The 117,643-nt window shown below is 50.1% G+C and overlaps 1 protein-coding gene across 2 annotated transcripts; it reads left to right on the top strand.

Moving 5' to 3' along the window:
- The first annotated feature begins 43,081 nt into the window (after positions 1-43,081).
- Positions 43,082-111,279, top strand: MMP17 (matrix metallopeptidase 17). 2 transcript variants are annotated; one of them, XM_076352709.1, is made up of 10 exons: positions 43,082-43,149; positions 86,639-86,771; positions 88,712-88,838; positions 95,785-96,068; positions 99,077-99,253; positions 99,388-99,487; positions 101,693-101,775; positions 105,767-105,919; positions 108,750-109,007; positions 110,285-111,279. In XM_076352709.1, the coding sequence occupies exons 2-10, from the start codon at positions 86,732-86,734 to the stop codon at positions 110,611-110,613; spliced, it is 1,551 nt and encodes a 516-aa protein (XP_076208824.1). In that variant the 5' UTR covers positions 43,082-43,149; positions 86,639-86,731; the 3' UTR covers positions 110,614-111,279. The 2 variants fall into 2 exon arrangements, with proteins under 2 accessions (XP_076208824.1, XP_076208825.1); XM_076352710.1 differs by lacking the exon at positions 43,082-43,149 and having other exon boundaries at positions 86,658-86,771; positions 99,415-99,487.
- The last annotated feature ends 6,364 nt before the right edge of the window (positions 111,280-117,643 follow it).

The following is a 117,643-nucleotide window of genomic DNA, read 5'->3' as shown; positions in this document are numbered from 1 at the left end:
TTTTAAATAGTTTATACAACAAAACTTCGTTCTCTCTGTATTCATGCAGAGTAGCCTCAAAAAAAAAAAAAAAAAAAAATTCCATGACAGACAGTAGGAGCTGTTCCACGGTTTTTTCTCTGTGGAGATTCAGGTTCAACTGAGATCTCAAAAAAGTACTTAGAACTTTGTTAAGTTTTGAACCACTGAATCCATTTGCCGACTTCGATATTTGTGGGTGTTACAGACATGCTTTCTCAGTGGTGGATAGCTTTATGAAACAAAGCTAATAGGACAAAGGCATTGCTACAGCAAAGGTAGCAGGTAGCCTTAAGTTCTCCACCTTTCTTTGTCAAATGGAAGTGAAATAGGTAAGTGTTAAGTGCTTGTATACATCTATTCTCCAATCCCCGTTACCAGTTTCCTTCAGAGCAGATTTCTCAGTGCAGACTTCTACTTCATCAGCTTTGCTCCGTCTGCCCATCGAGGTATAATCTTCCTAGTTCAAGAGGTGGAATTGTAATAACTTGTATTAAAAATGCTCTAATTTTGAATTAATTAGATGTGTTCAACAACTTCCTACTTGTCTCTTCAGTCAGTTGGTGGGTAACCTATTAATAAAAAAGTTAAAATCATTTGGCCATCTCAGTATGTACTTTCTGTTTTTCTACACGTGAAGAGACAGTGCTTCCACTTGTAGGGCAGCTTCTGTTGAGCTGAGTTAATGGTTTGGCGTTGAGCAATTTGGCTCTGTCAGGGAGCTGACAGCTACTGAGATGTATCTGCGGTCTCTTGGCATCGATCATGATTTCACATCTGTTGTCACTTGTAACTCTTTGTATCATAACATTTTGTTTGACACCAGTTATTTTGGAATGTACACTTTCTCACTTGTAAACTTCATGCAATAGAGACAAAATCATAGTCTCCATTTTTCAATGGGGCAATAAATGATAACATTTAGAATTCATGTTTTCTTGGATTTAAAGCAATGTCTGTTATCTTTTTTGAAGAAATTTTATTGGGAAATCCTGTTTAATTAAATTTCTACTTAATTAAATTGCATTTATCATCTATTCCTCTTCTCCCATCCCTACCCAGCAACTAATTATATGAAGCAAAGAAGTAAAAGACTTGTGTATTGAGGTTAGTAAAATGCTAAAGCGTCTTCTTTACTAATTTTTCTTTTGCCTCATGATCCGAAAGCATGAAATACAGCATTGCACTGGTCTAACATCCGTATTTTCATCTCGTAAATTAACTTGGCTATAACTTTATGAAGATTTGTTTGAAATTCTCCTAAATGCAGCACTTAAAAGTTGAAAGCTCAGTGTATGAATTTTTTTCTGTTGTGATTTAAATATGAACATGTTCTGACTATTTTGTTTTGCTTTTAGACAGATCCTTTCAGCACCAAAAGTGTAGTTCGGTTAAGTATTACATATAAAAGGAAAGGCTGTATTGGAGCAGTTGGTTGGAAACTAATACCTGCCTGCACGCTAATTAGGTTTCAGTCTTTCTGGTGGCCAGCTGGTGTGGTATTGCGTTTGTTATTCTGTTTGAACTATCGAAAGATTCTTGATAATTCTTGATGCAAAGCATGTCTTTGATTTTTGCCTTAATTTTCCCCGCTCTGGATTACACAGGAGGTGAATACAGATACGGAAATACCCTACTGGATTTTGTATAATCTTAAAGCAAGTCCTGACTGTTTATAACAAATCCACTTTTACCTTCCAGTGAACTTGAAACTTCCATGGTATTAATTTAGTATCTTTAATTTGAATGGAGATGATAATCTCTTGGCAACAATTAAACCTGAACATGTAGCATGACAAACATTATAAAAAGCTCTGCCAGACCATTTTAAAAGCGATGGTGATGATCTGCCATTTCTGGATCACTGCCATACTCACCTCGGGAGATGTGCTGTGACTTTTTTTTTTCTGATAAGGACAAAATGGCTGCCCATCTGAACGCTGACAAACTCATTTTTCTCTTTAGACTGAGTATTAAACTGTTGATCTCTAAATGAAAGTGTGATAACTTCTTGGTGTTATTTGACAGTGTTATAAATACAGCTGCCTGGTAGGGTAAGAGAAATCCCAGTATGCAAGACTGGAGAAGGGCAGATGCCAACTTCACCAGACAACATAGGGTGGCAGATACGATACGTTACTCCAGTGAAACTGGCAAAATTTGGGGATCCAAGCTTTTCCTTGTCCTGTTTCTTGTAAAATAAATTCTAAGGATGTATTCTTCCAGGGAGAAGTCCTGTATATGCTCATATTTCCTCTATTAAAAAGTAGGAGGATTTGGGGTTTCTTGTTAAAATGCAATCAAAGAGGTTTATCTGCAACTTTATTTATTAGGATATGGTAGCCTTGGTGATTGTAGGACTGTCTGTTAAATTATTGCTCTCGCTTGTTAAAACAGCTTTTTTCCTTCAGAAATGCCAAAGCTTGAAAAAAACTAACCTTAACTCTGATGAAGAAATAGGTCAGAGGGTTGGGCATCACAAGGAAGGAAACAAACGTAACCTGTAATCTCTGTTCCTCCTTTCTGAAGCTCTAATAATCTAATTCATTTTCTAAGGAAAAATGGAAAGGAAAAATTCATTTTGTAAGGACTGATGAAAAGATGAATATTTTTCCACCTTGAGTCGAGTAAGTGTGAGAAGATATTTCAGCCTTAAGCTATTGAGCCAATCAAAAGTACACTGTCCACAGGTCTTTGAGTGCCCTAGCTTATGCACAGTGAAGATTATAAATCACCAAGTACAACGATTAAAAAAATGGTGGGATAGGTGAAGCCTGTGTTACAATGGCATTATTACAGTCCATTTTCAGTAAGCTGTCTATGCTGCAAGAGAAGTTGGAAAGCTATATGACCTTGACCTCACGTAGAAACCTTTTCCCAGTGAATACTCAACACAGAGTGAAAAGGCTGTTACTCCAGAGGTCTATTTCTAGCAGGAAACCTCTATTCCCTTGGATTCTTACGGTAAAATACGTGGGATTTGAGTGCGATGGTATAGTAATGACAGACAGAGGAATAAAGGTTCTTTAGATGCCCCTATCTATTGTTTTGTATTCCCAGAACAAAACATTTCATGTATTTGCATAATAAGAAGCCACCAGTTTACTCAGTTGAATCACAAATTGTGAAAGCCTTTGAGTTTGTAAGTTAATAGTTTTCTCAGAATTGCCATTGCAAAGAGAGAATAGACGATCATTATTCTTTTGTGCGGGTCCCTTATCTGTTTGGGTTCACACTGTCCCTGTGAGTTGTGCTGCAGTTTATCAGTGGGAAGATATTTCCAGCTCATTTGTGTTCTCTCTGTCAGGGCCCTGGATGCAGTAATAGACCTTAATGGTCCTGACCAGCCTCGCGTGGGGCCTTTACCCACAGCCTCTGACCGGAGACTACCTTCCAGCTCAGCACCTTCGCTCTCTGCTAAGCTGGTTGTAGGTATGTCCGTCGCAGCTATCCCTGCGCCTGACTGTGGACCCTGTTGACCTGGACCTTGACCCACAGGCTGACTTCCCAGCTTGGCCTCAGAGCTGCCTTGTCACCACACGCCTGTCTGGCAGTCTGGACTCTCGGCTGATCCCAGCTGCCGTGCCTGGGCCTGCCCTGCTCACTTGGGTACCGTGGGGCTGTGCCCGGGCTGGTGAAGTCCCTGCCCTGCCACCTGCGTTACCGCGCTGAGCTCCTAGCTCCCATCCTTCGGGGAGCAGTCGGCCCTCGCTGCTCCCTGGCTCTCATTGCTCAAGTCTAACTCACTGGCTGTTGTCATTGTCCAGAGAGGTTGTGGAGTCGCCATCCCCGGAGACTGTCAAAACCTGGCTGCGTGTGGTCCTAGGCACCCTGCTTATCTTGCTTTGAGCCGAGGGCTCAGCTGAGACGATCTCCAGAGGTCTCTGCCAACCTCAGCTATTCTGTGGTTCATGTTTGCTAACACTCCAAGACTGGCTGTCTTAATCAGGGTGGAAACGACCAGTTTTGCCTCCGCTCTGCGTATTCTAGGTGAAGCTGTCCCCTGTGTCTGGAATAGCTTTGCAGAGGTATATTAAGTCCAAAGGTGAATGCCCTCTCTCTTACCACAATAGGCAATAGAAATTGTCTCAAAGACTGAAAAAAGCCAGTATACCAAAGTAGCCTTTATTGAACTCCTTCACCTTCGTAAACGACACATTTAAAAACATGATATGCTATGTGATCTGGGAAACCTCATAGCTGAGCATTGGCAGCTTCATGATCCAATTAAAACACTCCCTGAACCCACACATCCCATTGCCAAAAACTTTCTATGCTTTAAACCTTTGTACATCACGTAACGATTTGTCTGCAGTTGCATCTTCTGTTCGTGCTTCTTGGATGGGTGTAAGCTTGTCTGATGTTTTTTAATCAGGAAATGGTAGAAATTGACAGCCTCAAGCTGTCATTGCACACAAAAACATTGAGATATATATCTATTAATCCTGCAGAAGGAGCACGTTAAATTCCTACTGTTCGTAGTCTCACGTTGGAACTAATATTAGCTAATGACTTTAATGGTATCGCACTTGGCAAAAATTAAACACATCTTTCATCCTTTCCTAAAGCTATTATATGTTGAATTTAAGAGAATAGTGTAAAAATGAGTGAGCTATGCTGGCAAATCTGATGGCATTTGTCCAGTGTTTCTTAGCTGGCAGAGACATACACTCAGTTCTGACAACCTAATGATTCTGATGACACTGTGATAGTTTTTTGAGCATGGGTACAATAAGCGGTGTTGAAAAGCTGTTGTTCTCATACTGTGACAGTGAAAATTTGCTGGATTTTAAGGTCAGTGCAACTTTGCCAACGAATGAAGTCTGGAATCTTTACAGGCAGAAGCAATTCTGTGTTTCCTTCCCAGGATAATGACTACTTTACATGGAGCTGAGGATAACAAGCAGTGTGCAATCAGACTGCTTGCTTTACAGAAATGATTCAGCTGCTGGACTTCAAAATCATTGAACTTGCTTCCTCTTTTTGGGAGTCTTTCAAGCCCAATGCAGAAGTTATTCCTAGATTTCCCAAATCATATGCTTTCTGTAACATCTAAGTTAGGTAGGTCCTTTTTTGTAGAGGGCAAATGGGTTGAATGCCATTTTATAAGTAGGGGTTTGGTTTAATTGTCTGTGTCTCTATCTGAAGCAATAAGCAGTTTACTCTTTCCTATGGATAAGTGGGTGATATCTCACAGAGAGATAGAAATAGAAAGAGCTATTGAGGATGTGCATGGGTGAGAGACCTCTGCTCTATGGACTGGCTGCTCATGATGAAGCAGGGGAGTACTTAGATTTGCCAGCTACTCAGTTTAGAGTCACTAGAGAGTTCCTGCTGCATACCGTGTGCTGAAGATTGCACTGTCAGCAGCACTCTGAAATGTCACTGAGAGTTAGGTTTTGTCTCTTGCTAACTTCTCAGTATTTTCTTGTGACAATGCAGAAGAGCACAAATGTGATGGTCTTATTCAAGCCACAAGCAAACACAAGATACCAACTATTCTATAAAGAAATTCTTTGCCCTTACGCTTTAGGAATATGCAGGTACAGTAAACGCTACTATTTATCCTTAAATAACGGTTATGTTGTGGGAAATCTCCTTCCGTCAGTGGCCTGTCTGCATGGGAAGAGAGAATAGAATGTATTCTAAATATCAGTTAAAATAGTGTACAGAGTTAAAAATGTCAAGAATAGATTCAAATGGGTGTTACAGATTGCACGTGGAGACTTGTTCAGGTTCAGGCAAATATAGCTTAGATCCCACAGCTGACATCATTCAGGAAGTCAGACCACAGGTAAAATGGAACCAAGTAGGATGATGTCTGGTTTCGACTACAGTTCAAGATTATTCCACTGCTGGGTTGGTTTTTTTTTCCTTGTTTGTTTTTTTTTTTTTAAAATCTTGTAAAAGCAAGGTCAGAATCTAACAATAGAAGACGTAGTTCTGTATTTCATTGGGTTTGGCTCGGACTCACTGATGTTCTTTCTCATTTGGGAGCGAAGAAGGGGAACAGTATTATGACTTAATGTACTCAGATTTGAGAACTGAGTTGTGAAAAACTGAGTCAGAAGAAATTAACCACTTGGCTGAGACATCATCTAAACAATGACAGGTGATTCACAATAGATTGAAATGTCAAACCAAGTCTTTATTTATGTACACTGTACATCTAAAACCAGCAGTAGGTGCATGGGTGAGAGCCCACCTGGGGAGCTATACCTCCATTGCCAGTGGTCTGTAGCTGTGGCTGAAGGTAATGCACTTAACTGCTATTTTTCGTGCTTCAAAGTTGTCTCTTCCCATTGAACCTTGCTGGAGATCTGGAGAACATCTTGTGAAGTCTGAAATAATGACGTTTGGGCAGAGATCCTCTCAGGGAAATACTTTCTTGGCCACTTAAAAGGCTGGTGGCCAAGTGTCTCCATACAGTCTCTCTAATTTATTGTTCCGTTTGTGAGTGGATCTCTGCTGGATGAAAGCGGCTAGTCCTCAGATGCTTATAAGCACTTTTTTCCTTGTGGTACATGCTTTCTGCTTGGCTAGGGACTCACTTATGACTGGTCCAGCTTCATCCTGGGCCTCTTGAAAGTCCCTATCTCATGCCAAAAGTCACAGCATTCTCTTAGGAAAGAAGTAAGCAGCTGTGACCCTAAAGTAGTACCCCGTGCTGGATTTTTGTGTTTCTAATGCCGAGTACCTCAAAGCTCGGTTCTAACTCTCAACTTGACGGCCCATTCAAAACCCTTTGTTTCAAAGTGTCTCATCATCTTAATACTGGCACTTTCAAGACCAAAGTTTTACAGCTTTTAGTCCTTCGCTAGTAATGAGTTTTACACCTTAATAAAAGCTCCAGCAAAGTAGGATCTATCTGCAATTTCTTTCAAGTCACTGAAGAGTCGCTGATTTCATTCAGGCATTGTCAGCAGTACAAAAGCAGCTTCTCAACAGTCTTCTATAAATGAACTGTTGCCTTAAGAAACAGCTTCCTATTACTTGTTCTTATATAGTTACTTTTTCCATTCGTATCACATAGTTGGAGTTCAACTGAAATCTTGTTCACTCTGTTATAAAAAACATTCAGTACCATTTCTATTGCCTAGACAGAAACTAGCAGTGGGGCGGTTTCGCAGAACCTCCCCGAAAATGCATGATCTTTGCAGAACGGACTGCTTGTAAAAAGCCTTCCAAATCCTCCTGTTGTTCATACCACAGAGGCCAGGACTGTGAATGATCTGCCAATAAATAAAAATGACATGTCAGTCACACTTGCTTTTCTCCACCTTCTTAGAGGGGTATTTCAGCGTTCAGCACATAGCTGAACTCTCTGAAAAGCATTCCAGATGATCACTCATTGTGTCAAATTATGCTGCATTATGTAGATAGGTGGCTATTTGCTGGTATGCAGCTGTAATTCGAGTTACATATGTGGGCTTATTAGGCATGGCTTCAGACAACGGCAGGAAAAGAGGGAAGTATTCCATATTTAACAGCCAAAGCAGTATGAAAATAATGGTTAAGAAGTGCCAGCTGGGGACGGGGCCACTCGCCGCACTGCCGTAGGGCTGGGGAGGGGAGGACGTGGTGCGGTGCTGTCCCGCCGGCAAGATGCTTTATGCGAGATCTTGCCTTCTGCTAGCTCCGCTACTCGAGCACGTCTGCTGGTTCACACTGGCACTGAGCTCTTACATGACTGATGGGACAAATAACTTCACGACCGTTTTGAGAAAGCAGTGCTGACAACCAAAAGATTCAGGAGACTTTAATTCTTCTAAGAGGGGAGGGAGAGGTAAGCGTACCTCTGGTTCGAATAGGTGACTGTAACCACAGCTATCTGGAAACCTGTTTTTATGAAGAAAATGAAACGCTGTCATTGCGATGTAAAAATGTTCCTTTCAAAAAAAGTCAGCGGCCTGTAAATGGAGAGGAAGTCAGCCCCATGAGCAACAAATCAAATCGCATGGTTTTTATTCTGCCAACTGTTAATGTCATGAAATAACAAGGAAAAATGCTGTAAACAGTGCTGTATTGAAACACTGAATCACCGAATCTAACTTTTCTTTTAATTGGACTGTCTGGAGGATGAGCCTTTGCAGTGTCTAGAAGTACCCATGAAAACTCAAAAGGGAGAAAAGGAATATATTAAAGCGGCTAATTTGTAGCATGATGCCAGTCTGCCCTTTCCATTCTCCCTATCAACAGAAATCATAACAGGCTAATTCCTCACTGTAAAATGTTCTTTGTTATTTGTACATCTGAAACTAATGGCATGCTGCACTGAGTGGGAAACGGGGAGAGGGGCTGGTGCTATCAGAGAAAATAATCATCTCATTCCCTTTGAGCAGCACTGAAAGTTGTTCTGCGAAAATGCTCACCCTCACCAAAGGGATGGGAAAAGCTCTCTGCTGCCACATAAAAAGCAGAGGAATTCGCCTTTTCGATTTAATATTTTAAATTATATTCTTTAGAGTTTTAGTAACAAAATTTGGTGAGAAAGAGGAGCTCTAAATTTCAGAATCTTCTATTATCTTTATTTACCCATGTTCGTAGCAAAAATGCAGGAGCTTTATTAGGGGGCGACCCCTGGGCAATGGAGTTGGTGCTCACGCCTGCGGGCTCCAGGCAGTCGCTGCTGGCCGAGGGCTGGAGAGTCCTGCGAGCGCTTCCCCTAACTCCCGCTCGGTCTGTAGGCTGCGTTGTTGACTGCACTGAGAGGTGTTCAGCTATCTGTGTCCTTCAACCCACGTCCTGCAGCCCGGCTGATGAAGGAGGACCGTTAAAGGTGCGTGAAGTCAGTGTGTCCTTGCAGCAGCTCTGCTCCTGGCTGGAAGGTGTTTGCGTTGTGAGGCCATAGGCAACAACAGCGGTGCACTAATTACAAGTAAAGGCACGACGAAGGGATGTTTGGAGGTGTTCTGTTGCTCCTGTGTTGGCTGCTACAAAATTTAGAAGTATTTCAAGTTTTGAGTTAAAGCGAAAAAAAATTAAAAAAAAAAAAAAGTAACAATGCAATCCTTCCACAACAAAAATATAACCTGAACCCCGGCAGCACACAGCTCTGCTGTCCCCAAATACTGAGGTCAAAGAAATCTGCAGGAAGTGCCTTTAAGAATCTGTGTTATAGCTTCAGTTTAAATTTATATTCATTACAATTTTTCTCTCTTGTGCTAGGCACAATTTAGCCTAGCATTGTGAATGTCATTAGCTGCTGGCTTTAACTGTCAGGATTTGTACAAAAATGTTGCTATTTGACTAATTAAAGTCTGGCCAAGTGCACAACATCAGGCCTTGGGCTCTTCTGCTAATTGCAATGAGCTTTCTACCTGTTAATTTATTGGGATAAATATTATCAAAAGGCTTTTGATAATTAACAACTATTCATGAATTGCACCTATCCCCTGTCACCATCCGCTCAGACTGCATGCTTCCAGACCGGGAGGCTGAAGCGTTATCCCCTATAACAGCATATTAACATGCCAAGCAGGGGATCTGAAAGAGGAAAAAATGAAGCTGAGAATTTAGACTCTCTAGAAGTAAGGCAGAACCGTGGTGTGGTCAGAGCACCAGGCTGGCACTTGGTGGGAGCGTGTTCGGATCTCGGCTCTCCAACCGTCTCCTTACGCGATCTCGTACAGATCACTTCAGTTCTACGTGAGAAAAATCGAGGTAATTTTACTTCTTTCTTTGTTCAGTGGTACGTAACCCTGGGCTTAGGGGCAGTGTGTTGTTTCTGAGACCTTTGAGCATAGCTCAGAGGTGACAGGAAAGAAAAGCTTAAACTGAGCCCAAGAGGGAGGACAAAGTACGACGCTGCGGTTGTAATGTATGGTTGAAGACTGCTGCTCTCGACTGTGAGTCCTGTATATTTGTTGTACTGTGCAATGAGGCTAAAATCTTCTGGAGACCGCACTGTAATGCAGGTAGTAATCCTATACCGAGATGTCTGCACCCCTGTTCTGCGAGCACGATGTTCTGCGTACGCAGGCGTTTGGTAAGAAATGCACTTCCAGTAGTGTAGAGATGGACTGAGATTTCCTAGTGCCAGAGATGCTGCGTAAGACTTCTCTAACTTTTTAAACTGCATTTTTCCCCTTTTCTAGAGCTTACTCGATTTTTCAGCTGCATCATGGCATTAAAATTGGCTTTGGAGTTAATTTTAAATAGATTAAATTCTTTACTATTAGTAAATGCACATAATCTAGCGTAGCAATTTTCTTTGGTTTTGCATCTTAAATACCTTCACATAGATAAGGCAATAGTTCATACTTTTGTTTAAGAAAACAAGCTCCGTGATGATGTATGACGAACCTTTTCTCGCCTGGTTCCTTCTGATGTGTGTGCTTTTTCTTCTTTCTAGCAGCAGGAGCACTGAAGACTTCCTTGACTGATGGGTTCATTCAGGACATCTCGGAGGTGGGTAGGGAAGATAACTATTGACTTAACAGATGATGGTGGTTGATGTGAATCAAAAAGATGAATGCATAGCTAAAAATGACATCTCAGATCTTGAAACATGGGGTTTTCTGGGCTGTAAATAGTCTTTATTTAATACAAAAAAAGTGAAGCTGAACCTTAGTAATAATTCTTTCTTCAGCAGCAATCAGTCTGTGCTGGGATATTTTTATAATCCTAGCTATTGATCTTCTGAAGAGCTGTTGTGTTTGAAATAATTATTTCAAAGAAAGACTGAAGAAAAAGCAAGATCATCTTTGCACAAGAGTTTTTTTTCATCACTTAAGTATATTCATTGTAGAAATATCTCCCTCAAAAGAGGTGAAGATCATTCCCAGCATCCAGGGCTGCTTTTTTTTCTGCTCCATCTGCCAGAAGTTTTGCAGCTGGCACAATTCATTAATTCTGTTCAATCTGTGTTCTTTTAAACCAGCAATGAATTTGATAATCAGCGTGCTGGGTTTTGAACATACGGTTTTCTTTTTACTCTGAGCTACTCATTGAGTATTAGCATGCAACACAACAGCTTTTTCCAGTGCTTTCTCCGGAGAGGCAGAGTGGAAACAGCGGCATATGGATGGTGTGGTGGGATCTGCATCTCCTTGGTAGGAAACTGGTTAGCGCTGGTGGAGCTCATTGGAATCTGGCACCGTGTTTAGCTGCTATTACTGACATCAGCACAGAATCTCTGCTTGTCCTCCAAGCTGCAAGTCCACCAGGTCAGTCAGCATGAGCAGCGATGGTCTGTTTTTGCAGACTCTTGAGACATGAGAAGCCCTTTGGCATCCAGAAAGCCGATGTTGGGAGGTGCTGGCCCTAAGTGGTGATACAAGGAGATGGTGCTCTGCTTGAGAGACTTGTTGAGCAATGAATTTGAGTGACCCAGCTCTGTTCTCGGCTGATGGGTTTGGCTTTTGTTGATCAAATAGCACTAGCAAGGGACCAGTCCTATCACCTTCCTGAAAGGAAAATCCTGCACTTGCCAAGACGGCCCGGGGCATCACAGCAGGCTGGGAAAGAGATTGAGATGAGGGAAGAATTTGTAACAGGACAGCTAGGAAGCCCAAAGAACACAGACGGGGGTGCAGGGATGAGGAAGGGATACAGGAGCAGTGGGAATGGGCAGGAATAGGGAAAACTGAGAAGTCCAAGGAGAGAAAAGTGCATGCTGGGGAGAAGTCTGTATAAACTTGCATAGATGCAAGTGTGGATAGATATAAACGGGGAAATACAGGCATTTGTGACCATCTCCGTAACACGTTATATCATTGTTACAACCTTCAAAAACATACTGCCTACCTGTCCTTATTCTTCTGAAAATCGTTGTTTCATGACAAAGCCCCAGTCCTACAAAAGCTCCTGATACATAATTCATGTAAGTACAGGATTCTGTGCCTTTTTTTCCACTTGCAGGTCTTCCTGGAGTCCTTCCTGGAGTACGGGGAGATCCCTTTATCAGGTGCAAAGCAAAGCTTTGTTTTTCCCTCTCCTCCTCGACAAAAAGCCGTCACTAGGTGCCACTGTTCAGAGCAGCGTTACAGTCCGAACGTGTACAGGACCCCATTGTACTGCCATATTCCTGTCAGCTTTCCCCTGAGTGACAAACTGCTCCCGCCTTCATCTCCACACGCGTGTAGTATCAACAGCTGATTTGTTGACCCTTGCATTTTCTTTAAATGTGTCTCGGTAGAACTGAAGCAAGGCGCACAATTTTTCTGGGAGAAATAATAGACGGGTGACTTAAGGGAGAAATCCACCCACTCCTTTACCCTGTACAAATATTTCTGTAGCTGCTGGCGAGTTCACGTGCGCTAATGAACTGAGAGCAGCTTGCCAGGACGGGAGCCCGATCCTGAAATCCTCGGCAAACCAGGGCTTCCCACGGGGCACGTGTCTGGGTGCGCGATGGGGATGGCAAAGACGGAGCTGCCGGTTCACGGCCGTGCTTGCTGGCTCCGTGTCGTCCTTCCACCCTCCTCTGTGCCCCATCCTCGCGTACCCGCAGCACTGTGCACTCCCCGGGGAAGCAGTTTTGAGTGTGGTCAAAGTGAAGTGAAATCCTGGCCTCAAATCACTGCAGACATCTCGGTGATCCTTGTCTTTCATGAAAAGCCAGCAGGATGCCTTATCTGCACTGCCCCACGCAAGTCTGATCCATCCTGCATGCTGTGTTCTCCACTGCTGCAGAAGGGGCCTTATATGCACAGGAATTTTTATTGCATTTATTTTCCCTGTGTCCTTTTCATATACCCACATTATTTTGTACACAGCATGGAAAAACAAATAGGTTCCTTTAAATAATTATATTCTTCCCTCTGCTAAAGGTAGATTAGCTTTTTCTGATGGTTATTATTAAAAATCATACTAATTTACGCTGCTAATGACAGGTTTACTGGCATTCATGCAACTCTTACTGTCAATATAGTTAAAAAATGACTGTATGTGTGTTATTTCAGAAGCCAGCCCTACAGAGTTCAGTCTGCAGCCAGTGGGTGCCATTCTGTTGCCTTCATCGGCATTTCAGCTACTCTTTAGCAGCGGTTAAACCCATGTGCTGTTGGTGATGGTCTTGTTGCTACAGAACCAGGGAAGGGGGGCGGATTCAGGAAATCTGAATTCAGTTCTGAGGTTCAACCCCAGTAAATTTCCTAAGTACCTTGGGGCAAAGCAATCTCTGCCCGGTCCCTGCTTGCAAATAGGAACACGGGCAATAGGGCCTCATGTCCCACGGCCTCAGCTCAGAGGACTGTGGTGGGTTGACCCTGGCCAGCATCAAGCCCCCACCAGCCCCTTTTTTTTTTTCTTTTTTCTGTTTGTTTGTTTTTGTATGCACAAAGGTACACTGATCAATTCTTCATTATTTAAATCCGTTTGATCAAGAGGCATTACCAACGGGGCAGGATGCGGCGTGCATCCTTTTTGTTGCTGGCTATTGAACAATGTGTCATGTTTGCACTTTAAAATCCCAGATAATTAGCTAAATGTACCCAGGGAAACCTTAATTTACAGAAGGTTGCTGAATAATTGTTACATTCATTTAAAATTAGCTAGATTGGAACATTTTCTGTTCTGCCTTTGCTGATACCCTCTGGAAATGGTGGGGATTTGGCTGTTTGCTGAAGACAAGCACCTCTGAGACCGGTAAAACATGACCTTTATGCTGCTGGGGCATGTCCTCTCGCCTCAACACACTGGCAGTATCTGCCCAGGAGGAGGGGAGCTGGGGATGGAATATGGGAAGTTTTTGATCGTATAATTGACTTCTTTCTCCTCCCTTCCCCCTGTGTGCTGAAACACCTGCAAAAGACTCTTACCTTCTGCTAAAAATAAATAAGAGGAACAGTCTCTAACACCCAGTTATCTCAGACTGGGAGAAACAGTTGTGATTAAGGTTTTAAGGCAGCCTTCAAACAGGTGTCTGAAAATATGTCCAAACTGCAAGAGTCGGCAGATGTAGGGTAGAAGGGAATGCGGATAGCAGTCATTGACTTGAGAGGTGCATGGGATAATAAAAGAGGTGTTAGCAGATGGGAGATGAAAACGAGGGATGTGGGAAGAGCAAAGCCTGTGAAGTAGCTGTTGATGGAAGAGGAAAAGTGGGAAACTGCTTGAATGGAGATGTTTGGAGGAGTGGTCCAAGGCCACCAGCTTTTGAGCGGGAGAACTGGCATGGCTGGCTGCGAGAGTGGGTTTGCCTTCTCTTGGGGAGGGAGAGCAGGAAACAGGGTGGCTGAAAAGCTGTTTTATGGAGAAAACTCAGAGTTTTCCAAATGCGTTTTTGTTTTACTCTAGAGCAAAACCAAAACCTTTCTTGCAGCCTCTGTGCCGTGCTGTCGTAGAGGCAGCCCCGCACCGTGCTGCCCTGGCTGCACCGGGGCCAGGCCGGGCTCCGTCCTGGGACAGAGTGCTGTGCTCTGCCTGCTGGAGCCAGGTCTTGTGGCGAAGCCCTGGGGCTTGAGCTGCTCAGTGTAATTAATATGCATTCGATCAGGGAAAGGCTGACGATGTCTCAGTGGTAAAGGTGTTCATCTGACGGGCAATAAACCTACCCTGAGGAGAGCTGGGGGCTCTAAACCTCGACCTCGTCCCTTACTGCCATTCCTGCCTGCAGCAACCCCCCATGGACAGCCTGCCAAGGCAGAATGGTTTATTTTTGTCAAAAATGTCTCAGGCAGCCCTTGCTGTGCTGCAGCAGAAGTGTCTTTGGTGCCTCCACGCTGTGTGCCGAGATCTGAACCCAAACCGGGTATTTCCTTAGCTGCTCTGCATGTTGTTCAACTCCAGAGCACCCCAGGAGCTGGAGCGGAGGGGCTGAGATGGCTGTCCCCAGCCTGGGTCTGCCAGGCTCACCCCCGAGCATCCCCGAGCAGTCCATCACAGGGATGGTGGCTGCTGGTGCTGCCGTTTCCCTGCAGGGATGTGCACTGATCATGGCCAAAGCCATGGGCTCAGGCTCGGTGAGAAATACACGCTGCAGACATAGTCTCAAGAGATAACAACATACCCTTCTGCATGCCCGCTTTTTAACAGTCCTTTCCACAAAGTGCCCTGAAACCCTGAGTTCTGTCTGAATCCATGAGCCAAGAACTAATTTATTATCCCCCCCCCCCCCCCCCCCCCCCCCCCCCCGAAATCCCACTGCCGTCTCAGTGCCAGTTTGCACTGTTTTAAGCCTTCTCCAAATGACTCTCAGCTTCTCAGAGGCTGAGCAGGCGGACAGACAAAATCAGCGCCCCTCTCGATGCTTGTTGTGGCCTGACATACCTAATAGATTCCTGGCTGCTAGAGGCAACCAGAGCAGCTCAAGTGCCTTTTTATGACACTTGCTTTTCTTGTGAAGGAAGTGACATCTGACCCTTTCTCAGTAACAAAAACCCCTCCAGAACTCAAGGGATTCGCTGAAATTGCCAACCCGCTTTTGTCGAGCGCCGAAATGCTCGGGGGGTGGAAGCCAGGTAGCGGTGCGGCCGCTGTCCCCGCCGGGCTCAGAGTTGTTGCTCCTCGCTAACATCCGTCACGACACATGTGTCAAGCCCCAGAGACAGACGCTGAGTGAGGGCAGGGAGGGAGCAAAGATCCCAGCTCATTTTCTGCAGATATTTTGCAGCCAGAAGAGCCAGGTTTCTTTTTGTGTTACCAGATTTTGGATGTGTAGGAGAGACCTCGGCAAGGTGATGCTGGCAGAGGACTCTGCTGTTTGCGCCAGCAATCAGAGCTGAGTTAAGGGACTTGACGCAGAGAGGGGACGAGGACACTGAGTCACTGTGCAGTCTAACTCAATAAGTCGAAGGCAGAGAGGGGGGCTTTGGTGGTGCTTAATGGACTGTCCTTTAGAAATGCAATGTTTGCCTCTGGGAATGATGCACTCACCCAGCCAAACAGGGAGTGCTTGAAGTTGAATTAGGCCGTATAATTTCAGGTTGCCTTTGAGTCAAAGAAAGTTTTTGAAGATTCATTCTTTATTTATTGACATGTTTTCTTTTGCTTCAGAGAAAGAAAAGGAAATTTCCCGCAAGTTGGGGAAAAAAAAAAAAAAAACCACTTTCCATCTTGCCTGTAAAAAGTGCCTCAGGATTTTTATGCATTCATTGTTACAAATTGCCAGCAAAGTTAATTGGAAGACTGGAGAAAAACCCAGATTATTTTTTTTGCTTTACATGAATTCTTGTCTTTGCTTTGCCTAAAGTGCACTCAGTGCCTGTGATATTGAATGTGTCCATGTGCAGAATAAAAACGGATTGCTTCTGGAAAGTTTAAAAAAAAAAAAAAAAAAAAAGGCAACAAAACCCAACCCTTGCATTATACATCGTTGGCTTAAGGCTGACAGTACCTCAGAGGTACAAAAAAGATGAAGCAGTCCTCCTTTCCTCTAGTAAAGCAAATCGGAGCAATAAGCAAAGGCAAGCTTTTGTTGCGCCCTCGGCCCCGGCTGCCAGCTGGGACTGAAGGCACCCGATGTGTCGTGCTTCCCTTTTGCTAATGAGGGTGGCCATTTCCAGGTGCCGGGGATCTGTCCCGCGCTAGCGCCGGGAAGCCCTGGTGCCTTTCAGAGCCTCCCGTGTCTGTTTGCATCTGCATCTCCTTACAGATGTGTGGTAAATTTATTAAACACCTCTGCTGGGAGACCACTGGTTTTGCTTTTGGTGTGGCTCCTGCAGCGGTGGAAGAAGCAATGGTCCATGCTGAGAACAACCAGGAGGTAACAGGTTTCAACATGCTTTACTGGACGGGAATTACAATGGCATGGCAGCTATTATCATTCATTTAAGGGCACGGAGGCTGACTCGATGGAAGTAAGCCACTAAGGTGAAAGCTGCTGCATTATTTTCAATAAGAGATGTGCAGAGCGTAAACAGGTCGGTATCTTCAACATGATCAGCAAAACAGCGCTGGATTAACTACTGTGTAATGCCCTGCTTTATTTACAGCAGCTCTGGATGTGCACTCGTATAACAAATGTCCTCACGTTTAACAAGTGTCCTCACCTGCAGCAAGGCTGGTGGCCCCGAGCTGCTCACGCCGTGGCTCGAGGACTGCAGATAGGGCAGTAAATCGGTGTTATTCCTCGGGCTCCTTTCTTGGCTCAGCCCAAGGTTTGTGCAATTTATGTCATCCTTTGGCAAACAGCTTTCACGCTGATAAACCAGAGTAAAAGTAACTCCTGTCTCCTTCCTGCTGCCTGATTAAGGTTTTTAGGGTCAGGATTCTCTCTTAGTAGCTGTGTCCTGTACCCGCTACTGTATGGTCAGGTCTCAGTCAAGCCCTTTCAGGGCTGTTTTCGTACCGATAAATACGATCATATGCAGGTTGGCTTGGGGCTAGATGGTGCCATTATATCCCAGTTGCATTCCTGAATGGCAGCCAAGGTTTCCTGCCTGGTAAAGAAAATATATAGTGGCAAGTTTTATGACTTACTGAGAGTACGGCAAAGGATGCAAGGTGGAAAGTCTTTCTTAGGGCACGTTCATTTTCATGTGAGTGCACTGCATTTTAAAATAAAAAGGTTATCCATTTTCCTTATGTGCTGGAAAGCTGGAAAGGGTGTATTTTCTAGCACGAGGGACTCTCTTTCTCATCTGCTGCTGTGAACTTCACTGGCTGGGTTGACAGCTCACTGACTTGAATCTGCAGTTCAGCAACCAGACCCTGCTAATGCGCCCGGCTCGCCCTGAGGCGCTCCTTGCTCGCCTCCGCAGCAGCCATGCTGGTGGCAGGTCTCAGGTGGGAGCGTGGCACCCCCACAGAAAAATGCATTTGGAGTGAGAGGGGAAAGAGCAGGAAGACGCACGGGGGCGGCGGGGGGAGGCGGAGGGCTAGGTACCACAGTCCAGCGGCCGCAGGATTAATGCTCAGCTGCTTTTTGTCTTGCATGAAATACCCAAGAGATGAGGAGTTAAAGGAACCGAGCGGTGACTGTACAAGTAAGTGTGTAGTACTGGCGTAGCGAAGTCAATTGTGTCAGTGGTTTTTGACTGAGCACGACCGGAGCTGTCAGCCAGGCACCAGTGAAGGGGATGAAATGAGGGTCGGTTCTGCCCCTCGAGATGCTGCGCTGTGCCGATGTGCATGGGGAGAGGGAGCCGGGCGTTGGCATCGCTGCGGGACCCGATGGGACTGGCACAGCCTGCCGGCACGGGCGGCTTCAAAGAGCGTGGGGACACGACTGCCCGATGGCTGAAGGCCTCATGGCAGGGTGTGAACCGACCTGGCTCCTGCACGGTCTTGGGGAGAGCAGATACCACCCGCCTTCGCCCACCTCGGGGCTGCAGATCTGAGTGGAGCAGAGCTGCCTGGGGGGCTGCCGGGCACTGTCACCCGCTCCCCCCACTAATTATTATTTGTTTAAATAAAACCTTGTAGTACAGTCTTCCATTTTTTAAAATTTGCTGGCTTCCTCTGCTCTCTTTGGCCTGGTGGGGAAGGAGAAATAGCAACACCCAACTTACCTCCCCTCTGCCATCCACTGGATTGGGCAGCTCTGTTGCAGCTCATGCTGCATGTGCCCTCTGGAAGGGAAACGGTCCAACTGCTCTGATCACACACAGCATTGATGTGTCCTCTGTTATGGATCTGCTCCTTCACCTCTGGGCTCATGTTTCTGAGACAGCTTGGCCTGAACTGGACGCACCACATTAGCTGAAGTGCCTTGTTTGACATTAGCATGGTCGGGTTTTGGTATAACTTCTGCCAGGCCTTTATCATCTGCGTGCTGATTACTGATATTCACCTCCCTTATACCCCAAGCGAGGTGCAAGAGCCCTGTAATCCTTTTCTCTCAGCACATTAGTGTAAAGCCTCATGAATCTCTATTAAATTTGAGAGAGAACACGAAGATAGTTTGCAGCTGCCTTGTTGATTTTATATTTCCTCTCATTGTAGTGCCTTGCCGTGAAGCTGAGAATTAAATGGCTAATAAGGCATCTGCTCCAAGCAGGAGTCTCAAGATTGTGACAAAAACAGCTTACATCAGGGTTTGGGTTATTGGTTTTTCTTGCCATCATATAATCAAGTTATTAAAATCTTCAGGGATACCTGATTAGAGGTAGTGGCTGTCAAAGCCAGCTTAGCTGGCAGAGCACACGAGTAGGCAGCAGTTGGGACATTGGAGGTATCTCCACGGCTTGGCTGGGTGCTGCAGCTCTGCCCTCAAGGTGGCTGGAGCCATGGGGCTGGGCAGCATCTGCAGGCAGAGGACCGCAGAGGTGCGGGTGCCCAGCTGGCTGCTGCTTTCAGCATCGCTTGTGATTGATAAGCTGAAATCCTTGAAGAAATGGACACTGAAAGAAACATGAGAGTGCTCCATTTGGGGGTGACAGCTGGAAAAAGCATTAAAACACCTAGCAGCCATCCGGAAGAGCAGCGCCCACGGGGAAAGGAACTGTCTCTGGAAGTAGGTGCTAGGCAATGGCTGGCCCAAGGTTGGTCTTATTCACCGTGGAACGATGAGTTAGCTATGGGCCTGGGAGGTGACAGCAGTCCTCTGGTACACCGCACGCGTGGGTAGGAGCATCCAGCAAGGACCCCAGAGCTCTGCACACGCATGAGCCCATCTGCTCGTGAGGAGGAGGATGGGGCTCGGTGAGCTGAGCTGAGGGCAGAGAGACATGTTGGCAAAAAGGAGATGATGGCGTTGTTCCGAGCCCCCAGTGCCTCGGGTGCGTGTGGGGGGCATCAGCGGGAGCAGGACGGGTCCGTCTCAGTAGGAAAGCTCAACGGGCATCTTGGAGAACAGAAGATGGACTGTCTTATTTTGACTTGGGTGCAGATAATTGATACTACTTTTTTGATCTTTTTTTAAAAAATGTTAAAAAATACAGTGTCAGACCTGTCATTTTCATGTTAATTTTAACTCCAAGTTCATACTAATTCAATTAATTAAAGCTATAGCTTGACGGAATGGGTCTTATCCATTGTGACTCTGGCCTTCGTTGCTGTGATTAGCAATGCCTTGAAGATAAATTATTTTTTCAGATGCACTGGGCATTGCCTCTGTTGTTTCCAGTTAGAAAGTGTTGCTTATTGCAGGGGTCACAAAGTCACCGGGGTCGCTACAGTGATGTGCCTAGGAAAAAGCAAGTATTTTTCTTATTAATGAAATTGCATCCATTTTCATTAAAATAGCTCTGTCCCACTTTGTTAGGACATTTTCATAATTTTTTTTTTTCTTGATGGGAATTTGCTGTAGGCCGGTAACACGCATTTTTAAAGAGGAGTTGTAGGTACTAATGCACTGAACTGCCATTATAGGCAAAATGAAGCTCGGCTCATCGCTTCCAGAAATGAGGCCACTTTGGCTTTCCAAGTTAAAAAAACGTTGGCAGCGGAGTAACGATCATCCCATGTGTGAAACAGGGTCTGATTCCGTTCTGCATTGTTGATGGCTTTGTACAAAAACCTGACAAGGTTTTAGCCGGGGACTTCTGAACTTGGATGTTCCTTGTGGTGTTCAGCTATTCCTTCCTGGCGTCCTGGGTGTGGTACCCAGAGCAGAGATGCCACTGCAGCTCCGTACTGCTGCAGAGGGCTTGCAAACCAAAGTACTTCATGGTCGTTCTAGTGATTAAACCTTCATTAAAGTTCACCTTTACCATCTCCAGCCCCTAAGCTTTTCGGTACAGTTCTAATTAACTTTTAAATGAAGACTAATCTCTAATAAGCAACTGTGTGTGCTAGGTCTTTGGCTGCATTGAAATCAAATTGAAGCATATGTGTTTTTTTATTCTTTTCCTTCCCACCTCCTCAGGCTTAACGGGCAGACTCACCCCAAGTGTAAGGTCACCAATTTCAGGGATTAATTAGACCCACATTTTGTAGTATAGTTAAATACCATCCAAAGAACTCTGTAAGAGATTTTCTGCGCTGCCCTAAACCTCTAGCGCTGTGTGAATGAGCAAGATGTGTTTGTACCAGCAAAGACAATTTTGACAGTTCCTGATGGATTGGTGTGATTTGGCACTTCTTTCCTTTTTTTTTTTCCTGCAGATGAAATTCACTGTTAAAATTGGAATTTGCTGTGTTAAAAATCATTCCAATGCATAAGCTTAGCTCCTGCTTTTGAATTTCTCACATAAACACTGAGAGGAGGAGGCTGGTGGGGACTGATTTTGGGGAGGAGACTTGCCTGCTTTCTGGGTCCTGCAGAAGGGGTCAATCCTTTCTGCTCTGGAGCTTCCTACTCCTCCCTCTCCCCTCCAGTAGCTACCACAGATGCCTTCAGACTGATTTAAGTGCTGTCAGGCCTTGGGTGGATTATACAGGTACATTTTACTCCTGTAAAACTCTCGGGATGGAAAGAATGGTACGCTTGTCCTCTCTCAGCTAGTCAAACATTCCCGTCTCTGCTTGCTGCACGCTAAAACTCTTCCCCTAGGCTTTCCTTTCCCCTCTCCTTGGAAAGGAAGAGCTACTAAAGCTTGTAGGAGCGTTTCCAGCCCACTTCAGAGTGGGCTCCAGGTGAGTTTGTTTTGCTAAGCACCATCGACATTGGCACCAGGCTGAGATCTTCTGAATACAGGACTGGTCCTCCCTTCATCTTCACATGAGACAGTCCTGCTACGTACTGACCCTCAAATGCTGTTTATTATTTGCATAGCTAATTGCTGTTTATTGCTTATTAAAAATGCGTTTTGTTCCCCGACCTTGAACTTATGCAAAGGCTGACTTAAAAGAAAAGGATGTTAAAAAAAAAAAAAAAAAAATCTGAGTATCTGTTGTCTTGGCTCACAGTTTTCAAAGTGGCTACAAAATGTTTTCCCAGTGACCTGACAGCAGTGTGCTCTGCAAACACTGTGCAACCTGCTTTTGCTGGCTTCTTACTCTGGATCTCCCACAGATTTATACATGTGAGCACGTATCCGTGTTTCTCGCGCTGCCATTAACTCCGCAAGACCATTGGTTCTTTGTCTCTTCTCAGTGAAGTCTTTGTGCCACAGCCATGTCCCCTGAGACAGAGGTAGGTACCACAAGTCCAAGACGGATAGTCCATTCACTTCCATTTTAAACATCTAGTTCTGCCTCCAACAAGATTAGTCTTCACCCCTTCCCCTTCGCTCTCATCACATTAGTGTTAACCACCTTCCATGTCTTGTCCCTTTTGGTTTTAACATGCTCAGATTAACAATGACTATGTTCAGCGAGTAGGAAAGAATATATATATTCCACTTGACTTTGCTAGTGCTGTTCAGGTCAATGGGAAGAAATTTTTCTGGTCATAAAGGGAAAGGCCATTTAAAAATAACGCTGTGACAACCCGTGCTGGGAGCATGTGAACTGAAAGGATGAGTTCACTTTGGGAGTGTTACGTCCCCTCCTAAAATACTTTGCTATCTGTTTCCAGTCACAGCAGGTCCATGTCTGGCCCCAGCAGCTCTCAAAGAGCCGGGTGATGTTGGTGGCCAAGATGAAGAGCGATGGAGCGGCTGAGGGCTAGCTGGGCTTTAAAGCTCAGGAGAACCCAGTTTCCAGCTCTGCCACTGAACCCTGGGCAGATACCTCAGTTTGGGGGAGTCTTTCCCCATGATATAGCCAAACTGAGTTCTGATCTTAGTGATGCTCTATTTCAGCACCAAAAAGAAAATATCACAAAATTCAGTATTTTAAATGGATTGTAAATATAAAATAATAAATGGATGAGCAAACAGTCTCACTTGCACTAAGTGCAACGTGGGCAGTCCCACCCACCTCGGTGGGAGAGTCACAGGCTTGTTAGCAGGATGCAGACTGTGAGACTAGAGCCCTGACTTGGATGGGAACTTGGAGGAAGATTAGACTTTGCGGTGAGTCACAGAATTAAAAATTCAGCCTCGTTACAATATAAATGAGACGTACAGAGAAGAAACAGCTGTAGGGTCCTCAGGAGATGCACAAAATCTGGCCAAGGGTTGGTGAGGTCCTAGCAGGCAAGAGTGCTGGAGAAGAGTAATGCGGCTGTGTGAGAGGTCTCAGTGGAGAAAGGCAGTTCTGGAAAGAAATATGAATTTCTGGATGAGAATACAAGCAGGAACAGAGGCAGAAATCTTGCTTCAAGGAAGGTGGCCATCCTGTGTTGGGGGGTGCAGAGTTAGAGGTCTTCCCCGTCTTTCCTTGAAGCCAGAAAATAGGTGATGCTGGTGTGGGTCATGGCCAGGCAGGGAGGCTATAGTGTTTGGTGTCTGAAAGAGATGTCTCCAACTTGGGCTGGTTGCTGTTGCTCCCTTTGACCATGGATTAGACCACCTGGGTCACATCACTCCCTTGGTCTTCCACCTTCCACTCACTTAAAGTCCATTAACCCTGTCAGATAAAGACTCCAGCAATGATTTTGACGTCATTTATGGAGCAGAGGCAGCTACCTTGTCTCCTAGGAGAAGCCACGGGAGCTGCCCAGAAAGCACAAGCCAGAGGTACAGCAATGTTATTCAAGGAACCCAGCTGTGGAGTTAATCTGGGAGGCTGCTGACTTTCATTCAGCTCATGCTGAGGAGATCCATCAAACCTCACCTCCCTCAGTGAGGATCTATCAGCCCTGCCTCGCAGATGGGAAGCCAAGAGGGCAGACCCCCTCGCCTCTTTGCTTTGGTAATGGCCTCTGTCTTTGGGGGGGGCTCCCTAAAGCTGAGCTTGTTTTAAAAGTCTGCCTACTTATCGCTCTCATTCAATTTTTCAACACCAAACAGGTTTTTTTACAGCCTGTGAAACACCTGATGGGGCAGGAACGTGCCCAGGATAAGGTTTATGTCTCCTGCAAGACAGGTAACCTTCCTTCTTAACCCTTTGGTCCGCAGGCAACAGCCCAGGCTTCCTTGCTGCTCGCCTTCCTGTACACTTGCAGCCATGTCTCCTTCCTCATCCCCTCCCCACACTTATATTATAATTTTATGGCATAGGATGTTAAATTACGCAGTAGGAAATCATGAGCTGGCTGGACCAGGGGCAGTGACTCCAGGACAAAGCTCCCACGAAGGGCTGAAACTCATGCAATGCTGCCCGCCGGCCCGATGAGGACATCCCGATAGTGTCAGGTGAGGGGGGGGGGGAATGGAGTGGGGCATGAAATCCATGTCAGGCACGGCCAAGAGCCAGCGATGGGGCTGGCTCGAGATGGCACAAAATGCTCCGTGACCATCTGCGGGGTAATCAGGAGCCCTCTGCTCAGCACCGGGGAAAACCACCCACCCAGCCCGGCTGCGCCTCTGCGATCTGCCTTCAGGTGAGCTGGGAAAGGGAGGGGAGAAAAAGGCACGATTCAACCCTCCTTCGTATTGCAGGAACAATTACAAAATGCAAACGTTAGGAGCTCGTCTCTGCGGTGCCAGGCTCAGGAGAGCAGTTGAGTGCTGCAGTCTGCTGTCGTGCTCGGGTACTGACCGAGTCACTTCTCCCTACTGAATTGGCAATTTATTTGCTCAGGCTCTGCAAGGTGGCGATTGCTGGAGCTCTGGGGTGTTGCAGCAGCCAGTAAAGGTCAAGACAAAACCTCTTAACTCAGTATGTGGTTTGCTTGTCACGACCTGGGCTGACGGGGCTGTCCTGCAGCACGGGGACCACTTTGTCCCAGGGTGACGTCCTGGCTGTGCGTGGGAGCGGCATTGCCTTTGCGGCACTGCCTTTGCGGCAGTGCAGGGGCTGAGACACTTCTTTAAGAGCTACAAAACACAGCTCTTAAAACAGACACACACACCCCAAATCCCTACAAAGCCCATAGAGCAAGGGATTAGAAGAACCTCCAACACAACTGACCTGTACAATTAAACTCCATTTTGGCCTCACTACCAGTGCTCGTGTTTATCACAGTCATTTCCCCCAGCTCCGCACCCCTTGCTCACACTGGGAGCAGAGATGCCACGATACCCAGAGGATGCTTAGGATAACTGAGGATCCAAGAAGACACTTCAGTCTGTAGCTGGCTAAGAGTCTGCGAGTGGTCACACAATTAAATGAGACTTGTACCTGAAGTACCTGAAAGTCTCATCAAACAGAACCTGTTCACGCAGGATTTGCAATTTATGTTAAAGTCTCTGAATTGAGCCCTTAAACTTTTGGGTATCAGACTGATGTGCCCACTCTGAGGATGGCTCAACGACACATTACATACCAGCCTGTCTCTTGCTGCTTTACAATAGCATTCAATGGGATTTAAATTAGCTTCAGCACTCTAATCGTGTTGCTTTTATAACAGCAATGAGATAACTCCCAGGCATTGGTTTTGTAGCCTCTGAGGGAAAGAGATTTCAGATGTGTTCAGCAGAAATGCACTGTGTGAGCCATGGTTATAATTTCATTAACAGGATGCTACTCAGCTCCTACTGGGAGTCGGAGCAACACATCACTCTCTATAGGAGATGGGGATCAAACACCTTTCCCTGTGTTCACACCAGTTATCCAGCCTGCAGGAGGATGAGCTGTCGGAAGATGTGATTTTCAGACTTCTAGCCCAGGATTTGACCCATGCATGAGGCTTCTCAGAACAGGCCGAGTTCTGCACAGCCCCACACGTTCCCTGGTGTCCTCTGCAGTGAGACCCGCCGGGCTCTGCCACCCTGCGCTCAGTGTAGGGTTGCTCCTGTGCTGACGAGCCTCCGGCAGCGAGGCCAGACCCACAGCGATGGTCAGACTGGGCTCGGTGGGGGGCAGGTTTCAGTGGGGCATCAGTGGGACGCTGCATGGGAGGTGAGGAGCCGAGTACTGACGTGATGTGCTGCCACCCCTTGCTGCGTGGGGCCCACGAGCTTTTCCTGAAACCGGCTGTCCCATGGCAGGAGTTCGCTCTGCAATGCCCGAGGCACGGCCCTTGCAGGACGGACACTCACTGGGCACTCGGATGTGCTCTGCCTGGGTTTGGGCTGCTTACAGAGTCAAGAAGCCTAGATTTACTGTCCAGACTCCTCCAGCATCCTGGGAGCCTTCAGGTCCCCTCCAGTCACCTCCTCCCCATCCACGGGGACTGGCTGCGGTGTCTGGCTCTTGGGGTAAGCAGGTGGGGCGAAAGGGAAGCGGGGTGGGAATCCGTGCAGAGAAAGCCCTGGATGCTTGCCAAAGAAGACTCACAAGTATTGACATTTAACTCCCTGCCTGCTCTGCGGACAGGGAAATGCTGCCCCAGCACGCCGGAGCTGTACAAGGCTGACATTTCCAAGAACCTTGGACACCTCTTGCGCAAATTATTGTGTTATCCCTGGCCACGAACCCCGGGCCGAGCACTTGCAGCGTGCATCCTGTGGGAAGCCTCAGACTTTGCATTAGCATCACTGGCTATGCGTATGGGAAAGACGCGCAGAGCCCGTGCTCAGCAGGCAGGAGAGCTGGGACAGCCCAGCTGGGGCGGCCCCTTCCCACGGTCACCGGACCAGCAGCTTCCCCTAGTCCTGCCACCAGCCTAGGGATGCTGAGGACAACGGTGGGAAGAACAGGCGCTGATGTCTTTTCTAGCAGAACTGCACAAAAACTGGCACGCACCCATCAAGGGCAATTTCCACGGGTGCGTTTAACTTACACGTCACACAAGTGATGGGCACCGACCACGCTACTGCAGTGCAGGCAGGAGGCAGGAGCTTTCCTGTGACTTTGAGCAGTAACTGAGCAGTTTTAGAGGCGATCACAGCAGCCTGGTCCTGGCGCAGGCTGTGCACACATTTGCACACACGTAACCCCCGTGGGAGCGGCAGGACCCTGGGAGGGGACAGGGAAACACGCGGGTGGCAGCAGGCCCAGGGCACAAAGCTTTCTGTACCAATTTTCCCATTGCTTTTTCAAGTACTCCAATTTTAAACAAAGTTTCTCTGGGATTTCTCCTGGAACTCCACCGTTTCTCCATTGCCACAGCACCATTTCAAGTCCTTTCATGTGCAGGAGGCCCCAAGGCAGTTGGTTTTACTGAGCAGATTTCTCATCTTATCACTTACTCCCATGATTCATTTTCTTCAACTCGTTTTATGCATTTCAGCTCGAAACACAAGATTTAACTAAAACTGTCAGCGCCAGGATCCAACCCAGCAGGTTCAGCCCAGCCTGGGACTCTCACTGGGGGCCGTTTACCTGGGAAGGAGCCGGCCTCAGCCCTCCATGGGTGGCAAAGCCAGGGCTGAGCTGTCCCTGGGGGCACGTCCTATCTTCCAGCGGTGCCGGGCATGGTGTGGTGGATGAAACGGTCTTTGCCTTTGGGATATCTGACTTCTTTTCACAACTGCCTCTGCCACTGGCTGCTCTGCACCTGATGGACGGGACCACATCAAGGCTGGATGCCCCAGCTGCTGACCTCTCCAGCCTTCCCCTGCTTCAGAGCTGTTTCTTTCCTCTCCCGGTAAGAAAATGTTTGGAAAGCCAAACTGTTAAAGGAGAGCTATAAAGCTTGACTCAACCCTCTTATTTCTTCAGAAAAAATAATATATTGGAATATGAATGTGCCCAACATCTCAGTTTGCTTGCTCTTGCCCTACCTGTGCCGGAGGAGCTGCTGCTGCCCTGAGTGTGCTGTAGCTCCCAGGCAGCCCCAGCCCCAGCTCCGGCAGGACCTTCCCCCGTGGGAGCCCGCGAGCGTGCTGGGATTTTGCTCTCCAGCCCCAGTCCCAGCAGGTCGCCCGACGCAGAACTGTGGCTGAATTTCCCTATCCATAAAACACAGCGACCATCCCTGATCCTCCCATCCACTGCAGAGTCCTGATCTCTATGCAGGGAGGACACGTCCCAGAAAGGATCAGGTTTTAGCCCCATGTGTGCAGGTTAGCTACTAAAAACGAGGCCAGCAGGAGCCTTGCTCATATTTTTAAACAATAAAGCCATACATTTTTGGTAGAAAACTCCGAATTGTTTAAAAGTTTTCTTTTCAAGTTAACAGCTCAAAGCACGTTAAAAAGTAGAAGGAAAGAAATCGGTGCCCTTTACATCTACATAAAGTCTTCAGCAATTTTGTTTAAGTACAGCATCAGTCTCCTGACACTCTGCAGGTGGGGGCCTGTGCCCCGCAGTAAGATTTTTCTTAAGCCACATCTGCCGGTTTGCATAGCTGGGGGACGCAGATTTGTAAGGTCTGGCATGTCTGATTGCTTAATATGGGGGAGCTGGGGCTGGGAGGCAGCTCAGGGAGAGTGATGGGGCCCAGCTGCTCAGGGGCAGAGGGAAAAGCCCCCGAGAGTTTGCGGTAGGTGGCTGACGGCAGGCTGGGTGGTTGATGCCCTTACGCCATCTCTACCTTGACTGGCTGGGTCCTGCGCAGCAGAAGAGGGGAGGCATGGAGCAAGCATGGCTTGGAGATGTGGGAGAGCATGTCTGAGGGGAAATGGCACAGGTAAAACTAGACGTGTGTGTTGTATAATCTCTGTAGGTGTATTAAGTGGTTGGGGTGAGAGTGAGCTAGGAAAGGGGAAAAGTGATCTGGAGTGCGGTTAGTAAGGGACCAGAAAGTGGAGTGGTTCTGCTTTTTTAGGGTGGAATTATTTTTCTTTTTCCCCTAGAAGTGTGGAGTCTTCCTTTAAAGAAAACAGTAATTGTTTTAAAATAAATATATATCTCTTTTGCAAAAGAAGTTCCTCAAGCATCTAACTCTTTCAGATAAGAGAAAACCTTTAACAACTGGTTTCTTAGCACTGCAGGTATTTTTCTGTAAACTCCGCACTGGGTTTGTGATGTGTTTCTTGTATTTGTTGCCACTCGGTTCTTTCTGGGGTTTGGTCACTGGCTGCTGTAGTGGTGAGAGATCTGACCACTGGTCCCTCCTCTGAGCAGGGTAGTGGAAACTCTTCCCACTCCGGGTGCTTCAAACAAGATGGATTTTGATTGTGACCAGGGCATAAACGTGCCCTGGACTGGGGTGACGAGGCCATGGCTCTGCCCAAGCAAAGAAGTTATAGAAACCCACAGGTTTCATCACCACCTCCTTGTTCAATTCTGATAAACTAGAAAAAAATCCTATCAGGGCAGCTTTTCTTCTGGTTCGCTCTGCTGCTGGGTGCCCGGGGTACTGCTGCCGTGGGGTGACCCTGCGCTGTGTAACACATTTCCTCCCTTAAACCGCTCCGGAGCAGCGAGTGCCGTGTCCCATTTACCAGCCTGGAGTAATTGCCGTTTCTTTGACTGCCTTAGGGTGGCAAAGCTCTGGCAGGCTGCCGGGAAATGCTGCGGAGGGAAGTCTGGGGCTGGGCTGAGTGTGCTGTAGCTCTCAGTGTAGCTGAGTGCTGCGGGCTCCGGGACAGCCAGGCTGGAAGCTGTGGAGCAGAGCGGGAAGGGTCTTCGGGCTGTTCCCTGTATGGAGCCAAACAAGGGCTGAGCGAGGCTTCTGCTGTGTTTGTGTGCAACTTATGTACATAAATCTTCTACAAAGCAGTGGGTCTGTTTCCTCTCTGTTATCGGTGTCAATAAAAGGTTTCTCTCTGCTGTTCTTGAAAGAATTTCCAGCTCTTATAAGATGGCAAAATTTTTCTGCCCCCTTGATTGCAGCTGTAAAGGTGACGGGGGCTGTGAGGAAAAGGAAAAGTCGGGGGGGGAGGTGTGAAAACAGAGGGGGGAAAAAACCAACAACAGTAGCAGTGAAGCAGCACTGCAGCTACTGGTGCAAAGCAGGACCTCGGCAGGGCTGAGCATCCCAGGGATGGGGGATGCTCCCGTGCCCCTGGCTGTGCGGCTCTGGCCGTGGTGGAGGTGAGGAGGCTGATGGGGAGCGGTGCCCTGATACACCCCAAAGTGGCTTTCTGGGTGAGACGGTGGAAGGCGCTGTAAATCGGTGGTGGTGTAAATTCGCGAGCAAGGAGCTGCTGTTTGGTTCCTGTCTCTCACGAAGTGCACGCGGCTGACTTGGAGCACCACTTACTGAGTTTAAGCCCGGCCAGGCTCGCAACGGGCACTGCGGCAAGCTAGGTCAGGGAGTCTCCCCTTTTTATGGCTTGCACGAGAGCTGGAGGTGCATTTCCCGCTCTCTCTGGTCGCTGCCTGGGAAGAGGCTCTGGTTTCCCTCTGGCTCCATCTCCCTTGAAAGAACAGCCCCTGCCTCGGGCATCCCCACAGCCACGAGTAAAACCCTTTGTGTGCCTCCCCTCCTGCTTCTCCAGCAGCACCTGCCCATGCTGTCACCTGCCCCTCTGGGACACTGCTGCCTCCGAATCCTGTCTCCTTCCTTCCCACCCACGTGGATTTCTTGAGCCCAAGTATCCAGTGATGGGGATGACCTGGATTTGAGAGAGTTTGGGGGAAGAAACCTGAGTTCCAGAAACTGCTGAGCATCCGACAAACCCTGGCACAAACACCACTTTGTGGTGTGCGATAACTGCGTTGCTCCCTGTGTAAAACAGCGCTTCTCTAAAGCGTGCTCAGGGCTCCAGCAAGCTTCCTGCTTGTTATTTTGATACGCAGTGGAAATGTTTGTGCTTTTTAGTTGGCTGCAGTCAGTCATTTGAGTTTATGGCCCATTCAGGAAGGTGGATGCCTTCTCCCAGCTCTCCTCTTTACCCTCTCTTCAATCTCTCCACTGATGGTACATCCAGCAGCTCTCTTTCTACTGCCCACAGGCAATTGCTGCTAAAATTATATATCTTTTACTACAACCTTTTGAAATAAGTGGTTCTATTTGAACTGTTAAATCTTTGTGGCTGTCCTTTAAGCATCAGAATGAAGGAAAAGTGTTTTGTTTTGGTAAGATTATTTTAAAGTTGGGGGGGGGGGGAACACAAGAAATTATCTTAATTTCTCTGGTTATTGTGGACAGTGGGTTGTTTTGGGTTTTTTTGCTAGTTTCTACAAATAAAACACTTTATCTGTCAAATTCCCCGTTGAAACAGTGCTGTGCCTCTCTCCCTCTAAGGGACCGCTTGCCTCTCTTGGCACCAAAGGGGTCTCTTCTGCCTTTAAAGCCTTTGCAGCAGCCCCTGTGATGCTCTTTTCTTGAAGCAAATATCAGAGCAAAACTGACAGGCAGGACGTGGCTAAGTTTGAAAATAGTTTTGTATGTTCTGAAGTAGCTGTCCTTAGGCATGTCTCTGGAGCAGGAGGCGTGATGGTGTGATGAATTTCAAATCGGACCTCTGCAGGTCTCTTACCGTCCAAATAGGGGTTGGTTTTTTTGAAGGCTAAGGAAATACTGTCTTTTTTTTTAATAGGAAAAAGTTGTCAGAGGCATACAATACTTTCCCACATCTAGTATCTGCGTGCAGAGCAAAGGATGTGAAAGATAGATGTCAGGCAATCTGCTTATTTAGTCAAGAACTCTTATCCTCCTATCCATGGTACCTAAGATGGTCCTGATCCCACAAGAAATATATAAAGATCAGTGAAATGTCACGGGCGCCAGCAAATACTGATTTGCACTAATCGTATTCTGATTTCTACTTCTTGTGTGTTTTCCCTTCTCCTTTCCCGGAGCTAAGTACAGCATCGTCTAGACTCGGCTGGTGGTCTCGGTGAAGCACGTGCCCTTTTGGTGTCACCTGAGTCCCGTGGGCCAGCAAACCTCATGGGAAGGGGGCCCTTGGCTGATTGCCACGTGTGGTATACATCAGGCTTCCTTCAGCAGCTCTTTTTTTTTTTTTTCCTTTCTTTTACTTTTCTCCTGTTTCTGTTGCCGCCCATCTCCACCCGTCCCTTAACTCTAGCTGCCCTTGGTGCAAGAGAGACAAGAGGGCTCCTGGCTGGTGACCTCTGCTGCCGCGCGGGGTCATGGCAGGGTTGGCTCATCCCAAATGTCCTGCCCTGCCCCATTACCCTGAGCGGGTCCCCCCCAGGGGGCGAGGCTGGGCATGTCCCTGCCCCAGTCCCACGAGCCCTGCGCCTGCTGCCCTCTGAGCACCGTTCCAGGAGGGACGAGACAAAGCCCTGTCGCAGCCATTGTCCGAGTGACTACAAAGTGCCGCTAATTGAAGGAGCCACAAATGCATGCGAACTCCTGCGCTGAACTAGCATTCTCGCACAAATTAAATTACAAGTAGGAATAAGCCTAATTGTACCAGACAGCAATTAGTATGGCTTTACCGTCAGGAGACAGCCGGCTCGTGCTGGGCAGGGGGAAGTTGCTTCTGCCCCCTGGAAGGGGACCTGTGTGCACTGCGAGCTCCTGGGGGAACGCTCTGGCGAGATGGGGGGGTGCGTTTGGGACTGTGTGCATTGCTCTGAGGCAGGAGGTGGGTATTTAAGGTGCCGTGATGCAGCACGCCCATGACGGAGCCCCCGCACCCGTGTCCATGCACACTTCTGACTGTTCCCACACACGGGGTGCAGCTGAGCGGAGCATGATCAGCCACTGGTGTTGATCAGGACCAGGGTATTTCTTGGAGGCCGGTGGATCTGGGACCCCAGACCTTTGTTGTAGCAGACTAATTTCTTTCCACAGGCACGTTACCACATTAACTGGACTTCTCGTGCTCTGTCCCATATCTTCCTCGGGAAGCCTCTGAGAAACATGACGCTGCTGTCAGATCTGGGTGACCGGGGGCTGCTGGTTGTGCCCAGTCCCACACGGCATCTCCAGGCCAAAGCATCGCCTGCTTGCCCACCTTCTCCGTCCTGCTCCCAAGCAATGTAGCTGCCTGTTCTCAGGGCAAAATGGGGACAATAATGAGCGGAGCTGGACAGCGTTGAGCCTCCCGTCCACTGACAGCTGTCTTCTGCAGGTTCAGATGCCGTGAGTTCAGATCTGAATCACTCAGCACCGAGGCTTTAGAAACCCCAAACTCAATTGACTGAGGATTTGCAAGAGCTAGACCCTAGTCTCCTCGTTCAAGCTTTAATAACGTAGGGGATTAGTGGTAAAGTATTGGACAATTTAAAAATAATAAAACATTTCTCTAGTGAAGCTTAAAAAGAAAAAAAAAGGCATTTGATTGTACTTTGATTAAGCACAGAGAGAGGCCGTATATAAAACATACCTTTGGACACCTTGCTGTTATAACCACCATAATAAAAGTTTGGGTTACGTAACAGCTTGCAATCTATGTAATGCACTTTAGTCTGCAGTGTGGACACAGAGCCGAGCTGTGCTGTGATTGCCGGGAGCTGTGGTAATCTGTTATTCTGAGGACACAAGGGGTAAATAAGAGCTTTTCTGTAAAGCAGGGAGACTTTTTGGTAAGACCTTTAATACAGCAGTGAGATTTTTTTGCCATATATACCTGGGCATCACTGCAAACAGGAAGATTTACTGGTACCTTCAAGCCAGAAGGTTCATGAGCAATTTATTTCCAAAGCACTGTGCTACTGCATATGTTTGTTCTTGGTAAAGGAAAACCATGCGGGGTTTTTTCCTTTTTTTTTCTTTTTTTTTTTTTTCCAGGTCTGATGCTGTTCTGTCTGCTGCAGCTTCAGCTTCTAATGCAACATGACATAACTGGCTGCTTAGAATCCAGGGAGTAGAAAGGAGTCATTAAAGCTGAATCCTGAGAAATAATTAAGTTCCCAAAGTTGCTCCACAAATTACGCTAGTGTTTATTTAACATGCCTCTGACATACAGAAGCATAATCCTTCCAGTCTGAACGGGGCTTTTGTTCTTCACCCTTCATCAATCCAGGGGAGAGTAGAGTAAGAGGAGGATGTTCCTCCTGGGTCGGTGCTTTGTGTTTCCAGTAGTGAAGCCTTCCTCTTCCAACAGAAGCCACTTAATTTGACCTTGATGAAAACTTTTCCACAGGCAAGAATAGCCCAAAAATGCAAAAAAATTACTTTTGCTACCAAGAACTGGTTTCATAGTAAGCATTTGCCTTATTTAACCGACACTCTCCCTGCAGGCTTCAGGCAGCGAGGGCTGATCGAGCAGGTTAAACTTTCCTTTGGTCGTAGTTTTGCTGAGAAGGTCTAGAGGAGGCTGTGGAGAAAGAAGCCTGGCAAGTATTGATTTGTCCGGATTTGATGCACTGGAATAGCTCAGCTTGAGAGATGCAGGGTTTTCCTGTTTGGGAATTAACCGGGAAGCTGAGCAGCACTGGCAGCTGGCCTTAGGTTGTGCTTAGATCTGCAAAGGGCCACGTTAGCTTTGTGGGCAACGTATTTCGGAGATGAATTGTTTATAGCAAGAAAAAGCCCTGCGTTTGCAACGCTGGCTCCAACATATCCTTGGGTTTTGCTGACATTTCAAAACAGGTTCCACGGTTGCCAGCTGGGCTTTGTAACCAACCGGGCCAGGGAAAACTTCTGGACATGCAATTTGGTAAGTGTTCAGCTCTGAATCCAAACGTGGCTCAGACACATCTGAAAGGTTCTTTCCTTAATGAAGAAAAAGTTGAATTTGAATATTCAGGCTTCTGAATCCCATTATAAAGGGTAAGCAGCTGGGACTGTATCTATAGGAATGCAACAATGGCCTTAGGCTAATGGTTGATTTTCCTCAGCTCTTGAACCTCATGATGTTATTAAAGGCAAGAAGACCCAGGTCAGATGAGGAGCAGAACAAGTAAAATATAAAATAAAATTAGGAAGACCGTCAGGAGACTGTTCTCCATCCTTCTGCACCAAGGTGGCCAGCCATGCCTGAGCTGATCCTGAGAGCCTCTTGGTCTGATGGTGGGGATCCCGCAGCCTTCCCAGGCAATGGGGTTAAATACTTCACTATTCTTACAGCTTTCCAGAGTGTCTATCTTGCATCTTCTGTTTTAAGCTTCTTTCTACGTGTCCCATCCTCATGAACGGTTTCTTTCCTGCCTATTCTTTTCTGGTAATATTTTCCTTTGAAAAGATGGGTATGGCCAGTCTTAAGTCCTTTCCCATAAAACATCTGAATGCTTTTTGGTGCTCTCTGTTGAACACCAAGTAATCCCCATCTCTCTAGAAGTGAGGTTCCCGGAACTGGAAGGTGAAGGACACCAGGATTTATCCAGAGTTCAAACCCAGGACTCTCAGCACCTTAAATAACTGCTGCCCTCCAAGGGAAGCAGCCAGGCAGAGAGGAGAAGAGCGAGCTCAATGGGGAGCAGGGAATAGCACTGCAGTCAAACCCCATTTATTAGGGACTTCAGAGGAGGGGCGGGGAAGGAACTGGCAGGAATTATAAGAAGGGTTGGGCAGAGGAAGAATTTTGGGGGAAACCAGGAAGAGGAACGGTGTCGAGAGCAGAGCAAGGACCCGAGATCAGGGCAAGCATCCTCGATGCAGCACGTGCTGTTTGCAGGGGGGGGGTGCTGCAGCACAGCATGCAGCTGAGGTCTGTTAACTTGTCACCCGTGACTCCGTGATGGAAAGCATTGCTTTAGAAGCTTTACTGACCTTGCCAGCAAAATCCCCCAGGTGTCTGAGCCAGGTCTCTAGAAAGGTTGCCAATCAACGTGTCATATGTTGAAAGAAGATATATGGCTAGATTTAATTGATGAGATGTTCTGCCATCACCAAAGTACCTGTCTGCCTCTGTAGGGTACAGCGTACGTGTGTGCATATAACAGATTGCTGGCTTTTGATGTATGCCACATAATTTGCTGTCTTCCTGACTGACAGAAAGCGCAAACACTTATTAAAGCATTGTAAAAGCAGGTCAAAAGTTTCATGACTTTCCTAAGCCAAAGGACAGTCAGTTGTGTTTAAATAGTGTTAATACTAGTACTAGTGTTAGTACTTTTTTCCACTGGAAAACTCCATAAAACGGTACTTTGTAGCTTTTAACGGTTGTTTGGGGTTTTTGTTGGTGTTTTTTTGAGTAAAGTGACTATGTTCTACTTCTCATTAATTAACCTTTAGACTTCTCTTCATTGCTTAAACAAGGCAGTGCATGAAAGGATGTTGATGTTGCTAAAAAGCAATGGGAACGAGGATGGGAATGCTGCTAGTGAAGAGGCAGTTACACTTTAGTTTGCTCTAACGTGGCAATCTGGCCCATCCTTCTGCCTGTCCCAGTATTACGAGATCTTGATTGAGGCTTTGCTGTATCAGGGGAGTTTGCAGCTAAGCTAAGCCTGGAAAACATGTGCCTCTTTTGTACTGTTTTATAATTAATGGGTGTTAATTCCTTAAACGCCGTCCTGTGAGAAGTGTACAATGCAGCGTGGAGGCAGAAGCGGCCGGTGTTGTGTGATAGGGTGTGCGCTTGCGTCTGCTTGGTGGCAATGTGGCTGTGAACTGAGTAATTGGATGTTGTGGCTATCGCTGATATTACTATAGTGCCAAGGGATTCCAGCAGTAGATTAAGATGACCTCGTGTTTGGTGCCTCACAAACCTGGAAAAAAGGGCTCTCTTACCCGGGAGAGGACGCAAAACAAGGCATGACTGCAAGCAAGGGAGATGAAGGAAACGACAAAATTAGTATTTCTCAACTTCTTGGAGCAGAGTTGTATTGGAAAAAAGACACTGAGGAGGGTCCTGATCTTATAAGGGTATATTCATAGGCAAAGGGAGGATAGCACGGCTGACTTGGGTTTGCTCAGAAGGAAAAATCCCCATGCAGAAGGGGCAGCATGGAAGAAAGTGCGAGCGGGAGTCATTGAGAGCCTAGCAAAGGAAGAGAGAAGCTGGTTTCACGGCCAGCTGGAGGAGGGAGCTGATTTCTTGGTGCTAAATGAGTAATAAAAGACAAAGCAGGGTTGTCTGTGAAAGCCTTTGAAATAAAGACAAGCAGTTTATGTTTGATCTGATATACAGAATTCAGCAGAGAGCCGCTCAGGGAGGAGCGCAGAGAGATGGTCGAAGCGATAGGCTTGGAAAAAGACCTCTGAAACAGCATTTGATACAGGTACCTGTAGGGACGTGATTAGCAGGGGGAGATAAAAAGGGCTTTAGAGCAGAGGAGAAGCAAGCTGCGGAGAACTGCAGCTGTGTGGGAAGCCAGGGAAGGCTGCCTTTTTCAGGTGTTACGTGGGAGAAATCTGCAAGATTTAGACCTTAGAGTGAGTTAGAGAGGTCTAAGCAGTGTTGTTAATGGACTCGAGTGGAATGAGCTCTGAGGGGAGATGGTTAGTGCTGTCTTGGCCTGTTGCGCTGGAGCTGGTAGATGGACATCCATGAGATGCTGGAGATACTTTGTGCCAGCGTGTGATTACGCAGAGAATAAGAGTCCTGGGGCCAAGAGCACTGCAAGCGTCTCTGCAGCATCCCTCCGCTGGGGATGGATGGATGCTGAGATGCCCTGCAGAGCCCTGGCCTGCAGGAAAATACTGGTTTCCCCACTCCTCCTAACTTTAACTTCCCTCCTTTGACATAAGGTATTTAAGAAACGTCAGTAGGTTGGTTTTTCAATCAGAGGATGAGGAAGAAAAAAAAGCTATATACTCTCAAGCCATGTGTAAATGCCCTATTCTGCTTAATTTTAACTCACGGAAAAGAAAGATTTCAAAACTTCCCATGAGTAGTACTTAACATATATGCAACTACATGTCTACTACTGGTCTCAGAAAAATAATTGGGCTTTTAGTTATCACTGGTCACCCATCAGTCCTAAAAGTAGGCAAGCAAATAAGTAGCTTCTGGGTGATATTAATTACACGCAAGCAAATTAGATTCCAGTAACTGATTTTCCCATGGCTACCAAAGCTTCTAGGAGAACAGCAGGATAATATCAAAAATGTCCTCATTCTCACACTTCGCAGCGTAAACTGATTCACCACTTGGGCTCGGCAAGAAGCCTGTGCTACGTGGCTGCCCCTTGGGAACGCCGCGTGTGCCATCGGAGAGGGGGCACTGCGTCAGCCTGGGCCCCCGCTCCGCTGCGGCGCCGCAATTTCTGTCTCTCTGGTTGATAGGGCAGAAAATTATCATTTCTCTACTTGCCAAAACATGAGCATCTGCAGTGATATAACAGGGCAGAAGAAGTTGTAGAGTATCTACTGATAAGAATTGCTGCATATTTAATGCAAAGGATATTTTCAGTATAGCTGTGTAATTGGGAAATTAAATCGTCTGACTGTTGTCATACATACTAATTATACTAAAGACACCGAGAGGAAAAATCTTAATCTTGCACGTAGCATATATAGTTAGAAGATAATGACATTTTTAAATTCATACTCACCATCTTGGTGCACAAAGGTGAAAGTATTTTAAGTATGTGCATTTTGGTTGGAATGCATGTGGAAAGAAAACAAATATAGTGTACTTGTTTACAGTTTTCTTCCAAACGCTGACAATACCAGGCAGATCAGGGAAATGTGAACTCGCAGATCAGTTTTACTAGCATTTCTTGTTTCGCATAAAAGTTTTGTGCTAAAAAGGCTATAGGTATCAGTATAAACAGCTTATCGGCTGTGTCTGTCAATTTGCTTGCTCTTACTTACAGATGATTGCAGTTATCTGTATTTTGTTGTTGTGCAAAGCAAATATTTTGGCTAAAATGTGTTGAAATGCTGTTTTAACCGAGTCATTCATTTGCAACAAATGAAGCATAAAGAATGCATTTTGGAAGCTACGCTTAACAGAATTAAAATCATCATGCTGCTCCTTCCTTAAATTCTATTCAGGAACTCACCTGTGCAATGAATGGCATGGAAACTCTATCTACCCCATATTGTTCTTACGACAGGAGCGTGGAGTTAAACCTGTGCCATCAAGGTGAGTTTTTATTGACTGAAAAGGCAAGAGAGGAAAAAATATTCACAGTTCAGTTTGCTCTAACTAGGTTCTTTGTATTGCTTGACTCTGCTCTCTGTAGCTGTAAGGAGCTGATGGCATCCATACAATCTGCCTCATTATATTGTGCACAGCTTCCACCTTCCCGGGAAGAGATGTACTTTTATTACATTCATTTAGTTAGAGTGATGCCAGCATGATTACTAATACGCTTAAAGTTAAGTGTATGTCCTACAACAGTCTGAGGGTTTAGAGCTTCTCTGAGAATTCTTTGGGCCTTATGATCAAGCAGTGCTTTGTTGGAGGAGGAAGTCTCATGCAATAAAATTAAACTATTAAAGAATCTCTCCCTGCTGTTTGTACATGACACGGTTGTAGACTTTTTTGGTATCGTAATTTGTGACATAGCTTTTGATTAACACGTAGAAATCTGCCATCTTGTCTTTTATAAGTGCTTGCGGAAAATATTTATAAATATGTTGGGAATTACTTTGAATAGCTTTAGGGTAGGATAAAGCATCTGCTCGTCCAGCATATATAATTATTCACATTGCAGGTTCTTGTGGTGCAGGACTGGCTCTGAGGTGCTGTCACAACACAATGCTAATAACTAATACCTCTGCAGATGAGGAAACAAAGCAGGTATCGGCAACCGCAGAAGTCGGGGGCTGGAAAAATTCAGTGGGATTTGGCCACCTAAAAACTCTGAGGTTTTTGTGGGGCTGTTTGTTTTCTTTGAAAATCTCAGCCAGATCTGCAAAACTGTTCAATTCCTACCCTGCGGGTGGCTCTCCCCCAGTCCCAGTCGGAGGAAAGTGCACGGATCACAGCCCTGGACCCAAGCCCACACCAAAGCAGTGATGAAAGGATGCGAGTGGGGAACCTGAGCCATGAGCTGAAGTGCTTCATTGAGCAGGACCAAGGATGCTGCCCATCCCACCTAGCTGCCACCAGCTGAAACTTTGCCCCCTGAAGCTGATTGCTCAGGGCCCTGTTTTACCAGGGGAGAGCAATGGGCGCTCTCCTTTTGCTGCATGTAGAGGGGGCCAAGGCAGCACTTGGGCATTCCAAGTTGCAGACAAAACTGTCCTGACCACTCAGGAATCCAAAATTCCTCTGCGCAGGCGAGCAACCCTGCAGCCCAGAAAGCAGGGAGTCCATCAAGCCCTCACTAACTGAGCTCAGTGTTAAAAGCCCGTCTCCTGGAGTCCTGTTCCCATCTGCCACAGAGCAACTGGTGCTAAAGGAGATTCAAAATGTCAGTTTGGGCGGTGCTGCTTGTGAGTCCCGGCTCACGTATCTGCAGCTACCCTAATGTTACAGTCCTCCCCAACAAGGGTTGTTACCAGGAATACAAGAGACTTTTTTTTTTTTTTGACATTGCTTGGGGCCATCCGACCATCTGCTCCCCCAAAAACCGATCCACCCCAGTCAGGGTGAAACTCATTCCTGGTGTGCTGGAGGCAGGAGGTTGTGCAAAGGAGAGCCGGTGGGGAGCTGGGCTTCTGTACAGTGCTCCTCAGTGGGAGGATGGAGCTGGCAGCTTGGGTTAAGTTTGCTGCAGCGAAACGTTCTGCAAACACCCACAACTCTGCAATTACAGCCCATGCCTGTATGTAATACAAGTATGTGAGAAACAACTGTGGAAAAAGTATTCTCTTGCAATAGGCAAGTTTTAATATATTCTATATTTGGTAGGAACAGGTACGCTCTTACATTTAGTGCCACAGGAAAGAGTCTAAAAGGATTAAACTATATTTGACACAAAGCAGCATCTTCCATTCACCCTGCTGGCAATCCGCTTAAAACACCCAGTCTGATGGAAACTGTGAAGATTTTTGTCCCTGATGTGCTGCTGCGAGAAAGGATGACCTGGGAGGTGAAGATAAAATGGTAGCATGTGCCCTAAAATCTCGACCCCTTGAAGTTAAGAGCAAAACTCTTCCAGCTGGAGTGAGCTCAGCCTTTATCTTTGGTCCAACAGCTCACAGGCTGCCCACGATGAACCTTTATCCTTCGTTGCCCTCATCTGCAAAATGGGATTAAAGGTTGGGGTGGAGTGTGCAGCATCTTCCAGAAGCGTGAGGAAGGTAGCTGAGGTAGCCTTGCTGCTACAGGATGATGCAGCCAGGGCAGGAGAAGGTGGCACCATGGATATGGCATAGGATCAAGCCCTAGAGCTGCAGGCTGCCCAGCGCGGGGACCAGGCTAGCGTGCAAACCGTGCCATGTAAGAGGGACAGAGTTTGTTTGTGCTGAGCAGTTGTAAGAGAGCCCAAAACCCCTAGAAAGTACTGCCAAGCGCTGGGGTATTTGTCAGTCGTAACCCCCAACCCAGTTAGTGGCCTTTACTGAGGTCAGGGAACCTGTGCTGGCAGTTTCTGCCCTGGGAAGTCCATCACCACAGAAGCTGCTCTCCCTGAGGGCTGCGGGCTTCTCTTAAACTCTGGGATTGTGAGTCACTGCTGCGCGCTCCTCCCAGCCCTGCGCGGCTGTGCTGCCTCTGCCTTCCTCCCGAGGACCGCTTTGATCTGCCTACAGTCATGTCAACTGCCAAGAGAAATGACCCCTAATAAGAAGAGATTCTGGAGCTGCTTAGCAGGAAATTACTACGTGTGATGTTGCTAAGCAATGTCGGGCTGGCCTGACTGCCTGGGATAACACTTCTCGGCTGGAAAACCCGGGAAAGGTCGAGGGGTGTTGGGTGGCTGCTGCTTTCTGCTCAGAGCAGAGGATTCTGGAATCGAGCAAATAATAATCCTCATCTCATCAGGGCTGGTGTGACAGTTATTGGAGGTGAGAAAGAGATCTCCCCTGAGAGCAGCAGCAGCTGCGGGATGGACAAGACGAGATGGGGGGGGCAGTGGGAGATGCACAGAGGAGGAGTGAGTCCTGCAGAGGGGAGAGGGATGCGCAGGGAGGGGGAACCGCCCCCCGGGAGACAGGGGCTTTGTGGCAAGGTGGCCATGGACATCTTTCCAAAGTGAAATTAAATGGTGAGCGAGAGCTGCCAGACCCATCGCTCAGCCCTTTGGAAACCCCCCTCCCTGCACCTGTGGAACCAGAAGATGAGCTTTGCTGGTCTTTTTAAGCAGCTGAACTTTGCTTCAGTGAGGAGCAAAGCTCTCAGGATAACAGCTCTTGAGCTACAACAGGTAGCTCTAGTTGGTGAAGCTCTGAGTCCTGTAATCCAGGGTTTTCCCCTCCGATTTCTCTGGTGTTGGAGCAGAAATTTCAGCCCAGCTCATGGGGAGACAGGGGAACACGAACTTGCCTGCAGGAAGCGAGGTCTCCCTGTCAGTTCTCTTTAACCAGTTTCTTCTGGACAAAGATTTCTTCTTTCCTCCTCCACTGCTTTGCTCTAGTCCCGTCTCTCATTAAATATCTCCAGAAGCAGCTATGGTTCATTGCTGAATTAATCTATTTGTGTGGAAGGTGTCATATCAATGTCAATTACAATTTTGCCCCAGCAGCATCTAGAAGCAATTTTTCATCTGTGCCAATCCTTTTTTTTTTTTTTAAATATAAATAAGAAATGGAAATAAAAAAGTACCTTTACAGTTTCCATTTTAAAACAACTTTAAAGATAACTTCCAAAGCCGTTGAGTGTATTAATGTGCTAATAGGAAGTGGGGAGCGCAGATGCTGAGCGTGAAGTACATTTTCATCCCGAAGTGGCGGGAGCTGGAGGTGCCAGGGTGCCCCCCGCCATCTGGCCTGTCGGAGCATGTGGCAGATTCACAGCTCTCGTGGGAGGGCGTGCTGCAGAGGCCATAGGATCCCATTATGCTGTTTATGGGGACAAGCCAGACGTTCGTCTCGCTGAGACTGGCTATCAGTCGGAGGCGCACCAACCCCCCGCTCTTTTCCGCATCACCTTAAAAAACTCGGAGGATGGGGCTGGTACTTAAAGAAATTTTGATGCTAAGAAAGCAGCGCGTCGGAAACCCGAGGCGTTTCAGCCAGGCGCGGATACAAAGCCGAGCGGGGACACAACCTGCCGTCAGGCACCGAGCCCCCCTCCGCCAGCCGCTACGCGCGGGGAGCGCCGCCGGTGCTCGGCGCTGCGCAGCGCCGCGGCCAGACCGCGCTGTGCCGCCCCCTCCCCACCGGAGCCCTGACACCGCCTCCCTCATTAGCATCCCTTCCTCCTCCTCCTCCTCCTCCTCCTCCTCTTCCCCCTCCCCTCCCCTCCCCCGCCGCTGGCCGGGGCGCTCCGCCGGCCGGGCGCGGAGGGGTGCGCGGCAGGAGCAGCAGCCGAGCCGCGCTCGGCTCCGCGGCAGCGCCCGAAGCAACTTTCTCGCTCCGCGGGGTGCGGGAGCGGGGCGATGTGACCGCGCACCCGCCGCCCCGCAGCCGCCCCGGCGGCCAAGCCTCCCCGGCGGAGCGGCGCGGAGCGAAGCGGAGCCTCCCCGGCGGCGCGGACGCGGAGCGGAGCGGAACCTCCCCGGCGGAGCGGCGCGGAGCGGAGCGGCGCGGAGCCGAGCCCGCCTCCCTCCCCGGCGGCGGCGGCAGCCCGGGGCGGGAGCGCGGATGCGGCGCGGAGCCCGGCGGCCCGGCGGAGCCCAGCGCGGGGCCGGGCCCTGCCGGGGCGGGCGGCGGGAGGCGCGGGGCGCGGGGGGATGCTGAGCCCCGCCGCCCGGCACCGCGCCCGCCGCCGGGAGATGCTCCTCGTGGTCGCCCTGTGGCTGGCGTGGCAAGAAGCGCCGGCGGCGCCGACCCCCGCGGCGGACGACATCACCCGGGGCGTTGTGAGTTATCCGCGACCCCCCCGCTCCTCTCCGCTCCCACCCCACCCGGCGCCCGCCTCTCTGGGTCCCCCCCCCCCCCATCTCCGGGCATCGCCGGCCCCCGCGGCGCTGGGCGAGCTCCGGCAGCTGGAAATGCTCCCCGGAGCGCCCCGCTGCTCGGTGCCCTCCTTGGCAGCCGGTGCCCTCCAGCTTGCGCTCGGTGCCCCTTTCCACCCGGTGCCCCCTCCCCAGCACTCTCTATGTGGTGTCTCCCATTGCGCCTGGTGCCCCCCCCCACCCCCCCCGCACCCACTGGAGTGTCCATCTCCCCCCCTGCACCCAGTGCCCCCCGCCCACTGCACAGAGCCCTTTTGAAGCCAGCGTCTCCCCTCCCTTGCACCCGGTGTCTGGTGCACCCCTTGCAACCATTGCACAACCCCCTGCACCCAGTGCGTGGTGCCTCCCCCGCGCTCTGTGCCCCCCGTCCCCGCACCCACTACGCTGTGTCCCCCTGCACCCCGGCACAGTGGCCCAACTTTCCCCCAGCCCAGCATTCGCGGGGTGATGGCCCCAGCAGCGTTCACACACGGATGGTGATTTCTCGGGCACTGAGAAGGGGCTGGCCTCTCTCAAGGGCTCTCCGCCTGCAGAGGAGCCACGCAAACCCCTGCCAGCAAGCGGGGTAAAATGGCACGTTTAGAGTTGGAGCGATCCCTGGGGATTGGGACACGCTCGGAGATACATTAGGAGCTGCTCTGTGCCGGCAGCAGGCAGAGGGTTGACTTCATTGCGGTGGTCTGCACAGCATGGGCATCCTTGTGGTCCCGCTTCTCCACTCACAGGTGCCTGCTCGGTTTGCAGGGAGATGACAGGTTCTAGCAGGCAGTGAGGGCTTAGGTCATGTCCCTGCCAGGTCATGGTGCCAGCAGGTCCGTACAGCTCCACGCTGTCTCCTCTGAGAGGGGAGGGATGGAGGCTTTTCTCCTGGAGGAGGAGGAAAAGTTTCTCGTAGCTGATACCAGCCGTAGCTCAGAGAGGAGAAGCCCCATGACTATGTCAAACCTGGGTGTTGGAAAGCCAGCTGTGGCTGGGCATGGACGAGCAGTCCTGGGGCTGGACCCGCCAGTTTGGAGAAATTCCCCGAAATTCAGAGAATTTCAAAACGCCGCCTGTACGCTGCTGTGAAGGAGAGAGGGAGGGAGGATTTGCAGCACGGCAGGATTATCTAATGAGCGGGGCTCGCACGGAGCAGTGCGCCAGGACACTGCCGCCGCGGCTTGGCTGCCAAGCGTGTGCTCCGGCTCGCAGGCTCCTGCTCAAACACCTGCCGGGAAGGACAAAGCATATCATTCCCCATCGGTTCCTAGCAGAATAGAAAATGTGGGGAAGATAAGGCACATCTGCATTATTACGGTGCATTTGCTTTTGTCTATAACCAAATGTTAAGGCTGGAATTAATATTTCATGCAAACAGCACATGAATTGATGTATTCTGCCCCAGTCAATTTGACTCAAACTTTGTCTTTGACCTGCTTTTGCCCTTGCTACCGTACATGCCGCACTCAGCTTTTACAGGTTAAATGCTAATACTCGAGGGGGTTTATTAGTTATCACTGACAGCTTTCAGGCATTAAGGTACCTTTTTTTTTGTCCTGGACTGGATTTGAGCGGTAGCTCAAAACCATGCTGAAGAGCTGTGGCAGTCTCGCAAAGCAAAAGGTGCCAGGGATGATGATAACTGAAGTGAACTGCAGGAGAAGGGGATTACAGAGCCCTACGTTAAGAGGCTATTTAGGCTGGGGAGGACAAAGTAGATGATGTCAAATGGGTGTCTCGGTGATTTCTTGCTGGGGCAAATGCAACACTGTCTGGAGACGGTACTGGTGGGATTAGGAAGGGGTTGATTGTAAAGCAGGTTTATGCTTATGCCCTCTAATGAGCAGCAGGGAGCAGAAAACGCCAGGTATTTTCAGAGGTGTTTGTCAGGAAGATACCACTGCGTGGGAAGTGAGAGCTTTAAGAAGAATTATTTGACATCCACTTTATGAAGCAACTAAGAAATTAAAGATCTGTGATGCATTTCAACCAAATATTTGAAAACTAGGAAGCATGAAACCATGGCGATAGAAAGCTCCGCTAACCTTTGAAAATTATATTCAACAATTCTCTGCAGTAAATAGAGCACAATGTCAACAGAGCTTTTACATCCCAAATATCACCCCCTTGCAGCCGAGAGGCTCTCAGTGCCGAGCAGGACTGCGCCTCTGAGCTGCATCCTCCGCTCCAGTCCTGCCGCAGGTTTGTTTTAAATGAAACAGTGGTGCTGGGCCAAATTAAAGTTCAGCAAAACGAAAGAGGGCTATAATTCAAAGGCAGTTCTTGTCAGAGTGCTGCCCAAAGCAATATCATATTGAATGATTCTCCAGATTTCATTACTGGTGGAATATCCTGCCCAGGTTATAAATCTAGCTTGATTATTAATGTTTTTATTGTTCTCCATTAGCTGCTCTAACAAAGAGAGCATGAAATAGCAGATGGAACGGAGCTTGACTTGAGTGTTTCCCTTGAATTTTAGTACATTGCTTTTGAGATTTACTACTTTGCATTTTGCACTGCCGCCTTTACAGTAAACCCCCCAACCCCTCCTCATTGCAGTGCCCAGCGTTCGCAAATCGCATCTTTTTATGGCTGTCTGGGCTTGAGAGTCTCAGGGGTGCGAGCAGCAAAAACTTTATATACGTTAGTAGTAACCGAGTAATAAGAGCTCTCACTGTGCTGGGCTCTGAACCAGGTCTGAAGGGAGGTCTACCTTCAAGTTTTAGTTTTCAGAAGAGCCGGCGCACTGGAGTCTGTACAGTGAAGGTGTTGACCTGGAGACCTGCGGGTTTGCAAAGGAGCTGGCTGCTAAACTGCCCGCTGTGGGTACGGCAGCTGTGCGGTGGGACGCTGGGTGCCGGGCAAAAGCTGTGGCTTGGGGAGGGACCGATGCCCAAAGCTGAGCAAGCCTGGCCCTGAGGGAGATGCTTTGCCCTAGGGAGATGCTTGGCCCTGGCACTGGGGTTGCAGGACGGGAATTGGCGGTGAGGTGGTGGTGGTGGCACTGCCAAGATCATCCCTCGTGGACATGGGCTCTGGTGTCAGTGGCCAAGGGACGTGGGAGTGCCAGGAAAGTTTTAGTTCGGTTGCAAGAGCGTGGGTGCAAAAAAAACGAGTGTGAGCTGCTTTTTCTTGACTGCGTGGTCAGGGGTGACAGGGAAGGTCTGTGTGTGCCCCCAAGGCGTTTCTCCAGCTGGGGCTTGCTGGGCATTCCTGGGGGCTTGCGTATGAGCGATGCCTCTCTCGGCCTCCTGCTCACAAAGCCCGCCTGTGTTGTTCCCAGAGAAGTTGCTCCCAGGGGATGGAGGCATTTGCATTCATCGGTGGAGACCACGGACCCGCATCCCCCTCCGCCGCGGTCCCAAGCGGCTCTTTGTTCAGGGCAGGACCCTCGCCTTTGTGGCAGCTTCTCATTTGAATGACAAGGATGCGCTTGTGGGGAGAGCCGGGGTGGCACAGAGCCCTGTGACGAGCCCTGCGACGCTGTGGGGTGGGCCTGGTGGACAGACAGAGGTTCCTCTGTGTCCCCACATCAGGGAGTGGAGGGGCAGGAGGAGCGGCAGTTTCCTACAAATCTGTGCCCCGCGTCTCCCCAGGTGCCGAATTTCAAAGCAGAAGCCGGCCCACGCCTGGGGAATGGGGCTCCTTCTTGCTGTTTCTGGGGTACTTTTCCTGCCTGCAGGAGGGTAGGAGCATCCCGCTGCTGTCGCTGCCAGATGCCCACGTGCAGCCGCACATGCCGGTCCAGTCGCACTCCTGCCTGCCCTGGGATCAGCCAGGAACTCTACTAAATTGCTGCATTTAAGCACCTGGGGCCAGGCACGGTGTCCCTGAGACATGGCTTACCTCCTTGTTGAAGGCTTGGGATAATTAGCCCTCTTAAAGTAAAATCCTTGTATGGAAATAGGCTGTTCCCTCTATCAGGAGAAACTACAAGACTCGTAACCTTCTGTTTCTGCTAATGGGGAAATTAAAAATTGATAATCCCAGTTGGAGCTTCATTCAGCCTTCTAAAATGGCAAGTCTTTCAGGACAAAATGCTCAATAGATTCCCTAAACAATAATGCATTCAGGCCAACGGCCTTGGAGAGAGGCGCTTTGCTTGGCCCCTCTGCCATTAAAGCACTTCCTTCCCTTCCCGTACGGAGCAGTGGCCGTCCCAGGTCCATGAATTCCCTCCAAGGAAGTTAAGCTACCATTTAAAAAAAAAAAAAAACCCAAAACCCAAACAAAATAAAATGCTGCTGGTTACATTTTAAGGTGCCTCTTGAAGCCAAAGTACAATGCAGACTAAATTGGCTTGACAAAAGGCTGGCTGGAAGCTTTCAAACAGACAGGCTCCTGTGAAGGCATTTAATCTGGTATTAAAGCCCTGGCTGGTTTGAACCGCTACTTCCCTTTCAGATTTGAGCACCCCAGACCTCCAGATACAGTAATGCAATTTTCTCCTGCGCTTGGCTGCTATTATGGGCCCAGCCGTGTGAATTATCCACAGTTAAGCTAAACTACCCGCTTTAATGAGACTCTGCATTCAGGAAGGGTTCAGAGCAGGTGTGTGAAACCCAGCTTGTCACTGGGGACTTCCCCATGGTTGGTGCTGGGGATGGAGCGGGTGAGCTCCCACCTTGGCCTCGCTCTTCAACCTTGGGTGCTGCAGCGAAGCGTTGCGGGGTAGAAGCAGCTCCTGGCTCGCAGGACCCCCCAGCCAGACCCTGCTATCCCTGGTGGCAGCGTGCGGTGGAGCTGTACCTCTGTACCCTCCTTTTGCCCCTAAAAACTCCTGGGGCTCTCACAAGGGAGGTCGCTGCCTGCATGCGCCTACCTGACTTAACCTGCAATACTTCGTTATTCTCCCTCATTAAATTAAACTTGCAAAGAGGCGATGCGAAACGCAGCGCGTTCCCATCCCCTGCCTGGCATCGGACGGGGCTCTCCGGGTTTGGTGTCTGGGTGCAACTCACCAGCGGGGAGTCGGCCCTGCCAAGGACATGGGGGTGACATGGGCCCCCCAGTCGTCATGAAACTGAGGGGCTTGGATATCTCCGACACCCTGTTTTGTCCCTGCAGGTTCATTAGTGCCAGCAGCGGCTCGCTCTGACTCATCGCCGGGGCTGCGCACTAATTTCTCATTATTTACTCATTGGCAAAAGTGCTGCAGGAATGGGCTGTGCGGCTCCGGGAAAGGTCACGCTGCAGCTGAGGGAACCTTTATTTCTGGATGCTGTGGGAGCAGGCGTGTACCCAGCGTGGGTCTCGGGTCCTAGCTGGCCTTGTGGAGGTGACAACGTGGAGGTGACAATTCGCATCTTGGATGTGAATTGCCAGCTGATGGTAAACCTGGGCCACCGCGTCGTCGTTCTTTAAAATGTCTCGTTCAGCGTAGAGCTGCACTTGAAAGCCAAGGATTTGATTTCAGAATAACCTGAGATCTGACGGCAACAGTTGTCAAAATGCTTTCTTTAATGAAAAACACTTTAAATGGGTAGATTTGGGAGTTTCGGAAGCTCTTGCTGCTGCACACGTGCAGCTGCGTGTGTCTTCATTGTCCCAGATTTTTATGAGGATTGTCTCTGATTTCTGGGTCAGAGAATTAAGAGATTTGATGTTTATATTAAAAAAACCCACACCAAACCACATATGCAAAGTTAAATCCAGTGCAAAACAAAGCAGACGTGTGGGGGTGAGGGGAAGAGGCTACTGAAGGACCGGAGAGTTTTAGATGAGCGTAATGAGAAACTGCCTTTGACAACAGGTTTGTTCAGAGGAAAGTCCTGCCATGATTGACGTGGAGTAAATGCCCATGTTCACCAAGGAATGTGGTCTTCAGATGGGGCTCTGGCAGTTTGATCAGCCATGATGATTTAATAGAAAAGAACCAGATTAAATCTGAGGAATTTCCTGCATCAGAATAAACCACGTGCACAGAAAATCGTTCTTCCAAGAAGTCTGGAGATGATCTACAGCTCCTGGTGAGAACGGTCCGAATACGGTGACTTGGGAACTGGCAGTATGTTCAGGATTTTTTTAATACTATCTTTTCAAGAGGGAGTTTCTGCCTGTTGACTGTCAGTGGTCAGGTGGAGTTCTTCACACTGGCTAACATATTATTTCATCCTGACAATATTGATCTTTTGGGTGAATAAAAGCAATTTTACCTGTGCCACAGGGTCCTTGCTTGAAGGTGCTGGACATGTTTGGATCATATCATCTTGTCATTTAACAAACCCCGGCTGGCATCTCCTGTGGTTCAGCTCCTGCCTGCTGAAGATCACCCCACAGCCCAGGTGCTGCCGTTACGTCCTGGATTTGCTCTGCAATTGGAGTGTGTCCTACGTGGCCTGCTACACATGTCCTTTAAGGATGCAGGACAAAAGGTTCCCTCATCCAAAATACAAGTGGGAGATAAGAGGTCTGGACTGCTTCATCCACAGGTTTGTCTTCATTTGCGGAGGTTGCCTGTCCCATGCCATGGTGGAAGCATTTCATCCCATTCAGCTTCCCCAGGGCTCCCATCCCAAAGCACCCAGCTCTGGATTTTTCCACTTCCCACCAAATGCCCCTTGCTGGAGATGGCAGACTATCAAGAGACCAAAAGGAAACTTCACGGGTTGTTGCCAGACTTTGGGGATCTCACTGTCCAAGGCTTTTTTGAGGTTGAGGAAGCAGATCTGAGAGCGGTGTCGGGACCAAGTGAGCAGCTGAACCCTGGAGGGGACCTGAATGAGACAAAAAGATAGAAAAGACTGGTGTGCGAGGAAGGGGTTCCCGTGAGATCCCTTTTGAGAAGAAAGCCTGGAAACACTCATCTGAGGAAGCGTGCACTTGATTGGCAGCTGCAGACTCTCCAAAACGCTGCGAGTTATAGGCTATACTGCTTGTTCTTGTTTGACTGTCTATGTATTAGTCAACCCTTCATGAAGATTTGCTTTTCTCGGTGAGATGTTGTCACATGCAGAAATACTACTGCTGACGCTGTGGCTGAAGTACATCTCAGGAGATGGATTTTCATGTTTCCCTCAAAGTCGAAGCTGTGACTCCTGGTGCCCTGAGCTGCTGGGTGGCTCTGCCAGGCTCCTCCACAGCCACCACGGAGGCAGTGCCTTCTCAAAGGCCTGTAATTACCAAAAACTTGGAGGTCTGCTTGGCTGAAGGGTGTAACACAAGAAAATGCTCCTTTTGTCTTACTGTAGCTCCTGGGCAGTTTGGTTACAGGATCCCAAGGAAAGCACAAGGAACAAAACGATATCATGACTGCTAAAGACAATCCCACCGTGACTCCAGATCTAATGACCTGTAAGCTCTGGAGTTGACGAATTCAGCCTTTGTGAAAGGGTTGTCGGGTCTCATTTATCTCTGAGCAAGACAGAAACAAAGCGCACTCTCCTGTTTTTCTTGAGCCCACCATGTGGGATCTCCTCCAGAGATATTACATCCACTCAACATCAGTTATGTCCTAGCTGGTGCTTGGTTGAGGCTGCGCCTTTGACAAGGCACGTGGTGGGGAGCATGGGGAGCTCCCACCCGCCCGTAGGCTTGTTCCCACCTTGTTACTTGTGTTTACTTTGTCGTTGCTCTTCCTTCTTCGTGCTCATAGTGTCCCTCCGGCACGACTGCCAACAGAAGGGCAGCCAGTGATGCTGCTCGAGAAGCATCTTTGCTCCTTTGATAAATTCTCCGCGTTAAATTGGCTTTTATTTTTCTTGTTTGTTCTCCATTTTGTTGCTGCTTGGCAAATTCCCCGTTGCTGTGTACCAAGCCGTGCTGTCTCTACCTTGCATCCTTCATGTCAGAGATGCATTTTTGTTGAAAAGCGAGAGGAAATTGGGTTCACAAAAGGGAAATCCCTCATAGACGCGCCTGTGAAATGGCAACATGTTTTATATAAAAGCACAGCTAAAGAGAGGTAGGTGGTTTGGGACTTTTGCCACATGTTGTTTACGCTGCAGAAATGCATCCTCCAGGTCTGATCAATGAGACTCCGAAATGAGGAATAATCTTGCATGGCCTCAGCCGGCATTAAAGTGTACAGCAATCCAGTTCTTCCTCCCGGGCTGGATGCATGTCATATTTCATGACAGAATGACAGCCCCGTCAGACAATCTGTTGCCGTTTTGGCATTTCTAATACACCTCGTGCTTTGGTACGCACTCACTCAGTGTCCAGCAAGATCAAGATAATCTAGAGGAAATCAGCTGTCATGCTCCAGGGTCCCACATGGGCGGTGAACGGGGCAACAGTGATTCGCGTAGTCTTCTACAAGCTCACCTGGGTTAAAAAACTTCCCTGAGAAGATACTAAAATTCTCTTTCTCTGCCTAAAACCCGGAGCACCAAGTGCCTGATCTGCCAGGCTCTGAGGCACGAGATGTAGTTGTTGACCGAGGAATCGCATTACTCGCTGAAAGGTAACCTGAGCTCCGAGCACCGGGTCTCTAATAGTCAAAGACTTCCCTTCGTGAAGGGTACCCAGCCTGGTCTGGTGTTGGGGGGCTTTCATAGACTCTCCTCCTTTGACCATCACTGGCAGCTCCCTGGGGTGCAGCTCAAGGGGCTCCACGTGAGAGGCAGTTGCTGGGTCAGCGCTTGGCAGTATTATGTATTTTGGCTCTTAAGAGCTGCTTTGTTCCCCATCAAACCGCGGCAGTGCAGAGGGTCGCGTAGTGGAGGAAGAAGCGCTTGATGTATTTGCTCAGAGTTGCGGTATGAATACGAATGCTGTTGCGTAGGTGCCGGTGACAGTTTGCGTGTGGTTGGGCTGTACCTCGGCAGGGTCCTGGCAGCGCTGAGTCCTGTCGCTGCTCGTGACGCTGCTGGGAGCCAGAGGCATTGAAGAAGAGGAGCGCTTCTGGGAGCTGGACCTGCCCGGGCTGCAGCTGCGGGATGCAGCTCTCCCAGGTGATGCCCTGGAGTGACTTCTGCCTTCCCGACACTTACAGGTCTGCTGGCTGACCCCCGCGTTGGGGTAGGTGTGTGCCCTGTGGTTCTGCTCTGCAAAGCCCGTCTGCTGAGCTGGGCCAGCTCTTTTCATCCACACTTCTGTTACTGGGGGGGTTTACTTTCACTGGTATATCTCTTTCCAGCTAGGTCTTTCCCTGCATCAGGGTTTGCCAGGAGCCCAACAGCGCCCTGCGGACCAAGCCGTTTCCCCAGAGGAGCAGCTCCTGAGGGGTCAGTGCTCCCTGCCTGGGCTGTGCACGGGGATGCAGAGGTTGGAGGAGATAGGTGATGGTGGGTTCCCCTCTGCACCCAGCAGGGAAAGCCCGTTCCCCTCCCCACAGCCCCTCGGTGTTAGCAGAGCTATTCCAGAGAATTGCGTTTTTGAGCAAAAGGGGTTTCTTTCTGCAACAGCAAATGTCTTGGTGAGCCAGGGCTGCGGAACTGAGATCTCCCCGCTCCCAGCCTTTGCAGGGAGCTCTCCTGGGAGATGTACAGCAACCGCTTTTCTTCTGCAGACAAAACCTCGCGGCGAGATCCCGTCCCTGAGCCTCTGGCGTGCCCCATCTCCTGCCGCTGTAGGGCCCTGGGTGCTGGGAAGGGGCCCCGGCTCAGCCCCGGGGCCGGGTGGGTGCTGCTCTGGGACACCGCTGCGTCCCCGTCGGCGTCGTGCCGCTGCCCTCTTGTGGAAACCGGGAAAATACCCGAGAAAATACGTTGGTGCTGGGCTGGGTGCGGAGGTTGGAAACCCACCCGTGGGAGCGGGGTGGGGAGCTGGGCTCTCCCCCCGGGTCTGCGCCGTGCCCAGCCCTCCAGGCTGCTGCCCGAGTGCCTTTTTTATTGCTGTTATTAGTAGAGGGTGAGGGAAATGGTGTTAACCTAGCCTGGGAGGAAGGGGCTCCCAGCATTCAAATCCTGCCCCTTGGTGCAGACCTTTGGTCACTAAATCCCCGCGTGGCAACAGTAGTCCGTGCTTTCAGCGGATAAAGTTTGCAAAGTGCCTTCTGCGCCTCCTTGCTCTTACTCTGCAGTGATTGCCCTCTACCTCATAGCAAATACCTTTTTACCAACTGCTGCGCAAACTTTGACTTTCTTCTTGAAGTAGCGTACCGTGGCGCTGAGCCCGCCGGGTATTTCCCGTAGCCGCAAAGCAGGCACAGACCCACCGTCACCCATCTGCGGCGTCTCTGCCGCTCCCCTTGGGAAGGCGTTACGCTGCTTCGGCCACCTCCTGAAAATGTCAGCGGGTGAACGCGTCCACGGGACCGCAGTGCCAACGCGCTGGCTCTCGCCTTCGCAGCCCAGCACCACCCCTCCATCGCACTCGGGCAGCTCCGGCTGTAAAGGGCGATGATTAATAGCTGCCCGGGAGCAAACCTGCTGGTGCCAAGCATCTTCTGACCCCGCCAACCGTCTCGCTTCCAGGCCCCTTTGTAATAGCTGGCAGAAATCGTGCTATGCTGTGTAGGAAATGGCAGCCCAGCACCGTCGGTTTGTTTTCCATCCTCCGTTCTGGTTTCCCAGCCTTGCGGGACCCTGGTGAGCCGTGTGCCCGTCTCCCACCTCCGCCGCAGGAACAGCTCGGGCAGTGGATCTAGCCCTGCTGCTTGGGAAGCCCCAGTCCCACAGCTTCCCTGAATTAAAGTTCTCCTTATCTTCTCCACGTTTCCCTCCTATCTCGCTTATTAATAACCTCTTCCTGAAAAAACGGCTTCTGTTTTAAATTTCTAAAGAATTTTACCTATTAAACCCAACCTGTCTCCTCCTGCGTTTCCCAGGCGCTTGGCAGCCGCTCTTCCTTCCATGCTTTCCTGGAAAGCAGTGTCTACGAAAGCCCAGCCACGTTGGCGGAGGTCATCGGTGCCAGCCCGAGGCAGGGGCTGTGCATTGTTGGAGGTGAAAGGGAGCCAGAGTTGCGGGAGCTTTGTGTTGAATTCATCCGGAGTCCTTGGGGTGACTCACTGTCCCTCATGCGTTGTGCCTGTCTGTGCAATCATAGATACTAATTCTTGCTTGTCTATTTAGAGGAATCGGTTCTCCGGGCAAGGACATCTGCTTTTTTGTAGCTCTGGGATCATCTCTCAGCCTCTAGGTTATCTAGACCCATACCGTGTCTGAATTCATTTCCTTTTGGTGAGGGACAATACTGTATTTTTGATGGCTGCGAACAGGGAATTCAGTCTTGGGAGCCAAACTTGTTCAGAGCCAGGTTTGAACGGGGACGAGATGCTGAGCTCTTCTTCACGTGCTCAGAGAGGCTTGGATCTTATTCAGAGCCAAAAGATACAACTGCAAAAATTTAATTAACATTGCAAAACCCTTTAAAGCAGAGTTTCTGGCAAAATTGCCAGCTCCGCTGTGCAAGCGGCCTCCATAGGGAACTGTCACAAATTAACAAATGTTTCTTTGCCCGGACAGTTGCGAGGACAACAGAGGAAATCGATATGGCACGCTCTCCTCCACTGGGGTAGTCTTGAACCCTAAAGAGAAAACTAACTGGCAGCCAGCTCCCCAGCACATCACCTCGGGATACTCCAAAGAGCTGGAAGTTGCTGGGTAGCAGCTGGGAGCAGGGCGATGTGCAGGCTTGGACCACCTGGGAAAGGGTGCAGGGTCTGGCCATCATCCGTGGGTGATGAACCGGGGCTGGTGTGGAGCCCTGAGCAGGGGCTGGTGCAGAGGAGGTCACCTCCGTTTGCAAATTAGACTTTTATGGTTTATAGCAAAAAAAAAAAGTGACCACCTGCAGCCATGACTGAGCCTGGAGAAATAATAATAAAGGCAGTGGCAGGCAGAGTAAAATATACACCCAGTTGCTTCCTCCACGAGGATGGGGGGGTAGAGGGAATTGCTCTGTTGAGATAATCCCAGTACTTCAATTTTACAAGGTCTTACAGGTCTCCCATCCACATTGTCCTGGAGGAGGAGCTTGTTCCTGGGGGGGCCTACACGCCATGGGAAGAACATTGCTTTCTGCTGTGTTCGTGTTGTCAAAGTCCAGACGGGACGTGCTCAAGCCATCCGAAAAGGAGGTGACCAGAACTGGCCCTTCTTTGGGGACTGCGCAGAAACAGGGGCGTTAGACTGAGGGATCGCTGCCGGTTCCCAGCTGGCCTTGCCTTCAAGGGGTATAAGGGCCTACTAGCCAGAAAAAGGGGAGATTCTGCTCCTCATTAAGAAGCACAAAGGAAATTAGTTGTTTCCACGGCATCAAAACAGCTGAAGGAAGCTGGTGGACTCCAGTCTCCCCAGGCCTGACTTGCTGGCACGCGGTGGGGCGGGAGGTAACCTCGGCAAGAGCAGCGACCGAAGCAGCTGCAAACAAATCCTTTAAGGACTCTCCTGACATAAATAAACATGGAAAATAAATGATGTCCCCGGCACTCTGCCCTCAACTGATGGGAAACAAGCTGCATTAACATAGTAGTTCAATAACCTGAAAGAGCTTCAAAAGAGACCTGCTCGCCAGCCCCAGGAGAAGGGGGACCGCTGCCTGTGAGCATGAAACGATGGGGTAAGAAAGTACTCGAAAATTGAATTATGAGTGATGATGGTTTTCCTACGAGGAAGAGCAGAAAGGAGAGGAGGTGTCTGTAGCTGGTGGTGGATGTGCAAGGTGAGGGCAAGGGTGCCAGGTTTGTACCCTGAACTTTGGAGCTGTGACCGGGGAAGGTCGCCTGGGTTTTCTGTCCGTCACACGAGTCATAATCTTACTTTCTGCAGGGGAACATGCTGAGAGTTAAGATGAGGGTGCGTGAAGTCTCCTAGGGGACTTAGTGATGTAAATCCCATCCCCAAAGCTGCAGAAGTAGGTGCCTAGGCAGAGGGGGCTGCCGGGGGTGGCTGCCCCCGCCGTCGTGGGCGGCTGCCCCGGCTCTTTGTGGCACAGAAAACCTTGAACTTCACCCCCGGCCCACCCTGCTCCTTCCTGCTTCCCACCGCCTCAGCCCATCTCCTGCTTCGTCCTGTAATGAGACAGGACGGGGCATTACCCCGGTATTCAGCGCTCCCTGAAAGCTTCTCTCTTACGGCAGCCTCTGGATGGATCAGAGGGGTTACTGCTTCTTTTATTCACTGTTGCATTTCTCCGGCTTCTCTAGAAAATTCCCTTTGTTCATTAAACGACCTGTCTGTTAGGGCCCAGATGGCTGCTTTTCTCTCAGCTTTAGAAATCGCCTGCTTAATTTCCCTGGTGCCCTGCCAGCCCTGCGCCGGGGAGGCTGCCGGGGAGGGGGAAGGAGAGCGCGGTGGCCAGCACGGCGTGCACTGACGTGCCGCAGCCGAGAGGCTCTTGCAGGGCTTCCCTGTCATTGTCCCTGCCCGCGGGGACAGCTCTGGGCAGGACCGGGAGGACCGAAAACGGCCACGGTCTGGTGGAGTGATGGTTGGAAGACTCTTGCCATCCGCTCAGGGTCTCCTGGTGATCCTGTTTCTCCCCCCTGCCCTACCAAAACAGCACCCAGGGGGGCTCAGTCCCGGTGCTCTCATCTCTGACAGCCTTTTCCTATTTCCATCCCTGTGCTAGTGCTGTTTCCTTGTGTTTTGAATTTAACTCTTAACGTTAACTCTTGATTTCGCTGTGCTGTGCTTGTGATGCCAGTGACCCATGCCTGTGGCAGGCATCGGGTGCCCAAGGCATCCCTGGGCATCACCACCCATGTGTGCCAGCGAAGGGCTGGGCACCCCAAAAAACCCACACCATCAGAGTTCAGGACACGAAAATGGGCCATTTTCTTGAAAGCGGTGCAAGCGTTTTAGGCAGGGGGGGAGTGCTGCAACCCTGGCTGGGTTTTGGGGGACGGGGGGAGGCTTTGCAGGAACCTGCCCTGCTGTGGATTCAGCAAGAAAGCCAGGCTGAGATTTTCCTTGGTGCTTGAGGGAAGGTGTGTTACAATCAGGCAAGGCCTGATTGTATATTTTTTATATACAATTTTATAAATATTTTTTATATACTGACTTTTAACGTGCAGCGCCATTCTAGAGAAAATGTTGTTTGGGAGGAGGGCCGCCGTGCGAAAGCAGCACTCCATCAAGGCAGCGCCCTGCCGCGGAGGCTGCGGAGGCAACGCCGTGTGGCTTTGCTCACTCCTGCGTTTTGCAGCCCTTTCCACTCTCCTCCTAAAGCCGCTTTCGCAGGAGAGGTTCCTCCAGGAAGGCAAGCCTGCAAAAGTTGGTTTGGTGACTCAGCTGTCGCACGCCTATGTTGATGTCTAAACTGCAGAAGGAGGCTCAGGACCCACTAAAAGAAATCGCATCTTCATTTCATCGCAATTCTGTATTCCTTTGCTGCAGGTAGCATCGCAGATAAGCGGCCTCTTTGCTGAGGGGGTGGTGGCGGCTTTTACGGAATCGGCCTCTTGCTCATTTTCACTGCCTCGTTTCACTGACCCCCAGCACTGTGTTTTTTGAGCTTCCAGGTGCATGTTGCTGTTTTACGTAGGAAGACGAGTTTGGGCCTAAGATGGGTGAGGGATGCGCGTACTGCAAATGCATCCGGGGGTGCGATGTGCCAACAAGGTGCCGGACACCGTTTCCCACCGGAGGAGGAGGTTCAGGAGGGGCCTGATGCTGCTGAACCCCTCCGGGTCCCCCCCTCCGTGGCTGCCCTTCTTGGGGGTACCACCTCCCCTTTGCGTTTCAGGTGTAATGCAGAAAATGCATCTTACCTTGAAGGCATCAATGCAGTCATGCTACATTTAAAGCTCACCTTGGCAGGGCGGCCCAGCGCACGAGTTCGCTTGTTCATTTTGTGTCTCGGCATCCCTTGGTCACACCTGGGTTTGGATTAATCTCCCTCATCGCTCGCTGTACCCTTTGTGGCTGGTCCAGATATCTGTGCCATTTTTCCTAAGAGAGGAGAGGAGGCCTCACTGACTTCCCCAAAAGGACCCTTGACAGTAACATTTCATTGCCAGGTGATGGGTGCACTTAATTGAATTCCTTTCCCCCTTATTCTAAGGCAATTGCAGAGCAAAAGCCTCTCGTGAGAGCGCTTGGCCGCAGTGTGGGCTAGGCTCCGGCACGCTGCCGGGCCGTCTCCCTGCTGCCGGAGCTGCTAATTCGGGAGCTCGGGGGGCTGCCGGTCTCATGGCAGCACTGGAAAATAATTGCTGCCATGGTTGAGTTATGGTGGGATGTTATTTGCAATGTATTAAATTATGTTACGTGCCTTAGTATATGCTCTTATTTAAGTATTTGTATAAATCCGTCTGCGTGCCCTGGTGTTAGCTCTCATCTATCCCCATCCCACCTCCATGCTCGTGAAGGGAGAAGCGTGGTTTTCACCTGACGGTTTCCCAGTTTTCGTTTTTGCTGAGCACACCTTCACCCTCATAAAACCAAACGCCGTGGGCTGGCCCAGCAGCGCCTGCGTGGCAAGGCAGCCGCAGCTCCGCGCTGCCGGATCTCGGTAGCTGGGCAGGTTTTCTGGTAGGCAAAATTCAACCACTGCACAAACTAAACCTGCTTTCCCTCCTTCAAACATAAGGCTGGTGACTGGTGGCTTGCTCCTGCTCTGCTGTGTGTAGGAGGCAAGCGGCTTTCCCCAGAGATGCTTATGCTCGATACAGTTCAGCACAACACTCCCTAAAGCCGTCCAAAAGGATTGGTAATGGGGTTTGTATCGACCTTTCATGGATTTTAAGAAAGTCCTTTACCTGCTCAGGTCTTTGGCTTCCCACCCATTGTGATAGGCTTGCAGTAGTCTTCCACCTTGAGCAAAAGGCTTTAAAATCTTCTGGTTTTATAGAAAAATGAGCACTGGGATGTTGGAAGGCAGGCAGGTTTTCCTGGCACGGCTTAATTTGCTGTGCCCATCAGCAAGGCAGGGGCAGAGCCGGGGGTGCCCGGACCAGTGGCCAAGCCTGTGCTGGGCAAACCTGGCTGTTGCCACCCGAAGGCAGGGAGCCGACCTCGTCTCCGGCAGCAAAACCCCTGTCAGGTCTCCATTAACCAGCCATCACCAGCAATGTGACATTCCCGATAGGTGAGCAGCGAAACAGCTAATGACTTCTGCCATTTGACGAATGTTTCCTGACACTGCCGGGGAGGTCATCGTATTTCCCCCAGAGCCATTTGTCTTCTCCTCCCGGCATGTTTGCATTCAAACCGCATCCTGCCTTCCCTGGCTTTGCACAGCAGCCGGCGCCTGGGAGATGCTGCCTGTCCCGGGGGCGAGGGAGGACTGAGTTCAGCTCTGTGCACGCTATGTTTGACGGTGTTGAAAATCCCCTCCGAATGCAGGCAGCTGAGAGAAGGTGTCCGTGGGAGTGATGCTGCCGCCTGCGTCCTGAAAAACAACCCGCTGTGTCGGAGGAGAGCCCAGGGGTGGTGGGCCATGAGAGGAAACCCCCTTTGGTGCACGCCCGGCTGCCCTCCTGCCATCGCTGGAAACTTCCACCCTATTTTCTGAGTTGTTCCATGGGTCCAGCATCCTGGGTGATGCATCTGGCAGCTCCCATAGGTGATGCAGCCGTTGTTCAAGCCCTCTCTGTGCAGTCGGGGGGCCGTGCTCCTGCCTGTGCTTCCTCAACACACGGCAGCCGCTGCCACACTGAATAATTTACAAAATAGCTGCCTGGCTTTGAGGAGCTGCTGCTGCCCACTGCACCCGTGCCGGGCTGGCTGGTATGGGTCCTACAGGACAGGGCACGTGCTGGGAGGTTTTCACCCACTACTGATGGTAGGGCAGGAGGACAGGCAGCAAGCCAGCAGCCCAGGCAGGTCGGCACCAGGAAATCAAAGTCACCCTGCGCCTGGGGGACGAGCCAGGGCTGGGACCTGCTGCTGCTCCCGAGAGCACCTGAACTGCCCGCGTGGGAGCCGGCACCGCTGGGGTTTTGCCAGTGTGAGCTCGGGGCTCAGCTGCTTGGCATGGGTCCCCCGTCCTGAGCAAAACCTCAGCTTTGAGTAAAGCATCCAGAGCTGCTGCACGGTGGCACGCAGAAGGAGAATTATCTTTCCAAGCACTCCTGGTGACCATCACCGGCGTGCTGCTGCCCATCTGCCCATACACAGAGCCTGATGGGGGGTGGCAGCTGGAGAAATTTGCACAGATGCAAAAATCCAGATCCAGCAAGCTAACACCAGCACAACGCGACTTTGCTCTGCTGTTGTCCCCCAGCCCGAGCCAGTGACCTGCACTGGAAGGAGCATTCGGCATGCGATGCCGTGTCCGCCGGTCACTGCACAGGGCGCTGCGCTTCACGTCGGACGTGTCTTTAGCAAAAGATGGAAACTGTGGCAAGCTCCAGGCAGTTTTGCCTGGGAATCAATATTTTTGGCCTCGTTCTTGGTTAAAACACTAACTTCAGCCGTTTAAAACAAAGAAAAACAAGGCAATAAACAAAAGTCTCCAAGCAACTGAATAGCAAGACCTCGCAAACAAGATCAAGTAAGACAGAGGAGTCTGGAATTTTAATGTTGGAGGAAATGCCTTTTCCTGGATTTATTTTCCCTTGAAAGGGAGAAGCTGCTTCCAGCCAGCTTGGGGGCTCCTTTCCTGGGGAGGGGACCCTGTGGTGCCAGTACCTGTGCAGAGGGCAGCAGGGAAAGGCAGGAGGTAGCCAAAGCATCCAGGAAGAGGGAAGGAAGGGCTGGATCTGGCCCCGCTTCAGAAGGGGCAGCGCTGGGTGAGTGCAGAGCCCGAAGACATCGCTCCCAGTTTCCCTGGGCGTCTCCACCGAAGGAGCGGAGTGTGGCAATGCCAAAAAGGCGAGTCAAGGTGGAAGTCTTGCAAGACAGAGATGCTCTGCTAGGGAGAGCATCACCGCTCAGGAAGCCGGGGTGTGTTGGAAACCATTCCCTTTATTTATTTTTTTTTTTCTCTTCTCACTGTGCCGTGAGATGGTTGGGCTTTTTCCAAATTGCTCCCATGCAGGTGGAGAGCTGGGGGGGGCTGTGTTTCACATTTCATAATCCGTGTGACTTGATTAATTCGGCCGTATGTTAAAACCTCATGAAACTGGTGATTTTTGCTGAGGTTTAAAATAGATTATATCCATCTCCTAACGTCAGTTTTGCAAATAACCACTTGGCGGCTTCTTAAAATGTTAAAGATAGGGGATAGGCTGCACACTGCCAAGGAGAAGGCATATTTAAAAGAGATAATGTCTTCTGTGTGAGCTCAAATGGGGAAATAGATGTTTGTGAAGCTCTTTAAAGCATGGTTATGTCAAGAGCAAGAAGATCACATTTGTTTTTCATTTGTATGCAAGGTGAAGAAAGGACAAGCAATTTTTTTTTCTTCTCTGAACTCTTACAGTCTTCCACCGTAGAAATTGGTGATAATTGCTGCAAAATGACCCAACTGGGTCAAGGTATAATTTTGAACCTTGAATATCTTTCACTTGGCAAGAAATTCAAATTATTTGACTTTGACACCTTGGCAACCCATCACTGGAACAAATAGAAATATGGAGAGCGGATGCCAGCCGCAAAGCAGCATCGATCCGGGCTGTGTGTGGCTCTGGGAAAGGCCAGCTGCTGCCTTTCCCGACACCCAAGAGCCTTTTCCATCGATTCACCTCTGTTTTGGGTAATTGGCTTTAGCACATCAGACTGGGAAGTGCTTTAGAAGCTGCTTTTTTTTTTTTTTTTTTCCTTCTTTCTGGAAGATTTTCTTAGTTTTGAACAAAGAAAGGATAAGTTTTGAGTTGCGGGGTGAGGATGAACTTGGAAGAGCAGGGTGAGGGTCCTCAGGATGCACTTGTATGCGGGAGCGGGATGTGGCTCAGCAGCCTGCTGACCCTGCCACCGGGTCCGGCCGCAGCCATGGGGTTGGTGCAGCATGCCGTGGAGCAGGATGAGTTTTCACCTTCTGCGTGTGCACTCCCTCATGTAGGACACAACCTCACGTCCCTGCTCACAAACACTGCTCTGCCGACCGCCTCCCTGGGACAGAGGAAACTCCTGTTCAATTACCGCGGCTTTGATTTTGACAGCACAAATTTCCCTTGCGGCCTTCTGAACCTTCAAGGTTTCCTGCAAGCAAAGATAAAGCCCCTTTGCAAAGGCTGTTTGTTCCCGGGAGGGTCCCGGCGCTCCCATGCCGGATGAAAGCATGGGGAGGAGCAGAGGGTGACGCATGCCACGGCCGTGGGACCTTCATCTGACGCTCTCGGAGGGCTACAAAAACGGGAGTTAATCCAGCCTGCAGTAATGCCTTGTAGTCATGCATAAACGGGGCTGGAGGGATGGGGGCCGTGGTTTGGGACGTGCTTGGCGAGCGGCCGACCCTTTGGTTTTGGGGAATGGGGGCGGGAAGGAGCCAGCAGGTGGGGGCAGAGCCTGCCCAGCCCTGCCCGCAGCAGCTTGAAACACAAGCCGCTGGCAGGAGCCTGCCTGCACGATGCTGGATCGGGCCCTTCGCAGAGTGGGGTGGCACAGGCAGTGCCGGGGGCGACCCAGAGCATCCCCCTTAATGACATTAGCAAATGCACTGGGTTTGTCTGTGGGAGGCATTTGGAGGAAGCTCATCATCCAGGTGGGCATTCAGATGAAGCGCTGCCTGCACTTCATTTGACACCATCAGCTGCAAATGTTTTGCCACTGTGTAGTTGCACCAATTTAGACTGTTGTCAGCACCCAAAATCACTATCAGTTTAATGCCAGGTGTGGTTTCGTTAGCATCACTGGCAAAATCTGATGTTACCTTGGAATATGTCTTAATTTCCCATCTCACCGTAGAGCAGAATGCGCAGTGCCCATGCTGCCTTCCACATAGCACACGCAGAATTTGAAAACCCAGAGTGTAATCCCACACCACGCGGATGCACTCGCCTCCCCTTTGTGGTGCAAGAGTTGTCTCCTTAGCAGCTACTCTTACATCTCCCACTTACTTGAGCTGAAGATGTAACACAGGTCCCCCATGGGAAGGGTTGGTGGGCGCAGGGGAGCTCATTGCATCTCTCCCCTTCCACCGAGTAATGCAAAAACAATCCGGTTAAAGAGGTCTTGCCTCAGTCGTGGGGAAGCAAAAGGGTACTCTGGGATGGCAATCAGACTGATCCAATTTGATAGCTTAAAAGCACTGATTCAGCAATCAGTAAAATAAGCACATGTGTACTCTCTTCAAGAACAATTAGTTTATTCACATGCCTAAACTTAAGCACCTGCTTATTTCCCATTGACCTTATTGGGTCTTAAACACAAATGCTCACTGTAGCTGGACCAAAAGAAAGAGAGAGGGAGAGAGGATGAGCTCCCATCTCCAGGTATCTATTGTTTTAACCTATACGTTTTTAATACAGCTTCACTGGGGGAATAAATGCAATGAAGAAATGTAAGGTAAAAGCCTGGCTGTGCGGATGCCTGTGGTGAAAGTCATCTTAGTTCCATTTGGGTGAAGATTGCATGTGTGGATTCATCTTTCATTTTATTGGAAGGAAAAAGGGAGGCAGGTACATGAAAAACTAAGGTGTTGTGCTGCATATCTTGTCTAATTAGAAAAGCTGACAAACATGATTAGAAAAATATTTATTAAGCAAATGCTGATTGTGGACTAGGATAACTAGCGGTGTTTCCTCCTGGTACAGCTGGGAGGTGAGGGTCTCGCTTTGGCTCTCCTGGGTTTATTTTGCAGGCACGCTGGTGCTCAGCAGCTGCTCTCGGTGCTCAAGACCTTCTTCATTGCTCCATGTGGTTTGACATGCTGTAGTGACTCTTCTCCGTTCTAAATGTGGCGTCGTGGTGCCAAAAGACATTGGTAGGGGAATGTTCTTGCCCAGCCTAATCTGTGTAGCTGGCTATGGGTCTCCAGGGCAGAGAGGACCATGCAGCTGAAGGTTTCTTTTCTTTCTCTGTGTGCAGCTCTCATGCTGGTGTTGCAAACTCACTGGCAGGCTCTCCTGCCTTGGTGCATGCCAAGGACCTCTCTTGTATATTGATGATCACCAAGAGATGCTCTTCTCACACAAGCTCCTCAGCTACAGCTTCTAAATGAGCATGTGGAGCTTGGAGGGGCCATATATTGCTACCTTCTGGGTGCTCCGGTATGACATTAAAGTGTCAGATGCTGAGAGAGTTTCCAGTACTCTCATTGCAGGATTGCTGCTTTTGGAGGAATTGGTGCCTCATTGTATATTAAATTATTTATAAGTAGTTTTGTTGGTGGCTGGATTTGAGAATTTAAATGTATATGTGAAATAAAGGTTTTCAATAATGAAATAAGGTAACAAAAAGATAAAGCCATTATATGCATAATTAAAATGATGCATAACTACATGTTCTTTATGTAGCTGCTTCAGCATCTCAACTAGCTTATTAGGCTGAGTAATCAGCCCCTGAAGCCTCTCCCAGGCCGGGTTTGCCTCCTGCTCTTGCTAAAGATGCTGCAGAGCCGCCTGGAGTGGGGCCCTGGCCAGTCCCTCGGGACGGTGGTCCTGCCTCCCCCCTTCTCCCCTCATTTCTGGGCTTGGAGAGTGGGACAACGTATGTCAAGGCAGAAAGGCAAAGTCTTAAAACAGCTTAATGATTTTTTTTTTTAATTGTATCCCTTCATTCATCGTATTCCTGGTTTCACGGTGCTCGCAGCCCTCTGAGGGTGCGCTGGGGGAGTTTCATCAATCCCCTTATGAGAAGCAGTAAATATTTCCTCCTTGTCTATTAACTAATCTATTTCTTGGCACGGTGTAGAGATCGGACACGGTACTGCAGTGTGTCAGACTGGGAATGCTTCCCTTAGAATAAGCAGCTCTCCCTGCAGGCACGTAGCGTACGGCATGCTGATGGGCAGGGATGGAGGTGGCTGTTGGGCAAAGCTGAACCAAAACCTCCTTAAATGCTATCCTGCAGCTTCCTATGTCAGTAATGGAAAACACAACGTCCTGCTACCGTGGGGCAGATTGCCTGCGACGGGTGCTGGCTGTGGGCTCGCGGCCCTACAGGCGTCTTGCTTGGGCAGAGAGCCCTGGGGAGTGTCTGGCTGTGTTGGACCTGCTCGGTGCCTCTAACCAAGGGGACACGGGGCAGGGCAGCGTCTGAGGATGCCGCTTTGGTTTTCCTAGGGCTGTCCTGGAGAATCCCGGTTAAAAAAAGCCACAAAATGAGCTTGAATAATGGCATACTCAGCCAGCTCTTTAATTTAAAAGAAGTGTTTTTCACCACTTCTCTAGCTGGTCCCAGCTGGAGCCCGCACTGTGGTAAGTGCGCAAATGAAAAGAAATATAGTCTTCTGCAAACTTTTTGTTTTCCCTTGAAGCCCGAAGCCCCTACAGCAGCCAGACCCCGTGCAGGGCTGTGCTTCTACTTCCCAGTACCTTAAGCAACATGAAAGACGTCACTTCTGAGCCCTCGAGTTCAGAGAGAATAATTTAAGCTTCTTTAACCTTTCCTTACACGATCCGTTTCAAATGGAGCCTTGCTGTAAAGTCTACCCTTATGTAACATTAAAATGCACTTTGAGCTCCGGGGGAAGCTCCCGTCCCCGGCTGCTCCCCGTTTACCCGCCGCCTCTTATTTCCCCCCAGCTTCGCCTGCCCAAGCGGCAGGGGATTTTGGCTTTGCCTCTGCTGTCCTGATGTCCCCGGTGTTGGGATGGCTAGGAGCTGCTGGGGCTGTGCGTGGGGAGCCAGCGGAGCCCCCAGCAGCAAAGAGAGGAGGGAGCAGCCTGCTGAGATGATTTTTCTTGCTGTCCAGGTCAAGTACATCTTGAATTTACTCTGCTTATAGTTGTTCAGCTAAAGTTTTCTTACCCAAAGAGCTTGCTTCCTTTCTCCTAATAGTTTCGGTTTGCTGTGTGTTGGTGGATTTACTGTTGGAAATGCTTTGGTGTCAGGTTCCTCAAGATGGCAGGGTTCATCTCCGATGCTTTGGGTGCAGGCAGGAGGATAGGTGCGGTGGGTGCAAAGGCAGTGGGGCAGGGAGCCGCATGCCTGTTCCTTAGTACCTAACCCCCAAGGGGGGAATCGTGATGGGTTTGTGGGCAGCATCACTCTGGACTGCTCGGCAAGACGGGTGGGGATGCTGCACGTGGGGCATCGACGGTGGTGGGGAATGACTGCACAGACGTGCCATGGGGAAGCCACCTGCCTCTTGCAATGCACCCGCTGCCTGCCTGCCAAAGGCTTTGGGGGGTCTGGGGGCAGCAGAAGGTGGTGGGCCGTGAGTACTCAGCCTTGGCAGCATCCGTGGAGGGTCAGACTTCTCCCAGCACCGGTTCCTTCTTGAACCTGCCTTTGCTTTAGAAATCCCTGTAACGCAGCTCACTGCTACAGTTTTCTATTTAGCCGGATCTTCATCAGGGTCTGTCTTATTTCTGCTCGTGGCTGACGCTTGCCTGCTCTTACCAAGCAGTCTGTGATGTTCTTTATCAGGGTGTGCAATGCTTTCTTCTTGCCCTCTCCTCGCATTTCCTAACACGCCTTGCATGCTGCTTTTTCATGTACCAGGCTTTGCGGGGGGTGACCCAGTGGAGCCTGCCCATTCCAGCACCCCACTGAGCGGGTCCCCAAGCCGTCTTATCTGTCGCTCACGCCCCGAGAGCTGGGAAGCTGCTTTAATGCTTTTTGTAGCACAACACAACAGCGTACAATGTACTCGCTTAAACATGGAGCGAACAAAAAGTCCATTAAAATGGGCCTTGCTGAGCTGGTAGGCTGGGGTTACTATGGGCGTCCGCCTGCCACTGCCTTTGTGGTTGTGGCTTTTAGTCAGATTAAATTGCGTGGGAGCAATCTGAATATATTTTCTTCTGTTCTTCCCTCTCCATCCATCCATCAGAGGATGCCTTTTGCCACTTGTTGATACTCCCACCCGGTGCAAACTGTGGCTGTGGTTGAGGCTGGGTCTCACTGGAGCGATGGGTAATGGAGGAGGAAAGAGACTTCTCGGACCTCCCTGCCTGGGTGATCAGATGTGGGGGAGAAATCCTGGCTCCTTTTGAGCTGTGGGAGTCTCGCCCTGGTTTCAGAGGAGCTGAGATTTCACCCTTCCTTTGCCTGCCGTGTTCCTCCCAAAACCTGCCAGCCCATGAAGTGGCAAACGGAGCAAAATGAGATAAGATTTTGCAGTGGAAGTGCTGGATTGCACTCGGTGCTGGTCCTCCAGAGAAAGGCACTATAAAGTGCCTTTGGAATGAGAGAGCCATGGAAGAGCCACTATAAAGAGCCATGGAATTGAGAGAAAAATACCATCTTTTAACTTTTGCTGTCCTTGCCCTGACGAGGACTTGGTTTTCAGGTGCCCCTCTGCAGGGACGAGTGCCCAGTGCGGGGCCCGGCTGCTGCCCGCCGGGTGCAGTGCTCCTTCCCACCCATCCAGCAAGCTCAATTAATCTGATATATTTGGGGTCCTGTTTGATTCTTTAGCCTCTCCACCCTATTAATTAGCAATTTTATTTATTTTTTTTTTTCCCCCCAAGTCGGTCACAGAGAAACCGTCTCCTGCGTGTTTTCACGTCATGTTTTCTCCCTGCTTTCCTCTGGAGCTCTGGCATAAGCTCCGTGCCGGTGGCTTTCCCTCTTTATTTGGGTGGTTTGGGGAAAGAAACGTGTCTTTCCATCCAGCATACGGCTGGGCTCGTGCATCCAACGTATCAGCCCAGCGGTCAAGGGAGGAGTGGCTTGATGGCGAAGGACGCTGGGTCAGGCTGGGCAGGGTCCTGGTGTGCTGGTGGGAGCACAGGTCTCGCTGCTCCATCTCCGAGCCCATCCCATGAAGGGCAAACGTGCCGTCGGCTCCCACCAGCCCTGTCTCTAACAGTGTATGAAATGCTGCTTCTGAAAGGAAAAATTCCTTCCTGGCTGTTGTCAGTCAGTAATTAAGGTCTGATATATATGAACTGATTTGATTTCTTTCTTTTTTTCCCCCCATGCCATTATCTGGCTTTGTATAGCTTGAAATATTCCTGATGGTCATAAAATTGTCTTGGCCTTTTTAAAAGTCAATACTTGCTACTTAGTAAAACCATGAGCCTACAAGCTGGAAAAGATTCAAGTCTTGCTAGCTTAGCTAAAAGGCATTAATTCACAGAATATATACATAACAATGCTGTCCTGACTTGTGGCGAGTCCTGCCTGCGAGATTTCTTCCCTTGTCTACGAGATGGACTTTGCTTTGAAAGCTCAGCCTGATGGATAGGTTGTCCAAAGCCAAGCGAGGTCATCGTATCAAAGCAAGAAAAGAGACAGATCAAAATTAAGTGTCGGGATGACTGAGATCAGTACGGGCTGGGTGAAGCCGCCCCTCTCCAGGTTGTCTGTCTAAAAGCAGCGGCAGAGGAAGGGGCTCTGATACCTGGTTTTGGCTGCCGTGGAGTAACTTTACTTTTGCAGCAGGTCAGTCGTTTCTTCTCCTGTCTTTTGTTTTGTTCCCGCTGTATTTCATTAGTGGTGGAGCCTCGTGCTGCCTGTGGCAGGGCTAATCGGGGGAGGAAGGAGAAGCTGAAGATAGGGCAGATGCCCTTGTTATTTTTAATTGTATGTGCAGGGGAAGGGGAGACACGCACCGCCTGAATTTCTTTGCGACAGCAAGTAATACTCGTCCTGCCAAGCACCTACCACTTCTAAGCACCTTGCTACCCTCTGTGTTAATTGCAGCGTGGCTGATGATGATGAAGTCGTTTGTGCTCCACGGCACAGTTGCGTGGGCCTTCCCTGGTGTTCCCTTGGTGGGTCGAGCGCTCCCCCGTTGGACCAGGAACGGTTCTGAGGGATTCCCGGCTCCACCTCGGGGCTCACCCGGGGCACGCTGGCTGCTCACCCAGACTGATCCCAGCCTAGCAGCCGGGCTTCCCTCCTCGCTGGAGGGTGATGGAGCCTGGAGTATTGAGGAAATAAGACACAGCGGCTGGGAGTAAGCGGGCAGCCGTGCTGCGGGCCAAGCGTTGCGCCGTGCTCGGGCACCTCCAAGAGATGTGCGGTGAAGGTTTCCGCTGGCTTTGTTCCCCTCCTTGTCAGGCTGGGCTGGCATTTGTCCCCCCTGCCCTGGCTGTGATGTCCCCACGTCTGTGGGGAATCGAGCAACGCAGCCCTCTGGCAAAATCCGATCGACTTTCCCCACCCCGGAGTCTCACTTCATTGGGAGCACAAACGCTTTTATTTGGGGATCCTCAGGGAGCCGCATGTGCCTCAGTTTCTCTGCTCACAGCCACTTACTGGGCCAGGCCACGGCCACCGAGCCACGCTAATGGCTTGTTTGCAAAGCAGAAAGGAGAGGGGAAAGATGACAAACGGTATTCATTTAAGGCAAAAAAGGAGAGAATGAAAAAGGAAAGGCTCTTGCAAATTCCTCACTCTTCCCACACAGCCAGCTCTGACATAACCTCATCAAATGCAGGCGCTCAGCTGCATCCCTGTTCACAGAAACCTGGCTTCTTGCTGAAAATTTGCAGGACACTCACATGTAAACCCATCGCTTTTCCCAAGGGCCTTATAAATGGTGGCATTAAATACAGAAAAGGGAGCAAAACAAAGGCTACGAGGGGTTCATTGACCATTATGGCCTGATACACGCTGGTGGGGAGCCAGCTGACAGCGTTGCTGCCACGCGCCTCCCCAGCAATGCTCCATCAGTTGCAAGTACATCCCAAAAGATAAAAAACAAAACAAAACAAAAAATTTTTAAAAAGCCATGTTTTTCAACAAAAACATTGTTTTGTTTTTAACCTGAGGCTTTAACCAGGAAAAAAGGCTAGACAATAACGCATAACGTAAAGTGCTGCTATGAGTAATTGCTGAGAGGCATTGAGGTTTGGTGGCTGGGGCATCCGCCGGGGAGGCGGGGGACATGGTTGTGCTCCCCGCGGTGTGACCTCCAGCCCACACCTCCTCCTCCCGGTTTCCCTTTTGCCGTTTCTCTTGCCGACATGGAGTGGTCTCTCTGGGGGAAGGACGGGCTCTGCCTGTCTGCGTGTAGCCGCTGTGCACCCCTGCAGGACAGCAGCCTCAGAGCCAGAGATGCTATCACTCACTGAAAGGCACTGAGGATTATTATTTGTACCGTTGCTAGACGAATGTTAATTTTGGTGCTGCTAGATTAAGCAATGAAATAAATATGTGATGGGCAATCAGTGTGAAAGCTTAAATTTGCATTAACTTAGGGGGTTACATTTTGATTTCTTTGGTTATTTTACCAAGAACAAGATTAACTTGGTTTAATACCTTGATCGCTGAAATTGGCCTAATTATGCTTTGAAAGTCTCATCCCTTTGAGGAAGGGGCTGTGTCCTACCTCTGCTGCTGTGGTTTTGCTCGGGGACAGCTGTCTGCTAAAGTGGGTTAATTGCACAGCAGCAGCAGATCTGCTTGCACTGAGGTGTCTGTGACCTTGCTGTGGAAGAAAATAAAGAATAATGTTTACACTCATGGCTGTGGCATGTAGAAAAAAAAAACTGAACAAAACAAAGCTAGTTTATTATCACAGCTAGGCGGGTCTCAGCATTGAACCTGCTCAAAGCTGTTTGAAAGCTCTCTGTGTTCTGCAGGCTAGATGTACCCCAAAACATCTTCTAAAAGGCAGGGCTGGAGCTGTAGAAAGTTGTAGGTGTCTGGAAAGGTCAAATTGTCTCGTTCCCTGTGTTAAAGAGGGAATAACACCTATTTATGAATATTTTTATAGCTCTCCTGTGCTCGCTGCAGTTTGAGCACAGCAGCGTTCTTCCTTTCCCAAGCAAAGCAGGAAGAATTGACGTGTTGATAAGGAGGAACAAGGATTCACCCTGCTCTTTATGAAAAAGAAACTCATCACCTGCGTTTCTGAGCAAGCTCGTTGCGTGGTCAAGGCAAAAGCCTAAGCAACGCAGTCAGCAGAACCTGGTGCTTTGCCTTAGTCCCTCCAAGGACATACGTGTCCTATCTTCTTCAACCCCTCTGGTAGGTTTTGTTGGCCTTTGTCGGCCATCACTGCTCCGCGTCCTTGAGCACCAGGGTGCTGCAGATGTGGCTGTGCACAGCTGCCTTCTCCCCGTGGGAAGGCGTTTGGCTCCTTCTGGGGTATTGCCTAGCTTTGTGAGCTTTGGAAACAGATGCGTCGGCAAATTGCGGGCAGTTTGTCTAGTCCAACTGGCAGTACCTATATATACTCTGCAGTTGCAGGATGATACCTTTTTGCACAAGGTTCAGCAGGAGATGAGATCGTTCTCGTGGTATTTAGGGCAGGAGACAGCAGGCCTGGACGGTTGGCTTCCATGTAGTTAACAAATGGTACTTGATATATAAGGCCGAAGAGAACGGCAGCCCGCTCAGCGTGCCGGGGCACGTCTCTGCTCCTGATGAAGAGCTGTCCTGGTGTTGCAAGGAGAGTGACTCTGCTTGTGACGTGATACAGATGGTCACTCTGACATTTTCAATCAAATGCATTGACAGGGCTTGTGTCGTGAAGCTGAAGGAGTCAAAATATATGGGCCTTTAAAAAAAAAAAAAAAAAAGGCAAAACAAACCTGGTGTGATTAAATGTATCCAATTTACCAGATGGATTTTCTGCTCTGCTGTGCTGGATGGTCTGTTCCAGGAGTTTCTCTGCATTTCATATTCTGCTTATGTAGGAATGTGAGACCTCTCCATTTAATGAGTTTGATTGGTATCAAAAGTTAGTCTGCGTAGTTCCTGCCATAATAGGTCTCAGGAAGGGGCCAGGGGATGAATTTCTGCATAAATCTTGTGAGCACAGAGCAGCAGCTGCCCGTAACGGGAGCCATCTGCCTCGTCCTGCCATCACCACCAACACCCACAGCCCTCACAGAGGGGAAACATACTTTTAGCAAAGATTCAACGTGATTAAAAATGTCGATTTTCCTTTATTGCTTATGCTGTAGGGGTTATGGTGCGAGAGGCAAACCAAGCCTCGAGGGCAGGGAAGTGTGGCTGAGGGTTAAGGAGACGAGCAGTAGCTGGGGCGGTTAGATGGGATCCTTTTACCTGGGTCTCGGCATGGGGTACATGGCTGGGAAGCTGAAACCCTTTAATCTCAATATCTGTCTGCACTGCAAATAGATCTAATAGGTATATAAAGTCTGCCTGTTTACGCATAGAAAGGTGAAGGATGCCTCCAGCTGTGTCAGGATGTATCAACACCATAGAGAGGCCGCAGAAGATTGGGGATATTTTCCCATTAGAGCTTTTTCAAATATGTAAGTTTTATAATCTTTTTATTTCATCATTTGCCACCCAGTGGGGGAGAATTGATCTCTGTGCATAAATGTGCCTGTTGCCAGCCGTGCTGGGAAGGGGGTGTGCAGAGATGCAGGCTGGAGGGCGGTGGGGAGAGCGGGCTCCTTTATTGCAAGCCCGGAGCAGCTTTTGATGTGTAAAATCACAGGCACTGGCTTTAATTTGCACATCCCACGTTGGTGCAATCAGGACCGCAGCGAGTGATGAGACACTGTTGTAATTAAGATCAGCCTTGGATCCGAGGTGCCGCGTGCGGCTGCGGTCACGCAGATGGCCATCGCGTTGGGAAAAGGCTCGTCCCTGCCCAATGACTTCAGGGCGCTGCTGCCCCCCGCCCATCCAAGCCCACGTGAAAAATAATACAGGTTTTTGAGGTCTGCAGGCTGGTGAGGAGAAGACAGCAGCAGCGGGGTGACCCTGTGGCCATGGGCACGTGGCACCGAGCCACCCGGCAGAAACCTGGGGTTGGGATGCCTGGCAGGTGCCCCAGGGATACTGGTGCCCCCGGGGGACCGGCCGCCTGAAGGGGTTATTTGAAGCTGCGTGGGGTTATGTCAGGACAGTCCGTCCTTCGTTGCGTGGCTACCCAGTCCCCTGTCCCTTCAAATTGACATGAGTCACAACAACAATGCTTTGCACCCGTGTTCTTCAAGGGAATGTTAAGAGTCACCCAAATATTATTTATTATCTGCAGCCTTGCGCATAAAGCATCACCTCTGACCAAGTGACTGCTGCGCTGCTGGTGCCATCAGTCACTGCAGGCACCTCCAAGGCTTCTTGCTGCTCCCGGTCAGAGCCGGCAACGAGGACTCCTAGTTAGGGACATGCTTGTTCACAGGCGATGCTCAGCCAAGACTGGTGTTCCCCCCCCCCCCCCGCCAAGCCTCGGTTTTGGGGGACACTGTGCAGAATGAGGAGCTGCTTTCCCTGGTGCTTCCTGTTGTGGTTTAACCCCAGCCGGCAACTGAGCACCACCCAGCCGCTTGCTTCCTCCCCCCCGCCCTACCCCGGTGGGATGGGGGAGAGAATCGGAAGGGTAGAAGTGAGAGAACTCGTGGGCTGAGATAAAGACAGTGTAATAATTGAAATAATAATAAAAGAACAGACAAAGCAAGTGATGCCCAATGCAATTGCTCACCACCCGCCGACCGATGCCCAGCCAGTCCCCGAGCAGCGGCCCCCCCGGCCAGCTTTCCCCAGTTTCTGTACTGAGCATGACGTCCCATGGTGTGGAATGTCCCTTTGGCCAGTTGGGGTCAGCTGTCCTGGCTGTGCCCCCTCCCAGCTTCTTGTGCACCTCCTCGCTGGCAGAGCACGGGAAGCTGGAAAGTCCTTGACTTAATATAAGCACTGCTTAGCAACAACTAAAACATGGGTGTCTTATCAACATTATTCTCATGCTAAATCCAAAACACAGCACTGTAAATGTGTTTTGGTAAATGCTAAAGCCAAAACTTTAGGAAGGAAATTAACTCTATCCCAGCCGAAACCAGGACACTTCCCTGAAGCCCCCTGACTTCAACCCCACTTGCAGGAGCCTGGAGCTGATCCTGAGCACACAAAATGCCTGTGCTTAATGAAGCGCCCTCGCCGCAGCCTGCCAGGTCACTGTGCAGCCCACAGCTGGCACATGGCTTCCCTCTCCCTCTGGTACAAGGTCCTGAGCTGCCGTAAGCACAGCAGGGTCTAGAAAACCGGAAGATTTGGGCAAGATGGAAGATTTTCCAAATGGGCAAATTGTTGGTAACATTTCAGCCAGGGACACTTCCAGACTTGGTTTGGTTTGGATCCAACTGGCCAACCCCTTGTTGTGAAATACTCCAAAGCTGGTGGGACCTTCTGGGGATGTTTCCAAAGCCGCCCCGTGGTGAGTGCTAGGGAGACAGAAGTTCCCATTACTGCAGGTGAGATGTGGGGTTTGGATCTTGTTTTTCTCTGAACTACCTGGGTAGGACCTAGACGACAGTCCTCTCATCCTTCCATCCGCGGGGTGCCCGTGTCACAGGGACGGGTAGTGTGGGAACAGCAGCCAAAAGCCCCTCGCGCCACTGACTGCAAAGCACGGTTATGTGCTGCTGCCGGTGACCCGGCGCTCACCTCCCTTTGCTGCCCCTGCCTCAGTTTCCCCATTGGTAAAACAGGACCTGTGTGAGGTTCCTGCGCTATGAAAATGCGCCTGATAGCAGCCATGGAGTAAAAGAGACGTGTCTCCTGGATGTGCGGGTTTTCCCCTGTGTCGTGCCACGTGAGTGAGAGCAGTTGCGTGCCGACTGCCAGCTCCTGATGTCTTACACAGCCCTGGCAGCGTGCGGGCTCTGGAGAGGGTGCTGAGTATCTGCCCTGTGGAGCTGCAGTCCTGGCGGGGCAGGAAAGGCAATTCACCTGCCAGCAGCAGGGAAGAGCTGTGTTACAAACAGCAACCTGCCTCCTAGCAAGGAGGCAAAAATACCCCATCAGCTTGCACTTGCCTGGGATGAAGCTGTGCACGACCGGCCCAGGGCAAAGCCTGGAAGCAGCTGGGAGGGGGTGAGCAAGGGCAAAGAAAACTGGTAGTACATACACAAACCGTAGCCTGTACCCGCGTTTCTGTTGGGTAAAACATTGCAGAAGCTCTGCTCTCAGCCTGTCCTTCGATGTGGCAGAGCCGCAGGCGCGAGCAGTGGTTGGGGGACCCGGAGCGGCAGGGGTGGTTTGCAGGAGGGGATGTCAGCTCACTGCCGGAGGGATGCAGGGGTCCTTGGTGAGTGGAGGGGTTGGCGTGGTCATGATTAATACCAGTTCTCACTGAAAGCAGAGTCATCCTGGTAGCCACAGGAAAATGCCCTGGACTAGGCAGAGCAGGTTAAATTATTCATTTTAGTTAGTTTGTTTTAATAATTAAAGAATTTTTGTCATGTTTTGCAAATTGTCCAATACTTTGTGGTGATGCAGAGCTCTTTTTTTTTTTTTTTTTTTTTTTTTTTTTTTTTTTTTAATCTGCCGCTGTTCAGTGGGTAATTTCTTCCATTTCGTGCAGCCTGTGGGGTGCTCCTGAAGTACTTCTGCAAAGTTCCTGGTGTTTGCACCTGAGGGCTGGTCACCTGAGACCTGCAATATTATTGCTTCCTTTGATTTAACAGCCTTGCTCGTGAACAGAAAGCTCCTTTTTTTTTTTTTCTCTTTTCACCAGTTGCCCACAGCATCAATAATTGTTCAAGACACTCATACAGCTAATAGAAAGAGCCTGTCAACAAGAAAAGCTCATTGTAATACCGCTGTTTTGAAGATATTGGGGGGAAGCAGCAAAGCCAACCAGGTAGTAACTGTGCTGTTCCTGTAGTCACACAGATCCAGGGACAGGAGACATCAGTGGGGCTTAATTCTCTCCCGAATGGATGCTCTATTTCACACCCCAGCACAGCTTCTGATTTATGGATTTCTTAACATCACAATATTTCCATTGCTAAAAGCTAAATGGGAAGATGCAGCTAAGACCTGATCTAAAAGCTGCTGAGGTAAATACAGGGACTGCGGCTGTTGTTAGCAGCCCACGGACCAGTCCTAGCCCAGAGCACAGTGATAGCAGCGTTTGAATTCCCGGTTTGCGGAGGACTAGAGAATTTCTGCAGTCTCTTGAAAGGGATATTGGGCCATGCTGTGAGCATATTTAAACAGGCAGTCTGTGTTATCTGAGGTCATCTTGAGAACCAAGCCTACCTAGCTGGGGGGAAGCGTGATGCTACAAGGGGGAGGAAGGAAACCACTGGTCTCCGAGCTAATGAGCGGAGGAGATACGTGCAGCTGAGCTGACTTATCAAGGTAAAATGTTGTTGGCTGCTGTAAATGGGGAAACAGTTAAGCCGTGCTGGAGGTTGAACTCTGAAGCCTGGGATGGAGGCTGAGAGCTGTGAGTGAGGGCGTGGACGGGCCAAGGCAAACTCCGGTGTTACCGGTCATGCTGCAGAGAGAAAGTCAGGTCTGGAGTCCATCCTGGAGAAGACGCTGTCCTAAGAAAAGATCCAATAGATGGAGTTAGCGAGAGATTTGTTTTGATGTATAGCAGTCTGTTCAGCTGCCAGACGTGGTTTGTTTAATGACTGAAACCAAAAGAGTAGGAGCTCATCTCGGTGGGTGCTAAGACAGTTGGGAGAGACTATAGATTAACGCCATTGTGTTCTCAATGCGTCGCTGATTTTCCCTGCGTACCATAAGCACATGTGCCGTTTGGGTCCAATGAGATGGACAGGCTCGTTAAGCAAAACCAGGACCTCTAAAGTCACCCCCTAGGAGAGCCTTGCTGTGTATTCTCTTTGGTAAAGAGCAATTTGTACGTCTTTTAAAAGAATTCATCATTTTCTTGCTCATCTTGGTACCAATCCAGCTGGAGGACGGGAGTGTTTGGAAGTTCTCTGCAGTCTGCTCGGGTGATGTCAACAGCCTCACATCGGATACTTGGGAGACTTGGCGATTTTAATTAAATGTCCAAACATCTGCATGCTGAGGTGAACCAAACCCCCGGAGAGCCTGTCTTGCAGAGCCCTGAGTGTCCCAGCTCCCATGGCGGAGAGGGCTCAGGGAGGCTCCTGATGTGGGATTCCCCTTGGGCAAGGGACAGCAGCTGCCCTCCCTGCCCACCCTCCTGCTGTGTGGATGAGACAAGGTGGAGGAATGTGGGGAGGGGAGGGTTGAGGCACTCTCTGTTCCCTCCGTCCATCTCCAGCAGATGTTTCCTGAGGAGCACTGTCCAGCTGGCTCTGCTCACAGCAGCCCCCCGGCTGCTTTGGACACCACCGAGTCTTGTGCAAAATCATCCAGGAAACCACGGACATTCCCGTGTCCTGTGCCCAGAAAACCCTGAATTCGCAGTCTTGGCTTTGATTTTCCTTCATACAGAGAGGATGTGATTTCAGGGGTGAGGCAACCTCTCACCGTGATTTATTGCGCTGTGTTGAGCAGGGAAACCTCTTCCCTAGATACGTGTGGACGGCGGCCGGGTACACGGGGAGGAGAGTTCTCCTGGGCTTACAAATGCTGTAAGAACTGTACCTGGTGACATTTAGTTTAACCCTGTCACACCAGATCTGAGGTTAGATTTGATCCAGTCGTACCTGCGGGCGTGCTCAGAGCACACCAGCGGGTGATGCTGGTGGGGAGGAGGTGTGCCGGGGGACGTGCTCCCTGGCTCTGGGTGCCCGCCGGGCTCCAGCACAGAGGGGAGCCGGCATCCAGGAGAAACGCCTGCCTGGGGTTTTGTGTGAACTTTGAACACTGCAGATCATCAAGTGCAGCTGCTTCAAGGGCAGTGGGTGGCAGGTCTCGTGGTCTCCAGTTGCTCCATCTCTCACACTGGAGTTGGGCTTTTTCCTCCACCCTACTTGGCCACTGTCCGTCCTACCTGGACTCATGGGTCAAGGCCATACTCTGGTTCGTGCTGCGTAAATGGAGCAGGAGCGAGCCCGTGAATTAACCCAACAGCCACCACGCTCCATCACGCAGACAAAGCTGGGCACAGCCCGGGTACCAGCAGCACAGATGCTCTAAAGTGGATTTTAAAGCACATCCAAACTCTGCTGCTGGTATTTATGTGCCATACGTTGCAATGGTAATTACTTATTTTGCTTCTCAATGGAACAGAGTATTGGGGTTGTTTAAATCCCCCCGGTGATGTTATTGGCCTCTGGGCCCACCAGAGGACTAGAACTCGTCGCACTTTTACTTTTAATGCAAGCGCTGGCACTTTCCTTTGTAGTGAGCAGGGCTGGGGGTATTCAGGGAGAGCCGGAGTCCCAAGTTTGCTGTTCAGCACAGGATCTGGCCGGTGGCATCTGGCACCGAGACACGGTGCTGCCAGGGAAGAGCCTCCTGCGCCCACCGCAAACAGCCTCCAACCACACCCACGCAAAAGGAGCAGGGTTTCTTTCATAAACCATGCTAAGCAACGAGTTACATGGTTTAGAGCTATTTTTGCAGCAAGATAAAAGAATGCTAATTCGGTCATTTACCTAACTTCCCATCACAGTTCAACAGACTATTACACGCCAGGACTTTCTTCTTCTCCTTCTTAAATAACTCATTGATGAAAAAGGATGCTTCACCGCAACAGGCAGCATTATAGAATCATAGAATCATAGAATTATTAAGGTTGGAAAAGACCTCTAAGATCATCGAGTCCAACCGTCGACCCAACACCACCATGCCCACTAAACCATGTCCCTAAGCGCCTCATCTACACATCTTTTAAATACCTCCAGGGATGGGGACTCAACCACTTCCCTGGGCAGCCTGTTCCAATGTTTCACCACTCTTTCAGTAAAGAAAGTTTTCCTCATGCTAGGGAAAAAAAAAACCTAGGGCTGATTTAAAAACAAAAAACTATTCCCGTTGAAACTCCTTTTTGGTAGTCATGTCGAGTTTCAATTACACACAAATTTTTTGCGTCGTTCGTTGCTTTCGAGTGGAAATTTTCAGGATGTGCTGAAAAAATGCCAGTGATTGAAGGCCTCCCTAAATCCCTGGTATATTAAATCTCCACCAAGAAAAATACACATTTTTGCTGGAAATACAGAATAAACTGTACCTTGTTTATATGTTTTGTCACCTTTTTTTACTCTGAAAAGAAACCTAAACCAGCTGTAGTAAACATTGTTCTGCACTGCGCTGTTCTGCCTGCCTTCTATGGGTAGGAATTGGTTCTTTGATCTTCAGTTCAAAGAGGTTGAAAAGGCTGTTTCTGTGGTCTGCAGAGAATTTCCTTCTGCTTCTACATCTCTTGATTAACTCTGTGTTTATGGGAAGGCTCTCGGTATCCATCCAACCAAAGAGATGCTTACACCTTGCGTAACATCTACCGCAGACTGGATGAAATTTGCTTCCAAATCACGACAGCCTTCTTCCGTGCCCACCTTGCCCAGTGGAGGATGTCACCCCCCAACACCCAGGAGAGCAGTAACGCGGGCAGAGCCCTGCAAACGAGCGTTTGAGGCTACAGGCAAGACCCGATCACGTCTGACAAGACCTGCAGGCAGCCAAGCTGGCATCCAGTTGCTGGCTGGGAAGCAAGCCGCGCCGGAGCGGAGGTGCTCTCTCCGCTGGATCTTTAATGACCTGGATGTCCCAGGTCCAATGTCATCCAGTGGTGTGATCTGTCCCTTGCCAAGGGACCTGCTGTCTTCACGACTTGTAGGTTGTAGCCTTTCGCAACGCCGCTGTTGTTAACCTAATCGAACATTTAAAGCAAGGGGGAGGGAGAGGAAATCATTAGCAGCTGCATTAACTTCTACCCTGGATTCTGCGCACAGCGCTCGCTCGAATTAAATAGCTGTTTGGATTCAAGCGACTCCTCCGGCGTGAGCTAATGAAACCGGTCCCACGGTTCAGCAGCGGCGGCGGCAACCAAAATCCTGGTTCTAATCCAAACTGCAGTTTTTTCTCCTAATGAATTAATCAGCTGATTACCTGCGTGCGATAGCTCATTAGAGAGGTGCGTGGCAACCTTTGGAAGGAAGTTATTGGCTTTGTGTGGCCCGGAGGCCGTTACATTGCAGGAGCGTGCTCCTCGGAGTATTGCGGCACCATATGTGTTGCTCTAATTAATGGGCGTTGTTCCTGGGGTCGTTTGATCTCAGGAAAATTACTGTAAAAATTTGAATACTCTAAACCTTCGAAAACTTGGAAGAAAAACTCAAACAGCCAAAAGCAATTTCCCTTTAATCTAGCTTGTAGTGGCAGTGATTTTTTTTTTTTTTTTTTTTTTTGTGTGATTTTAAGAGCTTCCACCCTATTTAGTGGGAGCTGTAGAGATAAAGCGAAGTGTAATTTGGAAATTAGTTCCGGATGTTTGAGTTGTAGCTTTATTTTAGTAATCTGGGTCATTAATTTTGTTGAATAGTGTGTTTGGATTTTCTTCCCCTGCATGTGTGAAGCACGACTGCACCCAGGGTATAAAAGGACCTGCAGGAAAGGGAGCTTTCAAATTCCTCTCCCCCCTGGGTGACCCTACAAAAACAAAGCCCGTTTCTCTGTGGTTATCTGGTGTGGACGGCAGGAGATGAGCGGTGGAGATGAGCTGGGGTGTTCTGTGCTCCTGCTGCAGCCGGGGCCGCTGGGGACGGCAGGGAGGGACCTCACCGGGGCTGCCCCCGCCGGAAAGCCAAGGGCCGGGTTCAGGTCAGGGTGAGGGTTTAGGCTCTCAGCCGTGACAGTAGCCTGTTTAAACGAATAAAAGCAACTGGTAGCTTGATTAATGAGCGAAGGTGCAGTTTGCTAAAGCTTTTCAAGGAATATTAATGAAAGGGATCTTTTGAGTGAAAAAACATGCTTCTGCTCCAGCCTTGGATGGCCCTGAAAATTTGGAAATTGGGTTATACCGGCATCCTCTCCGTGCATGTTGCACATCCAAAGAGTCTCCGGAGGTGTGTTGCAAGTCACTGAGAGCGTGGCTCCTCGCTGCAAAGAGGTGTCTGGAGCGACGCCGGTGGCCGTGGCACGGAGCAGGGAGAGGTGCCCGCGGGTGTCACAGCCGACAGCCCTTAGGCAGAGTGTTGTGGGTGCTGTTTGCACCCCTGTCAACAAGGGCATGAATTTAAACCCAGTTTCCTCCTCCAGCATTGATGAGATGGCGATGGAGCCGGTCTGGGAGCCTGCAGAGGAGCCAGGGACTGGGGGTAGTTCTCTGCTCTTCTCTCCTCTTGGCGATGTGTCGGATAAAACAACATCCTTGAGCAAAGGGGGTGTTACAAACTCTGCAGGATTAAGGCTGGTTTTTCCCTGTATGTTTACGCAACATCAAGAAAAAAGAAAAAGACCCTGTTTTTTGGGGGCTAAGCTTTAGAAATACGGTCATTATAATAATACAAGAGCAGGTAGAAGCACGGAACTGGCTTGGGTAGAGTTTTTCTGCTTATCCTGATTTCTGTTTTGCCGTTTATCCTGTTTATCCTCTCCTTGTTATCCTGAACTAGTTTGTCTTCTTGTAAATGCCAACCTACAACCCTTAAAAAGAAACCATCAGGAAGAATACTTGCTGACTGTGTCTTTTTTTTCGTCTGTGGCAGCTGAATAAGCCCATCAGCTTATATAATATTAATATTTGTAAAAGCAAACGTACAGAGCTCATAAATCTTCCATAAAAGAGGGACAATATCTACATCTATTTTAAAATGAAGCAGGTAAGTAGGTTCTAGGACAAAAGGGTATTGATACAAAGGAAGTGGATAGATGAAAGAAATGAAATTGCCATTTTAATCTGAAAATTGGCTCTGCATAAGTGATATCAGAGGCTTCACTGCTGCTGGAGCCAGCGTTTTGCTCTGGGCCATCACTTGGCCCTGGAGAGCCCCAGACCCTGGCTGCTGCCACAGCAGCATCGCTCCCTGGTATTCCCTTCAAATGGCTTAAGGAGTAAAAAAAGCCCAAAATTGAAGCAGGGCTTGTTTGCAGGGGAGAAGAGGACTTAATTAGCATTTTTCCTAACTTTGTGCTTTCTCCAAAAGAAAAAAAATTACGTGCAAAAAAAATCCTCCAGTTTTAGATTCTGCTTATCATTTTTTAAGGCAAGAAGCAGGCTTTTCCCCATTATGCTATGCCACAGCAGTATGGGAACCCAGACAAGAAAAAATAATACAGCTTATTTTTAGCCAACGAAGTGAGCAATCGGTCTCCAAACACGCACACGGAGCAGCTCCGTGGAGGAATGATGCTGCTGCGTCACCGTTAACACAGTCCCTTTTCAAAGGAAAACTCTGCTTTGAAGCATTTCCTTTAAGACATCTTTTATTGGGTACCACCTGCAGTGGGGTGGGAGGGGTAAGATCGAACTGTTTAAAGGTTGTAGGGATACAAGGGAGGGAAAAGCTTCCCACCCCCAATTTTTCTTTATTTCTTGAGTTGTGTTGTCTGTGGATGGCTGGTCCCATGAGACCAGAGGGGACGGGGCATGGGCAGCACCCAGGGAGCCTCCCTTCCTGGTGCCTTGGTCCCAAGAGGTGAACACGTTGCGATGGCATTTCCCTGCTGCCTGGGACACGGCATGAGTCCCGCCGTCCCACGTGGGGCAGGGTGGGATCTCCAGCCCCACGCAGGGATGGTGTTTTGTCAATAAACATCCCGGCTGTGGTTTTTAAGGGGTATGTATGTGCTTCTGCTCAGCGCTGAGCAGCCTGAGGGCTCTTGCTGGAAGCTGTGTTTATCCGGCGCGGTGGAGGGGCGGTGCAGATGGATGGACGTCTTTGGACGTTTTTGCCAGGCATGCAGTTCTTCCTTTTTTTCTTTTCTCTTTCTTTTTTTTCCTGGCCCTGAGCACAACGGGAAGCCTTTCATTCTGCATTGCTCGGTGGCGGAGCTGGATCAGAAGATTCATCATGGACTTGGCTCGGTCCCTCCAGCTTTCCCCAGCCCCATCTTTGCTAACTCCCAGCACCGGGGCAGAAGTCCACTTTTGGGGAAGAAGGGTCCACTTTTGGTGATGGCAGTGAAACACGTCGGCTGGGTCCGGCCCGGCAGCCCCCGTGGTTGGGGTAAAGCACAGCAGGGGATGGACCGCCCCAAAGAGTTCCCGGTGTGAGCAGACAGGACCAGTAGATGGAAGACCAGGAAATACCATTAAAGTATTTTATAGATTAGGAATTGGGGGCTAGAGACACAACGAGGTGATTCCCACAAAAACTGAGCTGGGATCCCGCGAGCCCCAGACCGAGGTACATACCCCAGGCCATGGCATGAGCTATGTAGTGAAGCCGTGCTCGTTCCCAGCTCGTCTCGGAGCTGGAAGATGGTCAGACGTGGGCTCAATCTGAATTTTTTAGTGAAGCAATTTTTTTTCCTCTTAAAATAGGGAGTTGCTGAAGCTGAATCTTCTCATGGGATTAGGTCAATTTATTTAATGCAGCACATTTTTAAGGAAAAGTTCTTATCATGCCAACTCAGGCAAGAAATATGTTCAAAGAATTTTAGCATTCGGCTCGAACCACTATTTCATTTAAACATTTTAAGCTAATGAAAGTTGGAGAAAAAAAGGGTTTTTTAATTTTAAAAAAAAAAAGTGGCATTAAGAAGGGAACATGTTGAAGTTATCTCAGTGGAAAATGTTTTCATGTTTTTCTTTTATGGAAGTTCATAAGTTTAGTTTTTGTCATAATTAAGGACAAGAAAATATCTGAAAAGCTTTCACGGGGCACACAGATAATTAGCCAGACAATTCCTGCTGGTCTTTCTCATCTCCAAGTCCAGCTGCATTTTCCCTAATGAAATTTTCTGCTACAGCAAAGGTGGAATGTGAAAGTTCAATATTATGGATCGGCTTTGCTCACAAGAAGAGAGGAAACCAGCCAGAACCCACACACTGGAAAAGAGATGAATGAGAGCGGTATCACAGAGGTCTATAAAATCATGGGGAACCTGAGTAAGGCATGACAAACATGATGGTCTAGATGAAAAATCACATGCAGGAACATCAATGCTTGCAAGGTAGATCAGGTGAAGGACTTGTGATATCTGCCCGTCCCTTCTGTCTTTTCTTTCGGGAGCTCCCCGTTTGCTCTGGGGTATCCACTTGTGTTTGTGCTTTTTCTGTCCCTTTGGGTTAAGGAAGAGAGGAGGTCAGCAGGATCTTTGCTGGATCTCCCCGTGCCTTTGCTTTCCCCAGCCTTTTGCTGCCACCTCCTTCTCCAGGAGGGCCCGAGCAAAGCTGAGCTGCGTACATCGGTGTAGCAGTGGCTCCGCTGTCATTAGAGGATAAATGACACTGTCTCCATGGCCGGGGAAAAAACTAAATTAAACCCCACCATCCTCGGCAATTGATGGGCCGGCTGCCGAGCCCTGTGTCACAGCTGATTTCTCATGAACAATCAGGGGCAAATTGTATCTCTAATTTCTGTCACAAATGTTTTTGCTATGCAAAGGGACAAATAGGAGCAGGGAGAAGAAGAGAGAGCGCTTGGCCTGGCCTTCAGCCTGATGGTGAGGGAAGGCTGTGACGATGCTAACGCGCTCCTAGCAAGGTGGTGGCTAATGGAGTTGCATTAAGCAACAAGAAATGGCCAGATAAGCTGCTTTATCTGGCTATAATAACACACCCTCCCACTAAAATAAGGCAACTGTGAAGGAGGGTGAGGAGGGAAGTGAACTGCCGGTGAGAAACCCGGCACAGGAGACCATGCTCCCCAATGGAGAGCCACACCAAGCGTGGGGAGATCCGTCGTAAAGCTCTGTAAGTGTGAAATTGTTTAATTGGGCTTGCCAGAGAGGGGCTGGGGATGCTGTGGCATTCGAGGTGGCCGCTGTGGGTGACACTGAGCTGAGACATTCAGATTGTAGCAATAAGCAGGTACCGACTTTTGGCACTAATCTGACTACAATAAATTTGAGGCGTATTGACCGCAGTGGAAGTTTAGATCAATATCAGTCTTCAAGAGGCTCAATAGCTCAGTGTTTCTTTGATACAGATAAAGAAAATAGAGGGTAGGTGTTTCTGGCATTCCCTGCATACAGTATTATTATTCTTCGCTGATCCTTCTGCCGAGGTAGGGCAGGGGAGCGAGAAGGAAGGTAAGAAAGGATTTAGAAAGATAATTCACAAGATACTTAAAAAGCAGTTGTAGGAATGAGATTTATGGCATTTTTTTCATCAGTTTTAGGCTGAAAAGAGGAAGCGAAAGATCTTCATAAAAACGTATTGTCCTTTGAAAGACAAATTCCTACCAAATAGTGGCCTTGGGCTTAATGCGGTGCCCATGGCAGGGGGATCGCTGGCTCGTGGCCGTGTTTGCTTAGGCTTTGGCGAAGAGGGACGTGCGGGTGTTTCACAGGTCCCCGATGCTTTCTGGGGGTAGAGATACTCATGCCTGGCTCTAAATGCTTTAAGGCAGCTGGCGGCGAGATGGTTAAACCAGGGCATGTGGAAATGCTGGAGAGGAGGGCACAGAGAGAAAAGCCATTTATTTCTCTTCTTGAATAAATCAGTCGGTCCTGTTGGGGGCTGCGAGTGACTGAGGTTTCAGCTTCACCATCAAGCCAGTCCTGGCATTTCTGGTTCTGCTGGGGTGAGCACAACTCTGCTGATTTATCCCCTTGAACAAATAATCCAAAGTTAAGAAACCTGATGTTCTTACAGTGGGTTTTTTTTTTAAAAATCCATTTATGTATTTTTTTTTTTTTTTTTAAATGACGAGGTCCATCAATCACCCGGAGCGACTTTTTGATGTTGGCCAAATTTTAGGGGAAGGCTGTTGCAGGGTTTTCCTCTGCTCCCTGTCCCCGTGCCCCTCCCTGTCGTGGTAGGAGGGTGATGGCACCACTGGGAAACCGCCAGGAGACTCTCTGTCAGAGACTTCATGGTTGGGTTTGTTTCCAGTCAAAATCCTGAAGTTGTGAAGGTCGAGGTAAAACAAGCCACCCTCAAGCCATCGGGGTGCATTGAGGGGACTTGGACTGCAGGGTTGTCCTCGTCCCCATGTCCCGGCTCGTCTCCATCAGGTGAAGGGAGCCTCTGCCAAGCTGTTGTCATCCTTAATGCATTGTCGTCCCAAAGCTCAGCCACCCTGGCAATGCCTGGACTGGAAAGCAGCAGGAGGTCGCAGCGGGTTGATTAATGTCGCAGCGGTTTGATGGCATTGCAGCAGGTTGGCTGAAGGGACCCGGGAGAGTGGGCATAGCCCGCTCGTGCCGGCATGGGGACACGGGGGGACTTGCAGAGGGCGCTTGGCCACGGAGGTGTTCCCCGCGCCGGCAGGGAGGAGGAAAGGTCCCCTCCTCTCACCCCTCGTGGGAAGCTGTGACCTTACTGTGGCGCCCACGGGGGACAGCAGAAAGTTTAAAGCACAGCACATACGGTCGGAGAGGTGCGACCGAGACAAAGTTGGGCAAAACCCAGCTGCTCTGCAGCCTCGGCCGGAGGTCAGCGAGGTTCCTCCATCGGACCCGGGGACCCTCCCCAAGGCCCCCGTGGGCTCCCACCGGGGGTGAGGTCCCAGTGGAGGCGGCAGTGCCCGGCCCTCGTGACAGGCAGTTTTGTTCCCTTCTCCTTGCACTCAGCTCTGCAACAGTTTTCCCTAAGAGCTGCCCGTGTCCGAGGGGAGAATCAAAGGCGCCTGTGTGACCCTCGGGTTGGGGCTGCGCTGCCGCCGCTGTCAAAGGTGGTCTGCAGCCCGGTGGGAAGATTAGATGTCGCCCTTGGAATGCGTGAAGGTCGCCGGATCCCATTACTGAAGTGATGTGTACGGATCCATCCTGACACGTCCATTTGTTAGCAGAGACCACGCAGTTCGATGGGGAAGCCGGGTATAAACATGTAAATGGGAAAAGTATTTCCAAGCAGAATGGATGGGACCTTCGGAGCATCTTTCCCTGTGTCTATATTTCTTTCCTTTCCTTTTCTCATCCCCCCTTCTCCTTGTTTCACAGGACTGGCTGACAAAATTTGGGTATCTGCCTCCTCCGGATCCTGTCACAGGACAACTGCAGACGCAGGAGGAGCTCACCAAGGCCATCACTGCCATGCAGCGGTTCGGGGGGCTCGAGGCGACGGGTGTCCTAGGTCAGTGGCCCATGAGCCCTTGGGGGGATGGCTCCTCGCAGATCCGGGGAGGAGAGGGGACTTGGCGCTGCGTTGTGGAGTAGCATCATCTCCAGGAAAACCTCACGCGGGTGTAACATACAGCCCAGTTTGCAGCTGTAAGAGTAATTACATGGCTCAGGTGCTTTGTTGCTTTGTACTTTCAAGAACCTGAGGCAAGCAATTATTTCACCAGACCCACACACCCTTGGGGTTCCCGTCATGCTTAAAACAGCTTAAAATAGCTCTTGGTGTGCTCAAAAACAAAAAAAAAAAGAAAGAAAAAAAAGACAGGGAAAAAAAAAGACAGAGAAACTAAGGCTGATGGGTTGTCCTGTTCAAAGCCTTAATTGCAGCATCACATTGACTTGAACAAAAATCCTGATTAAGCCTCCCAGTTTCTATATGTAGATATTCTGGTTTCTTCACTGCTGGGGCACAGCGCAGGGGAGGGAGGAAGATGGTGTCGCATCACCCCAGCGCTGCTCGCTCCTGCCCACGGCGCGTAGAGCCACGAGGTGTCTGCGGAGCTGGCGAGGGCCCCCTTGGCTCTCGCCGAGCCGCAGCGGCTCCGGGCACCCCCCCGGTCGCCCCCGGCCAGCTGAGAGCCCGGCGACTCTGGCGGCCAGCGGGGCAGGGCGACGGGTGGCTTCTGCCTGACGTGGCAGCTACTTCTGGCTGGGAGGGAGCAGTCCAAGGCCAGGCTGACGCGACACAAGTTCCCCGGCATGGCCGGGGTCGTTCCTCTCAGTGTCCTCATTGAGGGAAGGAGAAAGCCAGCATTATCCCGGCCCTCGGAAGGGCGCCTGTCTGCTCTTCTCCCCTCCCTCCCTGACGTGCGGCCGCGACCTCCCGCCACGTGGCCAGCTTGCTTCCGCTGCTCGGGACAGAATTAACGAGAGGCTGCTAATTAGCAGGCTGGTCTCTGTCCATCCCGGCACCCCGGCCACCCTCCGCCGGTCCCTCAGAGCAGCTGCTGCCTGAGCAGCCGCTGGCCGCGTCCCATCAGCCGGGACTTTCCCTCTCCGCTCTTAACTGAGCGCATGCAATTATTTTTCTTCCACCTTATCACAAGCTGCAGGAGGCCCGAGAGCAATGATGGCCTTTCGAGTGCATTTGCGTTTTCATTTTTGGAGGGGGTGTTTGAAACAGGCCTGGGGGGCTGCCCGGGACAGGTCACAGATGTGGGTTTGCGCCTGAATACAAAGTGTTAAAGGGTAAAGCCAGCATGGAAAAAGGGTGGACGAACAACTTGTCTGCCTTCCAGCAGATGAGAACAGGGGCTTTAAGGTTTCATGCAGTTTTAAAAATAAATAAGAAGGAATATGAACATTTTCCAAATGAGCTCCTAGCTGAACAGAGATATAGTTTATTTACATGCGAACGTCTCTCTGCTTTGCCAGGGGAATAATGGGAAACTCATCAAGAGAGAATAAAACAAAATAATTAAAAATTTATGTTTTAAAATATAATCAAAGCCAGCCACAGGTGGTTTTCCACACAAGCTTTCAAGATCTGTAAAGTGTCACGCAAGAGGTAACCTGCTGCGTTTTCTCCCGAAATCGGTAAAACTGTCCATTGACACTAACAGCAGAGCTAACCCCCACCCCCCCCGGCCGCGGGATGTCATCTCCCCTTACCTCCTGGCAGCCCCAGCTGGTGGCTGCTTTGAAGAAATGGGCTTTCAGCAGGAACTGCTGCTGGTGGTGGGTGCAGCCGTGGCACGGAGGGGGCTCAGCGCCCATGGGTGTCACCACAAGTGATGCTGGGGCCGGTGCCGTGCTCCAGTGGGCTCTTGGGCATTGCCTCTTGCTCCGCTGCTGCATCCTCAGCACTTCCCTTCCCATCTCCCTGTCCGCCCTGGGATTTCTTAGCCCACCATTCCCATGATTTCTATTTTTTTTTTTTTCCCCTAACCCTAGATGAAGCCACGCTGGAGCTGATGAAGACCCCTCGCTGCTCTCTGCCCGACCTCGCCGCCGCGGAGGCCAGGAGGAAGCGATTCACGCAGGCTGTCACCAAGTGGAGCAAAAGGAACTTGTCTTGGCGGTAGGAATTCATCCTCCCCTATTGAAATGTTGCAGCAAAGGGCTGGTCCCACGCAGACCTGGGCTAAGTACGGCTTTGTGATGGGTTTTAGGGTGATGTTCTAAAACGTGTTCCTCCGTGCTCCTAGGACTCCACAGACTATTTCTTTAAACTCTTCTCCTGCCAATCCCAGCCTTGACTTTCTGGTCCCACTCGGCCATCGGCTGGGAACTGTGGTTTTGGCTGGCAGATTAGCTGGGAGCTTTTTGCTGCAGTGCAGCAGTTAGAGCATCATTTCTCTTGAGTTCATTGGGACTTTGCGCTCTCTCAAGCAGCTGCCACAGACTTGGCTCAGCACAGATCGGGCTGCTTCTCTTGCCCCACCTGAGCCCAAGGGTTGGGGGCATTTTCTGGGTAATAGAGTCACTTTTTTTCTCCTAGCCCTTGCCACAGGGGAGTATTTTTCCCCTTGACGTCAGGGAGCGATGCGTGTGGGTCACGCTGAGCCTGCGACACGCAGAATTTCAGGTCCAACTTCCAGAGCGCCCTGCAGTCACGCTGCAGGTGAGGGTTGGCAAACAAGCTGATCCCTGTCCCACCAAGACTTGTGCTTTTTGGGACTCATTTTTCCTCCCTCGAAGGCCCGTATGCTGCAGCAATTGTTCCTCCAAGAACGCTGAAGAAGGGTGAGCACCATGAGATGCTCGTACTATCCTGAAAATGCATGTGGATGCTATGGAGAGATCTCTTTCTTAATAAGCTTCTTTTTGATCCTGACATAGTCCCTAGGGCGAGTCCACCTCCCACTGCAGTAACAAATCTCGACTTGGCTGTCGCTGTTGGCATGTGTTGAAACCGTGGCCTTTTCAGGGATTTGGTGCATGTTCCAGCACATCCCCCTGAGACCTTATTTTCAGAAAAGATAAACATAATTCAGCTTCAGTAAGAAACAATTTTGGCTAATGGATGGCTTCTCGTCGCGGAGTGGCCCACGTTATAAAAGCTCAGCCTGTCCCCCTGTCGGCCAGCCCCATCTTGATGGGTAAGAGGAATAAACTTTATATTTCAGAGAGGGAAAAAATTCCCTTTGGGTGAAACAATAAAACCTGCCCTGATGTCCTGTGAGCTGCCAGAGCCAGTGCGGGGGGGGGGCATGGCTTGTGCACAGCCCTGACCTCGGCAGCTCCTCTGAGCAAAGCTGGGCTGGACAAACCCGAGGTACGTCCCGCGGCGGGGCAGGCGCGGTGGCCGGGCGGCACGGTCAGGAGCCCAGTGCTGCAGGTACCACCAGGGCTCCGGCCGTGCTGGCACAGCGTCCGCAGTCCCAGGCCGGAGTGAAGCGTGGAGGGGGGGACGGGGTCAGGCTGTTCCGGTGGACGCAGCCCCGGGATACCCCCCGCCTCCCACCCCTTTGGAAACTGCGGCTGCAGCAAAGATTGCCATAAAAAGGGGTTTAGGTCTGAGATGATTTTATATGTATGGCATAAAAAAATCCATCTCCCGACAAACTCATTTCTGCTTTTTATTCTTTGATCCTTTCCAAGACCGTGGCTTTTGTTTAAGAAAGGGCTGTATTTTATAACTGGACATTGTATAAGCCAGCAGAAGGCTATAGCATTACAGAAACTCCAACGCAGTATTTACATCCAGCACTTGAGATTAAAATAGCTTTTTTGAAACTGCCGTGAAAACCTGCCAATAGAGATAAAGTTTTACACGCTTACCTTTCACACATTGATTGAAGATTTTAAAAAAAGAAAACAAAACCACATTCTAGGATGCCATGCATTTGAAAATTGAAGAAAAACCTGGACAATTGCAAGGCTGGAATAAACGGGTAAGCAAAGCTGCATGAAAGGATGATCTCAGGATAGGCGCCTGCACTGATGGAGAAGGCAGCGTTTGGCAAACAAAATTTTATAGGCATGCAGGTTGCTCAGGTTTCTTCTTTTTACTCTTGAGTACAGCCAGCCTGTGGGACTGGAGGGCTCAGGGAGCAAAAAAGTACAGGCTGCATCCTGCACAGCCCGCGGTACAGCGTCAGAGCATCCCGGTACAGCGTCAGAGCATCCCGGTACAGCGTCAGAGCATCCTGGTACAGCGTCAGAGCATCCCAGTACAGCGTCAGAGCATCCTGGTACAGCGTCAGACACACACGGTCTTCTGTGCCTCATCTCCATGGGAAGTTTCCGGGATATTACAGCATATAAATCTTCTTTTCATGAGATTTTTATTATTATTATTATTATTATTTTATTTTTTCTGCATTGTACGTAGGTACCAGGGCACTTGGTAAGCTGATGAGGTGGCAGTGGGATAGATTTGGGATGCGGCCGGAGCGGGGTGCGGGGAGTGGCGTGCTGCGGATGCCCTCTGCTGGCGTCGGCGCCGGGAGCTGCCTGCAGCGAGTTTCCCCTCGCGTTTGCAACCTGGTTTTTCTTTTGCTAATTTTGCTTTATTGCTTCTGGTTATGCCCCGCAGAAGGGAGACAGCCGGCATCTCTGTCTCCTCCCGAGCGCTCGCCGTCTCCTTGCAGTCATGGGAAATGCAGCGTTAGGGCCGTGCTCCCTCTCTGCGTGCTTTGAACTCCCTGGGGCAGGGGGAAGCTGCCAAAGCTCAGCTTTCTAAATTTCCCAGGTTTTTTCTTGCTGAAATCTCAGCCCGGTGCTGAACTGAGCTGACTTTCATCCATCTTTAGTTAAGGACGAGTCCCTGGTGCCACTTCATCAAAGCTGCAGTCTTTGAAACTGCGATGCTCAGGACGCGGGGTGCTGGAGCTGGAGCAAATGCAGGCGGCAGGGGAGCAGTGGCGTCTGTCAGTCGCTGCCCGCCATCGCTGGGAGCATCCTGAGCCCACCCGCAGCGGAGGTGTGCCGCCGCCTGAGCTGAGATGTGGACTTACTGAGGCACGGAGGGGCGGCTGCCGGGCAGGTACCGCTGGGCAAAGGTGTGCAACCGGGATAACCCCCAGTACCACGCTCCCGGCCCCGTGACGGACTGATCCTCCCGCTTTCCTCTTCTAATCGGTGGCATCCACCATGGGGGCCTCCCAGCCCAAGCCCAGCTGGTCGCAGGCAGCTGTGCCCCCCGTTGCCTGGGGGTGACAGATGCCCGAGGGGGGCAGGAGCTGCTTTAGGGCTGTCACAACAACCCCACTGCTTTCATCCTGTGGCATTGGGGTGTTGCGGCAGTGTCGGGGTAGCACCGAATCGGGGCTGCCGTGCCACGGCTTGTGCTGTGGGTGGCTCTGGGTGGCTGGGAAAGCACCTTTGCCACGGCAGCAAGCATCCACCCTTTCAACTGTCCCCTCTTCCCCCCGCCAGAAAAATCAATTTGGGTTTATCAGGCAATCCTTAGCCTGCTGTGTTTGGTAGTTATCAGCATTTATTTTATTTCTCTGTGGTTTCAGGGCTGCAGAAGGTGAAGGAATGCTTTCATTAACCAGCAATTGATTTCTCATACATCACTAATACTCTTCCACTTTTGTCTTTGTAACAAGACTTTGATTGTAAGACAATCAAAGTAACCATTGGTGTGGGTGCCCCTCAGTCGTGAACAGAGGCAGATCAGCCCTCTCTGGCCTCTACTTATTAACCAGCTTGGACCCAAAATCTCTTTGGGATGGGACTCGGGGGACATGTGAAGGACCGGCAGCAGCCGGGTGAAAGTCAGCTTTCATTTGTCTCCGTGGCGGTGTTGACGCCTGGGTGAGCCCTAAAAGCAGAGCGGAGATGTTCTCCTCGGCGTCCAGTTGTGCCACTTACAACCGTGTACTGCTCGGCAGCCGCTGGTTCAAGCGGCACGGCTGATGTTGCCTCATCTGCCGCGGGGACAGATGTCCCTGGGGGTCCCAGCGCGTGGCCTTGCGGGGAACTCGGGGCCGCGTTGGTGGGGTGGCCGGACGGGGACTGAGCAGCCCAGTCCTCATCACCTTCCCAGTGGCTTGGCAGGAGCCAAGAGAGGTTTCTCTCCAATTACTCACATCAGGCTTTTGCCCGCGATTGGAGCTCTGTAAGGGGAGTCTCAGGAGGGATTAACATCCAAGAAGGAGCGCTGCTCTCCGCTGGGTACCTAAGCACCATTTACTACAAATAATAATAATCAAGGTGGGAGGAAGCTCATTTAGTCCTCTGTGCTTCTGCATGATGTTAGAAATGTGCCTCCTTTTCAGTGGAACTGGGTAGCACAACGCCAACGAACATCCTATCGGCATAATAGGCTTGTTCTAATCTCATTGAAAACAATTAGCAGAGCTCCGGCAACCAAATCAGATGCTGAATTGAAAAACCCTGATGGGATTCTCTTGAAAAACAACGACGGTAGTGAATAAAGGATGGGGGATTTTTCACTTAGACCTGCAGCATGCTAATAAAATGTGGGTCAGCTCAGAGGTGCAGGACCTTTTATAAGAAGCAAAATAAGTATTGATACTGTTTCTGCCTTAATCCAATGTTTCTGGAGTCAGGGGTTGGGATGAATGTTAATAATGTTTGTCTCTTTAGGCAGGGCTTTTCATCCACAGTCCTTTTACGAGGGAGATCAGATTTATTATCCTCATTCTACAGCTGGAAAGGGAGGGAAAGAAAAGGAAAGCAGCTCACACGGTCGAGTGGGGCTTGAGGAGGGAAGAGCAGATGATGTCCCTGAATCTGAGTCTGTGCCCTAGGCACCAAGATCTTGGAGACAGGTTGTAATTCCTGGACTAAATATGGTGTGTTTTACACGTATAATGACTTGTTCAGTAGAGATTAAAGCAGCAGAGGGTTTAAGTAAGTCCAGAGGAGTGTTGTGGAAGATGAAGACACCTAGTTAAAGAATATCTGGAAACCAGGTGGCCGTTTTTTTGTACTGTAGAGGTTTACATCCAGCCACAGTCTCTTCTATAAATTAAAAATTGCCTGAAAACTGTCTTTTCTAACCCCATGCTCTTACTGTTTGTACCTCCACGCTGTCTTCTTTACAAGTGTGTTTTGTTTGAAGTCCTACGATTATCTGATGCTACATGTATGCCAAGTCATTTGGTTTTAGTAGTTAAGGTCTTTCTTTGCCCATAATAGTTTAGGGATAGCAAAGGTGTAGATGAGAGTGATATTTGCTCATCTGGCTGTGATGTGTTTTGCCTGATCGACCCACCTCATTCCCACCGTCTCTAGGGTGGGGTTCCTAAGCTCTTCAGAGGAACCGTTAGTGAGATTTCTGCTCATTCTCATGAGTCCCTTTTTGTTCTGTCCTGGATTCAACCCTCACTAGTTTTGCCCAGGTCAGGAGGTGGTACCCACCTTGGGCTGCGTGTCTCTGAGGGCATGGGATATATGCAAATATTTGGGAAAGCAAGAGCACCCAACCTCAGTCAGCAAGTCGTTCCCACTCCCCTTCGCTAATCCATGGTGTCTCCCAGTACCCAAATCACTACTCGTAGGCAGAGCTTTCTGACACCTGTAATTATCTCTAGGGGTTTAGTCAGGTCATTACTTCACATTGGTGCTGGGGAGTGGTGCAATACTGAGCGATGCTCTCCCAGCTGTATTATGCAGGAGGGCAAGTGAGGTGATCGTAATTGTTGCTTCAGCCTTTAAAAATCTGTCAAGCCATGAATATTTCATGAACACTTTGGTTGGTGTGCTGGTACCCAAGAAATAAAGTATCCGTTATTACCGGGGTAGAGCTGGCTAGAAATTTTCCAGCAGAATTGGTTTTTGTCAATTATTACTCAGTCAACAGTACGTTTTCCTGGCGTGTGTTTATTTTTGTCAAAATTGTCAATGAAAGATTATCTAAACATACTCTTTTAGAAGCCAAGGTGCCTTGTTGCATCTTTGTCTTTTCACCTCCTCTATTAAATCAACAATATTAGGAATTCTTTTTCAAGGTTTGGTTTTACAGGAAACATTGACTTCTTTTCGTTCCAGCTCAGACCAAAAGGGAGGTTTGAATCACGCAGCTGCAGGGCAAACGCCGGCACACGGCTCGTCCTACCTGGCTTCTCTTCCAGGGCAAGGCAGAGCCGGGGACCAAGGGATGCCGTGCTGATACGCAGAAACCATAATAGCCCTGTGATGTGTGAAGCGGTGCTGTAAGCCCTCACTCGTCAATGCTTTTTCCACCAAGAAGCAAGGCAAGAGCTTCTCAACTACAGTGCTCCATCAGATAGCCCGTCTACTGCAGGCAATAGGCTGGAGGCATTTTGAATGTGATTTACATAAAATGCATCTTTTCCTCTTCCTCCTTGTTATGGATTGCAGTCTCAGAGATTGCTGGCAGTGTACTGGTTTCAGAGTATATTTTATACCTCCAGCAGACATGCTGGGAAATATATGGAGGCAGCAAATCCTTACTGGATTTCCATGTGCGTGTAATAAGAATGAGGAATGACCTGCTGCTTGTTGCAGGAAAACTTATGGGCCTGTGTGTGGTGCAAAGGCTTCAGAAGTCAATAATCTTCGCATATTTGGGTTGCGCTTGGAATGAATAAGTGGTGAGAAAATAATTGTTGATAGATCTGAAAGGGAGCTTGAAAAAAGAAATGGGCAAGCTCTGGAAAGGGACTGATGGCATTGCATTTCCAAGGCTGGGCAAGGGTAGTAGTCCTGGGCATTAACAGCAGTTTGTGCATGAAGCGTGGCTCTGAGGCTGACTGCCACCTGGTACAGCGGGATCGGGAGGTACCAGGACTCAAATCCTGGTTGTGTTTCATACCCGTGGGGTGTTTCACACTCTGGTGGGCAAGACTGGCTCAGTATTTCCAGAGAACCCAAACTCAGTCTCTGAAATCCTCATAGCTCTGGAACCGATGTGATTCAGAGACTTAAATGCACATCTAAAAAGCATGTGGGCACGCTTTGGAGTGTGCTATGAGCTCGCAGGGGCTCTGTGATGCAGCAGGCACATGCAGAGCCCTTCCTGGTGGTCCTCAGAGAAGATCTTTTATGCTATTATCCTATCCTCTTTTTTGCCCTCTTTCTTTCAGAGTTCGCACCTTCCCAAAAGAGTCCCACCTGGGCCACGACACAGTCCGAGCCCTGATGTACTACGCCCTGAAGGTCTGGAGCGACATTACCCCGCTGAATTTCCACGAAGTGGCAGGTAACAACGCCGACATCCAGATAGACTTCTCCAAGGCAGATCACAACGATGGCTATCCCTTTGATGGACCTGGTGGGACAGTGGCACACGCTTTCTTCCCTGGAGACCATCACACGGCAGGAGACACCCATTTTGACGATGATGAGTATTGGACCTTCCGATCATCAGGTATGTCGGGGTGGGAGAGCTGCAGCCAAATGCATGTGCTCCCAGCTCCCCTCTTCTGTGCTGGTGGCTAGAGCGGTTTAGTCTCTGCTACGGCTTCACCCTGTGCTTGCAGGTCCCAACACCTTCTGGTTCCCCATTCAGCCTTGCTAGTGAAACGACAGCAGCCAGCATCGAGGACCTTCTTTGTTCCTGGAAGCCTCAATGATATCTCCTTGTTTCTCCCCATCGTATCGGCAGTTGCAGAGCTCCCCATCACCCACCCCCAGTCCCCGTTTCTTCTGGGACTTGGAAGGTCACGGGTTGGGTGTGCAGCTGTTGGAGCTCTCGGATGGGGACTGTGTTCTCTGACCTCACCATCTTTTGGGTAGCTTCCTTGCCACATGCCCCAGTTTCCTATTTTTAAAGCATATTTATTAGCTGACCTGCCTGGAAAGGGCCCTGTGGTCTGCAGGGAAAAAGCCCCCTGTGAACACTAGATTTTTTCCTGCCATCTCGTGTCCATTACATGACACCAGGATGGTTAAAAGTTACAGGTTTTTTTTCTTTTATTTCATCTCGTCTGGCTAGAGCAGAGTTTTAATAAGCAGAGGGACTTTCAGAAGCGAGCGTGCCTCAGCTGCGCGAGCCATCTGTGGGGATCAGGTCCCCAGCCTTCGTGTCGGGCATGTTTTGACAGAGTGTCTCCTCTGCAGTCGCCAGCTGCTAATTTACTTGTCACGCCACCTCCTCCGCCAGCCTCCCAGCAGGCTCCTGCTGCCTCAGCTTAATGATTTTGTTTAGACCTGATTGTCTTCTCTGAAACCAGCTAATACCGTCTTTCTCCCCACCCCTCGCCTCCCTTCCCACCGGTTGACCTCCGTCCATCCCCACTGAGTGTTCGTGGGCAGGAGTGCTCACCAGACGTGCTGGAGGAGGTCCGGTGTTAAGGCTAAAGGTCCGGACAGGCTGATTCTTCAGGATTCAACCTGCTCCTTGGTTCATGACGCTGTGGAACCCCAACCGATGTCTTATGGGGAAGAAAAAAAAAGCAGCAGCTCTGCTTTGCAGACATACAGGGCAGAGGCAAGCGCTGAGGTCTGGTAGCTTGCCGTAGCAGATGTGTTACGTGGTGAAGTAAGGAGTGGTGCCTGTTTTATGGCTGGTGGTTGGGAACACTCCTTGTGAAACAGGCTCGCGTGGAGGAGCGGGCTCAGGGCCGGCAGCCCCGCAGGGAGGATCCCTCCAAGCATCGCCGAGGGACGAGGGGATGAGCCTGACGGCGAGAAAACTGCCCTCTATTTTGAAGGTCTTGGAGCTATCCGAGCTTCATCTTTTATTTATTTCGTTCTCCCTAGTGATTCAAAAATAACAACTTCTAGGTGATATAAAAATATCCCCAAGGTTGTCAGTTTGGCATTAAAATGTCAGAAAGCGTATGTCTTGTTCTCTCCTAGTGCCGGGGAAAACAGCACAGGTTATAAAAATCCCAGCTGTTTACAGACACTGTAAATAATAGTCATCAAGGAAAAAGCAGAATTCAGCAAAAATATCCCCCCTCAACACCCCAAGCCCGGTGGGGAGCACAAAGGACTGTGCAGGATCAGCCACGGCTGCTTCTGCATGACGTCTCCTTTGGCCCCGAGCATGGCTCAGGGAACGTGGGGCTCCCCTGAGCTCTGCGCAGACCTTGGCTTTCCAACCTCACTGCCTTTTTATTACAATGCTTGCAATCGTGATCTTTGTAAGAACCGTGCTTAAAATCATTGCCGCCCTCTGGTATTGCTCTGCAGGGCATTGCTGTGCAGCGAGGGGCAGCAATTGCACGGGTGCTTCACCCAGCCGGTCTGGAGCTGGGTGGTGGGAGTGCACCGAGCAGGATCAGTCCCGTACGGCTCCTGAGGGGAGCTCTTCCTTTGCTTTGGCAGGAGTGGTGGAGGTTTGGAAGCAGACATTAACCCCTGTTGAGATCTGACCTGAGTGTCTGAGGCTCTGGAGAGGACCCTTCGTTAGAAGGATGGGTCTGTGTGTGGGTGCGGTGTGAGGCACTAGGGTTTGGATTGCAAATAAGGAAATTTCGAGAAAGAGAATAGAGTAGAGAGAGCCCAACTGAGGGAAAAAAAATCATCAGAGGGAGGTATCAATGTTCAATAAAGTCTCCCTGATGCCCAGTGTGGTGCGTGAGGATCAGTGTTTCTAAAGGAGCAGACCCTGGAGCTGCAGCCCCGCCAGCACAAGGCGTGGAAGGGGAGAAGACAGGCAAGTCCTCTGGAAACAAGCTGAACGTGGTCACCTGCCCCTTCTGCCGTTCCCTGTCAGGGCAGCAGTTAGATGAGCAGGGTTGGCGGCCGACGAGCAGGTGAACAGCTCTGCGTTTGTATGCATGCAGGAAGGTGTTCGCGGTGGATTTGGCCAGGGCAGCAGCGTGCGATGCCAGCATTGTGCAGGCAGGGAAAGCCCAGCCGAGCAGCAGAGCACCGTGGGCAGGTGGGCACTGCCGGGCGTTCACCAGTTCCTTGGCACATGGCTTTGCTCATTATCGCAGGTGTAGACGAGCTTCTGGCTAGTGGCTGTAGAAATTTGGTATTCTGGGCATCACAAAGACTGTGTCTGCAGCTGCTGCAGGGCAGACGTGAGATACAGGAGATGACTGCTCTGGCCCAGCTCCTGCACCTCCAGTTAGCGGGGATGACGGACGGTTGTGCCGAGGTGACTGTCACAGCTGTTTGTCCAGCTCTTTCTCAGGTGCCATCAGTGGTCTGGGAATAAGCGGGGCGATCCCCAAGCCTGTGCGGGGCTGAGGACTCACACTGCAGGCTGATGTCTGGCTTTCTTTCCATTTTCATGTGATACGCTTCAATCTCCTTTTTCCAACTGGAGAAAAATTTCGTTTTCAAACTTCACATATTCCAAAGCTTTTTTCCCAGTTTATCCAACATACACCTTCTCTTAGAGCCCTTACAGCCCGCCCAAACCCCCAAAATACAATCAGCATGCAGTGACTTTTATTTCAATTTTGTCTTTATTTCCAGACGCTCATGGGATGGACCTATTTGCTGTAGCCGTCCATGAGTTTGGCCATGCCATTGGCTTGACCCACATCTCTGCCATAGAGTCTATCATGAGACCCTACTACCAAGGTCCAGTGGGGGATCCTCTGAAGTATGACCTACCTTACGAGGACAAAGTCCGAATCTGGCAACTCTACGGTAAGTTTGTGTCCCTCACCCGGCTATGGCCCATTTCTGCCTTGGCCCACGCTGGAATAGTTCTTTTCTGGGGTGAGTGGAGCTGGTGGGGAGGATGGTGTACAGCTCTACTGCTTCTTTGTCTTTATGTGTAGGAGTCAGGGAATCTGTGTCCCCCACAGCCAAACCTGAAGTAAGCAAAACTGATGACCATCCTATCCTGCCAGAGCTGCCAGAGAACCGCTCCACTGTCCCGTAAGTCAAGTTCATTTCTTTTCAGCTGTCACTGTTGTTCCTGCAAAGGACATGTAGTTGCGAAGCTCCACTTAAGCATCAGTATCTTGCCTGCTCACCCTGGCTTTGGTATTTCCCTCTGGACCTCTTGTCTTCTGGAAAACACACACAGAGTCCCCCTTCTTCCTCACCTCTCCTGATCAACAGCGTACGCAGGAGATGGTTTTTTCAAGCAGTATGCGTGGAGACCGGCCGGCCAGCCCACAACTGAAGTGGTTAAGAGCAGGAACAAGTGATAGTTGCTATCTATCCCTTAGGTAATTTTTATCATTCAAGGCATGTCCAGAAATTCTGTATCGTCTTGGAATGCTTTGTATTTCCCTAAGACTCAAAATTTTACTCGTGTTAATGGAAATTTGTCCCTATCACCCTTAGGTGAACTCATCCTTGCTGAAATTTTAATCAAAATTCCTCTGCAGTATCCTGAATTGTGCAAGCATAACTTACCTAAACCTTTCCACAGTGAGCAACTCCCTAATGTACCTGTGGGGGTGAATATTGGAACAAGTGGACCGATAGCCTGACTCCAACGCAGGTTTGCATCGGCAAAGGACTGCTTACACTGAGTATCATCAAGCAACCAGCGTGCCCTCATTAAGGGAAGATCTGGATCTAGCTCATTAATAAACGTTGGAGTTACCAAATTGTTTTACTACCAGGGCAGCAGAACAGTTAAGAAGGGACACTGGACAAAAAGGCAGGAGTTCATGGTCACACACATTTTTGCCAGATACCAGGAACACCCCAAGTGAGAGCAGCAGAGATGGAGCAGGTCACCTTCACCTCCTGGTCTGCCCCCATCTGGAGTGTGACCTTGAGGAAGTCACTTCATCTCTCTGTGCCTTGATGCCCCATCTGCAAAGAGGGGATAACAGGGTTGAAGCACGAACAGTCGGATTATTCCTACAGTAATGGGACCAAGAAGAATCTAATCTTGAAAAAATATCCCTGTGCTGCAGTTACTTTTCCCACCTCAGCACCTTCTTCATCCCACTTTGCCCTGCTGGGTGTGATGCCCACAGTACAGAGGTGCTGAGCACCTGCTCTTGGTGGAGGTGTCCCAGCTGCCAGGGGTTGCGGAAAGGCTACGAGGGTCCTAAGGAACCCTTTTCCTTGAACGTGCTGAATGCCATTAGTTCTCTTTCTTCCTGTGTACCTTCTAACGGAGCTTGTCCACAGGGCTCTGTGTGGCCGTGTTTTGACCTAGACGCATGAGAGCATTTCTCCCTGCTGCTGTAGGCGACCATCGTCTTGCACCAGCAGCAGGAAGAGCAGGAAACTTGTTCATGCCAACCCCTTCTTCCTGCCCCGTGTGTGACTGGGAGGGTGGACGGGGTTCACCTCCACGTCTGTCGTTTTGTGCCCGAAGAGGGCTGTGAAGCTGGTGCTGGCAGCCCAGCACAACCCTTCTATCAGCAAATTAGATTTATGCTTCCCTGTCACCCACAGCAGCTTTTCTGTGCATGTTCACGGCATTGTCTCCTTGTCCTCCATCAATCATCATTTCTCACATGGGCTTCGTAGCGCTTTCGGTCCTTCATGCTCTGTGCCTTTCCCACCCACCTTGTTAAAAGCAGCTCAGTAGCTCAGCTGCGACTTGCCAGGGGGCTTTCACCACATATCACATGGCATTGTCTCGCATGCGGCATCATCTCCCTGTGTTTGGTCTCATCTGCCTTCTGCTTTGTAGTTCCATCACCTCTCACTGGCATTTCGGAGCTCAGCCTCAGAGCAGCAACGTCCCCAGCCGCTGGAGCGAGGTGCGGCTTGGCTTTTATCCGCCACGTGTCCCACTGCCCGGGGGCAGCCAGCCAGGCTGTGCTGTGCCACCAGGGAGCGGGAATCCAGCTCTGCCCTCACCAGTTATGCTAGCTGGTAGATGTAGAGCATGTCCTCGCTTGACTCACAGCGATGGTCTCTGGTGGCCCAGGGAGCATGTCTGCCACAAAGCTGTCTTCAGGCTGAGGGTTGCCCAAGGTCGCCCTGGAAATCCCCATGCACGTGGCTGGGTTTGAGCGTGAGGAACAACAGATGGACGCAGCGTGTGGTCTTCTGCTGGGGGCTCTGAGGACAGGAGAGATGCGGTCTGTTGGATGGGGGACACCGGGGAGGACATGGCCCCTTGCTGCCCACCTGGGCCGTGCTCACCTGGGCATCTCTCCGCAGGCTCAGGCGGGACGTGCCCAACAGATGCAACACTCACTTTGATGCGGTGGCCCAGATCCGGGGAGAGGCTTTCTTCTTCAAAGGTAAGTGCCCGCTGCCGGCGGTCTTTGCGTGTGTCACCCTGCGGTGACGTTGGTGCGATAGTGCAACGCTGCAGCAGCAGTGTCAGACAGGCTGGGGTGGGCGATGAGGATAAGCTGGCTCGGGGTTTGCAGGCTGCGGGGCCCGCAGACCCAGGCAGGCATCTCGCATGCTGCTGACTCCTTTTGGCTCAAATCACAGGGCTTAGACCTTTAATCAGCCTACTGAGGCTGAGGACAGATGATAAGGAAATTTTAATGTCGATGCGAATCCTGCCTGCGGTGCAGAAGGAAACCGCCCGGCTCCTGCCCAGTCCCTCTCAGCGCAGTGGAGTAGGTACCCACGCAGCCGATGGCAGGGCGGGGGTCTGGCGCGTGGTTAGGAAGGAGAGACCAGTGGAGGCAAACCCACCTGCCCACATCGCCGCGGTGCATGGCCGGTGTGGTGCCCATGAGGGACGTGTGTCCTAACACCAGGGCAGGTGCGTGGCTGCCCGGGAGCCAGGGTTTAACGCTTCCCTCTGAAGTGGCCGGGCTGGTGACGATCCAGCACGGTGCTTTGTACCACGCTCTGATCTGTTGCACCGCACTGCCCAAGTGAAGAACTGAAATCTGATATTTGTGCTATCAAAGTCGAAATCTGGGTCGAACCAAGGATGAGCAGAGCAACAACAGCTCTCCGCTGCTTTTTTCCTGGATGCCTCCAACTTCCCTCTCCTTCCACGCTTCACCTTCCCTAGTGCTGCTTGCTGTGCATCGCTCAAAGACAACATGCGCGCGGTTGCAGAGCCATCTGGTTCTGTGTCAGCAAACACTTGCTGGCAGTGTGTCCCCAGGGTGCCCGGCTGTCGACGAGGATCCCGTCAGTGACTTCTCAGCTGTACAGAGCCCCTCTAGGCTGGACTCCACGGGCTTTCTTTTCTACCTTTCCAAGATGGAAAAATGCCTAGTGGGCACTTCTTTCCATCCCTGGCCACCATTTGGCCACTCCAAAGCCGTCCAGCAGGGAAGCAGGGAAGCAGAAGCATCTCCCCCAGGGATCAGAAGCAGCGTCCGGGCGCGTGTAACCCATCTGGGTATCACAGTGTGAGTCTCGGGTCACAGGCAAGAATGGCAAAAGGGCTCCAGAGAATTTGATGTTGTCTGTGTCCTTGGGGAAGCACAATACGGAGGCTGTTCCCCTGCGGTATTTGTTCGGATGCCAGCTCCAAAAAGCCACAGTGAAGAAGGGAAAATAAGAGACAAGAACTGGTGTCCAGGATAAATGGCTGTCTGTCTTTTAGAAGTGGGGGGGGAAAGATGAAAACTAAAGAGAAATCCATCTCGGTGTCTATTTTTGGATATATTTATTGTGGGCCAAAATGCAAATGTAAAGAGCACAGTGTCAGTGGGTGCCAGCTGCACGGCTGCCTCTGGAGCCCAGAACCGCCCTTGGAGCCCCCATCGCTGCCACCAAACCGTCCTGGGCACCAAGGAGCAGGGACGTCACCTTTCGGGCAGGATTTTAATGACCTCCAGTGATGAGGTCCTTCCATTGATGGACGTTCTGTTCTGAGCTGGTCCAGCTGGTTCCCTAGCCGGAGAGCAGCCTCTCCCACCGCAAAGACACCAGGACCAAAGCTCCCCAGGGCTCCCAGGCTTGTCGTATTGAAGGCAACCGTGGGTTCTCCGCACTTTGGAAACACCGCTTGCTTTGATTTAGGTGCCTCGCTACAGACTCCTGAAGTTTTAAAACAGCTTTGGCCTGTGTGTGTGTTTGCATGGTGCGTGAAGCAATCTTGCCAGAGGCAGCCAAAGTACAGAGCACGGGGCACACAGCTGGGATCAAAATCACCTAGTATTAAAGAAAGCAATTGCCTCAACCCATCATCCATATAAAAGGAGAGGCTCGGGACAGCAGGACTCTACACTTGGCTTTCATCCTGCTCCGTTTGCCAGCTCAGAGGGTGGTTTTAAATCAAGCTCTTTAAACAAACAGGGGGTTGGGATTTTTTTCTTTTTTTTAATTTTATTGTATTTCTGCATGCTAATGGCAGCAGTTCCCCCACGGATCTGGCTTTGGCTGATGATCGTCCAAGCAACCGCAGCGCTTTGGTGAACAGGCTTGGCCGTGACAAAACATGGGCACGGGCAGACTAGGGCTGTCGCGTTAAGAATTCCTTGCTACTTAATTGCTATATTTTTTTTTGCTTTTTCCTGATAGCTTATCAAAAACCCAACCAAACTAACCAACAGCCCAGGCTGTGCCTGGCTTTGAGGGTAAATTTAAAGCTTGCTTGCTGCAGTTGCACACCCGCTGAGCCCATCGCTGGCAAAGGGTTGAAATGTCAAAAGCACTGGGGCTTCCCTCCTTGTCTCAAATGAGCCCAGGGTACTCCGAAGTTCAGATACTTATCTGCTAAAGAAGGAATTATCTTGAGCTGTATTTCTTGTTAAAAAAGTGAAAATCTGGCTTTATCTAGTGCCTTGCTAATTAGAGATGCAGAGATCATCTTTATTTAATTACATGTGTTTCCATCGATGTACAATGGCCACCAAATTTGAATCCTTTTTTTTTTCTAACGTTCTTAAAAAGAATCTGTAATTATGGCAATTCCTACCACATTTGAATGTATTATTCATTTGTGGGTTTCAGTCAGATAGAGCAAATATGCAAACTGGAGCAGAACAACAAGAATATGATATAAATCCTTATAATTAGAATAAAACCCCCTCTTTGCAGATGTTTAAGCGTTAGAGTTTCGCCTCCTGCATTATTAGGCTAAGATCCAATTTCCATAAAATTTTAAAAGACAGTGTCACAATCTGCTGGCGCTGGAGAAAGGGCTGAGTGTTTTGAATACAAATCTGAAGACGCATCTTTGGTTTCTGTTGCTTATCCCCCCTTGGGAAGCCATGCAAGAGCAGATGTAAATAACATGCAATAATTTCTAACAGGCAATAACAAATATGACACAAAGTTGAGAGCTGGCTCTCAGACGTCTTGCTCCGGCTCAGATCTCACTGTGTGGAGCTCTCCGAGGAAAATGCAGCACGAAGCGCGCTGCAAAAACTCAGGCTGAGAATCCCTGAGACAGTGCAGAGAGTCGGGTTTTGAGTTGCTTCTAAAATCATTAAGACTCCTCGGGAAATCCCATGGAAGGCTCCTTCGGCAGGAGAAGGCTTGGCATCCTTCCCACAAGAGGACAAACCTGTTTCCTTTTCCATTACCCAAAATACTGTAGAAATACCCCAAGCCAAACTCTTTTCTAGCTGGGGCAGTGTTGCTGCGGGTGCTGGAAGCGTGTCTGCTTACACCACCGGTACATTTGGCCCCTGGGAGCGCCACAGGGCCGAGGTCCCCTGCTTATCCTATGCCTCGAGAGGGTACCAAACCCCTTAATTGTGCCTCCTTCCCCTCCTCAACCCCTTCCAGTTTTATTAATATAGTTTCCTCCTCCTCTATTTTCTTACTCCCTTTCTTCATTAAAAAACCCCTCTGATATTTCCGTGTTTCGTTGTAACATCATACACGTTTCTAAATATGAAAGCAGCTGGGCACCCTGTGTGCGGGAAGCTGTGGGTGCTCCGGGAGAGGAGAAACAGGCATGTTTCTTCGGAGGCTCTCGCTAAAGGCTGCTGGTACCTGGTGTAGCTTCAGCCTCTGCCTGGTCCCGCCGGGTCCCAGGAGATCCCATGCAGAGCAGCAAGGGAGGAGATGAAAGGCTCCTCTCACCTGCTCCGGCTCAGCGGTGCAGCTTCACACCGCGGCCAGGAGTGTAACGACTCCAGTGCAATGTCCAGAGGTTTATTTTGATCCCGAAAAGGGGATTTCTTCTAATGGCTGCCATGAATAGAAAGCGCTAGCAGCTGCTGCTGGAAAGCAGGACATCTGTAACTCATAGCTCCCATCTCACGCGCTTTGCTTTCTGCTGCTGCCACGTGCCCGGGGCTCATCTCCCCCAGCGAAGGTGGGTTGCAGTGTGGTTCAGTAATGTCCAGTCTGTTCCTCCAGGCAAGTACTTCTGGAGACTGACTCGCAATAAGCACTTGGTCTCCCTCCAGCCGGCTCAGATCCACCGTTTCTGGCGGGGCTTGCCACTCAACCTGGACAGCCTGGATGCGGTCTACGAGAGAACCAGCGACCACAAGATCGTCTTCTTCAAAGGTGAGAGCAAACGCGGTGCTGGAGGCAGCACGTGTGTCTCCCCGGTGTAGATCCCAGTGCCAAGGTACCTTGGCAGAGTTTTGACCTCTCCTGCAGGCAGGAGCCACCAGCATCAGCCGTTGAGCCATCTCCCAGGGCAGGTCCGAGATCTGTTGTCCAGGAGCGAGGCCAGGAGAAACCAGCTTGGAGGGAGGGCGGGCAGGCAAAAAGTAGTAGTCGTGTTCCCCAGAAAATGGGGGAAATTGAAGAAAAACTACAGCCAAACCTAACTGAAATCTTTGCTTTTCAAGAACAAAATAAAAGCAGGACCCGCCCATGCACACACTTTACAGGTTTTGTGTTCCTTCTTCAGCCTTTTCTCTTTTTAGTATTTGTTGCAGAGAAGTGAAGAAGCTGCAGAGGGGACAAAAATGAAAACCTGAAGAGCTTGGTTTTGCTAATTATATTTCTGTTACAATTTTTTTTTTTCTTAAAATAAGTGTTATAATCCTCTCTCTTTTTAAAAACATCTCACAAGTTTCTTTCAGAAGAACTGGAGGAAAGAGATTAGCTTGTGGTTCCTACACAAATGTCCAAGTCCCCTGCGAACCGTCCGTCCATGCTGGTTGGACGTTACCCATGTGCTCAATGTCACCCAAGCCCCCAGCAGGCACCAGCTCTTTCTGAAAGGTCGTGCACTTGAAGAGCTAAATACATCCTAGCCCTCCGTGCTCCCCAGCTGGAAATTGCTTTTTGTCTCCCGACCATTCTGCTCTGAGCATGGTGCAATTACCGGCTTCAGAAGTGCTGAACCAAGCACTTCTGAAAGCAATAATTCGGTTTCAATTCCTCCAGCAAGGCTTACGTCCCGCGCAAGCCTCTGCGCTCGCAGAAGCATTTCGAAGCGCAGCCGAATCCCTTCCAGGCTGCCCACGTGCCGAGCACCGCGGAGCCGTGCCAAGCCCTGCGTCTCCCCACGGAACAACGTGCAAAAGGCTGCCTCGGGCAGCCCGCCCCGCTCTACCTTTCTGCTAATCCAGAGGGAGTGGGGCCAGCTGGAACATGGCAGCCCTTACGCCTGGCACCAGACCCTCCCAGCCAGGTCTGCAGACCACAGCGGCACTCGCTTCCTTCCCTTCTTCCCTCCTCTCCCTGCTGGGAATGGACAGACCTCCGGCAGCTCAGGTCCAGGGGTTCCTCCTGGCTGCTGGCTAAATTTAGCTTGTAAGGCCAAAATTACAGCTCTGCCACAGGTGGGGTCTTGCCCCTGCAAGGCACGGCGCTCCGTGGCCATGCACGATGTGTGTATTAGTCCTGCTTAGCTCCTAAGATTAAACTTGAGATTTTCTTTCCAGATATAAAATACTGTCTCATTCTCTCCCTCCAACGCTGTTTCATTGATCCCTGGACAAAAACAAAAGCACACAAATTACCCCGGCCTCTAAGGTCCTGCTGCTGATACATGGGCACGTGCTTAAGTGCCTCTTCAGATTTTCTAGAAAACCGAGGGAGGAAAAAGCCTCATCTTTAAAATAGGCTGTGTGATGCCCAAAAGGGCACTGCAGGTTCACAGAGAGACATTGTACAAACAGAAGGACTGCCCAGGTGGTTAGAGTATCACATAGGAATTGAGAGATCTGGGTTGGTTTTCTTGTTCTCGTTCCTCGTATGACTGTGGGCCAGTCACGTTGTGCTTCATAGAATCATTGAGGTTGGAAAAGACCTCTAAGATCATCGAGTCCAACCGTCAACCCAACACCACCATGTCCACTAAACCATGTCCCTAAGCGCCTCATCTACACGTCTTTTAAATACCTCCAGGGATGGTGACTCCACCACTTCCCTGGGCAGCCTGTTCCAATGTTTAACCACTCTTTCAGTAAAGACATTTTTCCTCACGTCCAATCTAAACCTCCCCTGGCGCAACTTGAGGCCGTTTCCTCTCGTCCTATCGCTTGTTCCTTGGGAGAAGAGACCGACCCCACCTCGCTACAACCTCCTGTCAGGTGGTTGTAGAGCGATGAGGTCTCCCCTCAGCCTCCTTTTCTGCAGGCTGAACAACCCCAGTCCCCTCAGCCGCTCCTCATCAGACTTGTGCTCCAGACCCCTCACCAGCCTCGTTGCCCTTCTCTGGACACGCTCCAGCACCTCGACATCCTTCTTGTAGTGAGGGGCTTCGTTTTTATCTAAAAAAAAAACCATACTGACATTTCTGCTGTGCCCAGGGTAGGGCCAGAGCCGGGGGTTGGTGGTGGCTGTGTAGAGAGCACTTGAAGAGCAGTGAGCTGCTCAGATGGGATTTGTCCAGCCCCTGTGCATCCTCCTTACATCCCTTAAAATTCACAGGTCCGTCAGCCCAGCTGGCTCTAAAAAGTGTGGCAATTTCTCTTCCAAAGAGAAATGGTTCTCTTGGTTCTCAGGAGCCGAATAGCAGGCAGATAGTGCTCAATTTGCCCACAACAGCTGCATGTAACTTTCTGTTTCTTGCAGTTGGATATCAGGCAGAAATCAAAGGGGCGGAAAACCAAATGCCACCACCAAATACATAAAAGCGACAACTGTACTAACGCTGTCGGCGTGTTCGTGTCCCGGGACCGTCATGCCTGCAGCAGTTCAGGAGGGAAGCAGGGCTATGCTCCATGGAGAGCCTGACACAAAAAAAGCAACTATTCAAAGATCGAGGTTCCCCACCGGGCTGCTGCCTTCCCGTCCCCATCCTTCAATCCCAAGATCTCAGTCCTGAGGATTGTCACGGCAACAGATAATGAAACATCAGCTCGTCTGTGGGGGAATGCTGGTTTCGGCTGTGAAACAAATGTGATTTTGCTCTGTGCTTCTTTCCTTTCCACAGGAGACAGGTACTGGGTCTTCAAAGACAATAACGTGGAGGAAGGATACCCACGGCCGATCTCAGACTTCGGTCTGCCACCGGGAGGAATCGACGCCGCTTTCTCCTGGGCCCACAATGACAAGACTTATTTCTTTAAGGACAATCTCTACTGGCGCTACGATGACCACGAGCGGAGGATGGATCCCGGGTACCCTTCAGAGACCACCCTGTGGAAGGGAATACCGAGCCCTTTAGATGATGCCATGAGGTGGTCAGATGGTGAGTCCGTATGCCGGTTCAAAAAACACAAGAAAAAAAATCAGTGCTTCATTTGCATTTGAGCTATAGCCCCTTCTACCGTGCCTGCTGACATAAACTGCTCAGCCCCAGATGGGATGATGCTTTCTGGTGTCTGAAAGCTGAAGAGGGAAGTAGGCTTCCAGCCAGAGCTCCCTGTGCTGCATGCGGCTCGCTAAAAGACATGGTAATTTCAAGCAGGCAACAAAAATATCCTGGGGACCTAATAATTTGATTTTATTAAAAGAACACAGTTGATGTTGTTTTGCAGTGGTTTTTATCCTAATACGTGCTGGTTTGCTCTTCACTGAATTTGTTGTCATTGGATTTTTAGCTAGATATATGAGGATGTAGACAGAAAATATTTTTGAAGGAGATGTTTTCCCCAGAGTTACGACTTATTTACCGGGGATGAGATTTCTCAGTGGTTTCTTCTCTCTGAAAAGACCACAAAAATTTTGTCACGGGAGATGTTTAAAACCAGCCATTCGTTCACAGCAAAGTGGCACTTCCAGGTTTTATTTACCGGCGACCTAACAGTGTAATAGCAACTGATAAACCAGGCAGAGGGGAGGGACATTTCCAGAGGCTTTCCAAACTGAATTCCTGAAGCTGTTGAGAGCGACCGGCCATCCATGTGGGTAGGAGTCCTCCGTGAGCACGGGACCTGCTTAGAGAATTCACAACCTCCCAGTTCACAACCTCCCAGTTCAGAGTGGAAAAAACGCACCCGAGAGCCGAAGGTTCCCAGGGCCCCGCCAGGCTCAGGGTATTTATCTGAGCCCAGGGATAGCAGCACGCACCCCAGGGTATTAACAGGTAGGTGAGGTCTTCTTCAGCCTCACCATGCCCTGTTACAAGACTGTCCACTGCCAGTCACTGAGAGATGTGTATGGTGTGTCCAGCTGTGCATTTACTAGGGCTTTTACCTCGCACGCCCTTGGTACCAGGGGGATGCATCTGCTCTAGGACCCACCATAGAAGAGGCGACATCTCGCCACCCGCCTCCCATCTGTCTGGTGGCTCCTGCCTGGTGTGAGAGATCCCGGCTGGGTGTAGCATCATCTGTCAGCAGCCGCTGTGCTCCTGCAGTGGGAGAGGGTATTGGCAACAAGCAGTGGTATGGCATCTGCCTCCGCTCCCCGGGGCTCAGCTGGGGTGGGAGTGCTCCTCTGCTGCTCCACGTGCTCCTGTGCCCTTTCCACTGGGAGAGCGCCTGTCGCCGCTCATCTTGCCTTTGGGTTTTGGTCTCTTCGCAGGTGCAAGTTACTTCTTCAGGGGCAAGGAGTACTGGAAAGTGCTGGACAGTGACCTGGAGGCCCAGCCTGGTTATCCCCAGTCCATCGCTAGAGACTGGCTGATGTGCAGCGACATGCAGTCCGACTCCCCAGAAGCAGCCGGGAGCAGCAGGACTGGGGCACGCTCCAAACCAGGGCAGCACGATGAAAGCCGCTCAGAAAACGGCTACGAGGTCTGCTCCTGCACCTCGGCCTCCCCATCCCTCCAGGCTTGCCGTGTGCTCAGACTGTCAGCCAGCCTCGTGCTGACGAGCGTGTGGACAGCAGCACTGATGTGTGCAGCCCTATGACACCTCATCCCACCGACGAGACAACGCCATGGTGCTCCAGGGAGGGGAGGTGGATACGATCCCGTGATGCTAACTGTTGCAAGCAGACAAACATTCCTAGGAACACGCCGGTGAAGGGTTTGAATTCTCCATGAGAAATGAACAGTGGGTTTTGGTTTTTTCTTTTTAATTTTAGTTTAAAGGTCTAATAACAGATTGTGAGTTCTGCACCTCCTTATTCCCCCATCCGGTTAAAGACGAGAGCAGCCTAACGTTGAATTTAGAAATGTTCCATAGAGATGTGTTGCTTTGGATGTTTAAACACGGCAAACGAGGGAGGGGAGAGCCACTCTGGTTGAACGGGAACAGAAGAGATGCTGCTGAGACAGATGGCAACCTCCCGGAGGAAAGGCAGCAAGGCTATAGGCGAGAGGCGGTAGTTATGTGCTGACACAATGTACACATCCTATTGGATGTACTAGCTAGAAAGAAACTGTGACTCCACTAAGATTAACTGCAAGGTGATCATTTTACTGTCAAACCTGCTGTGGTCACTGATGTCTCGGTAACCTGTATCAGTTTCTACGGGTCAGAAACACCTTTGCCTTTCAGAAGGCAGTGCAGCTTATCTTTGTATCGGAGTCATTTGAATTTAACAATTTCTCTAATAAACCTTGGCTGCCTACACAGAGAATTCCCAGTCCTCTGCCAGACCAAGCCTGCCACCTGCAGTGAGGTGCTGACTACTGAGGCTCCGGAGCAGCCTCACCTCTATGCGAGGAGCAACCTTGCTGAGTGCAGCCAAATGAGGTGCAATTACACCCGCCACTCCAGCCTAATCCATGCACATGAACTCCTGCTCTTGGAGTTCCTGTTTCAGGTTGGTTTATGTTTTGGGAGGGATGAAGATGTATCGCATCCATTTGTGACTCTGTCACACCTGGCTGCGCCGCGGAGGATGGGCTGGAGGGAGGAGGGGATGCTGTGCAGTCAGCCTCAAATTCTTCTTGATGCCTCTGCCAGGAGTTTGGAGCGACAGAAGCAAGGTCAAGTGCTGCATTAGGATGTTCCTGTTTGTTTTTTTTTTCCTACTGCTAATCCATTTTCTGCAGTATAATTTGGGCATCTGAGAGTCTTGAAAGTGGTGAGAACCTGCGCTAGGAACTGCGATAGAGATGTCGGGAAGGCCAGGGTCTTCCAGTCTGATGTTGTCAAGGGGTGTTAAAGGAGGGAAATGGGCAGCAGCTGCAAGGACGCACTGTTCCTCTCTACCCTGCTTCTGTAAAGCTGCTACAGAAATGCCGCTTGCTGCCTCTGCCAGGGCCAGCTCCTGGGGGAGACCCGGCAGCAGGCAGGAAGCCGCAGGCAGCGTCACCGTAGGAGCCAAGGCTGCTCCCCTGGCCCCGGTGCCAGCCAGGGCGTTTGCCATGGGGCTGGGCGTAACGCAAAGCCCTCCGTGGCAAAGCAGAGGAAGCACACAGTTGCCTCTTGATAGAAAAAAGGGATCACCTTGAGTTTCCCTTCTGCTGTTTGCATTTTTAAGTAGTCCCAATCGTTCACAGGGTGCAGCTATATTCAGTACGATGTGCTACAGTGTGATTTTATGGGGCATGATTCAATGGAAACCTCCCATTAAACCATTAAATATCCTTTAAAAAAAAGTACAAACCGAAACCCCTCGCGCGTAGCAGCTCCCTCTGCTGAGTAAAGCTGCCTCTGGTGTTGTCGCTGCATCGGTCTTGCTCTGCTCAAAGCAGGTCCCCATCCCACCTCTGCCTGCCAGGCCGAGCAGGGGCTGCAGGGGCAGGGTGTTGTGAGTTGCCATCATGGGAGATGGGATTTTCCTTCGGTTCACATCGCTTTTCTTCCTCTCCCCCCTCGAGTCAAGAAGACACGGCTTTTAGTGCTTGCTGGGGTGACACTGCATGAATGTCAGCATGTTATAGATTCCTCCTGGAGATGAGGGCAGGTAGGAGCACAGCATCTCAGGGAAGACACCCTCTCTCTTTTTTTCCCCCTTTTTTTTTTTTTTGGTCTTCCTCCACAAAAGAAATATCCAGAAGCTGCACCTGAAGGATCAGAGGAGGCAGGGACGTGACTAGCACTGCTTCCATGGCTTCTCCAGCCCAACCAAGGAGCCTGTTGTGGTGACAAGGACCAGTGGCCCTGCAGCCATGCTGACATGGTCACAGTGGTGCTGGGACCCACACTAACGGGACATCAAGTTAAATTAAGTTTATTTAATGTGGGGGGGCTGTGATTTATAAATAAAGCCTGCGGAAAGGCTTTCAATACACCCTTCTCTACTTCAAAGTATGCATTTTGATGACCAGAAATGGAGCAGGAATCAGGGCTCCGCTGCTGCTGGACAGCCCTCGGGGAGGATGGAGAAAAGCTGCTGTCTCCTCCCAGCATGTGGTTTGCTTGGCCATTCCCCCGGCCACTGGCAAAGCCGCCCTGCAGTTGCCATCAGCTCCAGATGCGGCCACAGGAGGCTCGAGCTCCCCCGGGATGGAAACGGGAGCCGGAGCGTTTCCCGTTGAGGTCACCAGTTCAGCGCAGGGCCATCTGGGCTGGGGCATCGGGAGCAGATGTCTGCGGCACAAAGACACTGTTACGGCGAGCGCCCTGGTGCTCAGGGTGCTGCTTCGTTCCCCCGTGGGGACACAGCAGTCCCGCATGGGTGAAGCGGTGTGGATCCATCGGTGAAAGGGTTTCGTGCTTTACAGACCCAAAGCAGAGAGAGCCCTGTGCCCAGCAGGGCGCGGGGGCTCCGCGGCACCCAGGGGAGGACTGGTGGGGGGCTGCGAAGGCCCCAAGGCTCCCATGCAGTGCCTCCGCAGCCGCCCCTCTGGGCACGGTGTATTCGGAAATCCCCGGCCAGTTCCAACTGCATTTGCAGGTCGCTCCTAGGGTAGAGGCAATAGGTGCAAATCGCAGCACGACCCTGGTACTCGGGGAACTTACTCTCTTGGGTTTTCCTCTAAAGCCAGGCTCACCGCGTGTTTTTCGGGGCCTGGGGAGGATGGGCACTGTCTCCCAGAGGGGCTGGGCGGGCGCACAGCCAACGAACGGCAAACACGCGCGTGGGCTGGGGGATGTGCCGCTGCCGGGGGCTGCAGACCCCTCTCCCGGCTGCAGACCCCTCTCCCGGGGGCACAGGGGAGCTGGGAGGCAGCAGGCCGGCTCCGGGCGAGCGGCAGCGCGGGCGTCCCCGGCGCGGCCGCAGGAGGACAGCAGAGACGGCCGCGGGCACCCGCTCCTGGCCCCGGGGAGCTCCACCTGCGGGGGCAGAGTCGTGCTCCCTACCGGCTTCAAAATAAGAAGGTAGCATACAAATGCGGTCTCCGTACTCCAGAACGTTGCTGATGCCCTGCTGCCGGGCTCCCTGGCACCGTCCCTGTGCCTGGATTCCTCCGGTCCTACCCAGAGCCCCTGGGCTGGCTCTCCTCCACAACAACATCCTTAGTCTTAGCTGGAAAAGCCCCCTCCACCCTCCGGAAAAATAACCTGCGCATCATATTGCTATTGCATATTGCCCAGTCTGGATATTTTCCAACTATTTAAATTCTCAGAGGATTTTGTGAGGTCATTTCAGAGTTGAAATACTTCTATGTCATAGGAGGGATGGGAATTTGAAGGGGGGGGGGGCACTGGCCATTGAACCCACGAGTATTTAAAGCTGAAAACCTCAGTTTATGGCAGCTATGCTTGCTGGGGCTGGCTCCAGGGCCCCAGTCAAGGTTTTTCCTGGCTCTCGCTCCCACCCGTCCCCAGGCTCTGCCAGCCCTCGAGGCCTTTTCTGTTTTGCTACCATAAAGAAAAGCAGAAGGAAAAAAAAAAAAGAGTAAGGTGGGCAGGAGCAGTTTTCAAATGACAAAGCCATGGCAATGCATGGATTTAAAAAAATTAATAACAAGTCATCTCAGGCAAGACCTGGGATTTAACAGCTTGAGAAACACAATAAAGTTATTGAGAAGAGACTCATCTTTACTCACTGATTCAAATTATATGACGTGTGTGTTACAAAAGGTTCCTGCCTCCTATAGCCCCCTTACAGCTGAGGGGAAGACTCTTACACCAAAAGGCTTTTCTAAAATGGGACTTTCTGATTTATTAAGAAGGACATTTCTCTCCTCAACCCCCAATTTAATCAGAAAATGCCCTTGCACAGCTGTGGGCCAGGAGAGCAGGTGGTGGGGATCAGCCCCATAGCTCAGGAGCTGCTCTGGATGATGCCCTATATCAGCAGGTGGGTACGTGCTCCTGAAACCTTCCTGCAGCTCCTGGAGATAGAGCTGTCGTTTGCTTCTCAGATGGCAGTTTGGGAGAGGACAAATACCAGAGCTGCCTCCAGTCCTGCTATCTTGCTTTTTCCATCCCCTCTGCCAGGTGAGTGTGGTGTACAAGCTGGGGCTGAGCCTGATGCTGCTGTAAGCAGCAGAAGCCAGCCCAAGGGATGTTTTGTCCAGGGGAAGGAGGCTTGTCCTGGCTCTCTATGTCCCAGCAGTTCCTGGTAAGCTCAGTGCTGTGGATCGCTTACTTGCTTTTCCCTGAAATTTCTAGACAGGGGGTGTTGGCTGGCTTCGTGGGGCTGGAACAGGCCAGGGGAGGGATATAGGACAGCCAAAAACAGGGAGTACGTAGCTGAGTAATAGTCTATAAGAAGACCAGCTTGGGCTAAGAATAGGAAAGGGTATTAAAGCTGGATGGTACGTGGAGGATTTCTGTAGGCATGTGCTAGGGCTGTACACGGGGATGCAGATCCATGTGTCTGGATCTTCTGTAGTACAAGTGATTACTGGCCTTGTGGCACTAGCAAAATTGCTAGAAGAGCTGCCAGAGCAGTCCTCTGTCCTCCACTCAAATTTCTGGTCCCTGGTTTAAAAAAACAAATCCCAAACCTCTGGGATTTAGGATCCTGTCAGCAGTTACAAAACCCTAACTCAGCACTAGGTTGCCAGCTCCGGTGGGCTTATTTCTCAATGGTATGGAAGGATCTGGGTTTCCCTTTTTTTTTTTTAAGGGCTTTGAGCTTGACTGCACATTCAAACCAGACAAATAAAACGAGGCCCAGGCCTGGCTTTTGCTGGGACAGTGATAGGTCTGCTCCGAGCAGCTTTCAGCAAGCGTGGCTTGGCAGGGGACGAGCTGCGCTGCCAGCAGGGCCACTTTGTTGCGGTGAAGACAAGACTTCACAAGCTTCCCAAGGAACTGTGTCAAGATTCATGGGCTGTGCCGCTTGGGTTATGGCAAGTCAACTTTGGGCTTCACGTGAGGAAACACATATCGTGGGGAGGGGCCTTCCCACCCCACATCTGACAAGCTGAACCGCGCCAATGTGTTGTGCAGCTGGAAACATCGGGAGCAAGAGGGTCTCTTGCTCTGGATCAGGCATTTGGTCTGTTCTCCTCTGTTGAAACAAGAGGAAGGTTTGGGGGGGAGCACAGGTGATGATTGCAGAAGCCTGTTTGTATGCAGGACCCCTCCACTAAATTTTAAAGGGTGTAAATGCCCTATTTTGCTTCCCACCCCAGCTGTATTGCAGAAATAGCCAAGCCAGGATGGCCCCTGGCACGTTCTCCCTGTGGAGTAGAGCCGGGAGCTTGGTGGTTACAGGGCAACACAGCGGCAATGTCTCCTTCCTCTTCCCAGCCTGAGAAATTGCTGGTTATTCTGGATCTGAAGCTGGTTTTGTCGGGGGCATAGAAAATTATGGTGTTGGGTGGTCTTCATGTGGAGATTGTCCATTGTCAGCTGCCTTAAAGCACCACAGCCATCTCATATCCTGCAACTCCTCCGCTCCTGGGGACTCACCCTGCTACCTCATGTTTACTTGGATGACGGCTATACACTGCACGCATCAGCTCCTGCACATCAGTAAGGAGGCAGCGCCATGGGATGGGTTTTGCTTGTTTCTGAAGTTGCCAGGTAATGGAGTCACTGTGGCCAACGAGGGCTTGTTGTGGTGAAGCCGTGCTCCTGCCTCTGAGCAGAGCTCACGGGGAGGGGTTTCCACGCAGGCGGCGGTAACTCTTTGCCCCACTTATTTGCATTGCTGTGCTTGAACTTATCTGAAATGTCATCATTAATGCTCAACCCAGGCTCTTAACTGCTCTAATTTTCTGAGCATGCAGAAGCAAAGGGTTCAGTGTTTTACAGCAATTATCTGCTTTATCGCTCCCTTTTTCCACTGCTGTGTTCATCCTCCATTTTTCCTCCTCTGCTGCCGTGAAGTTCTGCCTCCCCATTCCAAAAATGCACAGGTCAGGCTGGAGATGATGGTCTCTTAGGAAAAGAGATCCTGGAGCTCTGCAGGTACCTGTGGTTAGAGAGCTCCTTGTACCTCTGTATAATGGATGACCACACCCATTAGAGGATAGCAGGTCATGAGGATCATAAATACCACATCATATTTGGTGAATCTCCGATAGTCTGACCTGGGAATATGAGGTTGGTAGAGAGCGGAACTGGAGTGACCTCAGAACACTTAAAGAAGGGAGATTTGTGTGATGGGATTTGGCAGATGTCTGTGGTGCTGCTTTAAAACATCTGTCCAGATGTGCCTGCTGGACAGCAGCAGAGTTCCCAGGCTGCAATAAAAATGTGTGTAAGGAAACCATGAAAAAGAGTGGAGCAATTTGGCTCTAATTCTGGATGCTCAGCTGGCTCTTTCTCCTGAGGTACCCCTGCACACGGGTGAATTCCTGCTTTTCCCAGCCCTGTGCATCACAGGAGTGCAGATATTTGACTTCCCAGGGACGAGAGAGCATTTCTAGTGCTCAGCAAGAGGTTGCACAGCACTCCCATGCCCAATCTCCCTCATATCGTCCCTTCTGTCATTGGGGATGCGAGAGGGGGACTCTGAGCAGTGTCCTTGTCACATGAGTGCAGCTTGCAGTAGGTCTTGTCCAGAAACGGGACATTGATCCTGTTCTAGTCTCATAAGAAACACAATGCCTTGTATAGGCTGCTGAGTCCTCTCCTGAAAGAGAGGGGATGGACTCAGGAGGGAGCAGCTCATCTGGAATGTACTTCCTTCATCTCTGTT

The sequence above is a fragment of the Aptenodytes patagonicus genome, chromosome 15, assembly GCF_965638725.1.
Source record: "Aptenodytes patagonicus chromosome 15, bAptPat1.pri.cur, whole genome shotgun sequence".
NCBI classification, from domain to species: Eukaryota; Metazoa; Chordata; class Aves; order Sphenisciformes; family Spheniscidae; genus Aptenodytes; species Aptenodytes patagonicus.
The sequence above is the reverse complement of the archived record's forward strand: the minus strand, read 5'-3'. Positions and strand labels throughout refer to the sequence as shown.

Coding starts and splice junctions, on each gene's coding strand:
- MMP17 (XM_076352709.1), top strand. CDS start 86,732: ATGCAGCGGTTCGGGGGGCTCGAGGCGACGGGTGTCCTAG. Junction 99,254..99,387: donor CCGAATCTGGCAACTCTACG/GTAAGTTTGTGT, acceptor CTTTATGTGTAG/GAGTCAGGGAATCTGTGTCC. Junction 99,488..101,692: donor GAGAACCGCTCCACTGTCCC/GTAAGTCAAGTT, acceptor ATCTCTCCGCAG/GCTCAGGCGGGACGTGCCCA.